The sequence below is a fragment of the Mustelus asterias genome, chromosome 25, assembly GCF_964213995.1.
Source record: "Mustelus asterias chromosome 25, sMusAst1.hap1.1, whole genome shotgun sequence".
Classification (NCBI taxonomy): Eukaryota; Metazoa; Chordata; class Chondrichthyes; order Carcharhiniformes; family Triakidae; genus Mustelus; species Mustelus asterias.
This window is the reverse complement of record NC_135825.1, coordinates 36040977-36148457: the sequence shown is the minus strand read 5'-3', so window position 1 is coordinate 36148457 and position 107481 is coordinate 36040977. Positions and strand designations below refer to the sequence as shown.

At 43.8% G+C, this 107481-nt stretch overlaps 1 protein-coding gene across 1 annotated transcript; it reads right to left on the bottom strand.

Moving 5' to 3' along the window:
- Window positions 1-43200: 43200 nt before the first annotated feature.
- On the bottom strand, window positions 43201-101922 carry pkp1a (plakophilin 1a). Its single transcript, XM_078242327.1, has 14 exons — window positions 101633-101922; window positions 100354-100457; window positions 80590-81032; window positions 74333-74462; window positions 72257-72464; window positions 71184-71349; window positions 65513-65630; window positions 61396-61566; window positions 57879-58055; window positions 56976-57129; window positions 56037-56223; window positions 53297-53381; window positions 49617-49741; window positions 43201-46535 (listed from the first exon to the last, which is right to left on the bottom strand). The coding sequence occupies exons 1-13, from the start codon at window positions 101814-101816 to the stop codon at window positions 49640-49642; spliced, it is 2229 nt and encodes a 742-aa protein (XP_078098453.1). The 5' UTR covers window positions 101817-101922; the 3' UTR covers window positions 43201-46535; window positions 49617-49639.
- Window positions 101923-107481: the final 5559 nt, after the last annotated feature.

Sequence of the window (107481 nt, the reverse complement as noted above, 5' to 3'; positions counted from 1 at the left end):
GGAATTTCCTCCCTAACAGCATTGTGGGTGAGGATGTAGCTACATGACAGGGACTGCAGCAGTTCAAGAAGGCAGCTCACCACCACTTTCTTAAGGGCAATTAGGATTGGGCAATAAACGCTGGCCCAGTAGCAATGCCCACATTCTTTAAATGAATTTTAAAAAACCTCCAATTATTATCATAGAATCATAGAAACCCTACAGTGCAGAAAGAGGCCATTCGGCACAACGAGTCTGCACCAACCACAATCCCACCCAGGCCCTATCCCCATATCCCCACATATTTACCCGCTAATCCCTCAAACCTACGCATCCCAGGACACGAAGGGGCAATTTAGCATGGCCAATTAAGCTAACCCGCACATCTTTGGACTGTGGAAGTGACGCGCATCAATTTGACACGAGGCACAAAGCTTTGGTAAAAGAAGGCTTTTATTAACTAACAATGGAACTATCAGAACTTTAACACACTATCCCAGACTGAAGAGGTCCCGCCCGAGCAGGGGGTCTTATACCTCTCCCAGGAGGCGGAGCCCGACTGGGATGTGCCACAACAGTTACAACCACAGGTGTATCAATCCCACCCTAGCCCAACAACAACATTAGAACAACCCAACAACAACATTAGAACAATCCCACAGTGGGAACCAACGATGGTTCACCACAGGAAGGAAACCGGAGCACCCGGAGGAAACCCACGCAGACACAGGAAGAATGTGCAAACTCCACACAGACAGTGACCCAAGCCAGGAATTATTAGGGGCGGCACAGTGGTTAGCTCTACTGCTTCACAGCTCTAGGGACCCGGGTTCAATTCCAGCCTTGGGTGACTGTGTGGAGTCTGCACATTCTCCCTGTGCCTGCCTCGGTTTCCTCTGGGTGCACCGACTTCCTCCCACAGTCCAGAGATGTGCAAATTAGGTGGATTGGCCATGCTAAACTTCCCCTTAGTGTTTCAGGATGTACAGGTTAGGGGGATTAGCAGGGTAAATGTGTGGGGTTAAGGGAATGGGGCAGGGGGAGGGGGGGGATGCTTTGTCAGAGAGTGGGTGCAGATTCAATAGGCTGAATGGTCTCCTTCTGCACTGTAGGGATTTTATGTCCCAACAACATTTTTTTAACAGCCTCTTTGCTTACATCATGTCGCTGTGTAGCACAGTCACTTGGAACTGAAAAGAAATGACACTGAGTCCACCAACGGCAATGGTGGCTGTTCCCATCGTATAGTGTGACACTTAGTGACAATATTTTCATCCATTGGTTCCATGCCATCCCACTGGCAGGGCAGCCTGTGATTCACCCACCCTGCCATCACCTCAGCACTGCCATCCTCGCAACGCCACTTTTAAAGGCAGCACCAGCACACACCAGCCACATTTCACAGGTCTCTGGGAAGTGATGGCTGCCAAGAAATCCACTCCAAGTTTTCAGACGCCGCCCTAGATAGACTTCTGGATACAGTATAAACCCACCATGATGTGCCATACCTGGGCTCAGGAAGAAAACCACAGATTTTGAAGGCAGAGTCATCCAGCTAGCCGGGGAGGGCGGCGAGTGCTCTTGTGCTGGTGGAGAGGTCGGCAGAGATAAACCAAGTGAGGACTTTTTTTTTCATTCATTCGTGGGACATGGGCGTCGCTGGCTGGCCAGCATTTATTACCCATCCCTCGTTGCCCTTGTTCAGAGGGCTGTGACTCTGGCCAGACCAGGTAAGGGCGGCAAATTTCCTTCCCTAAAGGACATTAGTGAACCAGACAATCAACAATGGTTTCCTGGTCATCAATAGATTCTTAATTCCAGATTATTTTTATTGAATTCAAATTCCACCATCTGCTGTGGCAGGATACGAACCTGGGTCCCCAGAACATTAGTTGAGTTTCTGGATTAATAGTCTAGCAATAATACCACTAGGCCATTATCTCCCAATTCAGTGAGGAGAATGACAGCGAGTTCACCGGGCTCCATGTTCCGTTCATTCTCCTCACTGCAGTCTCAAAGGGAGAGAGACTTGATAGTTAGCATTTGTCTTCTAAGGACGACTCTTTGCCCATTTCATTATCTGAGGTTGTCTCTCAAAGCTCACTGACTCATATCCTGGCCACCACATTACTGTCCAGTCCTTCATTCGGATTCTGTTTGGCAAACCCCACACCACATGACCAAGTGGCCACAGCATTGGCCACTCTACTGCATCCAGATATCTCATCTCATGTGCAGGCATTGTTCCAAGCTTTACTCCAAGGCCTTGATCACAATTGGTCAATGGGAGGCAGTTGTCAATACGCACCTCAATACACAGTCAAGAGTTAGAAGTGTAGAGTTACAGCTGAACCGTCTCAGCTGCGGTATCACTGACATGTCTTTCCATTAGTCTTGCCCTTGTCAACATCCCGCCTCTAGAAGCTCCCCTTTCCCCCATATTTGAGTGGAACAGTCAGCCCATGATGACTGCCCACCCACCTATTGTACTGCCCCAGGCTTCCCTTCTTTAATGAGATCATTCCAAGAAGCCTGTGGCCCACAGGCAGAAGGCAACCTCAGGAACAGTACTTTCACACTTGACAGTCCTCCCATTCTCGGTCTCCCCCGAGTCAACCCCCCACCCCACACTGCCCCTTGAGTAATCCCCCACCCCATTCTCCCTGAACCAACTCCATTCCCTGCTTATGTCAACAGCTCACTCTCACCCAAGTCAACACCCCGTACCCCCAACAGTCTCCCCGAGTCAACCACCCCCTCCTCAGTCTCCCCCACTCTGCCCTGAGTCCCCAAGTCAACCCCTCGCAGTCTCCCCCAAGTCCACCTCCTGCATGCTCTTCCCAAAGTCTTTCCCCATTCTCCACTGAGTCCCCAAGTCAACTCCCTCCCACTCTCCCCAAGTCTTTCCCCACTCTCCCCCAAGTCCACCAAGTCAACACCCTTCCCATTCTCCCTAAGTCAACCCCATCCCACTCTCCCCAATGCAACGCCCTCCCCATCTCCCCCAAGCCTTTCCCCCATTCACCCCCAAGTCCCCGAGTCAATCCCTTCCCGCTCTCCCGAGTCAATTCCCCGAGACAACCGGCCCCAATCTCCCCCAAATTAGCCAGGGGCTCCCTCCCTCCCTCCCCACCCTCGAGTAAACTGCCCAGTCTCCCTGAGATAAACTGTTACCCTTCAAATTCTGATGTCCCTGCTGGGAGGTTGAGATCACTGTATTTATTCATTTTTATTTTGTTACTCCCTTTGGCTACTGTATCTCAGCAATGTTTCTTACACAAGGAATTGATTAAGTCATCATGACCTGAAGTGAAACAGCAATTATGGCTGAGACAAGTCTAATTTTCCCAAGAATCCTGTTTAGCATCTATTTCTTTTGCCGCAGGGATAAACAAATGTGAAGCTAAGGGTAACAAAGCTATAACTAGCACTGGCTCAGCTGAACTGTGAATGTTAGCACAAGTTCAAAATTGTGGTTTCCTTTATTCCAGTGAACTGTACATTAATAATCTGTTTCAGTTAAATAAGTGAAGGTTGTGTTTTTTTGGAAAGTTGTGATGGTTTGAAATAAGTGCTGTGGCTGTAGTTCTACTTACTGACCACCTGATGGAGCTCAAATAAGACCAGGGACAAACCTGCTTTTACATAAAATGAGAAAATGCTGGAAATATGCTGCAGACTAGGCAACACCCTGAAAAGAGTAACAGCCTATATACATTTAGATGCATCCTAATTAAAATTACACTACCATAAGACATAAATGGTGGTCTTTCTCACTTATTTTGTGGAAAACTGGTCACTTCAGCTCTCTTTTGTGAAACATTGATCTTGGAACAAGAAGAGGGCCACGCTCTTATGAGCTCGCCCTGCTCGGCTTTAGATGAGGAGAGGTGGTAAGATCAGGTGGGAGGTAAGAAATCAAGTTCGCGCCCCGTTTTTCAACTTCCCCGATTGTACCAGTTCTTTTGCCGGCGAAATCGGCTTTGCACCCAGAAAGAGCACAAAGCTGATTGAAATATTAATTACATTGTTTGACTGTGATTAATGAGTCCCAGATACTATCATCCAAGCTTACTTACCTGTACCACCTCACTGGCTGAACTTGTCCCTGACAACAATCACATTTGGTCCCCACCAACGGTTCCAGATGTGGTGGCCTCACCGGGGGGATCGGAGGCCATTAAATGCTCTGAATGGTTGAAGCAGTGCCCACGGGGCAGTGTCAGCCTGGCACTGCCCACCTGGCACCCTGGCACTGCTCACCTGGCACCCTGGCAGTGCCCACAGGCACCATAACTATGCCAGAGCTAGTTCAGAGCTAGTGGTGATGGAGCCAGAGTGGGACGGAGCCGTGACAGGTGGGAGACAAGCAGGGAGCTCCGCATGTGTGGGAGGGTGAGAAGGAATGCAGCCGGGGTGGGAGGAAAGAGGGGAACTCTGCCGCAGGTAGTTCAGCAATCGGGAGGGATGGAGGGAACTCTGCCAGGGGGTGTGAGGGGGGGAGGTGATCAGTGTTTGGGAAGGGAGGGAACTCTACGGGGAAGGGAGAAAGGTGGGGAGGCGACGTCCATGTGGGGTTCCCAATGTCTGCGGGGGCGGGTTGGGTTCCGATTTCCCTGGGAGTGCCTCGATGTCTGTGGAGGAGGTGGGGGGCAGCAGGAGATTTCCCAGGACTGGGAGATTGAGACACGTGCGCAATAGTATCCCTGGAACTCAGCAGCTGGCCTCCCCAGCAAGCTGAAGTTCCACTCCCCCCCCGCCCCCCCCCCCCCCCCACCACCACCACTGACAAGAATCACATCCTGGCACTATTTTTGCACTTAAGTGCCATAAGATTGCATTTTCAAACTCGCCCAAAAAACAAGTCTGAAACTCTCCCATTTTCTCGCTCATTTGGCACTTTGAATTTTCTTCGTAAAAGCCCACCCTGGAGGTCTATTGATTCTGTGTTTGGGGTAAACTTTGAACAATGGTCCTTGTCAATTTCACAAAGGGGTGCGGTTGAGGCATGTTCATTCTAGTGGCACTCCTCCGCCTAGGATCATTCAATTAGGAACTTTCCAGAAACTTGAGATATTGCATATTAAAATTGCAATCGTCAGCTGACTTTAGCCAACTTGTGAGTGTGCGTTTTAAAATATAAAGAACACAGTTCAACTTATGAATAAGACATGCATTCATTGGGTATAATGCCCTTCTCTTTTGTCATTAAACCTTCTTCTATTTCTCATTCTTATTTAATCTACCTTCCCAAATTCCTACGCTCACCCTCCAGATCCTTGACCTTCTCACTCTCTTCGGTGTCCCAGATTTAACTCTCTCTGAGATAAGCCTCCTTTTGTACCTCTCTCATCATTCTTTGAAGGACCAATTGAGGCACTTGTTACTGCCTTCTCACAAGCAGCAAGTCCAACTGCCCCATGCTAATCTCTCACCAATGATCCCACCCAGCACATCCGCTGAGGACTGAATTTGCCAATCTCCTCGCTGTCCAATTAAACCTTCCCAGTGCTATTCCTTTGGAACGAAAAGAGAAAATGCTGGAAAATCTCAGCAGGTCTGGCAGCATCTATAAGGAGAGAGAAGAGCTGACGTTTCGAGTCTAGATGACACTTTGTCAAAGCTAAAAGGCATAGAAAGTGGCAGATATTTAGACAGTAGGGTGAGGGAATGAAAGATGAGTCATAGCCACAAAAACAAGGCGAAGGGCTGCTAATGGCACTCCCATTTTCTATGCTTTTTAACTTTGTCAAAGGGCCATCGGGACTCAAAGCACCAGCTCTTTTCTCTCCTCACAGATGCTGCTAGACCTGCTGAGATTTTCTCTTTTGGTTTCAGATTCCAGCATCCGCAGTAATTTGCTTTTATCCACTGTTCCTTTGGATTCTGCCAGTGGTTCAGTTATCACTGCTCCTGTCTATATCCCTCCAGAATGTCCATTCACTTGTAAAAACATCCTTTGCAATCCATGAGCTAATTGCAGATGATTGAATCAATGGAAACCTGATTGAGGGGACCTCTCCCTTAATGAAGCTTTCCTCCTAGTCATGTCTTTAATCACTTGCCTCATCCAAACAGTTGTGATGGTTGTGTGGCTGCATACAGCAAACTTTATCTGCCTCTCTACTCTCTGACACATTCAACTCCTTTAAGCAACTCACCTTGTTCCATTCACTTTCCACTTAAAATCTTAATTCTCTACCACTCACCCAAATACCAAGACCATTTTCTCATCAAGATATCTTCACTGCTTTACTTCCTCAACCTCCTGAGCAATTTCATGTCCATGGAACCATAGAATCATAGAACCCCTACAGTGCAGAAAGAGGCCATTCGGCCCATCGAGTCTGCACCGACAACAATCCCACCCAGGCCCTATCCCCATATATTTACCTGCTCCTCCCTCTAACTCTCATATTTACCCGCTAATCCCTCTAATCTACGCATCCCGGGACACTAAGGGGCAATTTAGCTTGGCCAATCAATCTAACCCGCACATCTTTGGACTGTGGGAGGAAACCGGAGCACCTGAAGGAAACTCATGCAGACATGGGGAGAATGTGCAAACTCCGCACAGACAGTGACCCGCGCTGGGAATCGATTATTTCGGTCCTCGGTGATTTCGACATCATTTCAATTCACCATTCCGACTCTCCTCTCTGCTGTTTTATCCTCCCTTAATCTTTCCCTCCAAGTAAACTCCCTTGATCTTACCATTTCACATGGCCTCGCTACTCCTATAGTTTCAACCACAGATCAGGCCGTCTTTGATCAGTCCCTTGTGTAACTCTCCACTCACATCTCCTTCCCCCTTCAAACTCTACTTCCTTCTGGATCCACTCCTGGAATAATCTCTCCCAAATTGTCCTATAACTGTCCTCTAAATCTCAATTCTTTAGTCTTTGGCCCTCCATTTACCATGACATTTCTGCAGCTACTAATTTACTCACCCACATTATCAGCTCTGCCTTGGATACCTTAGTCCACATTCAAACCACTAATCTGTCTTATCCTGGCTATTCTCCTTATTGCAGCCATCATCTCCACTGTCTTAAATCAGAGGGAAACACATTTGAATGAATATGGTGGTTCCGTCACTCACTGCCAGATCTGGCAGAACTACATAACTACATACTTTCATGTCTTTTTCTCTGCTAAATTTGATCACTTTTCCAGAATTATCCTTCAATGCAAAGGTAAACTCCAACTTGCTTTCTCTACTACACGCTGTCATTTAAAATCTCTCTCCCTTGTCTCCTCCTCCCTCACCTCCAACAACAAGGGGGATGAGTTCATGGATTTCTTTCTCACCATGATTGAGAACATCCAATCAGCTACCTCCCTCACTTTCCTCCCTTCACCAGCTCAGCAGGCTGAACTTCCTCTATAGCTCCCTCTTGCCCTCGCTCTGAACTTGCACCTTTCTGTAGCTTCTCTCTGATTTCCTTTCACGTCCTCTCTGAGCTCATCTTGTCCATGAGATCCACCTCCTGCTCTTTTGACCCTTTGGGGTGCTGACCATCCAACTTCTCTTTCTGGTTAGTTGATATCATTAAGGGTTTTCTGACCTCAGATCCTGTCCCTTTGTTATTCAGATCTGCCGTCAACATCCCTCTCCTAAAAAAAGCCTTGACCCCTCTGTCTTTGCAAACCATTGCCCCATCTCCAACCTCCCTTCTTTTTCTAATCCTCAAATGTGTTGTAATCATCCAAATGCCAAGCTGCAGGGGCTATGAGCTGGGTGCAGGAAGGTGGGATAAGAAAGGGCACCTGGCATGGACAAGATGGTTCGAATGGCCTCCTTCTGTGCTGGAACTTTTCTATGATTCTAAATTAGTGCCCACCTTTCCTGAAATTCTGTAGCTGAATCCTTCTAATCAGGTTCCTGCCTTGGCCACATTATCAGAACAACTCTCATCAAATTCACAGATAACATCCCATATGAGAAAGACAGACTTTCCCTTTTCATCCTTCTTGATCTGCCTACAGCCTTCGGTGCAGTTGACCACATGATCCTCCTTCATGGCTCTTCACCATTGCCCAGCTGGCTGGGACACCAAGGCTGGAATTCTCCCCAAAAAAGTATTGAATTCACGCGAAAACTGGAGCAATTCATGCTGTTTTGTTTTCAATGGGAGTTCACACTAGAATCTCCCACACTCTGTGCAATGCAGAGACCACAAACGTGAATATCATTAGATTTCAGGGGGTGGGGCCTATTCCGACCTGGGAGGCTGAAACCAGCGGGCCTCTGCACATGCACAGTGACCCTGAACTGTCAGTCTCCCGATTGCTGGCCAGCTTGATCACTAGCCAGCCTGGGATGCCCATAGTGCTGCCCCCCCAACTCTCCAATGCCCGATGGTGGCCCCCCTGACCATTCCCGGGCCCAGCCCCGACCCACCACCATCCCAGATGGCCCCGATCTCAAGTCTCCCCCGTATAGTTCCCCCCACCAGCAGTCCCGACCCCACCACCACCACCCCCCCCCCCCCCCGACCGGCCAGCAGACCACCCAATGCTCGCCCTGATCTCCACCACCCTCCTCCAGTGACAATTCCCCTTCCCGCAGTGCATATCCTCTGGGAGGCAGACCCCCCCACCTCTGGCTGCCCCCTGGCAGAACCCCCTCCCTGGCTGACCTCCCTCCAACTCCCCCCTAGCAGAACCCCCAACAGCCTGCCCAGATTGCTGGCCTACTTCCTGCCCCGACTGATCCCTATGCAGAGTGATAGCGGGATCCCCCACCCCCAATTGATCGCCCCCTAGGCCCCAACCCCACAGGCCATGCCCCCTATAGGCCCACCCCTTGGCACTGCCCCATGCCTGGTGTGCAATGCTTAGGTGAACCCTGGGTGATGCGCGATAAATCACATGGGAGGCAGGATGTACCCGGGAAATAAAGGCTTTTATTGCCAACAATAACAGAGCTACTATATACAATCCCAGACTAAAGGGTCACCAGGCAGAGCAGTGACCTTTATACCTCTCCCAGGAGGCGGAGCCAACTGAGGTGTACCATAGGACTATATTAACAGGTAGAACAGCCCAACCCTAACCCCAACAGTAACATATCTACAGACTCTTAGTACTGGCCAGACCATGGCTCAGCACTCCTGGTGGTAATCAACAACGGTTCACCACATTCACCCCTCCTTTGAAAACAAAGGCCGGCGGGATACAAAACACAGAACAACTGTTCATCTATCTATAAGTTCAAACGGTTTGGGGGACCGCACCGTCGCTGTGACCTCCTCAACACCGGCGATGACGCCGGTTCAGGCAATCGCGGTGACCTTCTCTCCAAGGCGGTGTCCAGTGACTCCTCCAGTTCCTCACGGGCCGGTAGACCACGAGGTGGTGACAATCCGCTGGACTCGGGCACGCCTCGAAGTGGCGACAATCTCCTGGACTCAGGCAAGCTGTACACGGGAGTAAGAGGTTTAAGTGGTGGTCCCGATACTGCCCGCGCCGTGTCAGGAGGGGAGATAATGGTCGGGGGGTCCCTAACTGGGGGTGTGGGAGCGACAGGGGTTTCCAAGCCCCCTGCTGGCACCAGATCTCGAATCGAGACCGTGTCCTCTCGCCCGTCAGGATATGCCACATAGGCATACTGAGGGTTGGCGTGGAGGAGATGGACCTGTTCAACCAAAGGGTCGGACTTGCGGGTCCTAACATGCCGCCGCAGGAGGACAGGTCCTGAGTACGTCAACCAAGACGGTAATGAGGTCCCAGAGGAAGACTTCCTAGGGAATGAAAACATTCTCTCATGAGGAGTAGCGTTGGTTGCCGTACACAGGAGTGAGCGTATGGAGTGGAGCGCATCAGGGAGTACCTCTTGCCAACGGGAGACTGGAAGACCTTTAGACCTCAACGCCAGTAAGACAGCCTTCCAGACTGTAGCATTCTCTCGTTCAACCTGTCCGTTACCCCTTGGGTTGTAGCTCGTGGTTCTACGAGAGGCAATCCCATATGAGAGCAGGTATTGCCTCAAGTCGTCGCTCATGAACGACGAGCCCCTATCGCTGTGGATATAACAGGGGTAACCGAACAGGGTGAAAAGATCCCGTAATGCCTTGATAACCGTGGCAGCGGTCATATCAGAACAGGGAATGACAAAAGGGAATCGTGAGTACTCATCAATCACATTGAGGAAGTACACGTTCCGATCTGTCGAGGCAAGGGGGCCCTTGAAGTCCACACTCAGTCTTTCGAAAGGACAAGTGGCCTTAATGAGGTGTGCCCTGTCAGGTCGGAAGAAGTGCGGTTTGCATTCCGCGCATACCTGGCAGCTTCTGGTTATGGACCTGACATCCTCCACCGAGTAGGGTAGATTCCGGGCCTTTATGAAGTGGAAGAGCCGAGTGACCCCTGGATGGCAGAGGTCATTGTGAAGAGCCTGTAATCGATTCTCCTGCATACTAGCGCATGTTCCACGCGACAGGGCGTCCGAGGGCTCGTTGAGCTTCCCTGGACGGTACATGATATCATAATTGTAGGTGGAGAGTTCGATTCTCCACCTCAAGATTTTATCATTCTTGATCTTACCCCGTAACGTGTTGTTGAACATGAACGCCACGGACCGCTGGTCCGTGAGCAGAGTGAACCGTTTTCCCGCCAAGTAATGGCGCCAATGCCGAACGGCCTCCACAATGGCCTGGGCCTCCTTTTCCACCGCCGAATGCCGAATTTCAGGGCCTTGGAGGGTGTGAGAGAAAAAGGCGACGGGCCTGCCCGCCTGGTTAAGTGTGGCGGCCAGGGCGAAATCAGATGCATCACTCTCCACCTGGAAGGGGATGGACTCATCAATAGCGTGCATCGTGGCTTTCACGATGTCGGCTTTTATTCCTGCAAAGGCTAAGCGAGCCTCTGTTGTTAGGGGAAAGGAGTTAGACTTGATGAGCGGACGGGCTTTGTCCGCGTAATTGGGAACCCACTGTGCATAGTATGAGAAGAAGCCTAAACATCTTCTCAGTGCTTTGATGCTAGTGGGCAGGGGGAGTTCGAGGAGGGGACGCATACGGTCTGGATCAGGGCCAAGGACCCCGTTTTCCACCACGTATCCGAGGATAGCTAGGCGGCGCGTGTGAAATACACACTTCTCCCTGTTGTAGGTCAGATTCAGGCGAGATGCAGTGCGTAAGAATCTAAGAAGGTTGGCATCGTGGTCCTGCTGGTCATGGCCGCAGATGGTGACGTTATCCAGGTACGGGAAGGTAACCCGCAGCCCGTTCTGGTCCTAGGAGTATCGGCGCGCAAAGGTGCGGTAACACAAGGAGCCTGAAGTTCTCGTAAACTGTGCCCTCCACCGTCAGGTTGACCACGCAGCTCCCTAGCACGGTGACAGACCGGGACCTTGACGTCATCGAAACTGTCTGCTTGACAGTCCGAATCTGGAGACCACACCGCTTCACGGTGTCGGGGTGAATGAAGCTCTCCGTGCTCCCGCTGTCAAACAAACAATAAATCTGGCGTCCGTTTACCTGTATGTCCATCATGGACTGGTCGAGTCTGTGAGGCTTGGCCTGGTCCAGGATGATTGACGCCACCGTTGGTTCGTGGGTGCAACTGCAGGCAGCTGAGATGGTTGATGACTGCCCCTGCTGGTCATTCGCGGTCGGTGCCGACCAAAATGGCTGCCCCCATAGGTCGCACGTGGACGATGGTGCCAAAACCTGCGGCCCCTGCAGGTCGCACGTGTCTTGCGACTCTGTCGTTAGGAATGGCGACGTCCTGGAATCGCACGTGGTGGAAGACCTCGAAGACGCAGAAGACAAGGAGGCTGGCTCCGGGGAGTCACACGCCGCACTGCTGTGTTTGGAGAGAGGTTTGGTCTGGCATACTTTGGAATAATGTCCCTTCTTGCCACAGGTGGAGCACAATACCGCTTTAGCTGGACATCGCTGCCGAGGGTGTTTCACCCCCCCACAGAAGTAACACCGCGGGCCACCTGGAGCTACTGCCGTCATCAGGTCCGAGGCTGGAAACGCAATCGCGCAGTTTTTTGATCCCGCTGAATAAAGTGGAGTCTGCGGCTGCACCTGCCACAATGTCCCCACGCGGTCGCCGGGGTACATCTCCAGACTTTTGGAGGCCGTTTCTAGAGCGTCAGCTAACTCTATGGTTTTAGCGAGGTCAAGGTTACCTTGCTCCAGCAGCCGAAGGTGGATGTATGACGAGCCGATTCCCGCCACGAACGCATCTCGAACTAAGTCGCTCATGTACTGGGCTGCCGACACTGTCTTGCAGTTGCAGGCTCTGGCGAGCTGCTGAAGTTCACACACGTACTGTTCCATCGTTTCGCCGGGCTGCCGCCGTCGAGTGGCTAGAAGGTGTCGAGCATGGATCTCATTCGGCAGTTTGTTGTATCGCTTTTTGAGAAGCTCGAGGGCCCCTTTGTAGTCTGGGGCCTCACGGATCGCTAAGTATACAGTGTCGCTTACCCTCGCGTGGAGGACCCGGAGTCTGTCGGCGTTGTTGTTGACCGCTGTGGAGACGTCGAGGTAATCTTGGAAACACTTCAACCAGTGGTCGAAAGTGTTCGATGCTCCCGCCGCACATGGGTCCAACGTAAGCCGTTCGGGTTTCAGCATTTGCTCCATGGTTTTCTTTTGTTGTTTTTTTTTCAAAAAAAATTTTACTTGTTGGCAATAAAATTGATGCGCGATAAATCACACGGGAGGCAGGATGTACCCGGGAAATAAAGGCTTTTATTGCCAACAATAACGGAGCTACTATATACAATATACAATCCCAGACTAAAGGGTCACCAGGCAGAGCAGTGACCTTTATACCTCTCCCAGGAGGCGGAGCCAACTGGGGTGTACCATAGGACTATATTAACAGGTAGAACAGCCCAACCCTAACCCCAACAGTAACATATCTACAGACTCATAGTACTGGCCAAACCATGGCTCAGCACTCCCGGTGGTAACCAACAATGGTTCACCACACTGGGCATGGGCAATTTGCCCCCTGGACAATGCCAGGGCACAGGCTGGCACTGCCAAGTGCCCATACCCACTGTGCAATGCCTAGGTGTCCCCTGGGCATGGGCTCTTTGCCTCTTGGGCAATGCTGGGGAAGGATCGGGCAGAGGTGATCGTGGCACTGCCAGTTGCCCATGCCAAGGGGCACGACCACCTCCGCCCGATCCTCCGAGGGGGCCCCGATTGCCCCCCCTTCACTCGAGCAGAGTTGTCCCAATAGTTCCCCGAAAGTGGGGAGCTACTGTAGACCCTGCTGGAGTGAAACACTCTGGTGGAGTGGGAGAGGCCAGCGGGACACTAATTACATTTAAATTATATCAAAAACAGATTAGAATGACTTATCTGGTCTTCCTGCCGGTTTCCAGCGCAGATCTGACGGTGCCAGAAATCCGGCACTGGGAGATGCACACACAGCGGGAACGGATGCACAAATCCTGCGCATGCCCAACCGTGAGATTCTCCCACCATGCCGCCCCCCCCCCCCAACCCCCCAACCCCCCCCCCCCAACCCCCCCCCCCCCCCCCCCCCCCCCCCCCCGACCCCACACTTGTTTTGTTCTATTTTTATTAGAACATAGAACAGTATAGCACAGAACAGGCCTTTCGGCCCATGATTTTGTGCCGAGCTTTATCTGAAACCAAGTTCAAGCTATCCTACTCCCTATCATACTGGTGTGCTCCATGTGCCTATCCAATAACCGCTTAAATGTTCCTAAAGTGTCTGACTCCACTATCACTGCAGGCAGTCCATTCCACACCCCAAACACTCTCTGAGTAAAGAACCTACCTCTGATATCCGTCCTGTATCTCCCACCACGAACCCTATAGTTATGCCCCCTTGTAATAGCTCCATCCACCCGAGGAAATAGTCTTTGAACGTTCACTCTATCTATCCCCTTCATCATTTTATAAACCTCTATTAAGTCTCCCCTCAACCTCCTCCGCTCCAGAGAGAACAGCCCTAGCTCCGTCAACCTTTCCTCATAAGACCTACCTTCCAAACCAGGCAGCATCATGGTAAATCTCCTCTGCACTCTTTCCAGCGCTTCCACATCCTTCTTATAGTGAGGTGACCAGAACTGCACACAATATTCCAAATGTGGTCTCACCAAGGTCCTGTACAATTGCAGCATAACCCCACTGCTCTTAAACTCCAACCGCCTGTTAATAAAAGCTAACACACTATAGGCCCTCTTCACAGTTCTATCCACTTGAGTGGCAACCTTCAGAGATCTGTGGATATGGACCCCAAGATCTCTCTGTTCCTCCACAGTCTTCAGAACCCTACCTTTGACCCTGTAATCCACATTTAAATTTGTCCTACCAAAATGAATCACCTCACATTTATCAGGGTTAAACTCCATCTGCCATTTTCAGCCCAGCTTTGCATCCTATCTATATCTCTTTGCAGTCTACAACAACCTCATCCACTACTCCACCAATCTTGGTGTCATCAGCAAATTTACTGATCCACCCTTCAGCCCCCTCCTCTAAGTCATTAATAAAAATCACAAATAGCAGAGGACCAAGCACTGATCCCTGTGGCACTCCGCTAGCAACCTGCCTCCAGTCCGAAAATTTTCCATCCACCACCACCCTCTGTCTTCGATCAGATAGCCAGTTACCTATCCAATCGGCCAACTTTCCCTCTATCCCACACCTCCTTACTTTCATCATAAGCCGACCATGGGGGACCTTATCAAATGCCTTACTAAAATCCATGTATATGACATGAACTGCCCTACCTTCATCAACACACTTAGTTACCTCCTCAAAAAATTCTATCAAATTTGTGAGGCACAACTTGCCCTTCACAAATCCGTGCTGGCTATCCTGGATTAATCCGCATCTTTCTAAATGGTCGTAAATCCCATCCCTAAGGACCATTTCCATCAACTTACCAATGACTGAAGTAAGACTAACCGGCCTATAATTACCAGGGTTATTTCTATTCCCTTTCTTAAACAGAGGGACAACATTCGTCACTCTCCAGTCCTCTGGCACTATCCCCGTGGACAGTGAGGACCCAAAGATCAAAGCCAAAGGTTCTGCAATCTCATCTCTTGCCTCCCAAAGAATCCTTGGATATATTTCATCAGGCCCAGGGGACTTATCGACCTTCAGATTATTCAAAACTGCTGGTACATCCTCCCTCCGAACATCTACTTCCTCCACCCTATTAGCCTGTAACCCCTTCTCTTCCTCAAAAACATGGCCCTTCTCCTTGGTGAACACTGTATTCATTCATCACCTCTCCTATCTCTACTGACTCCATACACAAGTTCCCACTACTGTCCTTGACCGGCCCTAACTTCACCCTGGTCATTCTTTTATTCCTCACATAAGAAAAGCCTTGGGGTTTTCCTTGATCCGACCCGCCAAGGACTTCTCATACCTCCTCCTAGCTCTCCGAAGCCCCTTTTTCAGCTCATTCCTTGCTAACTTGTAACCCTCAATCGAGCCATCTGAACCTTGTTTCCTCATCCCTACATAAGCTTCCCTCTTCCTTTTTACATGACATTCCACCTCTTTTGTGAACCATGGTTCCCTCACTCGGCCATTTCCTCCCTGCCTGACAGGGACATACCTATCAAGAACACACAGTATTTGTTCCTTGAAAAAGTTCCACTTTTCATTAGTGCCTTTCCCTGACAGTTTCGTAATCCAATTCTGCTCAGGCTATCACCATTCTTGGCCCCTTCTATTTCTCATTGACATTCTCACCAATAAAATCCTCAGCAACATCACCCAAAAACACAACCCGAGTTTCTACATGTATATTGACAATGTCCATCTTCGCCTCACCACCAGTGATCCCAGCTCCTCCACTACTTGTCTGATATGCAGTCCTTAATGAGCCAAAAGTTTCTCCGATAAAATATCGAGAAGCCTGAAGCCATTGTTGTTGGTCCTCACCAATAAAATCCATTTCCTAGCCACTGATTTCATCATTATCCCTATCAACCCTCTGACTATTTATTTATTAGTGTCACAAGTGGAAATGGTTGGCAGAAATGAAATTGTTGAAGGCCCTCATTGTGGCTGTCTGCATCAAATTCCTTAAACATGAGCAATCAAAATAACACAGACCACTGCAATCATGAGAAGTTACCACCACTCCAGCTCGAGGAAATCCATGCAGGCACGGGCAGAATGTGCAAACTCCACACAGACAGTGACCCAAGTTGGAATTGAACTCGGGTCCCTGGTGCTGTGAGGCAGCAGTGCTAACCTTTGTGCCACCGTGTCACTCTCATCTGACATTATTAGCTTCTCACCAAAAAAAAAATAGAAAGTTTGTGCTTGGAGGCAGTAGAGGGATTCAGTTAAGAGAGAGTTCGGGAGCCTCTTCCAAACTTACGCCATCCTCTGTGCCTTATTCTTAAACTCTTTACTTTGTTGCTCCCTCGTGTACAAGCTCGCTGGCCATTGATGCAGTTTCAGAGAATTAGCAGCCTTTCAAAACTACACTAATGTGGATTCTGGACCCCATCACAGATTCTCGGAAACATCGGGTGCACTCCTTCAGAAGTTCATGCATTACTGAAATTGAAGAATAGCCATTTACCCAAAACATTTCAGGGAATTTTCCCAGAGACTTGGAATTGACTTTGGAGCCAGGTGTGGTGGTAACTTCTCACGACTCAGTGATCTGTGATTTTGATTACTCACATTTAAAGAATTTGATGCAGACAGCCACAATGAGGGCCTTCAATAAGCTCATTTCTGCCAACCATTCTGTTCTCACATGGCTCCCTGAATGGAAGGGAATGTTGAGCCGAATAGCCTTTGTTACTGTGTTTTTTAAAAAAGTTTTATATACTGGCAGTGTTACCTCTGAAGGTCTGCAGTGTTGGTAATATCATAGAATCATAGAATCCTACAGTACAGGAGGAAGCCATTTGGCCCATCGAGTCTGCAGCGAACACAATCCCACCCAGGTCCTATCCCCATAACCCCATGCATTTACCCTAGCTAGGCCCCCTGACACTAAGGGGCAATTTAACATGGCCAATCAACCTAACCCGCACATCTTTGGACTGTGGGTGGAAACTGGAGAACCCAAAGGAAACCCATGCATACACGGGGAGAACGTGCAAACTCCACAGAGACAATGACCCAAGCCGGGAATTGAACCTGGGTCCCGGGTGAGGCAGCAGTGCTAACCACTGTGCCACCATACCATATCTTTGAGAGGTACTGTATATAAAATGCCTTAAGAGCTCTTATGGGCCTATGGCAAACTACGCATAACTCGTATTTACACAGAGGTGAAGAAATCAGGTTTATGTGATAAAGTTTGATGATAATCTCCACTGAGTTCTACAGATATTCATGATTGGATTGTGGCACAGAAGGAGAGATGCAGTCTGGTACAACATCTTCATTTTTCCAAGCCAAGCCAATACATTCATATTGTTTCACTGAGCCTCCAAATGTGGTCAAAAAACTGTTGTTCGTTTGCAACCTTCAGCAAAAAAAAACTCGTGGATACAGGTGCCTCTGAAAGTCTGGTTTTCAGTTGACTTTGAATACAGAATGCATCATTAAGCCAAAATAGGAGAGTTAAAGAGAATTTATGGACCAAAGTGTTCTGTAGGATACCCGAATTCTTATGAATTCAACTTCGAATGTTAAGATTTCCAAACATCTGGTATTAGTTCAGGTAAGATTCACTTTGAAATGTGCAGATGTTTAGCTGATTGAGCAATGCATAAATGCTTTAGGCAAACATAATGTTCATGCTGGTTTTGGAATGCTGATGGGAGAATTGATGCGATTTGAGACAAGTTAATTAATTTGAAACTTGATTTAAATAATCTACTTGACTAAATTACAGTTGCAATCTATTTCTTTCCCTTTGGCAATTCCAAAATTTCAAATACCCATTTCCAGTGGAATTTAGTGACAATGAAGAATTGGAGACCAAGTGGAATTGATTCCTGGCCCATTTCCTGCTCCTCCATCTCAGATTGTGCTAGCACAAGACACTCTGGATCCCAGGAACTCCAGGATCCTTTTATCGATTTTATTTTATATTGGAATTCAACAGAGCAAATTCAACTGTTTATTTATTTTCCAACTTCAAAAAAGAGTTAGTTAAGTTTTCTGCTGAGCATCAATGGTGTATTACAGTTTCTGCTGAGCATCAATGGTGTATTACAGTTTCTGCTGAGCATCAATGGTGTATTACAGTTTCTGCTGACATATTAGGGGGGATTTTATGGCCTCGCTCATGCAAGGCTGGAAATTCCTGCCTCAAATCAACAGACATTTCCATTGTTCACCTTTCGCCCTCTCCGATTCTGTGGTGGGCAGGGCAGTAGAATTCTAATGATTATACACTGTTTAATGCATCTGTTTGACAGCTTAAAGCTAAGTCACAATTTAAAAGAGTATTTATTCTCTGAGGAAGAAAACATGAGGCTACTTGATATCTCCCTGTGTCTGCGTGGGTTTCCTCGAAGTGTTCCAGCTTCCTCCAACAGTCCGAAAGACTTGCTGATTAGGTGGATTGACCATGCTAAATTCTCCCTCAGTGTACCTGAACTGGCATCAGAGTGTGGCGATTAGGGGATTTTCACAGTAACTTCATTGCAGTGTTAATGTAAGCCTATTTGTGACACTAATAAGTAAACTTAAACTAAACTTATCTGGTAGCCCAAATTCAGTGTCCATGGCTTTCTGTTCAGTTCAGTAAGAAGTCTCACAACACCAGGTTAAAGTCCAACAGGTTTATTTGGTAGCAAATACCATAAGCTTTCGGAGCACAGCTCCTTCGTCAGATGGGGTGGATATCTGTTCTCCAACAGTGCACAGACACAGAAATCAAGTTACAGAATACTAATTAGAATGCAAATCTCTACAGCCAGCCAGGTCTTAAAGGTACAGATAATGTGGGTGGAGGGAACATTGAACACAGGTTAAAGAGATGTGTATTGTCTCCAGACAGAACAGCTAGTGAGATTCTACAAGCCCAGGAGGCAAGCTGTGGGGGTTACTGATAATGTGACATAAATCCAACATCCCGGTTTAGGCCGTCCTCATGTGTGCGGAACTTGGCTATCAGTTTCTGCTCAGCGACTCTGCGCTGTCGTGTGTCGTGAAGGCCGCCTTGGAGAACGCTTACCTGAAGATCCAAGGCTGAATGCCCGTGACTGCTGAAGTGCTCCCCCACAGGAAGAGAACAGTTTTGCCTGGTGATTGTCGAGCGGTGTTCATTCATCCGTTGTCGTAGCGTCTGCATGGTTTCACCAATGTACCATGCCTCAGGACATCCTTTCCTGCAGCGTATCAGGTAGACAACGTTGGCCGAGTTGCAAAAGTAGGTACCGTGTACCAGGTAGATGGTGTTCTCACGTGAGATGATGGCATCCGTGTCGATGATCCGGCACGTCTTGGAGAGGTTGCTGTGGCAGGGTTGTGTGGTGTCGTGGTCACTGTTCTCCTGAAGGCTGGGTAGTTTGCTGCGGACAATGGTCTGTTTGAGGTTGCGTGGTTGTTTGAAGGCAAGAAGTGGGGGTGTGGGGATGGCCTTGGCGAGATGTTCGTCTTCATCAATGACATGTTGAAGGCTCCGGAGGAGATGCCGTAGCTTCTCCGCTCCGGGGAAGTACTAGACGACGAAGGGTACTCTGTCCACCGTGTCCCGTGTTTGTCTTCTGAGGAGGTCGGTGCGGTTTTCCTGGGCTTGTAGAATCTGTTCTGTTTGGAGACAATACACATCTCTTTAACCTGTGTTGAATGCTCCCTCCTCCCACATTATCTGTACCTTTAAGACCTGGCTGGCTGTAGAGATTTGCATTCTAATTAGCATTCTGTCACTTGATTTCTGTGTCTGTGCACTGTTGGAGAACAGATATCCACCCCATCTGACGAAGGAGCTGTGCTCCGAAAGCTTATGCTATTTGCTACCAAATAAACCTGTTGGACTTTAACCTGGTGTTGTGAGACTTCTTACTGTGCTTACCCCAGTCCAACATCGGCATCTCCACATCATGACTACCATTTCTGTTCAGTTCTCAGGCAAGTTTAACTTTATCTATGGTGCAGATAGTCCAACTTTGGATGTGAGAGTGGTTGAAGACTTTGAACACGAGAAAACAATCTAATATAAAAACTATAAAATCTGACAGCATTAATCTAAGGAAAGGGTAGCTGATCTGTGGGAACACAATTCAGGCTATGTTATCAGATCTGAAATTATATCATTTTGTGCAGATGAAGACAGGATTTGACTTGTTCCAGACAGGAGCACAATGGCTCCAAATACCTTCTAACTTATGTCATGCAGTTACTCACTTAAAAATTAATAGGGTGCATTAAAAATAGTTAACATCACATTCAGAAAAGGTTAATGTAGTATTTAAAGATATGCGGTTTAAGTTGATTGGCCATGCTGAATTGACCCTAGTATCGGGGAATTAGCAGGGTAAATATGTGGGGGTAAGGGAATAGGGCCTGGCTCGGATTGTGGTCAGTGCAGACTCGATGGGCTAAATGGGCTGTACTGTAGGGATTCTATGATTCACATACTAAATGCTTAGAACACCCATGAGAGTCATGATGATTGGTGCAATGGTATCAGACCATGCCCAAAACTGCAATATTGCTCTAGGACAAGGACACAGCAACAGGGATTAAACACATACACACACAAACACGCACACACACCACCATGCACACGCGTGCGCGCGCACACGCACACTGGGTCAGACTTTTCCATAAGTTGATGCAATTGAGAATATCTAGGTCAGGTGGACTCATCATGGGCAGAAGGGCATCAATAGGTGAGCCCAGTTAATTGATAAAATTTGCTGGCAAGCTCCCCACCAAGCCATTTATTATTGTAACTTGAAAATATATCATTGTTCCTTTCTTGTCACTGGGTTCTAAATCCTGGACCTCCATACCTAACAGCACTGTGGGTGCACCTACACCACATGGACTGAAGCAATTCAAGAAAACAGCTCACCACCACTTTCTCAAGGGCAATTAGGGATGGGCAATAAATGCTGGCCGAGCCAGCGATGCCTATGTCCCTTGAAAGAATAAAAACAAGAATGAAGTCTCATGTCTAGAGTTCAAAACAGAAGGACCAATCTTCATACGTGGAGGCAGTGGCGCAAACATTGATGTAAACAACACATTAGTGTTACTGAAGGAACCACAGAATGAAGAAAGTTTTGAAAGCTGCAAGAGAAATCTTGGTGGAAGAAGGAGACATATTGGAGAGAGAAAACAATGAACGTACCTGGTGAGCAGTTCCTGCCCTAGCCCCATCTGTTTGACTGCCTTGTGAACAAACAAATAGGCCAGCAGCATTAGGCGTTCATGAAAAAGTGTCCAAGTTTTAAGTTAATTACTTTATTTATGCAGTAAGTGCAGTAGCAGACAATGTCCTCTTCAGACATGGTTTGGAGGAGTCCGTTGATGATTTTTACTCTGTAATAATGGCTCCACTTTGAAGCATTTTGAATCCACCACTTTGGTATTGAGCAGGCGGTTCAGTACAGGATTTGTCCACAACTCTGAGGGAAGCTGATGGGTTAGTGGTATTATTGCTAGACTATTAACACAGGAAACTCAGCTAATGTTCTGGGGACCCAGGTTTGAATCCCGCCACGGCCGATGGTGGAATTTGAATTCAATAAAAAATATCTCGAATTAAGAATCTACTGATGACCGTGAAACCATTGTTGATTGTCAGAAAAACACATCTAGGTCACTAATGCCTTTTCGGGAAGGAAATCTGCCATCCTTACCTGGTCTGGCCAACATGTGACTGCAGAGCTACAGCAATGTGGTCGATTCTCAGCTGCCCTCCTAGGGCAACTATGGATGGACAATGAATGCTGGCCAGCTAGCAACGCCAATGTTCCATGAATGAATAAAGAAAAGGATTGGGCTAAAGAGTGGGATTTTCTGGTCCTGCTGCTGGTGAAACTAGAAATTTCCGCTCTGTGTTAATGGACTTTTGGCAGTTCTCCAAACTTTCTTGCCCCACCCATGCCAATTCAATGTACTGGAAAATCCTGGTCATTGTTTGTGGTTACTCCGAGGGTTCACATGGCTCCACAGATTTGATGCACCCACGAGAAGCAGTCTCACCCACATTAAAGCCCCCCAAAACAAACAAAATGGTTGGAACCTCCTTGCTGGCAGCCAATTTGAGATGCTTGCTTTGTGGTGTTCTGTCATTTATCTCAAGAGGCTTGGAATACAAAAGCAGGGATGTACTTCTGAGGCTTTATAAAGCACTGGTTAGGCCCCATTTGGAGTACTGTGAGCAATTTTGGGCCCCACACCTCAGGAAGGACATACTGGCACTGGAGCGGGTCCAGCGGAGATTCACACGGATGATCCCAGGAATGGTAGGCCTGACATACGATGAACGTCTGAGGATCGTGGGATTATATTCATTGGAGTTTAGGAGGTTGAGGGGAGATCTGATAGAAACTTACAAGATAATGAACGGCTTAGATAGGATGGACGTAGGGAAGTTGTTTCCATTAACAGGGGAGACTAGGACGCGGGGGCACAGCCTTAGAATAAAAGGGAGTCACTTTAGAACAGAGATGAGGAGAAATTTCTTCAGCCAGAGAGTGGTGGGTCTGTGGAATTCATTGCCACAGAGGGCTGTGGAGGCCGAGACGTTGAGCGTCTTCAAGACAGAAATTGATAAATTCTTGATTTCTCGAGGAATTAAGGGCTATGGGGAGAGAGCGGGTAAATGGAGTTGAAATCAACCATGATTGAATGGTGGAGTGGACTCGATGGGCCGAATGGCCTTACTTCCGCTCCTATGTCTTATGGTCTTATGGTCTTATGGTGTGAAAACTCAGCATTGACGCCAAGACTACACAGCAATGGCTGCAAGATGGTTCCAGTGTGGCAAAAGTGCTTCTGCAAATCCAGCAGTTTTAATCAAAATTACAGACTAGAGAGAATAAATAAAACACTTCCCTTCCAAGAAATGGAAAGTGCAGAGGAAGGCAAAACTACAGAGTTCCTAGGAGAAGTACATAGTTTTAATCCAGCCTACTAGCAGTTACAGTCCAAGTTCACTCATCTGATTAAAGAGCAGCGCTCTGAAAGCTCGTGATTCAAATAAACCTGTTGGACTTTAACCTGGTGTTGTGAGACTTCTTACTATATTAGCAAATGATCTCGACTATCTTCAGCCAATGACCCTTCATTCATCAAACATCAAGTTAGAAGACAACATAGATCTTCCAATGAATGGCAGATTTATTGCTCCTCTGATTCTTTCAATGTTCTTCACAATCAATGTACTTCCAGGAATTCTAGAAAAACAGCTAGAGCTCAACAATTGAATAACTCACTATTTTCCATACAACAATCTTCAACCCTTTTTGTTTAGAAACAGTGGAAATTCAACTTTCAGAAGCTGAGGGAATTCATACACTCAGCAGTAAGTTTCTTTCTTTCACATCAGCTAGATCCTGGATAGACAAGGAAGTTATGAATCTCTCAGTTCTTTTTTTTCATGAAGTGAGGCTAGAGGTGGTGGATTCAGAGGCATTGCATCAAATGGTGACCATCCCTATGGAGATCTGAATTGGTTCTTCCTGGAGTGTTACAAGGAAGAATCCCTTGCGTGATCTCTTGGAGATTGAGGTCCTAGAGAATGAGTTGTCCCTTCCATTGTTGGGTGCACCTTATTATGTTTTTGTCATCTTTTTAGGAGAATCAGTTTTGCTTTTAGTGGCTGAACAGTAATCAGATCTTCGTTTCATTGAAACTATCAATTTATTGCCTACCTTATTTGCTGTTGGCCATGGAGAGTTGGAATCCAGGTTTAGCCCAAAACCACACTGCTAAAGAGTTGGCACATTCTCAGGATGAAAATATTTCGGTGCCAGGTGAAAGCCTTCTCTTCAGAGCTGGAGGTCAGCACAGAAGCTGTGGCAGAACATGTAGCACTTCTGAAGCTGCAGAACCTTGTATAGCAATGTGGTCCCTGAGTCCATTTTCTACAGGAAAGTTTCCTCATAATGGAAAATTTGACTGGCTTCTTTTCATATTCTCAGAATTATTTCCCATTGTGCATAATGGAGCAACCTCGCCCGGAGAGAAGTGTGTCTCTCTTAGCACTGCCAAAGAAAGAAGATAGTCCTCCTGAAAAATAATTGGAAATCTTCTCTTTTTCTTTTCCTAACAGTCTTACAGGAAGCTGGTCATTTTTTTCATTGAAATCGCAGATCTTCATTGCCTTTTCAGTCTTCGATACAGCACTTTATTTATGCAGTTGTGAAGTTTTCCGAAGAATTAGAAATCATTCCTCTTCTGAAATTTCTTCCAAGAGTTATTCAAGGAAGCAACAAGATCCTCAGAGTCCTGAGTTCTTCCCTTCTAGATCCAGGATGTCCAAAGGTTCAATCTTCTCTTTTGGATCAGTTTGTCAGTTAAATATCTTTGTTGTCCTTTCAGTTCAGTCATCCAGCAACCTCTCCCAGATATGCTGACAGTAATGTTGATAAATGTTGTCCAATTTTGCAGATGATGTCCTACCACATGCAGAAGAAAGCTCTCATGTCTCCAACTTCTTTCCTAAGGGCCAAGAATTGTCATTGAAAAGGGAGTTGTAGAAATGTGATGTAGTTAAAGACAACTTTTTTTGTATTGTTGCTCAAAAGTAGGATCAAACACTTGGCGGGAGCAGTGAGGAGGGGGGGGGGGTAGATTAAGTTAAAGGGTTAACAGGTGGGATATGCTAATATGTGACATAGATGATGATGCACCCGTAACATTGGTCAGTCATGTGTTAAACTCTTTAGAACATAGAACATAGAAAGCCACAGCACAAACAGGCCCTTCGGCCCACAAGTTGCGCCGATCACATCCCCACCTCTAGGCCTATCTATAGCCCTCAATCCCATTAAATCCCATGTACTCATCCAGAAGTCTCTTAAAAGACCCCAACGAGTTTGCCTCCACCACCACCGACGTCAGCCGATTCCACTCACCCACCACCCTCTGAGTGAAAAACTTACCCCTGACATCTCCTCTGTACCTACCCCCCAGCACCTTAAACCTGTGTCCTCTCGTAGCAACCATTTCAGCCCTTGGAAATAGCCTCTGAGAGTCTACCCTATCCAGACCTCTCAACATCTTGTAAACCTCTATCAGGTCACCTCTCATCCTTCGTCTCTCCAGGGAGAAGAGACCAAGCTCCCTCAACCTATCCTCATAAGGCATGCCCCCCAATCCAGGCAACATCCTTGTAAATCTCCTCTGCACCCTTTCAATGGCTTCAACATCTTTCCTGTAATGAGGTGACCAGAACTGCGCGCAGTACTCCAAGTGGGGTCTAACCAGGGTCCTATAAAGCTGCAGCATTATCTCCCGACTCCTAAACTCAATCCCTCGATTAATGAAGGCCAGTACGCCGTACGCCTTCTTGACCGCATCCTCCACCTGCGAGGCCGATTTAAGAGTCCTATGGACCCGGACCCCAAGGTCCTTCTGATCCTCTACACTGCTAAGAATGGTACCCTTCATATTATACTGCTGCTTCATCCCATTGGATCTGCCAAAATGGATCACCACACACTTATCCGGGTTGAAGTCCATCTGCCACTTCTCCGCCCAGTCTTGCATTCTATCTATGTCTCGCTGCAACTTCTGACATCCCTCCAAACTATCCACAACACCACCTACCTTGGTGTCGTCAGCAAACTTACCAACCCATCCCTCCACTTCCTCATCCAGGTCATTTATGAAAATGACAAACAGCAAGGGTCCCAGAACAGATCCCTGGGGCACTCCACTGGTCACTGACCTCCATGCAGAGAAAGACCCCTCCACAGCCACTCTCTGCCTTCTGCAGGCAAGCCAGTTCTGGATCCACAAGGCAACAGCCCCTTGGATCCCATGCCCTCTCACTTTCTCAAGAAGTCTTGCATGGGGGACCTTATCGAACGCCTTGCTGAAGTCCATATAGACCACATCCACCGCTCTTCCTTCGTCAATGTGTTTGGTCACATTTTCAAAGAACTCAACCAGGCTCGTAAGGCACGACCTGCCCTTGACAAAGCCGTGCTGACTACTTTTGATCATACTAAACTTCTCTAGATGATCATAAATCCTGTCTCTCAGGATCCTCTCCATCAACTTACCAACCACTGAGGTTAGACTCACCGGTCGGTAATTTCCCGGGCTGTCCCTGTTCCCTTTCTTGAATATAGGGACCACATCTGCAATCCTCCAATCCTCCGGAACCTCTCCCGTCTCCATCGACGATGCAAAGATCATCGCCAAAGGCTCCGCAATCTCCTCCCTCGCCTCCCACAGTAACCTGGGGTACATCCCATCCGGTCCCGGCGACTTACCAACCTTGATGCCATTCAATAGTTCCAACACATCCTCTTTCTTTATGTCCACATGCTCGATCCTTTCTGTCCACCGCAAACCAGCAGTACAACCACCCAGATCCCTTTCCACCGTGAATACCGAGGTAAAGTATTCATTAAGCAGCTCCGCCATTTCTAACGGTTCCGCACAAACTTTTCTCCCTTCACCTTTTAAGGGTCCTATGCCTTCACATCTCATCCTTTTACTCTTGACATATTTGTAGAAAGCCTTGGGATTCTCCTTAATCTTACCCGCCAAGGCCTTCTCATGACCCCTTCTCGCTCTCCTAATTTCCTTCTTAAGCTCCTTCCTACATCCCGTATACTCCTCTAAATCCTTAACACCTCCTAGCTCTCTGAACCTTCTGTACGCCTCTCTTTTCTTATTCACCAGGTTCATCACAACCTTCGTGCACCACGGTTCCCGTACCCTACCAACACCCCCCTGTCTCATCGGAACGTTGTCATGCAGAGCTCCAGACAAACATTCCTTGAAAATCCTCCACTTTCCTTCGGTACTTTTCCCCAAGAATGCCTCCTTCCAATTTACCCGTCTAATTTCCTCCCTGATGACACTGTATTTCCCTTTACTCCAGAGAAACACTTTCCTAGCCTGCCTGATCCTATCTCTTTCCAATGCTATCGTGAAGGAGATAGAATTATGATCGCTATCCCCAAGATGCTCACCCACCGAGAGATCCTCCACCTGTCCAGGTTCATTAGCCAGCACCAGATCAAGTACAGCCTCTCCTCTAGTAGGCTTATCCACATACTGTGTCTCCTCTAGTAGGCTTATCCACATACTTTCTCTCTCTCTTGAGAGAGAGAGGTTATAATCTTGCTCAGAGCAATGTGTTTACTCTGTAACCCATTTAAGAATAGTAAATAGTATTCATAAAAAAGTCTTCCTAAGATGCCAGAGTATGTCTACAGTCTGTCTAAGAACCAAGTTGTGGAGATGCCGGCATTGGGCTGGGGTAAGCACAGTAAGAAGTCTCACAACACCAAGTTAAAGTCCAACAGGTTTATTTGGCAGCACTAGCTTTCGGAGTCTCAGGCTCCTTCAATCAGGTGAATGAGGACTTATGTTCTCAGACAGGTCATATACAGACACAAACTCAATTTACAAGATAATGGTTGGAATGCGAGTCTTTACAGGTAATCATGCGGCACATGAGGACGGTCTCAACCGGGATCTTGGGTTCATGTCACACTATCTGTAACCCCCACAACTTGCCTGGGCTTGCAAAATCTCACTAACTGTCCGGGCTGGAGACAATACACATCTCTTTAACCTGTGCTTAACCTTCTCTCCACTCACATTGTCTGTACCTTTAAGACTTGATTACCTATAAAGACGTGCGTTCCAACCATTATCTTGTAAATCGAGTTTGCGTTTGTATATGGCCTGTTTGAGAACACAACTCCTCACTCACCTGATGAGGGAGCCGGAGACTCCGAAAGCTAGTGCTGCGAAATAAACCTGTTGGACTTTAACCTGGTGTTGTGAGACTTCTTATTATAAGAATCAAGTCCCATGTTTAGAGTCCAAGACAGAAGAACCCATCTCAGAACATACAATAAAACTGCTATCCTTGCATCTCATTTGTCTTCAAATCAAAAGAGAATAAAAAAATACTTGCTTTTATCTGGCATCTTCACAAACTCTAGACATCTCAAGACACTTTACAGCCAATGAAGCACTTTTATTTGAAGTGGAATCACTGTTGTAGGAAACACAGCAGCTAATTTATGCTCAGCAGATTCTCACAGTGATGCAATAATGACCAGGTTATGCTTTTTGGAACATCGATTGAGAGATTAGCATTGATCAAAGGATAATTCCCCAGTTCTTCTCCAAAATAATGTCCTGGCATCTTTTACAACCACCTGAACAAGCAAGTAGGTTTAACAGGTTCGGTTTAACACCTCAAAAGAAAGACAGCAGCACCTCTGACAGTGCAACATTCCCTCAATACTACACTGGAATGTCAGCCTTGATTTTTGCCCATCCCTAGTCACCCTTGAACTGAGTGGCTTGCTCGGCTATTTCAGAGGGCAGTTGAGAGTCGGCCACATTGCTGTGGCTCTGGAGTCACATATAGGCCAGACCAAGTAAGGAAGCAGATTTCCTACCCTAAAGGGCATTAGTGAACCAGATGGGACCTGCCTCACCTCTCCCTGAGAGTGGAACGCAATCACTGACAAAAACTACCAGGAGAAAACAGCTCAGGATGAAGCATCAGTTGACAATAAGTCAAGGACCTGCCTTTTGGCAGAGCTCACATACTATACTTACAGTCAGAAACCATTATATAACCCATATGTGGACCAATTAAAGGGGAATGCTTAAAAGGCAGCACACAATAATGAGGCAAGAAAACTAATTTTAAACAAAATGGGGTGAGGAAACTCCTGGACTAATATAATTCACAAAACTTTTCATTATGAATGGCTCATTTGTAAATGATCAAAGCATTTAAACATATAAAACACAGCTTGTTTATCAGACAATCATTTTTCTGGGAGGAATGCTAGCTAGCTAGTGACCCAATGACACAATGCACACTGTAAACTGTCGGTAACGCTGTTAAAACAGATCATGCATGATTTGTTTTTGACTTTTTGTGTGCTGAAAATGAATCACACAGTCACACCTATAGCTTCTGTAATTTTGTTTGAAAAAAATGCCATGTTCCACATGAAAACTGATGACAATCAGCTCTGTCTTTCTTGACCTCTCTACTGTCTCTGAATCATCACACTTTTTTCTGACTTCAAGTATTGGATGTACAGAAGTGTCCATCGACTAAATATAGGGAAGACAGAAGCCATTGTCTTCAGCTCACAACACAACCTTCAGTCTTCACCCACCGACTCCAACCACAACTTTGAGGTTGAACCAGATGGCTTGCACCTTTGAAGTTTTATTTAACATGTGGAGAGATGAGTTTCTGACCACATCACAAAGACTGCCTCCTTCTCCCTTTGCCCAACCTTCTCAGCTCATCTGCTATAAGCCCCCACCTACATCTCCATTATCACTAGACTTGACTATTCCCATAAATAAAAGCAAATTACTGCGGATGCTGGAATCTGAAACCAAAAGAGAAAATGCTGGAAAATCTCAGCAGGTCTGGCAGCATCTGTAAGGAGAGAAAAGAGCTGACGTTTCAAGTCCAGGTGACACCTTGTCAAAGCTTTGACAAAAGGTCATCTTGTCTATTCCCATGCTGATCCAGCTTCCCATCTTTCACCCTACACAAACCAAGCTTATTCAAAATTCTGTGGTGCCACTCTCCTCAATTGTTAAAAGAATAATTTTCCTGTCACTCCTGTGCTTGCTGACAATACTGGCACATAGATTGGCAATTCCTCCCTATAACCTCACCTTTCCCTGCCCCTGTAACCTCGTTGACCCTGAGGCAACTCCAAGAACAGAATGAGAAGCTCTTGGGGTTGTGCTCAGTTCTCACACAGGAAATGACTACAGGAGCTCATTGCCAGTGTAGGGGAAGGATATGACACCCAGTCTTTCAGATGGGTGTCCATCCTTCAGTGGTGAACTGGGAGGTCAGGCACACCTCACAATGGTAGGCAAGCTGCCTGTCATCATTGTGGCCTCCTCTTATGGTGTTCCGGAAGATGGCCGCAGCTCCTCTGCTTCAGAGTCTGTGGTGACTGAGAAGTACATAGTCGTGTTACTGAGCACACTGTCTCAGGTGAGCCTGTTGAGGCCCCAAGGCAGGTCTTGGCAGCCTAGTGAAAGAATATTGAATCAAAGCCTCTTTGGTGTCTTTACCTCTGTGAAGATTCTGCATTTCATTGGTCACCCCTAGAGAGAGCAAAATTGTGAAGAGCACAGCAGACAACGATGGTGAGCAACATGCACTCTGGCAGATATTGAAGGGCACCCCTGGAGCGGGCCAGGCATCAGAACCACATTTTCAGCAGGCCAATTGTCCGCTCCACTCCCCTCTTTTGAATATGTGACAGCAATTGTATCTCTCCTCTGCCTCTGTCCTTGGGTGCCTGAGAGGCAACATCAGCCACCCTTTCAAGAGATGCCCTTTGTCACCAAGCAATCACCCGTCAAGGGAAGCTGGAGCCCAGAATAGCCTTGGCACTTTAGGGTGGTGCACCATGGAGGCATTGTGGGAGCTGCCAGGTTACCTTGCACAGATCTGTAGAATCTGGGTCTTGTTGTCACAAACTATCTGAATATTCATGGAGTGAAACCCTTTCCTCTTGACAAAGACGCTCGGCTGGCTGGTGCTTTAGTGGCCACATGGGTGTAATCAATGGCATCCTGGATGTGGGAAAATCCTGCTATTGCTGCAAAGCCTCTGGCCTGCTCAGCCTGGCTAACTTCATCTGTCCTGAATGGATGAATGTTCTCACCTCCCTGAGCATAGTGTTAGTCACCAGCTTGACCCAGCTATTTGCAGCTGACTGTGAGACTCCACAAAGATCACCCACTGAGCACTGCAAAGATCTGGAGGTATAAAATGTTAAATGCAACAGTGACCTTGAGAGCTACAGGTATTGGGTGTCCTCTCACACAATTGGAGGTTAGCTCCGGGCCAGTCATCTGGCGAATGGTGTCACTGCTTCCCTTGAAAGCTGGAGCCACCTGCATCTCCCACATGATTTCTTGTGCTTCCAAATCAGGTGCACGCCCACCTGAGCAGCATAATTTTCTGCTCTATGATTGTAAATCCTGGCAGAATTAGCGATTTAAATCATTTTATCAGATGGTTCCCAGTTCAGCGCAATTGACCAGGGGAAGTTAGCCCTTATTGACAACTGCCGGGTTAACCCTTACCTGAGAACTTCCGAGAGGGAAAACCCAGCACATCTTTGGTGCACCTCCCAAATCCGAAATGGGGGAGCCAGGAAGTTAACACCTCAAAAGAAAGACAGCAGCACCTCCGTATTGTATAATTGTCGACCAGCACCTTTACAAGTTTTGACCGACTTGATTTCCTTGTCATGCATAAGTGAACCTCAGCTTCAATCGTGATTCATATTAGGGTGTGGTGATGATGATTCATACATGGCTATCATCTGTTACCATCTCTTTCATACAAACCCTGTGGCTTTATTTGATTCCTGAACAATATTCTGTTCTGTCTTCGTCATTTTACCAGCATTTATCTTGGGAATAGTGAAATTGTCATAGCAGACCAGGACTAACTGTGTCAACTGTCCCCATATCGGCACATGGTGCCTTGGGAAATGACTTTTGAGTTTCTCACGGCTCCATTAAGACATTGCTAAGCATAATTGCATACACTAATTAACCTTAAAACATCAAGGGCTCTGAGTCCCGTCTCAATAAATCATTCCATTGTTTAAAACACAACTGAGTCAGCAGTACTTTCTGACTCATGCTGGAAACACAGAGTGTGAAATTAGCTGGTCGTGTGAAACAGGCTAATAACGAATCAGTAACGTGCTTTACACCACATCCAACTGAAAGTTTAAAAGTTTATTTATTAGTCACAAGTAGGTTTAAATTAGCACCGCAATGAAGTTACTGTGAAAATCCCCTACTCACCACACTCCGACGCCTGTTCGGGTACACCGAGGGAGCATTTAGCACGTGCATCTAACCAGCACGTCTTTCGGACTGTGGGAGGAAACCAGAGCACCCGGAGGAAAGCCACGCAGGCATGGGGAGAATGTGCAAACTCCACACAGACAGTGACCCAAGCCGGGAATTGAACCCGGGTCACTGGACTTGTGAAGCATCAGTGCTAACCACTGTCCCACTGTGCTGGTCAATGGGAAAGAACATCAGAAATAATATAAAGTAGGCTACCAATTCAGTATTAGCCCATTTTGTTTTCCTGATGTGAATCCATTTCTCTCCCATTGTCAGAAAACTGAACATGTCCCGCCTACATCCACTGATCCAGAAATTTTCATTTTTATCCCTAGCTTTCTTATTATAGTATCATTAATCTTAAACAACACTGACATTTTTCATTTTATCACCTTGTTTTGTCAATTTGAGAAAATGAAAATTACTAAAGTAACATTTCAAAGAACAAACAAACGTGTGAGTTAAAAGCAGGAGTAGGTCACTCAGTCCTTCGAGTCTGTTGCACCATTCAATAAAATCATGGCTGATCTGTTTGTAACCTCCTACCTGTTATGTATGTTGGGACATGCCCCTTTAAGAGAATGGGTCAGGTGACCTGAGACCTAGGCTCCACCCAGAGTGGAGCTTGATCGTCAGTCTTGTGCTGACTGTGCTTGAGGATAGACTGTGCTGGAGGATAGACGTGTTAATAAAGAATTCCAGTAGTTTATTCCACTGACTTCGTCTTTATATCAGACCTCAAACATAATACCACCTACCCCCAATAACTTTTTACCTCTTTGCTTATCAAAAATCTATCTACCTCTGCATTGAAAACGTTCAAAGACTGTGCTTCAACTGCTTTTTGAGGAAGGGGGTTCCAAAGACTGACTAAAATTTCATCTCTGTCTTAAGATATTTATTTTTAAGCAGTGATCCCTAGTTCTGGATTATTCTCTTTGCATTCACCCTGTCAAGACCCCTCAGGATTTTATGTCACAATTAAGTCACCTCTTATTCTTTAAACTCCAGTGGATACATTAAACTTCCCAAGACTGGCCTGTCCAACCTTTCCTCATAAGATGATCTGCCCTTCCTGGTATTGGTCTAGTAAACCTTCTATGGAATGTTTCTAATGCATTTTCAACTTTCCTAAGTAAGGAGGCAAATACTGGACACAATACTCCAGTTGTGGTCTCACCAGTGTCCTGTACAACTGAAGCATATCCTCCCTATTTTTATATTTAATTCCTCTCGCAATAAACAATAACATTCTATTAGCTTTGTTAGTTACTTGCTGCATCTGCATACAAGCCTTTTGTGGTTCAGACACAAGAACACCCAGATCCGTCTAAATCTCAGAGCTTTGCAATCTCTCAGATAAAATGCTTTGTTAAATTCTTCCTACCAAAATGGACAGTTTCACATTTGCCCACATTGTATTCCATTTACCAGATCTTTGCCCATTTGTTTAACCTATCCATATCCATTTGTAGCCTCCTTATGTCCTTTTTACAATTTACTTTCCTACTTTGTGTCATCTGCAAGCTTACCTTCAGTTCCTTCATCCAAGTCATTTGTATAAATGGTAAAAAGTTGAGGGCCCGGTACTGACCCCTGTGGCATACCACATGTTACACCCTATCACCCAAAATAAACATCTATAGCTGCCCTCTGTTCATCAGCCAATCCTCCATCCACGCAAATGTGTTACCACCTTCACCGTGAACTTTTATTTTCTACAAGAACCTTTGACACCTTATCAAATACATTCTGGAAATCTAATACAGTACATTAATTAGTTCTCCTTTATCTACAACACATGTGATCCCTTCAAAGAACAAAAACATTATTTAAATGTGATTTCGCTTTTATAAAAGCATGTTGACTCTGCCTGATTGCCTTAAATTTTTTCAAGTGCCCTGCCATAACACCTTTAATAATAGCTTCTGACCTTTTCTCTATGTCAGATATTAAGCCATTTGACTTTTAGTTTCAGACTCCCTGTCTCCCTTTTTGAATAAATGAGAAACATTCCCTATTTTCCAATCTAATGGCACTCTCCCCGAATCCAGGGAATTTTGGAAAATGGAACCAATGTCTCAACTATCTCACTAGCCAATTCTGTTGAGACCATAAGATGCAGTCACAATCAGAGAGTCATAAAGACATGCAGCACAGAAACAGGCCCTTTGGTGCAATTCGTCCATGCTGTCCAGGTTTCCTACTGAAATAGTCCTATTTGCCTGCGTTTGACCCATGTCCCTCTAAACTTTTCCCATGTGGCTGTCCAAATATATTTTAAATATTGTAATTGTACCCACTCCTACCACTTCCTCTGGCAGCTCATTCTATATACGCCCCACCCTCTGTGCGAAAATGTTGTCCCTCAGGTCCCTTTTAAATCTTTCCCCTCTCACCTTAAACCTATACCCCTCATGATTTTATAATTTTGAATTTCCCTACCCTGGGGAAAAGACCTTGTGGCTATTCATCTTATCTATGCCTCTCATGATTTTATAAACCTCTATAAAGTCTATATCCTCCTACGCTCCAGGGAAAAAAAGTCCCAGCCTATCCAGCCTCTCCTTCTAAGTCCATCAGGGCCCGGGGATTTTTCAGCCCAGAGCTCCAACATATCTCTAATGAAAATGTATAACTTTACATCTGTGATGTGTGATAGTCTGCGGTAAGAGAGGAAATATCGGTTATAGATGATTAATGAGGTATTGGACAAAGATAGGGTGATCGCAGTGGCCCACAAGAACTCTGCGGAGTAGTCCAGTTTTTGGAGCTCAATGTCAAATTACGCTTTACCTTGTTTGTTGGTGGGTGATGCTAAGGCTACAACAAAACCCCTGAAAACTTGGTTGATTGTGTTCTGCTGCCTGTGAGTGCTAATTTCCCCAAGGGAGTTCATTAAACAGATGATTAGCCACTCAAACATCTAATGAGATGAGCTGTGACCTCCTAGTTCATATGTTCATGTGTTCATATGTAAATGAACATACAAATAGGGAGGAGGCCTTCTTCCTTCTAAATTTATCATTGTCACACTCCTATACTTCCCATATTTTAAAAAAGTTATGGGCATCGCTGGCTAGAGCAGCATTTATTGCCCATCCCTAGTTGCCCTTGAGAAGTTAGCCATGAGCTGCCTTCTTGAACCACTGCAGTCCGTGAGGTGCAGGTACACCAACCGTGCCTGTAGGGAAGGAGTTCCAGGATTTTGGCCCTGCGACTGTGAAGGAATTGTCCAGTGAAGAAACAATGAAGAAAATGGGTGCATTGATATTGAAATTCCCCCACCTTAACTCTGTTTCTCACTGCTTGCACCATGCGAGGAAGGTGTGTTCAAGGTCCAATTTTCATTGAACTCCATCTGACCCTCAATTAAAGACCATCAAGATTAAATAACAGGATATGGATTACTTAATTTGCAAACCTAGTGATGTGACATATCTTGATGCGTCTTACCGCTGTTGTATATGATACATGTAAATAAACATTGAAATTAGATTTACACACTTCACAATTGGTCTGTCATTGTGGTTTCTATTGAATTTCAAGGAAAGCAAGTGTGGTAAGCAGCGGAAGAGACAACAGACTGAAACCTGGTGCATACTCCTTGTACGTTGGGCCAAGGCGGCCATATGAGGCTTTGAAAAATAGACAACCAGCACAAAGAAGACTAAGAGCAAGTGAACAAGGCTGTCGGCAAGACTCATCAGATACTCAAACATGCCCTCCCTCATAGACAACATTATTAGAATGGAACTTGAACTTTTAATCAAATTACTCATCATTTTTGATAACGCTTAAGCTTCAGCACAAAACCTCTTGCAACAGTAGGAGAATCAGGCCATAAATATCTCCATATACAAGCTGTGTCCTTGTAAAGTTGGCAAGAGGTACAGTTCAAGTTGAATAAAGTGGATCATTGTTTAAGAAGCTAAAAGTGCAACACCTTAACCGTGCATGAAAAAACAGGTTCTAATATTATTGTAGAGCAGTAAATTAGGTGTGTAATGACTGCATAAATTGCACTGAAAATTGTGTGAATGTTTTAATAGATCAGGAACACCAAGACAGAAATCCTTTATAGGAACACTGAGCAATTTCAGTAAGTCAAACACTTAAATACTTTTCACATTTTTCTGACTATTTTACTGTGCTTTCAACAATCAATTTAACCCGAGTAGGAAATCATTTTTTAACAATGGGGTCGATTCTCTGACCTCGCCATGCTGTTAGTAGATCGTGCCAATCCCGGAGTGTGGCGTGCAGGCTGAGAAATGCATTTCGCACCAGGCACCAAACAGTTTGCGATTCTCTTTACCTCTTTCTAATAGCATGAACCGGTTCATGCCCAGAAAGAGCGTGAGGCTGATTTGCATGAGATTGACTACATTTCAATCTCATTAGCAAATTCAGTACCCTCCCCCCTCCCGGAATACGCCCATCCCTCTGACGGGATGTCACACAAGCGCAAATTACTACTGGTCCCTGCAGGTGCAGTTCAGGCGCAAGAGATGCAAGGGTGGGCGAGAAGATAAGTACCGCTGAACATCAACCTCCAGGGCGTAAAACAGTGGCTGGTCAGCCGCTACCATGGTACGGGGTGGGATGGGGGGGCTCCAATGGGCGCAGGGTTTGGGTGAGGTCAGGCTGGGCCGGGGCTAGGGTCATTGCTGGTTTGGGGCTTGTGTGGCCAGCATTCTCCCTATCCACTGACAGACCTCCGAGGGGGTTCCAGAGGTCAAGTTTAAATCCCACTAATGTTGCCCCCTCCACCCTGCCATCTGTTCCATCTGTTGGAAGGTCTCCATGATTTACCATGGACATCCCTCTCGCCAGGCAGGAGTTGTGTCTGGGGGTGTCAGAGGGATTTGAGGATGATGCTGGGGGGGGATTGGGTAGTGACTCAAGGTGGACATCGAGGTGTGATGGATAGGATTGATGCCAGGATGAGACGGGTGGACATTCGCCCTTGCAGCTCGAATGAGGTCATTCATTTTCTTCCGGCATTGCGCAGGGGGAGCATATAAATGCAGCTATCCCTGGTTAAAGGCACACAGCTCCAGCCACTTTGGGCGAGTCACACGCCTGGGGACTCCATAATGGCGTGTTTCACGGGGAGGCTTGTTCAGTGCATTGAGTGTCGGAAGATTATGGTGTGGTGCATGCCAAAATGACCAGAGTTGTTCACTCCCGTTTGCTCATCGTTGTGACACTTAGAAATTTTGTGGCAGAATCCCACCCATTGTTCTCAGAATGTGGGTGGCAGTACCAAGATTGCACTAATTGCCCCTCCCTACTTCTGACAATCTGAATTTCACATAGATTAAAGATACTGGAAGTTGGAAAACACTAAGATAAATAGCTTGTTACAGAAAGGCCATAAGGCAAATTACCTTTTGGCTTCGAAAATGCTTTGTTTCTTTGACATTTGAATAACACACGTCAGAATGCAATGCATTCACTTCCTCATCTCTTACCAATTAAACACAGAAAATATAATTCCAGGAAAAATGCAAGTGAATCATCATATTAAGATCTTTTGTATTCAAAGTAAAACTCCCTGTAAAAAAGGAACAGTCACCAGCAATCAGAGTAAAGACAGAGAAAGAGGGAGATTAACTCGAACAATTAAAAAGAAAAATAAGATTGATCACATGCATAATTTTAAAAAAATCTTTCATGGGATATGGACATTGTTGACTGGGCCAGCATTAATGGCCCATATCCAATTGCCCTTGAGAGAACGTTTGAGAGTCAACCATGTTGCTCTGGATCTGGAATCCCATGTAAGCCAGACCAGGTAAGGATGGCAGATTTCTTTCCCTAAAGGGCATTAGTGAATCCGATGGGTTTGTGCAACAATCAGCATTGGTCATCATTAAAGTTGTAGTTACAGATTTTTATTCAATTCAAATTTCACCATCTGCCATGAGTCCCTAGAGAATTGCCCTGGGTCTCTGGACTACTAGTCCAGTGAAAATACCACTGTGCCACTGCCTCCTCAAATTTCTGCCTAACTTGATTCAGTGTCAAAGCAAAGCAATGAAATATTATATAGATGAGGACATAGACAGAAGAAACAGACTTTAAAGTGTACAAATTACACCAAGTAAAAACCTGTACCTCGGGGACAGGTACAGTACAATGGTTGAGTTTTACTGTTCTTTTATTGACTTCAAAACCAACATGAATGAATCCCCTCACCTATCATTTTAAGACAGGTTTCAACAATCAGAATTCTGTAATAAGCAGCAAGGGAGTTAGTTCTAAAGGAGTGAATGGAACATCGAGAGCAAAAAACATAATTCCATTTTAATTGCAACCAATGATCCTCCAAATCGAGAATAATTAAAATTTCTGCACATACCGATACAATTATATTTAAGACATGTCAGACAGAAATAAATCTCTGCACACCCTGATACCTTTTATAAGTTATGCGATGTGGCAAGATGAGGTGGGGTGGAATAGTGTGGACCAGAATAGGGAAACACTGATATGAGTCAGCCTGCAGAGCAACAAGTCCTGATGATTCTTCAAATTCTTGCTCTCCTCAATGTTGTTAGTCCTGCTCTCCCAGTCTTTCTAATGTTGTCAAGATGCAAAGGAAGGTTAGAGATTTCTTTGGCCTGATCTCTAGCTTCAGTCATACTTTTGTTTTTGCCTTGCTGCTAAATGGTTTCTACTTGGTGTAGTTTGTATACTTTAAAGCATGTTTCTTCTGTCTATGTCCTCGTTTGTGTAATGTTTCATCACATTGCTTTGACATTGAATCAAATTAGGCAGAAATTTGAGGAGACAGTGGCACAGTGGTATTTTCACTGGACTAGTAATCCAGAGACCCAGGGAAATGCTTTAGGAACGAGGTTCAAATCCCACTACAGCAGATGGTGAAATTTGAATTGAATAAAAATCAGACACTGACAGTGTGTGGCAATAACTCTACAGGACGCCACTTTGGTTTGATGATGTATGCAGCATATTGTGTATGAAACTAATTAAATGAATCTCTCAAAGGGTACAGTGGTTACCAAAATATTTTGTGGGTTTTTGCTCCTGTCTCTGCTCTTAAATGTTGGCTACCTAAAAGCTGTTTCTTGCTCTCACGTACCAAGGACTGGAATCTAACTCTAGGAAGGATTGGTGCACTGGGGAGGCCAGGTGAGTGATAAGTTTGGTGAAAGCCAAAGAGAATTTAGCTCCCTGGCACATGCAAGATCATGATATCCAACCCAGCTAGGTCTGTCTGGTCTACAGGGTGACAAATTCAAGTGGCAGTGAGCCTCCACATGTGATAATGGAGCATGAAGGAAGTGATATTCAGCAGGGGCTGTGGGAGTGAACCAAGGGCAGGGTGTGCCAAGGTTTCTCTTTGTGGGCCAGAAGGAGTATGAAAGGTCATTTTGGCTGCAGAGAAAATAAAAATATTTTAAAACTTTCTCTTGCTGGACCTGTCTGACCTTGTTGCTGTTCTGGTAGGTTTGCTATTCCTTTGAAAGAACAGCTGGTACTTCTTTATCTGAACTTCCTTCATTCACCAGTGGCTCTGTCTTCAAAATCTGCTCGTGTTGGGTGTGTTTGGCAGCAAGAGCAGAAAATATCAGTAGAAGGCCTCAGTCGTGTTTCATTGGCAGCACGGTGACACAGTGGTTAGCACTGCTGCCTCACAGCTCCAGGGACCTGGGTTCAATTCCCGGCTTGGGTCACTGTCTGTGTGGAGTTGGCATGTTCTCCCTGTGTCTGCGTGGGTTTCCTCCCATAGCCCAAAGATGTGCAGGTTAGGTTGATTGGCTATGCTAAAATGTTCCTTGGTGTCCTAGGATGTGTATGTTAGAGGGATCAGCAGAGTAAATGTATGGGGTTTCGGGGATAGGGCCTGGGGTGGGATTGTTGTTGGTACAGGCTCGATGGGCCGAATGGCCTCTTTCTGCATTGTAGGGTTTCTATGCTCTTCTATGATGTCAATGTCAATGCAGTTTGCGATCATCCCCACCTCCCATCAGTGGTGGGCTGTGTTTCCTGCTGTTCAATGTCAGGAAATCATTGTAATATATTACCATCATTCTCGGGTTCTTACACCGGGAATATAACCCCCACATCAAATAATGCCACCAGCAGGTTCAATGCCACTTTTCCCATCCATTGCCAATATCGGAGATGATTCTGCCCACTGACTGAAGGCCTGGAAAGTAGTCCCGCTCAGAGACTAATGTCATTTTGCACCCAAACTACTCTTCCAATAGCAGCAATGCTACGGAAACCAGAAGTAGTAACAGATGCAGCATAAAAATTGTTGTTCTGTACCAACAACAATCCCACCCCAGAAAAAAGAGAGTACGGCATGGTAGCACAGTGGTTAGCACTGCTGCTTCACAGCTCCAGGGTCCCGGGTTCGATTCCCGGCTCGGGTCACTGTCTGTGTGGAGTTTGCACATTCTCCTCGTGTCTGCGTGGGTTTCCTCCGGGTGCTCCGGTTTCCTCCCACAGTCCAAAGATGTGCGGGTTAGGTTGATTGGCCAGGTTAAAAAAATTGCCCCTTAGAGTCCTGGGATGTGTAGGTTAGTGGGATTAGCGGGTAAAATATGTGGGGGTAGGGCCTGGGTGGGATTGTGGTCGGTGCAGACTCGATGGGCTGAATGGCCTCCTTCTGCACTGTAGGGTTTCTATGATTCTTTTCTATGTCCGGGTTGGGTAGGGTCCTGGATTATGCTGGCTCCTTTTTCCGAGGCAGCGGGAAGTGTAATGGAGTCAATAGATGGGACGTTGTTCTGCGTAATGGACTGGGCTACGTTCACAACTCTTTGTAGTTTCTTGTGGTCTTGGTCAGAGCAGGAGCCACACCAAGCTGTCTTACATCTGGAAAGGATGCTTTCTATGGTACATCTGTAAAAATTGGTGAGAGTGGTAGTGGAGATGCCGAATTTCCTTAGCCTCCCGAGAATAAACCCATGACCTCTACCAATGGGAAGGACAAGGGCAGCAGGTGTATAGGAATGTGACCATCTGCAAATTCCCCTCTACATCAAGCTGTCTCGGAACTATATCACCATTCCTTCACTGTCACTGGGTTAAAATCCTGGAACTCACCACCGAACAGCATTGGTGAGCACCTTCACCACACTGCCGTGCTCAAAAAGAGGTTTTCTACCACTTTCTCAAGGGCGATTAGAAATGTTGGCCAGGACAACAATGCCCACATTCCATGAATGATTTTTAAAAGCTTTTAATACTTTGGTTTGTGTTACATTGATCGTATAACGAGAGAGCAGTTGGCCCTCTCATATGTTGTTATCAGTGCAAAAGTGAGATATGTTCCTGTAATCAAAACAATTAACAACAAAGATTGACTGATTAGTCAAATATCTGCTGAATGCACACATTTCTATTGTGCAATTTTACTAAGTTATGCCATTGAATGTTTCTTCACTGTTGCCAAATTTTGAAGTCAATATTAGTTGATTGATAGGTCACTTGTTTAGTTTTTGAAAAATAGGGAACACATTTATGAACAGCGATAGTGCGATTTAGCCAGGTATGTCGGAATGAATTGCCTTTGCTTTGAGAAATTGGGTGGCACAATGGTTAGCATTGCTGCCTCACAGCGCAAGGGACCTGGATTCAATTCCAGCCTTGGGCGAGTGTCTATGCAGAGTTTGCACGTTAGAAATCATAGAAACCCTACAGTGCAGAAGGAGGCCATTCGGCCCATCGAGTCTGCACCGACCACAATCCCACCCAGGCCCTACCCCCACATATTTACCCGCTAATCCCTCTAACCTACACATCCCAGGACTCTAAGGGGCAATTTTTAACCTGGCCAATCAACCTAACCCGCACATCTTTGGACATTCTCCCGGTGTCTGCTTGTTTTTCCTCTGGAAGCTCCGGTTTCCTCCCACAGTCCAATGATGTGCAGGGTAGATGAATTGGGCATGCTAAATTGCCCTTTAGTGTCCCAAGGTGTATAGATTACATAGCTTAACCATGGCAAAATGTTTGGGTTACATGGATAGGACAGGGGAGAGGGACTGGGTAAGATACTCAGAGTTGGTGTAGACTCATTGGGCCGAATGGTCTTTTCTGCACCGGAGGGATTCTATGATTTGTGTCTCCAAGGGAAACAAAAAGGCCTCAACTGGAATGTTGCACCTAGGTCTGCAGACCACATTTTAGGAAGAATGTAAAAGCATTAGCAAAGGTGAAGATTCATGAGAATGGTTCCAGGGATGAGCAACGGTTGGTGAAGTTAGGACTGTTTTCCTTGGCGAAGATTGAGAGGAGACCTGATAAGAGGTCTGAAGGATAACAAGGAGTCTGGATCGGGAGACTGTATTCCCATTGATAGAAGGATAGTGAACCAGAGAGGGAAAAGAAAACTGAGAATGCTGGAAATCTAAAATAAAAACAAAGTGTGGGAGATACCCAACAGATCTGGCAACATCTATGGAAAGAGAATGGGAGGCCAGAATTTTATCTTCCTCCATTGGCAGATTTTCATGTGGGGGGGGGGATGGGTCAGTGAGCACGAAATTGAAGGGATGGGATTCTCACCCATTGTTATCACACAGCGATTTTACATTGCACCGGGCAAGGCCTTAGACGGGAAGCCCATCCTTGCTGCAACTGAGGCGTTTATGTGGCCACATATTGGCTATATAAGATTTTCTGTCCCTCCCGTGACGATTCTCACGGGTGGGTGGGGTGGAAAAATCTATCCCTTGGACTTTTACTTCATACTATCTAGAACCAAAAATGAATTATGAGGTGGTCTAATGCAGATGGATCTGCACCAAACCAGTTTGTTCAGATCCAGTAATATGACTTCACTGGACGTTCCGGTCATACATCTTGTGCTATGTACCATGTACACAAAAATTGGGCACCAAATTCAACTGGACAAGTTAGTTAGCCTGAAACAATTCTTTCATTTATATATTTTTTATTCAGGAGTTTGAGATATTTTACTGTATCAGAAATAAGAGATCTAACTGTACAAGATTTCTAAAGTTTTGTGGTTATACAATTTCAGATAAAACAAAGACTTTCCACAATCACATTTTTGTCATATTAGCAGACAGATTGCTTTGTGGTAGGTGTACAGAAGGCGTGACTTTTAGCCACTGCGCACCAGCTTTTGATGTTTCTCCCTAAACATTCTTCACCTTCCTTACTCCTTTTAAAAGACTCCTCAAAACCCACCTCTTTCACCTTTACTATGTCCTTCTTTGGCTTGGCATTCATTTTAAAAAAAAAATATTGATTATACCTTTATTAAACATCTTGGATTTTTTCTGTATTAAAGATGCTATACAAGTGAAAGATCTTGCTGTAGTACTCAGTAATATCGTAGGCATAATGAACTACACTCTCTGGTTTCTCTGTACGCTCTCTGCTTCTATTTTATTCATTATTCAGTCTCTCTTACTTTCAATTATCTGTTACATTGTTTTTTTTCCATACTCTTTATACTTATTTTTCTACATTTCCCCAACTCTCTGTATAAACATAGACTGATTTTATTTTTGTGCTCCTCTAAGGTCGGGAGCCAACAGGCCCAAACATTATGAGGCGGGTAAGTGTTCCAACTTCCTGGCTCCATTTTCAACGATGTGGAGATGCCGGCGTTGGACTGGGGTAAACACAGTAAGAAGTTTAACAACACCAGGTTAAAGTCCAACAGGTTTATTTGGTAGCAAAAGCCACACAAGCTTTCGGAGCTCCAAGCCCATTCTTCAGGTGAGGGAGAAGGGGCTTGGGGCTCCGAAAGCACAAGAACGTCACAGACTCCGAATCAGTTCGGGGACAAATATTTTAAAATGAACATAGGTGCAAATGAGTGGGATGCCTCCACTGAGCTTAAATCGATAGAAAAACTGAAGTGTCAGGGATACAATTACGGGTCTGATACAAATTGATGTCAATGGGAATAACACTCAAAAGCCTTAATTCTGATGTATAGATATTCTGCATGCTGGAACATTTTAAACTAAATGCTGAACAATTACCCCAAAGTCTGAATTTACAGATTGTCATTTAAAAAGAAAATCTGACATTCAACAAATCCAGAAACATAAAAGAGTAAAGTGAAAATTCCCAGGCCCCTCTCCTTTATAAAATCAAGCAAAAGCAACCTTAAAAACAGCATTTTGAACCTTCTCTTTCCTCAACTCCATAACCATAAAAACTAACAATTCAACACAATTAAATGACAGAAGAGCATATTGCACTTATTTTGAAGTACAGCATTAAAAAAGAAATGTATAATACAAGGTGCATTGCAAAGCTATGCAACATTCAAGATTATAGTTTATCATTAATTATTCCAGATTAAACATAACCAAATTTTACTGGCAGTAAAGCTTCCCATTGAAGCTAAATATTACATATACTGCAGAACAGGTCAAATATCTGTCACAGACGACTATGTTGAATGTTTTTGTCTGATTCATAAGTACCTTGTTTAAAATCTGCCCTTGGGCATACCCTTCAGATAAGCCACATTTCAACTGCATTTCCGTGAAAGGTGGTGGCACATTTGGAATGACACACCTATTTGTCTTAAAGAACAGGTGAAGGAGTAACAATCCCAAAGATTTGTTTGGGGCATAGCATATTTAAGCACGTGAGACCAACCAAATACATTAATTGTACTGAGAGAGAGATTTAATCAGGATGAGAGTCAGGCTTTCTTTATTCATGCTGAAGAAAATCAGAATATATAATTTTAAAAAGATAATGGACAATGCTTACTGTCACTGATTATAATTTTGTGAACCAGAATGCTAAACTATCGGAATGGTGCCCAATATTTATGATTGCCTCAGGGACCAACTCACAAGTTAATGGCACAGTGCCTCACAACGCCAGCACCCGGGTTCAGTTCTGGCCCTGAGTGATTGTCTGTGTGGAGTCTGCACGTTCTTCCTGTGTCTGCACGGGTTTCTTCCAGGTGCTCTGGTTTCCTCCCACAGTCCAAAGATGTGCAAGTTAGCAGGATTAGTGGGGTAAATACGTGTCATTGCGGGGATAGGATCTGGGTAAGGTGCTCTATCAGAAGGTTGGTGCACTCAATGAGCCGAATGGTCTCCTTCTGCACTTGTAGGGATTCTATAATAGCAACTCACCCAATGACTGGATGGCCACTTGTGTTTGGTCCTGTTTAAACTCATATAGTACCAGTTATTGTGAAGTTGTTTTTAATATTTTCTTTACGATTCGTCTATTATTGAACTATTTTTGTGAGAAATGTGCTTACACAGGAATTCCACTGAACCAAAATGTTGTGGACATTAGAGGCAGGGATGCAGATTCAACTGTTGCAAATTCCCAAAATCTTTAACAGTAGCAGCTTAAGCATCAACAATTTCAGGAAAAGGAATAAGGAGAGCATTATAAAGTTCATTTGTATACAGTGAAGGCGTACAAGCACCAGGACACACAGGGTATACTATAGAGTGCACACAAATCAAATAGAAGCTCAAATAAACAGTGAACATTTTTGTTTTATCGTTTGTTATCTTTGCGTTATGATTAGATCTGCTCCTGATAAGTCACAGCAATTGGGCTGCAATATTTGTCTTCTGTTAATGCATGTTCATTATGTCAACATGCTTAAGGAACGTTTGCAGAGGCAAGTATGAGAATATTGAGGAATTGATGACTTTAGATTAATTTAAAAATGACAGGTTTACTTATTTACTTTAAAAGGATTCGAGAACTGAAGTTCTATCTGTCCCGCATCAAAATGTATGAGTTGTTCTAAAAGTTTTTCTACTGAAATGATGTGCCAAAATTATCTGGTTCTCTTTTACATACATCTCTTCAACAAGCATGTACATACCCTATAGAATACTGTACCATGATTATTAGCCACCTTGCTGATGGTTTCAACTAGACAAGGGAGCTACTACAATAGACATATTTGCTGGAATTTTATGTGGAGATTGTTGCCCTGCTCCCAGCTTAGAAATCACAACTTAATTTACCATTTAAAACTGCACACGTGGTCCACTGCTGTGACTACATGCAGTCCCACAGACTCAGTGAGGAGGATGGAGGGGGTGTGGGGGCATTATTTGTTGGAGGAGGAGGGGACTGGCTTAGAGGGCCTCTGCTGGGCAAAACCCAACATGTAATCTGCTACTTAGGGCTTCAAATGGTCCCTGGACAATTGAGTCACCCGAAGCCTTCGCCATACAAGAGGTTAAAAAAAAAAGCAGCAGGTAACCAGCTGGCATGGTGCCACCTACGTGGTACCCAAATTTATACTTCCCTCACCTGCCAGCCTAGCTTTGGTGAGGGGGGGAGGGGGGCATTGAAATTTCAGGGTGGGACATGCTTCCTGAAGCAAGTTTTGCCGCACTGATTTATAAATGTACATTGTGAACTGTAAGCTTGCAACACTTAAATTTTACAAAATCTGATAACATTTTTAAAAATATAAAATTGCTACAATTTTAGCTTCACCGCTCCCCACTCCCGACCCACAAGATTCATTTGTGGATTAACATACAAATCTTCTGCGCAAATTCAGTGTAGTCAGGGTTCCATTGAAGTGATCTTTGGTCAGCCAAAGAGAATCCACTGCAAAATAAAGTGGATTTGTTTAAGGTGATCAGATTTGATTTAACACCATATAAATTAGAAATACCTGCACAATACTTCACATCAAAATAAATGAAAATTTATATGCTCAACAGAACTAGGTGTATAGATTATAACCGCTTTATTGTCACTCCAATCTTAAACGTTAAATTAAGTTGTGAAAAAATAAATAGATTTCAAGATCAAATAAATCAAATTGAGGGGAAACACCTTCCACAAATCAAATCGAGGGGAAACACGTTCCACAATACAATAATTATATTGCCCCAAGGAATATTAAAAAAGGGAATTGATCTAAGGGCTATAGGCAAAACAAGATTGCAGGCTTCCACTTCATAATAAAACTTCCATTTTATAAAAAGTTTTTATCTATAAGCTTTGCGGTTTAATGGCCTTTTGGTTAAGATCAAGCACAAGATCAGGTTATTATCAGCTTGGATCCAGTGTGTCCCTTTTGTGGGGGCCATGAATTGGATTCAATTTGAATTTGAATTGGTTTATGGAGCAAGCAAGGAGTTGGATTAGAGGTTGATTGAACTGTTCTGCTTTTTGGCTTCTGAATTCTGAGAAAGAAATAACATTTAAAAAAGATATAAAATATTGCAGTTTAATTAGATTGCTAAAAATTGCGATCTTATCAAATCAAGTATAATGCATGGAGCAATCCAAGTAAAAAGGAGGATTTTTTGTTATCTTGTGTTTTATGGGATTGATTTCGAGAGGATTGGAAGAATAGGTATGGTATGTGTTTTCTCAGATGAATAAACAAAGCAGATGGCCGGCAAGAGACAAAAGAACATTATTGACAGGAAACCTTCAAGGATGTATTTTAGTGTATACGAACCTGGACTTTGATTACAAATTTTATAATAATCTTGGTGAGGATAATCAATTCGAAACGGTGTGGTGCATGTCAGGGGTGAAAACAAATGCTCATTCACTGTTTAACTGCTTGTCAAATAGAGTCTTTGTACTTTAACTTCTAACTTCTTGTATTCTAGCTTTTTGTATAACTATAGTCATGATAGTCTCTTGGAGTTTCTGTTCCTCAACTCATAAATGTCTCGGATAAATCATAAACAAGTTTTTAGAACAAGATGCTCCAATGTAATTAATAGCAAAAGTGCTGTTGAGCTACCTTAGATGCTGTTTCGCCACAGACCATTAATAAGTAATTCATTCGTCTGCTCAAACGTCAGAAAACATGCACTCGCTTTCTCGCTTTGAGCAAGGGGTAAAGAGACTGGAATATAGAGCCGGATTTTACGACCCTTCCCACCAGCAGGGTCTTCTGGTCCTGCCCAATATGGACCCCCTGTGGTGAGCCAGGCAAACCACACAAAACACTGCAGACATTAGCACAACCAGAAGATCCCACTGGTGAGTCACCTCCACTGTTGGAAAGCAGACCGTGGTCCGGGGTGGGAGGGGTGGAATCCCACTCATTGACATTGACAGTCAGATTCAGCAACAGTTGAGAAAGAACTTAGCAATGCCCCTAGTTTAAAAGGATAAAATAAAGATTTGCATTTATATAACATTTTTGTTTAGTATCTGAAAGTGTTTTACAGCCCATTAAGTATTTTGAACTGTAGACACTGTTATAATGTAGGAAATGATTTGAATGATACTGATAGATCATTTAAAAAAATTGAATTATTAGCTAGTCACAACTCTTAGTTGGAGAAACAGTTATCCATCCGCAAAACATGTAATAGCTTTGAGGCTGGAATGTGAAATATTGACATACAAAGATGATCTTTGCTCAACTGCCCAGAAATCTGCCACTGATGTAGACGGGTTGACCCATCACCTCCATTGGTTTATATATTGAATGAAATATGTGCAAGAAGTAGGCATGACACTGGGCTGTTTCACAATAGTCTGGTGAATGCCCTGGTGAAAGACTACACTACAGACAAGGTAAACCTGCATTACAATTAGGTAATATGAATGGCCACAGAACCCATGGTGGCTGGAATAGATTGTTTCTGCAGTTGCCACAGAAGTGTGTTTCTATTCGTGCCTACTGTTTGATGTTTCAATAGGGATGGATGCCAAGGGGATTAAAGGTAAAACAGCTCAAAGAATGTGGTCAATAGTGTCCGATTATTTGAGTGCAGGCAGCCGGCTGCTCAGCTCCCACCATTGTAGCAGGTGTACGTGTGGTGGCAGGCAGGACACCACAAGGTTCAAGGGTTATACAGGCCACGATATTAGAAACCAAGTGAGATGAGAAGTAATTAACTCGCCAACCATGCTCAAAAGCTTGGAAAGATTTTTTGACAGACTCTCCTGAGGAACCAGGTCTCAGGATAAAAGGTGTTCTGTCACATCGGGAACAGAGTATCTGGAAAGCAAACTTGTAACGTTCCTTAAGCAGGTGGGCTCTTTAAATACGTATACAGGTCAGGTTATAGCACTGAACCTTGACTGCTATTTTAACTCTGCTCTGATGCGGGAAGCCACTTTCCTGCCAGACGGAGAGGGGGGGGGGGGGGGGGTGGGGGGGGGGGGGAATAAAAGCTTGGCTCAAAATCGGTGACAACCTGAAGTCACTGGGTGGGATTTTCTGGCCATTTGCTGGTGGCGGAGGGTGCGGACAACAAGAAACTCCGTTGGCAACAGCAGGATTGGAATATCCCACCACTGGTCAATGGTGGGCAGCCTCCCAAAACACACTGAGGGGTGACACGGAAAATTCTGCCCAATTTGGGATTGAGATTTCACCCTAATTGTAACAATGAAAATCACGGGTTTACCTTAACTCAGGTCAAGCTATTCAGGCTTTGACAAAGAACAAGACCCTAATAAAATATAAAAGCAAAATACTGCTGATGCTGGAATCTGAAACAAAAACAGAAAATGTTGGAAAATCTCAGCAGGTTTGACAGCGTCTGTGGAGAGAGAATGGGGCCAATGTTTCAAGTCTGGATGACCCTTCGTCAAATAAAATATACTTCATCAAAATAAAACATATTCAATTTGCATCTGTACCAAATCACATTCTGAAATCCAATTAAAGATCAGTGACATTCAAGGATTTATTTTTCCAGTTACCTTAGGAGCACTGAACATTTCCATTAAAATAATTTTTTGCTTAGGAACCTTCCAGAATGCTGTTGAGTTAATTTGACAGCAGCCGTGGTCAAATCATTTACAAAGTCCTTCTTGCCAAATCCTTCCTGTTAAAACACAAAAATATATTGTCACATTATTGTCTTGATTAGAAATCTTGATTTTTCACAACTGTCAATCAAAATTCAAAAGCTTTTCGCTGCCTCAGAAAACAAAACCGAATTTTTAATTCTTTATCATTTAAAAAAAAATCAATCATTAACTTTGCACAGAGATCTCCACCTGCAACCTCCTCTGTGGCTGGGATTCTTCGTGCCGCTGCAGTGAATGGCATTTTGGCTGAGCGCCAAATTCTCCATTGTCGCTTGCAGTAGGGTGGCCATGGAGGAGATCAAAGAATCCGACCCCATGTCTGACTCTGTGCATTCACAATAAAGATGCACAGTACTGTAAATCTATGATTTTTAAGCTGTGTGTGTGTAGAAATCAAATTCTTATTTCCTTTACTCAAAAATGCAGACTCATGCTGTATGTCAGAACACAGTAAAACTTGTGTCATTAATTGTTATAGTTTATAAACATCCTTCATCATGGTGGCACAGTGGTTAGCACTGTTGCCCCACAGCGCTGGGGACCGGGGTTCAATTCCGGCCTTGGGTGACTGCCTGTGAGGAGTTTGCACGTTCTCCCTTCTGCGTGGGTTTCCTCCAGGTGACCATAACTCATAGCAGCAGAATTAGGCCACTCGGCCCATTGGGTTTGCTCTGCATTCAATCATGGCTGATATTTTTCTCATCCCCATTCTCCTGCCTTTTCCCCATAATCCCTGATCCACTTATAAATCAAAACCTATCTATCTCTGTCTTAACAACACTCAATGACTTGGCCTCCACAGCATTCTGCGGCAGAGTTCCACAGATTCACCACTCTCTGGCTGAAGAAATTCCTCCTCGTCTCTGTTTAAATGATACATCCCCTTAGCCTGAGGTTGTGCTTCTTGGTTCTAGTTTTTCCTACTAGTGGAAACATCTTCTCCACGTCCACTCTCTCCAGGTCTCACAGTATCCTGCAAGTTTCAATAAGATCCCCCCTCATTCTTCTAAACTCCAACGAGTACAGACCCAGAGTCCTCAACCGTTCCTCATACGACAAGCTCTTCATTCCAGGGATCATTCTTGTGAACCTCCTCTGGACCCTTTCTAAGGCCAGCACATTCTTCCTTAGAGATGGGGCCCAAAACTGCTCACAATGCTCCAAATGGGGTCTGACCAGAGCCTTATACAGCTCAGAGGTACATCCTGCTCTTGTATTCTAGCCCTCTTGACATGAATGCTAACATTGCATTTACCTTCCCAACTGCTGACTGAACCTGCACGTTAACTTTGAGAGTCTTGAACAATGACTCCCAAGTCCCTTGGTGTTTCTGATTTCCTCAGCATTTTCCCATTTAGAAAATAATCTATGCCTCCATTCCTCCTTCCAAAGTGTATAACCTCACACTTTTCCACATTGTATTCCATCTGCCACTTCTTTGTCTACTCTCCTAACCTGCCCAAGTCCTTCTGCAGCCTCCCGGCTTCCTCAACACTACGTGTCCTTCTACATATCTTTGTATCATCTGCAAACTTAGCAACAGTGCCATCAGTTCCTTCTTCCAAATCGTTAATGCATATTGTGAAAAGTTGTGGTCCCAGCACCGACCCCTGAGGTACACCACGCGTCACCAGCTGCCATCCTGAAAAAGATCCCTTTATCCCCACTTTCTGTCTTCTGCCAGTCAGCCAATCCTCTATCCATGCCAGGATCTTACCCTTAACACCATGGGCACTAATTTAACAGTCTCCGATGCGGCACCTTGTCAAAGGCCTTCTGGAAATCTAAATAAATCACGTCCACTGGTTCTCCTTTATCTAACTTCCTTGTTACCTCCTCAAAGAACTCTAACAGATTTGTCAGACATGACCTCTCCTTGACGAAGCCATGCTGACTCAGTCCTATTTTATCATGCACTTCCAAGTATTCTGCGATCTCATCTTCAATAATGGACTCTAAAATCTTGGCAATGACCGAAGTCAGGCTAACCGGCCTATAATTTCCCGTCTGCTGCCTCCCTCCCTTCTTAAACAGCGGTGTTACATTAGCTACTTTCCAGTCCTCTGGGACCCTCCCTACCTCCAGTGATCCCTGAAAGACCACCACCAATGCCTCCACAATTTCCTCAACTATCTCTTTTAGAAACCTGGGGTGTCGTCCATCTGGTCCAGGTGATTTATCCACCTTCAGACCTTTCAATTTCCCCAGAACCTTCTCCTTAATGATGGCCACTGCACTCACCTGTGCCTTTGATTCTCCTGGAGCTCTGGCATCCCACTGGTGTCTTCCACCGTGAAGACTGATGCAAATTAACTATTCAGTTCCTCTGCCATTTCTTTGTTTCCTATTATTACTTCTCTAGCCTCATTTTCCAGTGGTCCAATGTCTATTTTTGCCTCTGTCTTACACTTTATATGTTGAAAAAAACTCTTCCTATCTTCTTTTATATTACTAGGTAGCTTACACTCATATTTCATCTTCTCCCCCCGCTTATTGCTCCGGTTTCTTCCCACACTCCAAAGATGTGCACGTTAGGTGGATTGGCCATGCTGAGTTGTCCCTTAGTGTCCAAAGATGAGAAGGTTAGGGGGATTAGCAGGGCAAATATTTGGGGTTATGGGGATAGGGCCTGGGTGGGAATATTGTCAGTGCAGGATCAATAGGCCGAATGTTAGGACTCTTATGATTCTAATTGCGTCTTCACATTAGACCCCAACTTCCAAGTGGCTAACTTCTGATTCCCAAAATGTCTGCAGCACCCACAAGACACGATTCAGGAGTGTAATAGTCTCCACTTGCACGTGTGTATTAGTAACAGTACTTAAAAAGCTAGGCAACATCCAGGTCAAACAATCCTCTTAATAAGCTCATTATCTACCACCTTACACAGCCTGCATCACTGGCACACTATGGCCGCAACATGTGCTACTTACAGAATATTCTGCAGCAATTTGGCCAGACTTTGAAAGTGTAGAAAACGGAGGGGAAAAAAAAGCAGCAATTCAGTGCCTTGTGGCTATTCCACTATTCAATTAAATCATGACTGACTCATAGCTGATCAAAGCTCAACTCTATTTACCGACCTTTGTTCTGTTTCTCTTGATCCAGAGTATTATCTTGACACACCTTCCAAACTCTCAACACTCACCAATTGGAAGGACAAGGGTAGCAAAAGAAACGGTCACTTCCAAGCTGCCCTCCAAGTCACAAATCACCTGGATTTGGATGTATTATGGTGGAATCAAGGTCCTGGACTTCTCTACCAACTAGCACTGAAGGAGCCCCTTCACAAGGGCTGAAGTAATAATAAGAAGCCAGGCCATATGTGACCAGGAATGTATAATAAATACTGGCCTTGATAACTAAAACTCACGTCCACTGAGAATGCACATAAAATGAAAATGCACCACAGACCTTTTTAGACTTTGGTAGGGTTTCCAGTCTCAGAAGTAGCCAAATGCACCATACATGTGTGATGCCAGCTGATATTTAAATCACATTTTCACACACTAACCGCTAATGGATAAAACAGAAATAAATCAGGCCATGTCTAAGAACCTGTTACATACCTTTTTAAAGAAGCTCTGCAAGTCTCTCTGTGCCCACAGTTCATACAGGAAAAGACAAGCAGCTTTGCCAGCAGAGGGATGAGCACTATAAAAATAAATAGATAATATTTACATACTTACACAATGCAATTTACATGCACATAATTTTGATCAAATATATCATACTAATATATAGGTATGGAACTTCTCGTAGTTTTTGAACAGGTATCAGTTTATTTGGGACAGAATAAGTTAGCGCAAAAGCTCAGAATTTTAAATACAAGAGAATTGTATACATCACCACCTTTACACTGGATGCTCCACAATCTTTTACACTACACAAATAGACTTCTGAAACAAAGCACTGCCTGCCCACTAAACTAGCAATTCCACCAATTTTCATACAATGTCTACAGTGCAATCCGGCCATCGAGTCTGCACCGACTCTCTGACAGAATATGTTACCCTAGCCCTCTCCACTGCCACCCCACACATTTACCATGGCTAATCGACACATCTTGGGACACTAAAGGGGAAATTTGGCATGGCCAAAAGCTGCATAGAAACAGGGTCACTTCCAAACTGTCCTCCAAGTCACAAATCTTAGAATCTTAGAAAGAATCTTAGAAACCCTACAGTACAGAAAGAGGCCATTCGGCCCATCGAGTCTGCACCGACCGCAATCCCACCCAGGCCCTACCCCCATATCCCTACATATTCACCCACTAATCCCTCTAACCTACGCATCCCAGAACACTAACGGCAATTTTTAGCATGGCCAATCAACCTAACCTGCACATCTTTGGACTGTGAGAGGAAACCGGAGCACCCAGAGGAAACCCACGCAGACACGAGGAGAATGTGCAAACTCCACACAGACAGTGACCCAAGCCGGGAATCGAACCCAGATCCCTGGAGCTGTGAAACAGCAGTGCTAACCACTGTGCTACCGTGCCGCCCTATCACCTAGATTTGGATGTATTATGGCGGAGTCAAGATCTTGGACATCTTTGGACTGTCAGAGGAAACCCACGCAGACAGGGAGAGAATGGGTAAACTCCATACAAACAGTCACCCGAAGCTAGAATTGAACCCGGATCCCTGGAGCTGAGGCAGCAACACTAACCCTGTGGCACCCTGTACACTTCAGTACCAAAAGCAGGTGAAAACAACCAAGTGAAGACCAACAGCATTAAATCTGTCAGTTGAATAATACTTTCCTGGCGATCCCACACTGCTGTGATGCTGGAAAATGAATGCCCTGTTCAGTTCACAAATCAATGACACTAACAATCTGGGATTATGTTCAGTGTATTTCCTAGCGGAAATGCCAGACTGAAAAAAAGAGTGCAAATTTACTTTGGAAAGAGGTCTGCTTACTTGGCTAACATAACCCAAGAAGTAGTTCTACATCCTCGAGGAACAGAGACAAACTGTTCACATTGTTTCTTTCCACCCATGATTTTTACAGCATTTGTGCCAAAGAAATTCTGGCAGGAAAATGTTTGACAAACGTGATACTCCGATTAAAAGTTCTAAAGGCTTCTCAGTTTTGTTTTGGAATTAACTGAGAAATACTGTTTCAAAGCAGGAAAAATATTTCTGCATAAATTTAGCACATTGGGGTCAGGACCCTGAGGTTGGGTGAATTTTCAGCTACCAACCACATGGTGTCAGATGCCCAATTGTTGACTAGCTGGTCAAACTAGTGGCCAATGAGTGCACTCAGGATCCAATTAAGAATGGTGGAAAACCAATAGGAATCCCTCCAACAACAGCACATTGGGAGCTCCCCATTTCAGTTAGAAACTGATGTAGATTTTTAAAATCTGTTCATGGCTGTGGTCATCACTGGCAGGGCCAGCATTTATTGTCCATTCCTAATTGCTCTTGAAGCGATTGGCTTGCTATGCCCCTGCGGAGGGACTGTCACCAATTTTTACAGATGCAATATAGAAAGCTTCCTTTTTGGATGTATCACAGTTCTGACCAAGACTGCAGGAAACGACAAAGTGTTGTGAATATGGCCCAGTCCATCATGCAAACCAGCCTCTCATCCATTCACTCCGTCTACACTTCCCGCTGTCTTGGACAAGCAGCCAGCATAATCAAGGACCCCACGCACCCGGGCATACTCTCTTCCCCCTTCTTCCGTTGGGAAAAAGATTTAAAAGTCTGATCACGTACCAACTGACTCAAGAACAGCTTCTTCCCTGCTGCCATCAGACTTTTGAATGGACCTACCTTATATTAAGCTGATCTTTTGCCACACCCTACCTCTGACTGTAACACTATATTCTGTACCCTCTCCTTTCCGTCTCCCCTATGTACTCTATGAACAGATGTTTTGTCTGTATATCGTGCAAGAAACAATACTTTTCACTGTATCCCAACACATGTAACAATAATAAATCAAATTAAAAGGAAGTTAAGAATCATCCACATTGGTGTCTAAATATCTATTACTGCATAGCAATATTTATTATTCAAAACAAATTTAAAACCAATCAACTGTATTTATCAAAATAAAGTCAAGTTAATTTCAGTTACCTCAAAACTATATTGTGAATAACAATGTATGAGTACATAACTGTACTCTAAGTATAGCTCTGTAACTCTAACATAACTGTAAGCTTCCTTACCTATTTTAATAGAGGCATTAACCCATTTATTGGTCCACACATGTTCGAATCGTAATGGGATGAAAATAAGTTAAAACAGTTTGTTTGCTAAATTAGCAAAAGTTTTTCTGATGAAATACCTGGATTTACTGAGGCTGATCAGATTTCTTAACATGGAGCCCTGTAGTATTGTTTTTGCCATGCTGGTATTACTTGGCATCAGATTTCGCATAATACTACAGGCCGAAGCGATGGTATCATCTGAAGTCATGGAGCTACTGCTTTCTCCAGGGAGAAGCCGTGCTAAATCTGGCAAGGTCTGAGATGCTGACAGAGGATTTAAGAATTGGTTAATTACTCAAACTTTACAGATACTACCAAAATCACAACTTTGGTTCTATCAACACTTGAATGGTGTCATACTCCCAATTAGGCTTGCCTGCTTGGAATCCACCACAGTCCTGACCTCCTCCTGCTGGCTTCAAAACTGCAGAGAGCGGCCATTAAGTGACCAATAATTGACTACTTGGGGGCCCACCCTCTGCAACATTTCTGACAGTTTGGGGATGGGAGATGCTAAGAAAGCCACCATTTAAAGGATTCTAAAAGACCCCACCCTGGCTGCAAAGCCACCATAAAATTCTGCGCCATGTTATTTTGTCAACATTTCAATTTTATTTTTTAATCAGCTATTATGTTCTCTTGATCACATTTTACATTGACATTTTCTCTTAGTGCCTCTTTTGCTTATTTTTAGGTGACTTATTTAGTACACAGGACAAATAATGCCAAGACTAAAGACAAATATGAGCGACAAGTCATAAACCTTTGATTAGGCAGCATAAAGACTTCTTGATTATTTATCATTGGACAGGAACAACACAGCTGAAATGATTAAAAACATCCTGGAGAACATTGATCTCATGCAAAATGGAAAATATTTCATAAAAATCACAATTTTCCCATCCATGGTAATAGGCAAGGCGGTTAGGAATTGTTCAGCCATCCAATATCAGGTTTGGTAGGCATATTCAACTGTATAACCGTTTGCGAAGGAGTGTCAAGAGAAAATGTCTCACCCAATTGTGGTTGGAGACTACTATGCCTCGACATGTTGTTCAGCAACGAAACTGCAGTTTTCTGTATCTCCAAGTTGCTTGAACTGAGAAGCTTTGTGACTTGAGGAAGCGCCCTTTCTTTATCTACTATTTTTGAACTCATCAGATATGACGACTTGTGAGAAAAAAGTCAAAGAAATTAAATGTTTCTGAAAACGAATAGGGTGCATATACCCTGTTAATCATAAGCCCATTTCCCACACTGATTAAAGTGGGTGAACTTTAACTCCAAGTTTAAAAGCTGATACGGAAATAGGAAATGTGCTTCATATTTCATTGCAAAGAAATAGAATAAAGTTCATCATTTTTGCATTCAATGGTTTGGCCGATTCTACTGAGTTGCATTTTGCACAGGATTGTTTTTCTTTATTCAATCATGGGACATGGGCATTGCTGGCTGGCCAGCATTTATTGCCCATCCCCAGTTGCCCGAGAGCAGTTGAGAGTCAACCACATTTCTTTGGCTCTGGAGTCATATGTAGGCCAGACCAGGCAAGGATGGCAGATTTCCTTCCCTAACGGATATTAGTGAACCAGATGGGTTTTTTCCATCACTCAACATGGTTTTCTGGTCATCAGTACATTCTTAATTACAGATATTTTTTATTTAATTCAAATTCCACCATCTGGTTGTGATAGGATTTGAACCCAGATCCCCAGAACATTAGTTAAGTTTCTGGGTTAATAGTCGCAATAATGCCACTAGGCCATCATTTTCTCTAGTAACAGTTGACAGAGAAAACACCCAGATTAGATGTGACTCCAAAAAATGAGCATTAGAGACACAATCCCTTTCATATGTTAAATAACAATGTTTTGCTACACCATATTAAAAAAAAAACCCTCTATTCAAAGTTTTTGTACCATTTTGTTGCTGGCCGTAAGGTTCTGCAGTGCTCCAGCACAAGCTTCCAGTGTAGCATCGGACTTGGATTTACCAAGAAGAGCGGTATACATTTTGATTGCATTTGAATGTGAAAGGTTGTTAACACCTTTGGGATTGTCATCCTCTGGAGGCAGGGGCATATTACATGAATCAGACTGCGGAAGGAAAAGGAAACACAAGTTACAGAAAGGCCAATATAAACATTTCAAAGGAACCCTTTCCAGTTTTGGCAGGAGCGGCATGCCAATGGTTATGAATGGCTGGCTGATTTTCAGTTCCATTGGAAGAAAAATCAGATGCACAACAGGAAGCAAATCCAAATTGCAAGTTAACCACCAACTCCAAAAGTGAAAATTGCCCATCTCCTTTCTGTTTGAGATAGCAGTAATCAATATTTCTACTAAAATATAGTTCGCGTTGGAATTGGATTCAAGCCTACCAATAACAAAAATGCTGCATGAAACTAAATTTTAATTAATCTTGAAGCATTGGTTTTGAGTGAAAGATGTCAACAAAAAGTAAACTCCATAAATTGTATTATACCATATAACAGTGGTTCCCAACTGTGTGCCCACACGAAGAAGCCCCCCACACTGCCAAAGTGTTCCATGAAAAAAAGTATTCAAAATGATTCAGAATTCATGTAATTAAACTAAAACTAACTTTCATCTACAGCTCTGTGGTTGGCATTGCTGAGACCCAATGAATCTCAGGCCTCCTGCGCATACACCAGCTGGATAAGAGCCACCATGCACAGTTTAGATTTCTTATGTTGGTCAAGCCCATACGCATGACCAACAGGCCTTGGAGCTAAAGACAAAGGCCCCTGTGCCTGCACAAAAAGCAAAGACTCAAAACCCTGGGAGAAGCCAGAGAGATAGGAAGAGGTTTAAAAAGGCGAGGGGACAGGGTGAAGTGAAAAAAAATTCCAATAAGGGGAGAAGGCAGATAATTTTTTTTAGATAATAGGTGCACCATGACATATAAAAAGGTTGGGAACCATTGCCATACAGTACTGGCAGGCACTAACCTGAATGTCTTATAGTAAAATTCTTACATAGCACTACATTACTGTCAACATTTCCCATTGTGACTTGTATCCACATTAGTAATAGAAACTTTGAAGACATACTATTCTGTAGTTAAAGATGCCTGACGGAGAAGGTGTTGCAGCTTCACCACTGGCAGGAGGGTGCAATTACAACGTGACCGTTTAAATAGGTAGCTTCTCTTATAGGTAATTTATAATGGGATTACAGTACAGAAAGAGGTCATTTGGCCCATCGAGTCTGCACCGACCACAATCCCACCCAGGCCCTACCCCCATATCCCTACATATTTACCCACTAATCCCTCCAACCTACGCATCTCAGGACACTAAGGGCAATTTTTTAGCATGGCCAATCAACCTAACCCACACATTTTTGGACTGTGGGAGGAAACCGGAGCACCCGGAGGAAACCCACGCGGACACAAGGAGAATGTGCAAACTCCACACAGACAGTGTGGATCTACCTGCCCCTCTAACCAAGATCAACCGAATAACACCACTTGGTGTAATACTAAGGGGTGGCACGGTAGCACAGTGGTTAGCACTGCTGCTTCACAGTGCCCGGGACCCGGGTTCGATTCCTGGCTTGGGTCACTGTCTGTGTGGAGTTTGCGTGTTCTCCCCGTGTCTGCGTGGTTTTCCTCCGGGTGCTCCAGTTTCCTCCCACATTCTGAAAGATGAGCTGGTACCAATGCACCTAGCATTGACCTGAACGGGCGCCGGACCGTGGTGACTCAGGGAATTTCACAGAACTTCATTGCAGTGTTAATGTAAGCCTTGTGATTAATAAATAAACTTTACTTTAATACCATGGCAAATCAACAAGTTTTGTCTCAAGTTTTCACTTTCCATATTTCCATGCTAAAACAAATTTTGCTGCAATATCAAGAGCACAAAAGGTTAGGAATTTCTTTCAAAAATGTCAAATTAATTCATTAAAGCTTCGGCCGGTTGAGTGACAGCAGTATAAAGTGTGAACATAGATTATTTAAGGCATTTTGAAATTTCAATTAGGTTCTGTTCCTTACTTCAATTATGAAGACAGCAATTGTTGGTTTCCAATGGGATAGTTCACTCAAAAATCAACATGCAATCTGAAAAAAGGGACTGAACTCCCCTGCATACGCTGAATTGAACTCAAATAAAAACTGGAAATGCTGGAAAAACTCAGCAGGTCAGGCAGAATCTGAGAGAGAGAAAACAGAGCTACACTTTGACTCCAATACGACTCTTCTTCAGAAGAAACCTGCCAGGCTGCTGCTTGGCTATGGCCTCTCGTGCCACTGTTTCAATGCTGCTGCCAGTGGGATGAGCCCTTTCCTCAATTGGCCCACTGGCTTCCGGGCTTTCAAATGCCAACCCACCCACTAACATAACTGTGATGGCTCTGGGGTGGGCAAATAGTGGCAGGCAGGCCACTCACTCGATTTAAGATGCTTTCCTGCCTTCAAGCCCATCATCCAGCCCTATGGCTCCAGATTCAATTTTCTGTGGTACATATCTGACGTACTTAACTTTTGTGCTGCATATTGCCAGTGAGAGTGACATGACCCGCAGTGCGAGAAAAATTTGAACAGCTTATTTCACTGCTCTGTGCTATGAACTTTCTAGCAAATAAATGGAAGTGCACTTCATAGTGCTTCTATATACTATGTAGTCACAGTCATTTCTTCCTGTCAGCAATGAAAAGAGGGCAGTTAAAAATAAAACCTCACCTTAACAGCAGGTACTTTTGTCAGGAACTCACCTTTTAATGAGATACTCTAAATCCAAGCAACTCCTGTTTTGATGGAGCTACATGTGGGTTATTCTTCCAAACTGTAGAAGTGCCACTGGGACAATACCCATTTGTTATTGAATAATGCATACCAGCTTCCCTTCACATTTTAACAATGGCATGGACAATATTTTAATGTTTGCTGTTGCGCAAGTTAGACATGTATCTTCTTGAGCATAGAGGATTCGGGATGATCTAACTGCAGTGTTTAAAACAATTGAAGAATTTGATAGTTAATTATTTCCTCTTGTGGAGGAGTCCAGATAAATTTAAAAATTAGTGAGTTATACTATCTGATGTTGATGTTATGAAATTTTTTCTTACACAAAGAATAGTGGAGATCTCGAGCTTTCCTCCTCAAAAATGTTGAGGGTAGGTCAATTAAAATTTTCAAAAATTGGATAGAGTATTTGAGTCATAGAACTAAGGGGCCAGCCAACTCCTGGTCTTGTCTGCCTAGTATTCAGAGGAAACTTGTTTTAAAAAAAACTCACTCATTCAGTGCATTAATTTTGCTAAGTTTTTCTTAGCAAAACCTTAGTGATATTAAAAAAAAAATGGAAAACCAGACTTACAGCTTAAAGGCCTGAAAACAGATCAGAATTTGTTGAAATATTGTAAAAATAACACTAACAGCATCTTCAAGAATAGATATATGTATGTTTACCTCATCAAACTGGTCAGTTCCAGGGCTGAAACAGCCTACCGAGGACTTCTTTGTTGCTCTATTTCGGTTCTGCACATTTCCATTCTCAGTTATGTGGCTGAATGCAGTTGGCACTTCGGAATCCAAGTGATACGAGAGGTTGTGTAGGATACAGACACAGTTTTCAACAGACTGGCAGGAAAAAAAGATGGTGTCACAAGAGTTAAACAGCAGAAAACACTAATTTAATGTTTATGCTGGCAAAGTTATTAATATAAGCTTTTATTACAAAATTAACTAATTTGATTTATTATTGTCATATGTATTGGTATATGGTGAAAAGTATTGTTTCTTGCGTGCTATACAGACAAAGCATACCATTCATACAGTACATAGGGGAGAAGGAAAGGAGGTCCAGAATGTAGTGTTACAGTCATTGCTAGGGTGTAGAAAAAGATCTACTTAATATATGGTAGGGCCTTTCAAAAGTCTGATGACAGCAGGGAAGAAGCTGTTTTTGAGTCGGTTAGTACGTGATCTCAGATTTTTGTATCTTTTTCCTGACGGAAGAAGCTGGAAGGGTGTATGTCCAAAGTGCATGGGGTCCTTGATAATGCTGACTGCTTTTCAAAGGCAGCGGGAAGTGCAGATAGAGTCAATAGATGGGAGGCTGGTTTACATGATGGACTGGGCTGCATTCACAACCCTTTGTTTTTTTTGTGGTCTTGGTCTGAGCAGGAGCCATACCAAGCTGTGATACATCATAAACTACCACAAAAGGTAGCTAAAATTATCAATTTGTATCTGAATATAAAGTATATTGTTGAAGTCCTCAAATTGTAGGGCACCTGGGATTATTAATTTTACTAATTGGAAGATAAAGTATTTGAAAATCAGCTCAAGGACCAAACCCTTATTTTAATCGTAAAGTGAGGTATATTCATTGCATTGACAAAGAAAATCTGCTCTACATAAAAGCAAATTACTGCGGTTGCTGGCACCTGAAACCAAAAAAGAGAAAATGCTGGAAAATCTCAGCAGCCCTGGCAGCATCTGTAAGGAGAGAAAAGAGCTGATGTTTCGAGTCCAGATGACCCTTTGTCAAAGCTAAAATGCATAGAAAGTGGGAGATATTTATACTGTAGGGTGAAGGAATGAAAGATGAGTCATAGCCACAAAAACAAGGGGAAAGGCTAAGAGGTGCTCATGGCAGTCCATAGAGAGAATTGAGGGTGTGAATGGCCAAACGGCAGAGAAGCTAAAATCAGAGTAAATCTGCTCTACAAGTTTTGAAGCTTGAAGGATAATATTGAGATTTTCAAAATTACAAAAGTGCTCAATGAAGTAAACACAAAGAAGCTACTTCCTTTGGTATGCAAGTGGTAAAATCATAGCTAGGCCATTCAGTAATGAAATCAGAAAGAACTTTTTCCCCTCTGGAAATGTGGAATTCTCTCCCCCAGTCAGCTGTGGATGCCAGATCCACAGAACTTCTCAGGACTTGAGAGTGACAATTTTTTATTTATTAAGGATTACCAAGGGATATAGATCAAAGATGTGTAGATGGATTTGAGGCACAGGTCTACTAGGATCTTACTGAATTAAGGAATAGATCACAATTTCTATGCAGGCTCAAGTAATGTGGAAACAGTACATTGGTTATTACTGTGTGTACTATATTATGGGAATAATCTGATTGAGCACAGAATCATTATTGCACAGGGGAAGGCTATTTGGCCCATTGCATCTGCACCGGTTCTCCAAACAAGCATCATGACTCAATGCCATTCCCCTGCCTTTTCCCCATACCCCTGCACATAATTACTTGAATAGGAGCAATCTAGGAATTCTTCAATTCAACCTGCCTCCATCACACTTCTAGGCGGTGCATTCCAGACCCAAACCCTTTGTGAGAAAAAAAATTTTTTCACACCATGTCACATTTGCTTCTTTTGCAAATCACCTCAAGTCTGTGTGCTCTCATTGTTGATTCTTTTATGAATAGGAACAGTTTCCCCTATGTACTCTGTCCAGCCTCATGATTTTGAGCATCTCTATCAAATCTCCTCTTAGCCTTCTTCTCCCCAAGGAGAACAGTCCCAACCTCTCCAAGCTATCCTCATAACCGAAGGTTCTTGTAAACCGCTTCTGCACACTCTCCAATGCATTGGTATATAGTATTACCGGAAGAAACGTTATCCCATTTTGTGTTCAATGATATTGGCCTATATTTACTGTGAGAAAAGAAAGATGAGCGAGGAGCATTGTGCTATTTGGCTCACTGATAAATGGAAAATAACTCTATACTGTGGATGGCAAAGAATTTGGGGCAAACATAAGCAAAATATTGCTTTTTCAAATATTCTGTTAATCCAGATGAATGTCATTAATGCCAAAGATGTGCAGTTTAGGTGGATTGGCCATGCTAAATTGTCCCTTAGCGTCAGGGGATTAGAAGGGTAAATATGTGGGGGTTACAGAGATAGAGCCTGGAGGTGTAGAGACCAATTTAACAGTCTGGAGGTGGCTGAATTGTGGTCAGTGCAGACTCAATGGGCTGAATGCCCTCCTCCTGCACGATAGGAATTCTATGATTCTATGCCAGGAATAGGGTACTTTACATTTGAGACACACAACGCAGATGTTCCCAGTAGGTTTTTGAACCCCATCATCAGATTTGAAATCTGAACGGTGGGGGAACAGTCACTCTGTGTGATTTACCAAGCATGGCGAATTAATGATAGAGGACAGGTTTGCTGTCCATTTAAGGCAAGCTCTTAAAGGTGGAGGGTCAGGGGCCTTCCATGGAAAGCATGGCAGGTAAGTGAGAGATAGGGAGGCACCTGCTTTCCAACTACTTCAAAATTTTAATAAAAATGACAAAAAAGGCCACTGTTGGAGAAAGCCAAGACTTCTGAACCTGCCTGGAACATTGCCCTCCCCGCTCTATCCCACTGCCACTTCCGGTTTGCCTTTGAGCGGCCACCTCCAGACTGTTAAATTGGTCTCTACACCTCCAGCAATTTGGAGGCTGATGGAAAATTCCAGGTTGCCTTCATTAACAGGCTTTAATAGGCCTTCAACTGCATCAGTGAGCTGCCCACTGCTTGCACTCCTGTCCTCCCCGACCCAATCCTGACTCTGGAAAAATGCCCCAGGAATGAGATGGAGCTAAGGAACCAGCACTCGGACGAGTGAACAAAATTCTGCACCTGCCTGCCACTGTTCCTACCCCTTATAAGGGCTAAAGATCCACACAGTGTCAGAATCAACCATTTTCAATTCATGTACAGCACAGATTGGTGCTTTGTAGAGATTTGAATGCTTTGGGCTCAACCTCAGGATTGTGTACCTCAATATTTACCTCTTAAAAACTGTTAAGTTTCAAGTTTCAGTTAGTTTAGACAGTGTATTAATCCACAAAAACACAAACCATTGAGTATTTAGCAATGTACTATAAAAAGAAAGGTTTATGGGTAGGATTCATCGGCCGTTCAGGCCAGTTGGATTCTCCCATCCCGCTTCAGTGAATAGTAATTTGGCCTGGCGCCAGATTTTCCATCCTCTCAAAGCGGTGAAGGGGCGTGAACAGCTTGAGAATTCCAGCCTCTGTTTTTATGTTGTCAAGTTCCCTTTAAACATTCTCTCTCTCTTACAATAGATAGGCCAGTGGCTGAGCATTACTGAAGAAAACAATGGGCTTTTTGTCAGCATAAGTCTCATTGAAAGGGCTGGCAGTTACACTGCAAAGTTAATGATCGATTTCACACTATCACAGATAGTGTAACAATAGACATCACTTTTCTTTCTTCTGGTTTCAAATGTTTGGACTGCTTTATACATGAATTATGTAAAGAGTTGGCAAACATGCACGTTCTTCAGGTAAGACCACCACACCCCCCCCCCCCCCCCCCCCCCCCAACTTTGTTTCCTGTAAATCGGATGACTAATCGTGGAAACCCAAATAATATAATTTGAATATCTCAGCCAGGCATGCAAAGCTTTAGGGATGAGAGCTATACAAGTTACAGTTGAAAGCTCTGATCAGGTTCTCCTCCATTTTCATAAATTTTTAATAAAATATACACGTGCCTCTCTAACAATATCATGAACCAATTAGATTAATTATGTTACTTACTTTTTCATCAGCTTGGTTTCTTTCAATGCATGCTTGAATATGAGACATGAGCGAATCAATTAGTCCAGGGGAGTTGCGCATTAATTGACGGCCTGTTTGACCAGCAGAGCTCAGGTTCCTGCACAGAGCAAGATTTACAAGAAGTTATACATTATAGAATCATGGAATCCTACAGTGCAGAAGGAGGCCATTCAATCCATCGAGTCTGCACTTACCACAATCCCACCCAGGTCCTATCCCCCTAACCCCATGCATTTACCCAAGTTAGTCCCCCTGACACCAAGGGGCAATTTAACATGGCCAATCCATCCAACCTGCACATCTTTGGACTGTGGGAGGAAACCACACAGACACAAGGAGGATGTGCAAACTTCACACAGACAGTGAGCCAAGGCATATCGAAACTGGGGTAGGCCTCTGGGCTTGTATCTCTGTCATTCAGTTAGATCCTGGCTGATTGTCTACCTTAATGTCACTTTCGACACTGTCTAAATATCCCTTAATATCATTCTTATCCAGAAACCTATGGATTTCTCTCTTGAACATGCTTGATAGTGGTGGTAGAGAATTCCAAAGATTCCCCACCCTCTGAGTGAAGAAATTCCTCATCATCTCAAGTCTTAAATAGCCCAAGACAGTATCCCCTTGTTCTGGACTTACCAGGCAGGGGAAACATCTTATCAACATCTATCCTGTCATGTGATAGTAAGCTCAGAATTTAAAAGAGTTCAAGATTGGAGAAGAAAGAAGCATGGATCAGCTATTTTCTTTAAGCTAGATCAGTACAACCTGAAATGCTGGAATCAGATTTAACTATACCATTCAAAAGGGAACTGGATAAAAACTTGAAACGGAATCATTGACCAAACCACGAGAAAAGAGCTTGGAGTGTCACTAATTAGGTGGGTATTTCAAAGAACTGACATAGTGGGACAAATGGCCTTCTTCAATATCATATGATTTTCCAAACCTATGATTCATATGAACATATGGTGGCACAGTGGTTAGCACTGCTGCCTCACAGCTCCAGGGCCTGGGTTCGATTCCCACCTTGGGTCACAGTCTGTGTGGAGTTTGCACATTCTCCCCGTGTCTGCTTGGGTTTCCTTTGGATGCTCCAGTTTCCTACCATGCTAAATTGCTCCTTAGTGTCCAGGGATGTGTAGGTTAGCAGGATTAGTGGGGTAAAAGTGTGGGGTTGTGGGGATAGGGCCTGGGGTGGGATTGTCGTCGGTGCAGACTTGATGGGCACTGTAGGGATTCTATGGTTGTATAACGATGGCAGCAATAATTCTGATCCGTTTCCATTTCATAATTGGATCCAGTTGGTCTTTGAATTTATAATACAATTGGTCCTGTAACTGCATCAAGTCAAAACGTCATTAGCTGAGACCAGTTTTCCCACTGGAACAATGTTATAAATGGGGGACTGGTTCCTGAACCAAGGCGTAATACCGTATTTTCACTAAATTGTGAAAAGCTTTTCAGATCTTGCTTCAGCATAATTGCATTTACAGTAGTGCGTTTCCCGTGATACAATAGTGCCTACACTTTCAAAGATGCTTCTATATTGTATCTGAGAAGTAAATTGCCCTTCCTGCGGTTGTGAGAGCTGAGCCTGGCACAGCCAGGGCCGAACCCAGCAGTCAATTTCTAAATGTTGCTGGTCGTTATAATTTGAATGTTGTAAAGTCAAGGTCTGCCTGTAATCTGGAAAGTCTGCACAGTGGAGCAAGATTCTATGAAATAATGACAGCAATGCAAGAAAACCTGCTCAGTACAAATTCTGCTATTCTGTTTAATCGTGATGTGGAGTTGCCAGAGATGGACTGGGGTAGGCACAGTAAGTAGTCACAACACCAGGTTAAAGTCCAACAGGTTTATTTGGTAGCACGAGCTTTCGGAGCGCTGCCCCTTCATGAAGGGTGTTGTGAGACTACTTACTGCTTCATTGTGTTTCAGTAAAATAAAACCCAGTGGATGTTTTATATCCAACAGTATGTTTGCACCACCAAATGATACACTCATCCATAAAGGAGTAATAGTTGCTCAACAAGATAAGGTCTTATCTATAGTTTGCATTACGAATGTTAATATCCTTGCCAGATGTTAATGCAATACTCATTCCTAACCAAGATTTTCCTTCACACAAAAATACCCCGCACACAACAGTAGCTTTGTCTTTGAAGAAACATGTGCTTGCCAAGTAGGACAAAGTCTCCAGTACACACCCTGCTCAAATGTGAAACCTGGTTTTTTTGGAACCAAAACATTTTTCAGAGTAGTGTGAACTAAGTTGCTTAATTAAAAACATTTCCAAAGATTACTCTTGGCATCTTGCGTTGATATTCATACATTCATGTTTCTACCAAGGGTTGCTAATAGCGGACAGGGGTGGAAATGCTAGGTAATTTCTACCTTCCGAACACCAGGAACATTAAATATCATTGTAGACACCAATCTGGCAAATGTCAGTGTTTCTAATGTAAGCAAAGAGAACTACAATGTCCTCAAATGCGGTTATTTTCATTGTTTATCAACGCAAAGGGGCATTTTCATCTTTACTTCTCTCAATGCAGAACATCACAACGAGGATTGCTTGAAAGGACAATTTACCTTATTAAGTCAAATGGAATATTCAAAAGTGTCCATTTGTTGGTATTTAATTTAGGCTGTATGAATCCCAAAAAGTGAGAAATAGTAATTTTATTCACAGCTCAAAATCACTGCACTAAAAAAGTTTTATTTAATAAGAAGAAAATAATTTTATATTAAGTTTCAGAATAAACTTCACACAGGAAGAATTGCTCTGGTTACTGTTTCTACCTTTCACTACAAATGTGAATATGTCGATGATTTCAGTTTGATGTTTGTAGTGAAATAATTCACAATTAATCTACTTACAATTTTGCTGGAAATATATAGTAAAAGGAAATATTCCCACATTTAAGACATTATCGATGTAGTGATCACAGCAAATCTTCCTCTATGGTATTTTGAGGAAAAAAAGAGTTAATTATTATTCCCTCTCTTCTACCTTTAAGTTTAACAGTGTAGCTTATGACTACTGTATCTACAAATTCAAAGTTTTCCAAAGGTTTTCTTGGATCGTGAGAACTTTTTAAAAGCTAATCCATAATTAGCAAGTTACTCATCAATTCACAACATGGCAGATGTTGGCTCCAGATCCTCTGCAGCCATTTACAGAAATTGACTTTGATGTACTTCAAACACAATGCTTGTATGTTTAAGAAAATCTATTTAAAGCGATCTGCCAAATTATCAGCTTGACAACTGTAAGGCATACTTACAAAAATAATATGCACCTAAAACAGTCAGGCCTAATAATTACTTTTGTCTAACTCACCCAGATTTTATTTTTAATAGTCGTTCATGGAATGTGGACATAGTTGTCTAGGTCAGCATTTTTGTTGCACTTCTTTAACTGGTCTTAAGCAGATTGGTGGTGACTGCATTCATGAACTGCATATGGGGTAAGTAACCCTCAGTGCTGTTAGGGAAGGGATTTTTGGATTTTAACCCAGTGACAGTGAAGGAACAGCAAAATTGACTCAGATCAGGGTGGTGCGTGGCTTTGAACTTGCAGGTGGCAATGTGCCCAGATATCGGTTGTCCTCGTTATCCAGGGTGTAGAGATAGGAGGTTTGGGCTCAAAGGAGCCTTGGTGAGTTTCTGCAGTGCATCTTACAGATATTACACAATGCTGCTCTGTACATCAATGGTGGAGATGGTTGACAATCAATCAGTCCTGGATGGTGACGAGTTTCTTGAATGTTGTTGAAGCTGCACTCACCCAGGGAAGTTGAGAGTATTCCATCAGACTCCTAACTCCACTACTTAAAGTTAGAGGAGAAGGAATAATAATTAACCCCTATTTTTTCCCTCAAAGTACCATAGTGAAAGGTTTGCTGTGATCACTACATTAATAATGTCTTAAATGTATTTGAAAGTTCTTTACTGGCTGTAAAACACTTTGGAATATTTTTGTGAAAGGCACAATGCAAAAGCAAGTTTTTCATTTTTCTTGAAAGCATTCATCACTATTCACTATCTACTCCATACTGTAACTTATAAATTGTTTCCAGCAACTTGCAACATAATCCATCTGCTTTTCCCATATGACCTAATTTTCCATTACATACAGATTTTCAAAAAGTCACCCAAAATTCTAATTTAATAAATGCTGAAAATATACAATAGACCACAATCTGCCATCCAGTATTGGGAAGAGAAAAGGCAGATAGTGTCTTGGTGTGGAGGAATCTGACACCATTTGAATATTTCCCTCATTTTCTGTTTTTATTTCACGAGTATAAAAATAGACAGCATCTCCTAACCTTCCATAACTGATACTGATGAAATAATCACTTTTTAAAAGATAACTTTGTTCTTCCATTGTGTCACCATTTGAATTAATACTAAATTGAGCTGACCAATGCCTTCGTTAAAAAAAAATCTGACAAACAGTCCCGTTTACGTGGATATGTATTTAATGTTAAACCATGTCCCCCTAGTTCCAGAGTCCCCAACAGGAAAAACTCTCTCAGCGTCTACCCAACAGAATGTTATACATTTCAGTTAAGATCACCTCTCATTCTTCTAAACTTAAATGAGCGCAGGTCCAACCAGTTCAGTATTTCCTCATAAGACAACCCCTTCAGACCAGGAATCCTTCTGAACTGCCTTCAATTCAACTACCAAAACTGTACATGGTACACGAAGTGTGGTCTCAGGAATTACCTTCTAGTGAGACTTTTTTTTAATGCTTTTATACTCTTATCATTTTTGCCTAGTTGCTTACTGTACCAGCATGCTGATTGTGTTTCATGTACAAAGACACCCAGATCCCCCAGTGATGGGAACTTCTATAGTCTCTCTCCATTTAAACAATGCTTTGCTTTTCTATTCTTCACTAAAGTGCATCAGACGCCATCTGTCTAATTTATGCCCACTTGATTAAACTATCCAGTTGCTAAATCTGGTCCGAACCTTTCCCTTTGCATCAGGAAATGCCAGTTGGGCCATTTCCTGACTTTGCGATCCCGAACCTGCGTCACCTTCTCCCACTCCAACAGTATTTTTGTCTCTGCGACATGGGGAGTTAAAGTCCGCTGCTCTCTGAAGAAGAGTCATATTCAACTCGAAACGTGAACTCCATTTCTATCTTTGCATATGCTATGAGTTTTTCCAACATGTTGGTTGTACTTCAGATTGCCAGCATCCACAATATTTTGCTTTAATTATGTGAGTGCAATCTACATTTTTTTTAAAAAAGCTTTCGATCTAAAATTCAATTAGCAACATTTGGATTCCCAATTTGTCTGGGGTGGGGCGGCAGGCAGGAAGTGAGCAGGTACTCGCATGAATTTTAAAGCTTTGAATTGCAGGAAGCACAGCAACCCGACAACATGAAGACTGGAATATGGGTCAGTGGACTCAGATACAGGATGATTGGCCACCATAGTTAGGGTGGACTCTTAACCCCCCTACTCTTAACTGGCTATGGTACTGGCATACTACCCTGTGGAAAAGGGACTGTTTAAAAAAAAAAGTGGTGGTAGTTGCTATCAAATTATGCATTTTACATGACTAGTTACACAACAAGTGCCCGAGTCTTACTCCCCCACCAATGGATCAGTGACCATGATACCTTAGACATCCCGTGGCATTGTAGAAAACATCTGAATCATTAGTTTTGATGTCGCCATGCTCCTGAGAAGCATATGGAATGATCACAGATTCAGTCAGGACTGGCAAGGCATCATTTATCAGGTCCTCCTTGAGGCTGTCACATGATGAAAGGTTCCATAAAAGTCCTAATAACATGAAAAAGAATTGGCAAACTTAACGTGCCATGCGCAAACCGAAGCAATCACTGGTTTTAAAAGTAGCATTTTTTGCATATCCTTATCTTTTCCCTCTCACGTGTCTCATTTTTAAAAATAGCTTCCTTAAGACTACTTTTATGAAACAGAGATCTTGACAAATGAGCAATTGCAGGCAATACAACTTTGGATGTCAATCTTATGATGCAAATCAATTAACAGCAACCTGCAATTGATTAACAATGATAAACTGTGAAACGCAACATTTAACAGCCTACATCATGAACAAACAATTTAAGTGAATTGGACTGCATTTACTGCCAGGCTACTTGTCGACAAGAATTTGGCAGGTACACAGTGTCTAGAGTGTAACCCGTTGCCAGAATGCTAATGGTATTAATTTAGTGAATAGGTAGAACAGGCTTTGTTTTTATTACTTCTGCATGAATTTATAGTGTGTCTTTGGCAGCAGACCACAAGACCCACAGCAGCAGGTAATAACTGATTGTGCTGCAGGAACTAGTCTTTTACCATCATCAGGCAGGGGATGAGGCTAGCCCATTGCATTTGGGGTGTGCTGATGCCTGCGATCGTGGCTTGTCCAAACTAGGGTAAAGGATCAGGGTAACCAATGAAGTAAAACCGAGGCTTTACCTGACGCAAGTTTTCATATCGGCCTTTTGGCTAAGATGAAGCGTTACATCAAGCCTGGGAGGCCTCATCCTGTCAGCTTGGATCTTGTTTGATCGAGCCCAGGATGGGATGCCTTGTCTTGTCAACTTGGATCTTGTTTGTCCCTCATCTGGGGACCATGATTGGACTTAATTTGAATTGGCTTTTTTTGATTAAAAAGGTACCAAATAAACAAGAGGTCCCCCAATTAAACAGAAGGTTGTACCTGTTATTTGCTTCCGTGTTTCTGGATCATTTGTTTCTCTGAGGAGCTGAAGTATTGGTTTGATCCCACCATGTTTCTTTACTTCAAGCTTATTGGTGGTGTTCTTGTAGACTGCATTTCGAAGGGCTCCACCGACAGATTGCTGAACATTGACATTTTTGATTCCCAAGAGGTTGATTAGCTGAGGAATTGCACCCATTCTGTAAATCTGGAAAATCAGATCAGTTATTCATTCTCGTTGGATAAGTAATACTACACAATAAATTACTTAATGACTATCCAACAATCACACACTCAGTAGCAGACAGTAAACATCAGTCAGTCTTAAATATTTAAAATATGGCATTTGCATATAGCCTCTCAAAATGAACATCCACAAGACCTTTCTTTAAAAGGGGGTGACATGACGTGGACATGAAGCAAGAATGAAAGAACTTGGAAGTTCTTTGTGAGTCCTGATTAAATGGACCAGGGAAAATGATGCCCCAGATCATTGACCCAAAACATTCACACAGTTTTTTTTCTTAGCACAGATGCTTCTGAATTTGTTGGCTATTCCGCGTTTTTTCTGTTTTTATTTCAAGGTTTAATGAAGCCTTTATGTTAAGAACCAAGGCAGCAAGACAGGTTGTTTTAGAAAGGGATTGTAAAAGAGAGGGCCATGCATAATGGATGAAAGATTGATTTCTAATAATACATCAAAAATGTTGAAGGAGAAAGTACTATTCTGGAGTCAAAAGGTCGAGGCAATGGGGCTGGAATGAATGGCTGAAGATTTCCCAAGTAAGGGAGAGATCTACAAAAAGAGTCACTCAGTGTAGCAACTCAAAAAGGAGATCTCAGTGTGGAGCTGGAAAACTGATACCAAAAAGGGGTCAGCCTTCACTCAGCCAGTGGTACCCACTCTCACCTCTGAGCCAGAAGGTTGTGGATTCAAAACTCTACACCAGATGTCTCCTCGGCCTTTTGGCCAAGGTGAAGCATCATTTCAAGCTCAAGATGGAGTGCAATGTCTCATCTTGTCAGCTTTGGATCTTGTTTGTCTGTCTTGTGGGGAGACAAATTAGAATTAGAATTTGGTTTTTGGAGCAAGCAAGGAATGGATTTTGATTTGTCCGGTCCACTCTGAGCGTTGGCTTTGTAACTTTAGGAGTGGAGTAAAGAAATGTTTTAAGAAACTATGAACGCAATCTAGGCTGACACTTCAGTGCAGTAATGAGAGAGTGCTGCATTGTCAGAGGTACATGCCCTTCCCCTTTGGATGAGACCTTAAACAAAAGTCCTGTCAGTCCTCTCAGGTGGATATGCGAGGGTTCTGTGGTGACAACTAAAAGTAAAGTAGGGGAGTGCTTCAGATCACCTGCCGATATTGATCCCTTACTCAACATCCATAGAAAAGATTTACCTGGTCATATATCTCACTGCTGTTCATGGGGCTTTCCTGTACACCATTTGACTGCCTTTTTTCTCGCAATACAAAATTATAGGCTAGAATTTTACAGCCATTTACATCCCACCACCACTGCAAGTGAGGATCGAGAATATGGCGCTCTGCCAAATCTCTATTCACTGCAGCAGGACTAGGAAATCCTGCTGATGTGAACAGCCAGAACATTCCTGCCATACACTTCAATAGTAATTCATTCGTAGGTGTTAGATGAAGAGGGGTAGGAGGAAGTCTGTGTGGAACGTAATGAGCATGGGCCTGCTTCTCTGCTTTAAGTTTGCTATAAAGTACATAGGGACATCTTGGGATCAAAAACAAGGTTACAGAATTCCAAATTTGTCCCAAGTCTGGCAGGATAGTTCTGTAGTGAGAAAAATTCAGTAAACTGCAATGAACCAGGGAAAATTATGTCCCAAATCATGAAATCATATCGTGGAACACAATTACAGGACATCACACTCTCTACCCCTGACACTGTCCCATAAATCCCACTGAAAAGATCAACGTGAATTACTTCAGTTTTCATGCAAATGCAACACTTAGAATTTTGGGGGGGAAATTCCGGCCTAGATATTGTAGTTTGTTCAAAAGTTCCTATTCCAGAGTATAATTGCAATGTTTTACTTTACCACTGTTTTAGCACTGTCCTCCTTAAAGCACTCATGCTGGATGTAGGAAGAAGCATAGGCCAGAACTTTAGGATCCTTGGAAGATAAGAGCATCACTGCTTTCTGTAGGTTCATCTCAAAGTCAAATTCTCTGGAATAGATCAGAAAGATTAGTGTGACAACACTGAGATTTGCAGCTGTACATCCTCTGTGGATGAACAATGCATGCTTTTAATTACTATTGAATAATGCATCAAGATAATATCAACATAAATCCCCACCATATGGTATTTATGAAATGCAAAACATGAATAAGTGTGGGCAAAAAGGCAATTGTTCTAGCTGTAGCTAATTATTTGATAGTTAGAATCACAGGGGGGTGAACTTATCACAATTTGGCAGAGTGTTGAATCGAGTGAGAAAACAAGCTGGTTTCTCTCCAGATCTGACCACACACTGCCAAAAAATGAAACAGCTGGGCCCGTTTCATGCCATCACATAAGGGCAAGGGGAGGAAGAGCAGGAGGAGGAAGCCCCCGCCCCCCGATCAGAGTCAGAGCTGGCATTTCTCCACCAGCCCCAATAATCAGTGCCCCGGCAACCTTCCCCTTCCTCCCAAACATCAAACACCTACCCTCGACCCCCACACCCATCGCCGGCATCCCCAGCCCCCACTCCCATTCCCGGCCATCATCACATATAAATGAATTCACCCTCTCTCCCATGATGCTCCCACTGGGGTCTCCCTCGGCACTGCCCTAGCACAGGCAACCTGGCAGTGCCAACATGTGCCAATGGGCAGTGCCAGGGGTCACAGCCAGGATAATGCCTGGCCATGTCCCTCCTCCCCCAGGGGCTATACTCACACCTTTATGTCCCCGGAGGTATCCCCTCGACAGGTTCATGTCTAGGTGAGCCTGTTGTAAACCGTGCTGTTGTTTGAATTACAAGGGAGGAAGTGTTAGTTTTTTCTAGGTAACATTAAAACTGACAAATCCCCAGGTCCTGATGGCATCTATCCTAGACTGCTCAGGGAGACAAGAGATGTAATTGCTGGGCCTCTGATGGAAATCTTTGTCTCTTCATTGGACACAGGTGAGGTCCCTGAGGATTGGAGGATAGCGAATGTGGTACCGTTACTTAAGATGGGTAGCAGGGATAACCCGGGTAATTATAGGCCAGTGAGCTTGACATCCATGGTGGGGAAGTTGTTGGAGAGGATTCTTAGAGACAGGCTGTGTGCGCATTTAGAACGGAACAATCTCATTAGTGACAGACAGCATGGTTTTGTAAGAGGGAGGTCGTGCCTTACAAATTTGGTGAAGTGTTCCCCAACAGGAAGAGAACACTCTTGCCTGGTGATTGTCGAGCTATGTTCATTCATCCGTTGTCGTAGCATCTGCATGGTCTCCCCAATGTACCATGCCTCGGGACATCCTTTCCTGCAGCATATCAGGCAGACCAGGTATCAGATACCTTCTAAACGGATGAATGAACATCGCTCGACAATCTCCAGGCAAGAGTGTTCTCTTCCTGTTGGGGAACACTTCAGCGGTCACGGGCATTCGGCCTCTGATCTTTGGGTAAGTGTTCTCCAAGGCGGCCTTCACGACAATGCAGAATCGCTAAGCAGAGACTGATAGCCAAGTTCCGCACACACAAGGCCGGCCTCAACCGGGATCTTGGGTTCATGTCACACTATCTGTAATCCCCACAACTTGCCTGGGCTTGCAAAATCTCACTAACTGTCCTGGCTGGAGACAATACACATCTCTTTAACCTGTGCTTAACCCTCTCTCCACTCACATTGTCTGTACCTTTAAGACTTGATTACCTGTAAAGACTTGCATTCCAACCATTATTTTGTAAATTGAGTGTGTGTCTTTATATGCCCTGTTTGTGAACAGAACTCCCACTTACCTGATGAAGGAGCAGCGCTCCGAAAGCTAGTGGCTTGTGCTACCAAATAAGTTTGTTGGACTTTAACCTGGTGTTGTGAGACTTCTTACTCGGTGCATTGGCCATGCTAAATTCTCTGTGTGTACCCGAACAGGCGCTGGAGTGTGGCAACTAGAGGATTTTCACAGTAATTTCATTGCAGTGCTAATGTAAGCCTATTTGTGACACTAATAAATAGACTTTAATGTTCTAGTTTATCATAAAGGTGGTTAGTGTATTTTGACTAGATTAAACAATAGCCCGATTTAACAATAGGCTGCTTTACCAGTGGGGGCAGTGCCAGGAATATAGAAAGATCAATGTTCTCATATGTATCATAATTTGTAAAGATTGATTAAAGATTGAATCATAACATTGGCTGCAATGATCATTCTTTAACTTAGGGTTTCTGGAATTAATTTTGTAGTAAGATTTTCTGAGCAGAATTCATTAATAATTAAAAAGATTGAAAAGTGATGTGATCCAGACAAAAGTACTAATCTGGAAGAATTTATAAGTGGAATTTACTAAACCACAATCTATTCTCAGATGTCTAGTGTTCCAGGAAGGCAAACAGAGAACAAATGTAGGCTGTAAAGTTTGTCTGTATTTGTGCAGATAAAGAGAATGTTAGTAACAGTAGATCCAAATGAACCCTCATCAAAACATCAAACATGACAGCATTTTGAATTGGAAACCAGTCTTCAAAAATAGTTCACATTATACTGTCCAATGTAAATCTGCCCAACTCTCACCTACCCTGACTAAGGCCCATAATTCTGGTTTTTTTGCTCTGGCGCAAAAAGGGGCCTTATTAAAAAGCAAGGCAGGATTTAATGCCGCACGTCAGATACAGCAGTTATGGCCCTTCTAAAACAAAGTCTGCAAACTACTGAATTCCAACATGCAGAAGAGGCTCCCCCATCACCCTGCAGAAACATTAAAAGCCAAGCATGAATGCATGTAAACGACAGGACACCAAGGGCCAAAATCAGTCTCAAAGAAATGTTGGAACTTAACCCAAAATTGCAGAAGATTTATGTTAAGCTTGTAGAAGAATAATAAGTTACCCTCCTGACTCTAAATCAGTAAGTGTCTAAGCTCAAGTGGCAAATGTCAACAAACCTTGACTGGGATGTCAGCTTTGATAGAAGCAATTAGGAAGGTCAACTGTGCAACCAAAAGTTACTGTCTTTCAACAGTGCCTGGTGCAAAATCTTTTCTTTCTACTATTCCGCCATGAACCTTTACCTTAGGGCTCACCGTGGGTATTTGTATGTTGTCTTTATGATGGAAAGGGCAGAGGAAATGAATAACGCGTTCAGGCTAAGGTTACACCCAAACAAATACAACTAGGAACACCCTTCACTAAGTCTATACATCACATTACTGGATCACTCAGATGAGGCCTGCTTAAGGAGGAAAAGGTTCAATAAGGAATTGTCTTTATTGCAAGCCAACTTTCACAAATACACTCAAACAAACATTATCTTAAGAAAACTTCAAATCAGGTGATTTGTAGTGCATATAAATCTGACATTTGTTTACCCTCACCCACATCAGGTAATGTGGCGTTATGTCACATTCTTTCCCTGCATTGATATTTAGATGCCACACCAGCTTCTGTTTCAGATTCTCCAAGATGGTCCTCAGGCATTATACACCCAAAAATAAAAGAGAAAGCCAATGGAGATCTGAGCCTATAGACTCTGGAGTCAGGGACTGACTGCTGCAGTGTCTCTGCTCCCCACTGATCACACTTTCACTCTTGACACATCTGGCATTGAGGTAATATGTACAAGAATGCCACACATATAAAGACACTGCAAAGGAGGATGAAGGGAACAAGTAGATTATTTTGACTGCTTTGCTGAGGCTGTTAAATTGCCACCGCTATAGAATCCCAAGGTTCAAAGTAGTGACACTCACTGCCACATCCCTCTACAAAGTGTGTACCACATTCTTCACAGGATTCCAGCATCTGACCCCAAAAAACCTGTCCCACCTGTCCAATATATACATTGGGATTCTTTGGTCTCCTAGAGGTGTTTTGCTCCGCAGTGGGAGGTGGTGTACCTCCGGCAGCAGAACCTTCTGGTCCACCGCTATCAGAGATTTCCCATTGATGCCACCCACGGCGCTGGGAAACACGCAGTCGGGGTGCACCATTGGCAGAACTGGAAGATCATGCCCATAGAATATGGAACATACAAATTTGGCTCTCAAAGGTTTTGCTGATTTCTCCAAACTGGTTGTTTATTGTCCGAGTTTTATATTCTACAGTTTCACCAATGCTCTGCATCTCTGTTCCAGGTATTCTCCAGCTGCACCTCCTTATGCTCCCCAAACATCTTTTGCTACCCTTATCAACCATAACCGACCCCTCCACCCCACCTCTCATTTCCAGTCACCCATTCCACCCACCTCCAAACCTCCATCCCACTTTCCTCAGATCTCCTCCTCAAATTTCTTGACCTTACTCTCTACACTGGCCATTTGAAGACTTCCTCTCAACTGTGTTACTCCCACCTCTAGGTACATTGGACACAGTTGAGGCAATATTTAGACAGTGATTTACTGAGTTACAATGGGTCAGCGCTGCCAAGTCAGGAGGAGGAGGTTCTGCTCCACCTCAGTTCTAACTGTGAAGCTTCACAAAATATATTTAATACCAAGCCCCTAATGTTTATGTTCTTCAAGTAGACAATAGGGGGCGGGGGAAGAGAAATCGAGTCCTCTGTGTGCGGGAATGTTGCGGGAGCTCAATGTCTGGCAAAACCGGGAAATCGCGAATCGCGGTGGCAATATTGCAATTTCCGATTTTCACCACCTCTCACCGGCAATGTAATAATGGCCATGAATCTGATTTTAATACATCTAAATACATTTCCATGCAATTAAAGACCTCCATATTCCCCTCGCCGACCCAGTCGTGAACCGGTCATGGGAAACCCCCAGGGACACAAAAGTGAGTATAATCCCCGGGAGAGAGGGATATGACCATGCAGCAGCCTGGCTACTGCACGGGGGTGCCAGGGGGTAGATAATAGTGTAGCCTCATGGGAGGGGGACTCATGTAGTTGTGGAAGTGGGGCAAGCAGATATGGGAGCTGGGGACACTGGCGATAATTGTTTGGGATGGGGAGAGAGAGGGGGTCTGATGCCAGCCATGTTTCGGGGGGAGGGGGGGGGGGCGGGGAGGGGGTGACATTGATTGTTTAGGGGGAGGGGGTGAAGTGTCCAATGCCAGTAATGTTCAGGAGGCAAGTTTAGGCCTGGCCTCTCAACATGAAGGCGTGTAACACACCACCTGTTTTTTTGGACAAAGTATCATAAGATCTAGAGAAAAATTGGCCCGTTTCTCTGGAGAGTAACATGCCGTTTTTCAGTCAGATCATGATACTTTGCCAAGTTCTGGTAAGATCATCCCCAGACTTTGTAGGGTGTTCACTAAAATATAAAAACAGTCGATGCACATATGCCCCACACAGTACACCACATGCATTTTGTATAACTTAATGAGTAATTTGCTTTTTGACTTGTGCGGGACTTTGTCCACTGTTAAGTAGCTTTTTTGTTACATGAAGTGTCACATCTCATCAAGAGGGTTTCTATTTAACTCTGATGGTGGGATAGGGACAAGTAAAATAATCTAGATTTCTCATTCGGAGATAGCTCTCGGGTATTTTCTTCCATCTTTATTGCTTTCTCTGGGTGTCACAGGGACTAATGGAAATTTTTAAACACCCAACACCATGAGCAGGAATATCTTCTCAATTGTATGATTGAAAGAAATACTCAATTTTAAAAAAGGTTAAAATTTAAAGTCCCCCATTGTTCTGCCCCCGGTCTTAATGACAAGACACGTGTGGATTTTCTAAGATTTAATCTAAAGTCGTGCTGCATGGAAAGTGGAGTAGTAGCATCCAGCTTGCTAAGACTGATGATGGAATGGGTATTAAATTTTAACCCCCATCCTCAAATGCTCTTACCACAACAGTCGATCGGAAGACAATTGATGCCCTTAAATGCTGGGGAAATTTGACTGTTCAAGGAACTATTAGCTGTTATAAAAGGAGGCATTCAGACCTTTTTAGTTGTCTGTGATGGTTGTAACAAAAATAAATCCACACCTCAACATAGCTTGTTCCCATGTGCAGGCAAAACCACCACTGGATACCAACCAAAAATGTTCGAATTAAGCTGACCATGGCACATGAGCTGGGCCAGCTTCAAGTTTGTGGGTTGAAATCTCGGCCCATCACACACACTTAGCAGCAACCATTACCAAAGAGGAACACGATAACCTCAATATTTAATTCAATCAAAATTAGGCTTACCGCGTTCCATTTGTTGTTTTCTGAATAGTGCTTCCTCTTTGGAAGATGTGACACCTTGAGGCCAATGACCCTAACCTTCCGTTTTCCTGACTTTTAGTATCTGGAAGCATCTTGCTTCTCCTGATATAGAGACTTCTCCTTTGGTCTACAGATCGGTTCCCGTTTCTCAGTTTCATGAAAAGCGGAGTCTTTTGCATATTTAGGAGATCTGGTTCACTTCGACTGCTTGACATGCCTTGGGGGAAGACTTCATTGTCACCCTGTGGACTTTGTGGACCAGAATGCTTTCGATAATGCGATGGCACGCTGATGGAGCGGTTTCCCTTCACGCTATAAGAGCTGAGCGTGCCCCTTTGCTGATATTCTTTCATGATTCCTGTTCCATAAGCCAAGCTGTTTTCTTTCCTAGAATATCCATTCATGGTGCCATAATATTGCGAACCCTTAACAAAAAGAGAATGTTTAAGTAAAAGTTAAACATCTTCAGTTCTTAAATAAAGAGTTTAAAAAGGTTACATGCAAATGTATTTGAGATGAATCTAAAGCCTAGAACTGCAAGGTAAAAATAAACATTGTCAGTATCAAATGTAGTTGAAATCCTACAAACCCCTAAATTTAATCTTATTGCACCCTTTTCTCGGCCTAAAATGGGGGTAACGATGCAGAAAACCACGTTTGAAATCTGAGAGTTCAGTAAATTGATTGGGTCCTTTGTTTTAGAATTCCACAAATTAGCAAAGCTGTCATTTCATTCTTACAATGAAGACCTCAGCTTATTTATCAGTGTCACAAGTAGACTTACATTAACACTGCAATGAAGTTACTGTGAAAACCCAGAGTCGTAATACTCCGGCACCTGTTTGGGTACACTGAGGGAGAATTTAGCATGGCCAAAGCACCTAACCAGCAGGTCTTTCGGACTGTGGGAGGAAACCAGAGCACCCGGAGGAAACCCATGCAGACATGGGGTGAACTCGCAGACTCAGCACAGTGAGCCAAGCCAGGAATCGAACCTGGGTCCCCGGTGTTGTGAGGCAGCCGTGCTAACCACTGTGCCACCATGCCATTCTTTCAGACTCTCATTTTGCTTATCTTGGAATTACAGGCCAGAAGTTCCCCCTGCCCCCTGCGGCAGGTTTTCCATCAGGAAGTGGATCTCTATTGGCCACGAGCAAGGTCTTCTGGTCCTGCCGAAGCCAATGGCCATTTGCATTGCTCACTGGCTGTGCTGTCAGGGAGGGCGTCACGGTGTGGGAGGGGGGCCTTCTCCTTCACTGGGACCGGAAGAATGCTTCATTAGTGGAAGAGACCGGGATCCAAGGGCATAGACTCAGAATAAAGGGACGACCATTTAGAATCGAGACAAGGAGGAATTTCTTCAGCCAGAGGGTGGTGAATCTATGGAATTCGTTACCACAGAAGGCGGTGAGGTCAGGTCATTGAGTGTATTTAAGACAGACAGATAGGTTGTTGATGGTAAGGGGACCAAAGGTTATGAGGAAAAGGCAGGAGAATGGGGTTGAGAAACTTATCAGCCATGATTGAATGGAGCAGACTCTATGGGCCGAATGGCTTAACTCTGCTCCTATATCCTATAGGCGGCACGGTAGCACAGTGGTTAGCACTGCTGCTTCACAGCTCCAGGGTCCCGGGTTCGATTCCCGGTTCGGGTCACTGTCTGTGTGGAGTTTGCACTTTCTCCTCGTGTCTGCGTGGGTTTCCTCCGGGTGCTCCGGTTTCCTCCCACAGTCCAAAGATGTGCGGGTTAGGTTGATTGGCCAGGTTAAAAAATTGCCTCTTAGAGTCCTGGGATGTGTAGGTTAGAGGGATTAGCGGATAAAATATGTGAGGGTAGGGCCTGGGTGGGATTGTGGTCGGTGCAGACTCGATGGGCCGAATGGCCTCCCTCTGCACTGTAGGGTTTCTATGATTCTATTTCTATGATCTTATGGTTTAAGTTCCCACTGATGGGAAGGGCTGGAAAATCCTGTCCATTGAATCTTACAACACTGAAAAAGCCCATCATAGTTATCCCATTTCTATGAAAGAGCTAATTTTGAATAAAAACCAACATGGATTTGTTAATGGTAAATTGTCTGATGGATTGCTTTCATTAACGAAGTGATGGAAAGGGTTGATGGGGGGGGTGGGGGGAGGGGGAGGTTGTAGTGCAGTAATATGCATATGGATTTTAAATAAAGGTGTTTGATGACATACCACCGAATAGAATTGTTAGCAAAATTGAAGCCCATGGGATTAAAGGGACAATGTTATATGAATCGGAAATTGGCCAAGGGAGAGAAAGGATAGAGCAATGATGAACAGTTGCTTTTCACAACAGGATAGAAGTGTGCAATGTTGATCCCAGCGGTCAGTGTTAGTTCTTTTGGTATATTTAGACATATGTAATGGCTCTGATATAGGGACATAATTTAAAAGTTTGAAGACAACAAAACTATTTAGTTAGCTCCACTTGTCACATCCCCCTATGCCACCCCTACCATCATAACCACTCCAGCAATTTTTATTAAATTCCTCTCATTCGCTCTTAGCTCATGTTTCATAGAATCGCTAGAGTGCAGAAGGAGACCATTCGGCCCATTGAGTCTGCACTGGTTCTTACCCAGGCTAACCCTGTAACCCCACCAATCCCCCTAACCAAATACCTTGGGACACTAAGGGGAAATTTAGCATGGCCAATCAACCTAACCTGCATATCTTTGGACTGTGGGAGGAAACTAGAGCACCTGGAGGAAACTCACGCAGACACGGAGAACGTGCAAACTCCACACAGACAGTCACCCAAGGCTGGAATTGAACACAGGTCCACGGCGCTGTGAGGCAGCAGTGCTAACTACTGTTGCCCAAGGTACCCTGTACCTCCTGTATTCAGCTTGGCTCTCTACTGAGTCAGAAACCTGCCATCATGTGCTTTCTTTTTCTGTTTCAGGTATGTCAAAGCAATACTTGTGCTTACATGCTCCATTAACAGTGCATAAAAAGTTAATTCAAGCACACAGGGAGAGAAGTTCAATGTTATTTTAAAAATAGCTATTTGCTAAAAAGCTCCTTCAATAATGGCTTTTGAAATTCGATAAAAATAACACATCAATGGAATGCGGCTCTAATTTCAACTGGAAAAATGTATATGTGTCTACGTTTCTCAATTTTCCAACTGAAAATTAAATCAGAAATAGGAAACTTGAAAAATTTGTGAAAATATCAAGAGTGGTTTTCCTTTTACCACACTTGTGGTGAAGAGATCACCTAATGACGAATTGATGAGCACACACCCATAGCAGAGACTGCCAGATATTAATTGTTAAATTAATGGGTGAAAGATTGGGCTGATTCCATTTTGGGTGTGGGACTGTTTCTGCCTGTGTTTTTTTGAAAAATGTGCTTTGTTCAGGTGATTCCTTAAGTTCAGGCATTAAAAAGGAAGATCTTCCCTATTTAGTTCCACTGCTTATCCATTGGGCATAACACTGAAATGTTAACACATCTAATTACAGTAGCAACGAGAATAAGTACAGCCAATATACAGAATTTTGAATCAAAAGGAGTTAAAACGGATGCTCTGGACCCAAACCATCATTTCCATTTATCTATTTTTTTTCCTCATTTCTTTTAAAGAAAACAGTCCTTTTCTTTTTACACATTCTCTCCCACATCCTTTCATCTTTCATTGTTCTTTGCCTTTCCAAATCCCAATCACATCCTTTCAGTATTCCTCAATCTTCCTCCTCACCTGAACTGCTCAAGGCTCGACGAGAAGAGCTTACAGTTCACCTCTTTGCCTCTCGCAACATCCTCCAAAGGGCTCTTTGAGGTATTTGATGCTGCTACAAACTCATTGCCCCATCCTACTAACTTGAAAACCAATTGGAATGTTCAATGGGGGTTAATTATTCCAATATTTTTCTCCATCTAACCCCTCCCAGTTCTGACCTTGTGGACTAGAGAAACAATAATCACCACCCCTCGCTACACCTTGCTATGGAATGTCCGTTCACATGTGCCCAGTGTCCTGGCATCCAAAGCTTATTATGGATAACTGCAATGATCTCAAGGTCAACAGAAACCTCTGAGGGGTGGTTTTATCTTGCCCCTTAATGAAGGCCCCCCACCCAACATCTGCCTATACCTTCCACCATTTGCCCTATCAAGACCACTTTCCTGAATCAAACCTACTTGTTTCTGATATCCATGCCTAGAAAAAAAAGCTCTCAACTCATTCACAACTGAACTTTCAATCTCCCAATCACCTAGTCTTTAGCGTAGCTATTCAGATGGCAATTTTGCAGACAATCTTCTCAATCACGTCCTCAGCCCATCTTTGGCCCACTATGAGCCATGACTCTCATACACCTTGACCATTCTTCTGGTACAACTTCCATTTCTGTTCTCTAAACCTCAAGGAGCACAAACTTGAATCGATATGATGGATAACTGGTTTAGTCACTCACGTCAAATCACAAAGCACAATCAGGTCTTGCTCCCCTCTGTCAAAACGGTTCACTGTTCTGATAAGTTTAAGAACTTCCTTGTCTCTAAGTTTCAGACCTTCTGATCAACTGCCTCTGCAACTTCTCTCCTTTCCCAAGCCTACCAGATCAAACAACCCCCTCCCAAGTTCCATCCCCACACTGTTACGGAGCTCTTCATTCATTAGTTTCTCCCCAATCACCCTCATGCCCTCTTGCCCATGAGAACCTACTTCTTTGACCTTATTCCCACTAAACTGCTGGCCCCTCACCTTCCTGGTTCCCATGTTAGTCAATACTGTTAACTATTCTCTCTTCAGGTATTATTCCTTTATCTTTCAATTCCACCATCACCACCACACTTCTGAAAACAAAACCTCCAATTCTACCATCATTGGAAACTGTCAACCCATCTTCAAACTCCCTTTCTCTCCAAAGTCCTTGAGCATATGGTTGTCGCCCAAATCCCTGCGATTCCATGTTTGAATGTCTCTATTCACTTTTCTCTCCTTGTCTCAGTACTGAAGCAGCTCTTATCAAAGTCACAAATGAGCAGAAACTTTCTCCATGTCTGTAACTTTGCTCTGTGCCAACACTGCCTCAGCTCATCTGTTGCTGAAACCTGGTGTTACCTCCAGACTTGGCTATTCTGATATACTCCAGACTGGCCTGCCACATTCTCCCCTCCATAAACATGAGGGCATCCAAAATTCTGCGGCCCATGTCTTAACTCACATTAAGTCCCATTCACTCATTTCCCCCTCTCTACCATATAATCATTCTCAGCCAGGCCATGCCTTGACTTTAAAATTCTCATTGAACATCAAATGACATCTGTCCATCTCGCTAGAATTTCCCATGCCCTAAAAGCTGTCCAAAATAAATTCACTCTTCCAATCCTGCCTTCTTGAGCATTCACAATTTTAACTGCCCCCCCACTACACAGGTGGATAAAGGTGGTCAAGAAGGCATACAGCATGTTTGCCTTCATCGGCGGGGCATCAAGTAGAAAGGTCGGCAAGTTATGTTACAGCTGTACAAAACATTAGCTAGGCCGCATTTGGAATATCACATGCAGTTTTGGTTGCCACACGACCAGAAGGACGTGGATGTTTTGGAGAGGGTGCAAAGAAAGTTCACCAGGATGTTGCTTTGTCTCATTGGCTATGAGGAGAGGTTGGATAACCTCAGATAGTTTTCACTGGAAAAACGAAGGCCAAGGGGCCAGCTGATAGAGGCCTACAAAATTGAGAGGAATAGACAGAAGCTCTTTCCCAGGGTGGAAGGGTCAACTACAGGATGGCACATGTTTAAGGTGAGAGGTAAGTTTAGGGGAGACATGCAGGGAAAGTTTTTCACACAGTGGGTGGTGGGTGCCTGGAACCCACTGCCATGAAGGTGGTGGAAGCAGGCATGAGTCATGTTCAAAGTGTATCTTGATAGACACATGCATGGGAGACAATCAGGAGGATTGTAACAGCATATCGACGCAGGTTTGGTGTGCCAAAGGGCCTGCTCCTGTGCTGTATTTTTTTTTGTTCTACACCATTGGTGGCTGTGCGTGTGGCTGCTAAGGCCCTAAATCCTGGAATGCTCTCCTTCAATTTCTCCACTTTTATCCCTTCCTTCCCACTTTTAAAATTAACCATCAAATTTCCCTCTCTGACTATGCTTTTGGCTATCTGCTCCAATATTTCATGTAACTCAGTATCAGGTTTTGCTCCTTTGAGCGTCTTACAATGTTCTAAATGCAATAAATGCATTTGTTGTGTTTACAATGTAATACCTTTTTTAAAAAAATGAAATATGCATTCCATCAGTTGATTCAATTGAAAATGTTAAACTTATCCAAAGTTGGCTAGCCCTAAAACGCAAACTCATGAATGCCTAGTTAATAGTCCAGCCCGGATTCCAGACAGTCTTATGTTGGCAATTTTATCTTTATAAAATTATGTGCATGCCATGCAGTAATAGCAAGGGTTCATACTTAATCACCTTAATATGGCTATTCTGGCAATTGGCCTGAAGTCTGATCAAGAGATACAGAACTTCAAAACAGGGTGTGGCACCGCATAGCCTTTGGCAAAACAGAGTAATGAAAGGAGTATTTGTCACCCGCTATCAACTGCGCACTTGGTAAAAAATTAATAGCAGTGGCAATCATTATTTATTATTTGCCCCCTTTGTTTTATTTCTGAGAACGCTGATTGCTTAGTTCAGAAATAAAGGAGTGTGCTGTTGTACTATTTAACAGCGGCTGATAGCCCCATCCATGCTCCTTCTCAAAGGATCAGTTTAGAGGTCAAAGAATTACAATTCTGGTTGATTCTTTCCTTCCCTGGCCCCTTTGCCCCCACACTACTACCCTGCCTGGATGCCTTATTCCAACAGCCTGCTGAGGGAGTGAGCAAGTTGTTTTGTTAAGAAAATGGCCCATGAAACAAAATTTTGAACAGATCATTAACTTGACTCGGGGCATCCCAAAACACAGTACAGCCAATGAAGCGTAGCCACTGTTGTCATGTCGGAAGAACTTTGCACATCTTCCTTAAATGGTGCCGTTGGATCTTTTGCATCCATTGGAGAGCCAAATGAGAGATCAGTTCATATCTCATGAAAAAACATGTAGCACACCCTTAGAACTGTATGGAAGCGCTAGACTAACTTATGCACTCAGGTGTCAAAGCCACAACCTTCTGACTCGGACACAAAAATGCTACCACAGAGCTACAGCTGATGTACAATTATACTCATTTTTTCATCACCAGAATTTTGATTGGCTCTGTAGCTCAGTGATTAAGAACATTAGTCTTGTAAATCAGGAGTTGCAATTTCAATTCTTGCCCGAGTTGGTGGCTAACATTTTAGGGCAGCATAGTGGCACAGTGGTTAGCACTGCTGCCTTACAGTGCTAGGGTCCTGGGTTTGATTCCAGCCTAGGGTGACTGTCCGTGTGGAGTTTGCACATTCTTTCTGTGTCTGTGTGGGTTTCCTCCGGGTTCTCCGGTTTCCTCCCACAGTCCAAAGATATGCAGGTTAGGTGGATTGGTTGCGCTAAATTGCCCCTTAGTTTCCCCAAGGTGTAGATTAGGAGGATTTGTGGGATAAATGTGTGGGGGTTACGGGAACAGGGCGGGGGTGGGCCTGGGTGTTAACTCTATGAGCTGAATGGCTTCCTTCTGCACTGTAGGAATTCTATGATCACTAAACTGCGATCCTTCCAGAAAGTGCATGGATGGGATTGTGACCTGCAGTCAAATAGTGAAACAAAACACTCCTCCACTGCTGGTGAAATGGACTGTATTTTCTGTTGTGACTTTGATCAAGTTGATTTGGAACAACTTCCTTGGGCATCACCACCAGGAATTCCTCCTCTAGAACTTTGTAGAAATTGGGTGGAAAATTCTTCACGGAAAATTGCCAACAATCATTCAAATTTTTGGTGGCCAATTGAAGGACCTGCAAATAAATTCTCGAAGTTTCCTTCAGCTAAGGTACTAGGATAAACATTTGGAGAAAAAGGTGCAGAAACATGGGGAAAATGGGACAAACTGGAATGTTCTTTGAAAGAATCGATGCAGACTTGATGGGTCAAGTGGCCTGGCTCCTTGCTGATTACCACATATTTGCCGATTCCACGGAAGAATATTCTGGCAGGCTTCAAACTCCCTTTTTCCTTCATAGAGTCAGAGGATTACAGCATGGAAACAGGCCCTTCAACCCAACTTGTCCATGCCGCCCTTATTTTCTTTTAAACCCCTAAGCTAATCCCAATTGCCCGCATTTGGCCCATATCCCTCTATACCCATCGTACTCATGTAACTATCTAAAGGCTTTTTAAAAGATAAAATTGTACCCGCCTCTACTACTACCTCTGGCAGCTAGTTCCAGACACTCCCCACCGTGTGTGAAAAAATTGCCCCTCTGGCCACTTTTGTATCTCTCCCCTCTCACCTTCAAGTGAGGGTAGAAGTTTACAATTTGAAGCTACAACCGAGCAGCAATTGTATTCAGACGTCTTGTTGCAAAACGGGTTTCTTAAGAATGTGATCAGGCTTCCACTGTTAAGAAAACGTTACACCCAAAAACTGGGTGGAGAATAGGTGTGGGATAGTTGAAAAGAAACACTTTTTTTAAAAAATCCTGTTGGTGTGCGAATGTGCCAAAGCTCTAAAGACAAACATGAGTAGCAAAACTGCTTTCATTATATTTTCAATCAGCTCAAAAGTGTAAGTGGCAGACGAAAAGTTCAAAGCCTGTCAGTATATAATCAAAAGCAAGCAAGCCTGTTCATGTTTCTTCTGCTCTCATTCCTTCATGTGATTTTTATTAAGGGAAATGAAATATTAATTCAATAATATGAAGTCAATTATTTATATATGCTCTTGCAAATGTTTCTCTGAATGCAAGATTACATTAAAAGGATATATTTAAGGTCATGTGAGTCAGGAGTAGCTATTGTCTGGAAAGTGTTGGCCGAGTTGATATTTCTGGTTGGACAGTACTTAGCTGTCAACAACAACTGCTCTACCATCTATAATACCCCAAGCCACTCAGACAGGCAGGTGTCGAAAAGCATGGTCAGAGAGCTGTATTCTTAAATGAGGAGAGAGAGGTAGAAAAGGAGAGAAAAGGGCAATTCCAGAGTTTAGGGCATTGGCAGCTAAAGGCATGGCTGCCAATCGTGCAGAGAGCAATACTCAAAAAGTCAGACTTGTCGTCATTGAATATTGTCAGATTCCATTAAGCTCAAAGTCTTGAAAGCTGATCTTAGCAAAAAGCTGCAATTAATAAGTATAGTATGGCAGAGAGTCACAATGCACTCAAGGGGAGTTTTACTTCTCTAACCAGGAAACTTACGGTGTCAGTGCTTTTTCCATTGACAGAAACCCAGAATATCTCCTTTCAGACAGAGAAATTGATCCACCTTGAATTAGCTCATCACTGGTGGGGTATCACTGGATACTTCAATTTTCTCTCTCTGTTAAAGAGACCAGAGATATAGGCCGGAATTCCCCCATCCTGCCCGCCACTGGAATACTAGCGTGCGGGGGCGGACCATGTAAAGGTCCATTGAAGTCGGGCGGGAATCTCCGGTTTTCAGGTGAGCGCGGCCGGAGAATCCCACATATATCTCGTTTATATTCAGCAACTCCTGCTGAAGGGACATGCACGTCAGTAACTCCTACTGGAGGTGTATGTACATGGATGTGAAAAGGATCAGACATAGTTGTGATCATTCACAGTCAAAGAGCCCACGATACACACTGCCAAGACACTAATCAAAGAATTGTGCTATCCCAGCCAATCTTCCAATCAACTAGCCATGCATTTTGTTGCTATTTGTGAACTTGCACGGTGACAAATGACTGTCATGGTGCAATAGTTAACTACACCATGTAATGTGGCATACTTTGTGTCAGTCAGAAACATGAAAATCAATGTATGCTTCATGTGTGAAAATATCACAATTAATGATATTGTACAGTAGACAAATAATCAAAACATAGTTTTTCAATTTCACTGTGGCAGATTTGATTACAAATTATGTACTAGATGCTCACATTTTTAAAAATCACCACACTGTAGGATACAAACCTTTTCATACTTCTATTTATTTTATACTTCATGAGTAATAAATATTTTGCATCAGTTCCTAGTAAATGAAGGGTTAATTCTAGATGCATGGTTCGAGTTAATTTGAACTATATAGAACATAGAACATAGAACAGTACAGCACAGAACAGGCCCTTCGGCCCACGATGTTGTGCTGAGCTTTATCTGAAACCAAGATCAAGCTATCCCACTCCCTATCATGCCACCAGCATCGGCAGGTAGCCAATGGCAAGTCGCCTCCACGGGGGGGAAGCAGAAAATCCCACCCTAAGTTTGGAACTCAGTTCACTTTAAGACATTTTGCAATTCAAGTTTTAAACACGTATCTTGTCTCTTTTTGAAAACAAAATAAGCAAAGAAATGTGAAGTAGGAACAAATGCACTCAATTCTACTATTTGACAAATCTTGGAAGCTTTCTGTGGCTTTCATTGTGTGGGTTTTTCCAGGTCCATGAGGTCGACAGAGTCTGTGTAGACTCCTCTCAAATGGTATGAGAAAAAGTATGTTCAGATTTTTGCATGAGTAACCTGTATTTAAGTCATCACTTACAAAACTTTACTGAACATAGTCATTTCCTGTTTGTATCTCTTCCCGCATCTAATGGTGCACAAGACAGATTTTCATCTGGTTCCATAGCTAGTTAGATTTTTCCCCCGGAAAAAAATCACTAGGCTGTTGCCAGAGACTTATTGAGGGGCGCCACTCCACATCAAGCATGGCTGACCAGGAGTCTCTACTATTTTTGTCATAATTGAATTTTAAAACTGGGATCTGACCAGCTATATGAAACAGAATAGATAAAGTAAACACCTCCCTTAGTGTCTAGCAATTGGATATTACCAAACTACAATTTTCAATGTATAAAGCTCATGCCAGAAATAAAACCCACATGGCAAACTAGGCTAAAGCTACTTAAGATTAGAATCATAGAATCCTACAGTGCAGAAAGAGGCCATTCGGCCTATCGAGTGTGCACCGACCACAATCCCACCCAGGCCCTATCCACATATCCCTGCATATTTTACCCACTAACCCCTCTAACTTATGCATCCCAGGACACTAAGGGGCAATTTAGAATGGCCAATCAACCTAGCCCGCACATCTTTGGACTGAGAGAGGAAACCTGAGCACCCGGAGGAAACCCACGCAGACACAGGGAGATTGTGCAAACTCCACACAGACAGCGACCCGAGCCAGGATTCGAACCCAGATCCCTGGAGCTGTGAAGCAGCAGTGCTAACCACTGTGCTACCGTGCCGCCCAACCCTCTATTGCTACTAAAATTATTTTATATTCTCATATTTTAAAAGGTGTTTTCAACAGTGGTAAAACTGTAAGAACATAATCCAGGAAAAGTACGGAAGACAGAAGGAATATGGATAGTTACAGAGGACTAATCTAGCTATTTTCTTCGAACAAGAAATGACTAGTTTGGTCAATGGCATCAGTGTAATCAAAGACAGAATTTTCTAATGGTGCTGATTAAATAATTTCTACTCAATGCTGGATTAAGTTGAAGTTTATTTATTAGTGTCACAAGTAGGCTTACATTAACACTGCAATGAAGTTGTGAAAATCCCCTAGTTACCACACTGGTGTCACTGTGGCACAGTGGTTAGCACTGCTGCCTCACAGGGCCAGGGACCCGGGTTCAAGTCCTGGCTTGGGTCACTGTCTATGTGGAGTTTGCACATTCTCTCCGTGTCTGCATAGGTTTCCTCCCACAGTCCAAAGATGTGTGGGTTAGGTTGATTGGCCATGCTAAATTGCCCCTTAGTGTCAGGCAGACTAGCTAGGGTAAATGTATGGGGATATGGGTGGGATTATGGTTGGTGCAGACTTGATGGGCTGAATGGCCATCTTCTGTACTGTAGGATTCTATGATTCTATTCCAGCATCTGTTCGGGTACACGGGGGGAGAATTTAGCGTGGCCAATGCACCTAAACTGCATAACTTTCAGATGTGGGAGAAAGCCCACGCAAACACGGGGAGAATGTCCAGACTCCGCACAGACTGTGACCCAAGCCGGGAATTGAACTCAGGTGTTAACCACTGTGTTAAAAAATAATAAAGCTTTTCCTTGACCTTGGAGGTATTTTTCAAATTTTGAGGTAAAATAACGTTTCAAATATTGGATCCTGTGATTATGAAATAGAAATTTATGCAACGTGTCCAGGTCATATTTCAGACGGGAGATCCATGCAGAACTTTTTATTCGAATAGCTTTAAATTTTGTGAATGACACAAAAATCAGAATAAATTGTACACTTAACTAAGTCAATGTTGTTGCATGGTTTCAGCATTTTAATCCGTTTTAAGCAATCTTAACCATGTTCAGAGCTAACTCTCCCCAATTCATTCCAACAACATGTTATAGGGTGTTTATAGATTTTAAGATCTATAAATATCCAGTAACTGTTACCTCACATGGCATTTATGTTTCTTGGGTTTGTTTATAAGGTACACCAGCAGTTTGCTTTCAAATCAGGCTTCCTTCTCTCTCGTATTGCTTGCTGGGAGGTAAACAGCTATTCCTGCTGTTGGTTGAGATCATAAAAAAACAACTCTCTGCACAGGTTTCGGTTCAGTAAAGATCTTAAATATAAGTTACAGTAACTAAAACACCATTTCTAAACATGGAAAATAATTTGTTAGTTGTTGAACACTTAAAGCTGCTACCCTTTTGCTGCAGGTACCCATCTTAAACTTATAATGACCAAGTTTAATTTACTATGCCTGAATCAGTGATTCTGGATAATTTACTATCAAAAACTAAAATTAATTGACAACAATGAATAGCTATCTTGTCCTCCTGTCCTTTAGACAGAAGACTACCACCCTTCATTTACTTTTCACCCAAGACCATGGTATGAATTTTTAATTATAGTTTTAACTTTATTCATTGGTGTCACAGTAGGCTTACATTAAGACTGCAATGAAGTTACTGTGAAAATTCCCGAATCGCCACACTCTGGCACCTGTTTGGGTATATTGAGGGAGAATTTAGCATGGCCAATGCACCTAATCAACGCATCTTTCGGACTGTGGGAGGATACCCACACAGATACAGGTAGAATGTGCAGACCCCGCACAGCCAGTGACCTAGGCTAGGAATCAAACCTGGGTCCCTGGCGCTGAGAGGCAGCAGTGCTAACCACTGTGCCACCCTAAAATCCTTTAATATGCTTTCTCCTTCAGTCATAAAATCATAGCAGCCAAAATTTGGCAAATAAAATATATACATTGCAGCACTGATATTCGATTTCCAAATACAAGAATGTAGCACGTGTTTGTCAGGGTATTATTATTGAAATGATCAATCCAAGTCATAGTTTATTAAAGATGGCAAATCAGAAATGTTTACACATGTTGTGTAATGGTTATTAATTTGTGATAACTATGGATTACGAAACGTGTAGTGTAGTTTTCAGTGCAAGATGTGAATTTATTAATAGAAATCTTTGGACTGTGGGAGGAAACTGGAACACCAGGAGGAAACCAGTGCAGACATGGGGAGAATGTGCACACTCCACACAGACAATCATCCAAGGGCAGAATTGAACCCAGGTCCCTGGCACTGTGCACCTGAAGAAGGGGCTCAGAGCCTCGAAAGCTTGTGTGGCTTTTGCTACCAAATAAACCTGTTGGACTTTAACCTGGTGTTGTTAAACTTCTTACTGTGCGGCAGCAGTGCTAACCACTGTGTCACCGTGGAAATGGCACACAGCTCAGGTTAAGGTGACACTGAACTAAGTATCATAGTATCCATACAGTGCAGGAGGCCGCCATTTGGCCCATCAAGTCTGCACTGACTACAATCCTACCCAGTCCCTATCCCCAGAACCCTACAGATTTACCCTACTAATCCCCCTGACACTAAGGGACAATTCAGCATGGCCAATCCACCTAACCTGCACATTTTTGGACTGTGGGAGGAAACCGGAGTACAAAGAACAAAGAACAGTACAGCACAGGAAACAGGCCCTTCGGCCCTCCAAGCCTGTGCCGCTCCTTGGTCCAACTAGACCAATCGTTTGTATCCCTCCATTCCCAGGCTGCTCATGTGACTATCCAGGTAAGTCTTAAACGATGTCAGCGTGCCTGCCTCCACCACCCTACTTGGCAGCGCATTCCAGGCCCCCACCACCCTCTGTGTAAAAAACGTCCCTCTGATGTCTGAGTTATACTTCGCCCCTCTCAGCTTGAGCCCGTGACCCCTCGTGATCGTCACCTCCGACCTGGGAAAAAGCTTCCCACTGTTCACCCTATCTATACCCTTCATAATCTTGTATACCTCTATTAGATCGCCCCTCATTCTCCGTCTTTCCAAGGAGAAAAACCCCAGTCTACCCAATCTCTCCTCATAGCTAAGACCCTCCATACCAGGCAACATCCTGGTAAACCTTCTCTGCACTCTCTCCAATGCCTCCACGTCCTTCTGGTAGTGCGGTGACCAGAACTGGACGCAGTACTCCAAATGTGGCCTAACCAGCGTTCTATACAGCTGCATCATCAGACTCCAGCTTTTATACTCTATACCCCGTCCTATAAAGGCAAGCATACCATATGCCTTCTTCACCACCTTCTCCACCTGTGTTGCCACCTTCAAGGATTTGTGGACTTGCACACCTAGGTCCCTCTGTGTTTCTATACTCCTGATGACTCTGCCATTTATTGTATAACTCCTCCCTACATTATTTCTTCCAAAATGCATCACTTCGCATTTATCCGGATTAAACTCCATCTGCCACCTCTCCGCCCAATTTTCCAGCCTATCTATATCCTGCTGTATTGCCCGACAATGCTCTTCGCTATCCGCAATTCCAGCCATCTTCGTGTCATCCGCAAACTTGCTGATTACACCAGTTACACCTTCTTCCAAATCATTTATATATATCACAAATAGCAGAGGTCCCAGTACAGAGCCCTGCGGAACACCACTGGTCACAGACCTCCAGCCGGAAAAAGACCCTTCGACCACTACCCTCTGTCTCCTATGGCCAAGCCAGTTCTCCACCCATCTAGCCACTTCTCCTTGTATCCCATGAGCCTTAACCTTCTTAACCAACCTGCCATGTGGGACTTTGTCAAATGCCTTACTGAAATCCATATAGACGACATCCACGGCCCTTCCTTCATCAACCGTTTTTGTCACTTCCTCAAAAAACTCCACCAAATTTGTAAGGCACGACCTCCCTCTTACAAAACCATGCTGTCTGTCACTAATGAGATTGTTTCGTTCTAAATGCACATACATCCTGTCTCTAAGAATCCTCTCCAACAACTTCCCTACCACGGACGTCAAGCTCACCGGCCTATAATTTCCTGGGTTATCCCTGCTACCCTTCTTAAACAACGGGACCACATTCGCTATCCTCCAATCCTCAGGGACCTCACCCGTGTCCAAAGAAGCGACAAAGATTTCCGTCAGAGGCCCAGCAATTTCATCTCTCGTCTCCCTGAGCAGTCGAGGATAGATGCCATCAGGCCCTGGGGCTTTGTCAGTTTTAATGTTCCCTAAAAAACCTAACACTTCCTCTCTTGTAATGGAGATTTTCTCTAACGGGTCAACACCTCCCTCCGAGACACTCCCGGTTAACACGCCCCTCTCCTTCGTGAATACCGATGCAAAGTATTCATTTAGGGTCTCCCCTATTCCCTTGGGTTCTAAGCATAATTCCCCACCTTTGTCCCTGAGAGGTCCGATTTTCTCCCTGACAACTCTTTTGTTCCTAACGTATGAATAGAATGCCTTAGGATTCTCCTTAATCCTGCCTGCCAAGAACATCTCGTGACCTCTTTTTGCCCTTCTAACTCCCTGTTTGAGTTCTTTCCTACTCTCTCTGTATTCTTCCAGAGCTCCATCTGTTTTCTGTTGCCTGGACTTAACGTACGCCTCCCTTTTCATTTTAATCAGATCCTCAATTTCCCTGGTTATCCACGGCTCTCGAATCCTACCTTTCCTTTTTACAGGCACATGCCTATCCTGCAGCCTTATCAATAGTTCCTTAAAAGACTCCCACATGCCAGACGCAGACTTACCCTCGAACATCCTCTCCCAATCAACATCCACCAATTCCTGCCTAATCCGGCTATAGTCAGCCTTCCCCCAATTTAGCACCCTGCCCGTAGGACAGCACTCATCCTTGTCCATTACTATCCTAAAGTTAACAGAGTTGTGGTCACTATTTGCCACATGTTCCCCTACCGAAACTTTGACGACCTGACCGGGCTCATTTCCCAGAACTAGGTCCAGTATAGCCCCCTCTCTAGTCGGGCTATCTACATACTGTTCCAAAGAACCTTCCAGTACGCATTTTACAAATTCCTCCCCGTCCGGACCCCCAGCTCTAAGCACTTTCCAGTCTGTGCCAGGGAAATTAAAGTCCCCCACTACAACAACCCTATGTTTTCTGCACCTATCCAGAATCTCCTGACATATCCTTTCCTCCACTTCCCGTGGGCTGTTGGGTGGTCTGTAGTACACCCCCAGCATAGTGACTGCACCCTTCCTGTTTCTGAGTTCCACCCACAGCGACTCAGTACATGACCCCTCTAAGTTATCTACCCTCTGCACCGCGGTAATATGCTCCTTAACTAATATCGCTACTCCCCCACCTTTTTTAGCCCCTCCTCTGTCTCGCCTAAAACACTTATACCCCGGAATATTCAGCTGCCAGTCCTGTCCTTCTTTTAACCAAGTTTCCGTCACCGCAACCACATCCAAATTCCGCATAAGCATTAAGGCCCTAAGTTCGTCTGTTTTACCCGTTACACTCCTCGCATTGAAGCAGATGCACTCCAGACCCAGTCAGGTCCTCCTCCTCCAGAGTGCTCCTCTTCTTAGCTAGCCTTGCCCTGGCCCCCAGCTCAACCCCAGCCTCAGTATTTACTGACCTCCTGTTTTGTTCCCCAGCCCCCTGCCACACTAGTTTAAATCCTTCCGAAACACTCTAGCAAAACTCCCAGCCAGGATATTTGCTCCCTTCCAGTTAAGGTGTAACCCATCCTTTCTGTATAGTTGCCATCCTGACTTGAAGATTTCCCAATACACAGAGGAAACCCACACAGACATGGGGAGAATGTACAAACTCCACACAGACAATGACCCAAGCCGGGAATTGAACCTAGGTCCATGGCGCTGTGAGGCAGCAGCGCTAACTACTGTGCCACCGTGCCACCCAAAGGTAATCAGCTTCATATGGTGGAAAAAGAAATGTGGAGATGCCGGCGTTGGACTGGGGTAAACACAGTAAGAAGTTTAACAACACCAGGTTTAAGTCCAACAGGTTTATTTGGTAGCAAAAGCCACACAAGCTTTCGGAGCTCTTAGCCCCTTCTTCAGGTGAGTGGGAATTCTGTTCACAAACAGAGCTTATAAAGACACAGACTCAAATTACATGAATAATGGTTGGAATGCGAATACTTACAACTAATCAAGACTTGATTAGTTGTAAGTATTCGCATTCCAACCATTATTCATGTAATTTGAGTCTGTGTTTTTATAAGCTCTGTTTGTGAACAGAATTCCCACTCACCTGAAGAAGGGGCTAAGAGCTCCGAAAGCTTGTGTGGCTTTTGCTACCAAATAAACCTGTTGGACTTTAACCTGGTGTTGTTAAACTTCTTACTGGGAAAAAGAAATGCCAGCAAATCAGAGCCATAGATTATTATAAATTTGCAAGCAGAGCTATCAAGTATTTGTAAAAAGAATTAAATATTCTTTTACATTTACACGTTGGTGGTCTATTTAATTGCAAATTATAATTATTTGTTTCACAGCATGACTAATTGAAGTGAACAGTGATAATACTCATACCACCACTGATCACCAACTTCAAACAGGATAGTTTAAAAAGAAAGAGTTATTCAAGACTGAAGAAAGGATAGTTTTTATTCAAGGGATACTGTTCCATTTTTTTGATTTGCATCGTGAAAGCATTGTACTTGAATACAATAATTGCAATTTTGATACAGTGTCATGAAACTATCAAGCCGGAAATTGAATATATTCTGAACTGTGGGAATATGCGAGTAAAATAATTAAGGCCGATTGTGTGAATGGAACTAGCACGTTTGATATGTTAATGAGTTTAGCAACACCGCAAATAGACGCTTACCTAAGGCAATATTAGGAAGAATGGGTGCAGAAAGTGAGTGGATTTGAATAGGTTGTTAAGACTTCAAAAGGAAGAGATGGAAACTGTGGAGGAAATGTGTCATAGGGGAGATGTATAGCTAAAACACAGAAATGGAGATAATTAAGTCTGGGAGAGAACAATTCAAAAGAAATTAGGTCAGATAAGGGAGAAATTTAAATTAATGGTTTTTTTAAAAGGAGACACCGAAACCTGTGCAGAGAGTTGTTTTTTTATGATCTCAACCAACAGCAGGAATAGCTGTTTACCTCCTAGCAAGCAATACGAGAGAGAAGGAAGCCTGATTTGAAAGCAAACTGCTGGTGTACCTTATAAACAAACCCAAGAAACATAAATGCCATGTGAGGTAACAGTTACTGGATATTTATAGATCTTAAAATCTATAAACACCCTATAACATGTTGTTGGAATGAATTGGGGAGAGTTAGCTCTGAACATGGTTAAGATTGCTTAAAACGGATTAAAATGCTGAAACCATGCAACAACATTGACTTAGTTAAGTGTACAATACTTCTATTTTATCTTGTATTTTTCTTCTATTTCTCAATTGACAGTTACTTTATTAAGATCATTACAAAGAGTCAGGGACTTTTGCAACTAGATTTCACATCTCTCCTCATACTATTCAAATTGCAAGTGCAACTGAGGGTAGTTGTTTCAAGTTTCCCTTCTGGGATTTGAACAATGTGGCATTTACCATCAATTGTGTTCTTAGCAGTTGGCACATCAGTTCAACTCTGGAAGACTGCTGCAGCACTGTCAACATTTTCACCTTTGTTAAAAAATAAATAAACCAATCTTCCAACTGTTTGTTCCCTGGTGAATGCTGGAATCAGTGCTAGGTATCTCCATACTGGCCAATATTCCTCCCACAATCAGCAAAAGCAACATCACAGTTTGGCTTTCATTCATCTCAAGTTTGTTTGAAGAGTTGAAACTTTGTACAAACTGGCTGCTGTCTTCGCCTAACAGCAACAGTAATTAAAATTGTTCCCAACAGTGTTGCATTGTTCCCAACAGTGTTGCATAAACCAAAATTTAGAATTGGTTACATCATAACTATTATTTCAGCTTAAGTAGCAACTTGAATTAAATCATTTCAATTAACACTTGCATAATTTGTATTGTTAAAGGGAAATTCACCTGAACATCAGAACTAAATTATGTAAATTGTGTCAAATTGTGTAAAATGGTACAGAATTTTGCTCCACAGTGCAAATGAAAATATAAATATATTTCCAAGAATAACTGTTTTACTGCCATTCTTTCAAAATTAATGAATCAGTAAGATCTTTGCAACATTGCTGGAAATTAGATAGCCTTTATATTATGGAATCTACTTATCTGAAAACAGACATGGGCAGCAATCTGACAGACACTTTTATAATCTGTTAAATGGATTGTAACACAATATTAATCTGATTTTATAAGACCTTTTTGCAGATTACGAAAGCAAATATGCTGCCAGTTGTAGATCGAAGAAAAGTCTTTTTAAATTACCTTGCGTCTCTGGGTTCCTTGATTCTTCATGGATATGTTTCGAAATGAATTTCCAACATCAAGAATGTCTCTTTGGTTCATGTTCCACTGTCCGTTTGATACTTCTAATCAGACAGAAGCAGAGAGAGAAAAAAAATTATAAAGCAATAACAAAATATTCAAACTGGCATTTTGCATCTTGCCCAAAATAAATTACAACAATCACAACAGTCAGTTCTAGCAGTATGTCCCATGGGACCAAAAGATATAGGACAGAATTAGACCATTTGGCCCAAATGCTGCGCCATTCAACCATGGCTGATAAGTTTCTCAACCCCATTTCTTTTGCTTTTCCCCGTAACCTTTGATCCTCTTACAAATCATGAACCTGTCTCTGTCTTAAATACCTTTGATGCCTCCATATGCTTCTGTGGTAATTAATTCCATAGATTCACCACCCACTGGCTGAAGAAATTCCTTATAATCTCAGTTCTAAAGGGTCATCCCTGGACTCTGAGGCTGTGCCCTCAGATCCTAGTTTTCACCTACTAATTGAAACATCTCCCCATGTGTACTCGATCCAGGTCTTTCAGTATTCTATGTTACATCAGAACTGTAGAATAAAGTATTAGATGTGATCCCGGGTGGTATAATAATTGCACTGGGCAGTTTTGGCAAAATTGAGGTAATTGTGCAAAAAGGGACATAACAAATCCATCCTGTCCTATAAATTATATGCATCACCAGCAATATTACATTATATTTACATAAGCAAGATTTTGTAAAAAAATTAAAATTACAAGTGCCTGTCATTGTAACTTAAGAGTTCAACTGAAATAAATCATGCCTCATGAGACAGCTCAAGAAACCTCCCACCAACAGTACAATTCTCAATATGCCAACGTTTGATCGAGACAAAATGCAAACATGAAATATATATCAGTAGTAAACTGTAATGATCATTCAAAACATGCCTTTGTAAAATCCAAAACAAAGCACATCTACTCCAAACCAGCAGAGGAAAATACCATTTCAAGACAAAGCGAAATCCCAATGTTGTTAAACACATTATGTATCCTATTAAAATAGTAATTCGTTCAGATTAATTTAAATTAACGCAGCATCAATAAAGTTTTGTAGCGGTGCTCAAATCTCTACAGCATAATAATTGCAAACGTAAGATTGGGGAAAAAGGCAATAATTTTGACTTGTTCCTTAATGATATTTCTGCAGAAAGTAAAACTTGTACTTGTATCGGAGTGGGGGGGGGGGGGGGGGGAGAGAGAGAGTGGGTCCCTACCTTTTTTAATCAAACTCTGCTGATTTCTCTTATTCTGCATCATTAACCGCACTTGGCTGCTCACTCTCTTCTCACTGTCCACTCGAGCCAAGGTGCTCAGCCTCTCGGGTGGCGGTAGAGCCAGAGTGGAATTATCCTGATAATCAAAGATTTCACCGGCTGTAACTGTCTTCACATAAGCCATTTTCACACTTTTTTTTTCACCCCTCTGGTCTCGACAACCACTCTTACACTCTCTTTGATTCCTCCCGTCCGTCTGCCTGCCTCAGACTTGTTTGATCCTCTTCCCTAACCTCGCCTGAACTCCGTACCTGAACACCAATGAGCCTGGGTGGTGTCGGTGCTTGTTTGGTTAGTTCCTCTGTCAATCAAGCCAGAGCATTTAAATGAGTCATTTGCATAAAGCGACTTTTTAAAATGGGAGAGAGAAAATGCTGTAATTCTGTGTAGTAATGAATCAAACAAAAAAGGTTAAAACTTCCTTCCCCAGTGTTATTCCTCCTTGTCTTATGTTGCCTTTATGGTCTATGGTTCCACATTAATCTGCCACTCCCTGAACTGCCCATTACCCACAGTATTTCTAGTCTTTGAGTAAACGCAGATCCATGAACTAAAAAGGTTAAAGGGGAGGGGGGTGGTGACAGCCCCTGGTGCTGTAACTAAAACAAAATGTCAATTGGAAGTTTTACTGACTAAACCAAAATATCATTCCCAAGGGGTAATGGTGCACCCCCGAGCCCCCATGGCACCGACTGGTTGCGGCAGGCTCACTCCTTCCCTAAGGCACCCAGCTGTGAATGGAGCCGTGGCAGAGGGGCAGACAGTCAGGTTGTGGATGACACCATTGTCCACCCACTTCTTGGACTTGTTAATGGCCCCCTTAGCCAGGCTTAGGGGCAGGCTGATGAGGGGGCGCCCTCATCACATCCCGATTCCCTGTCCCCACTCCCACACCAGGTAACCAAAGATTAGAAACTTGGAGCTGAAGCGCGACCAAAGATTGAGGAGCAGCCCCTTCAAATAACTAAAAAGGGAGCTGCAAACCTGGACAATTTATATAAACATGGAACAGGGACTCCCCTTGGCAGCAGGAAAGATATTCAGTCAGGGGGTTCGTGAATCTCCTTCATGCACTAAAGCGGCTTCTGGTCATCTGGGACAATGGCGACTTTATCTTTTGTCTTTACATCTGCATCGGGCAATTGACATGCGGATCAGTGTTCGAATCCTGTCCCCAATCAAAAACTAAAAATGACTGTTGTGTAAATGTATGCATGTTCAAAGCACTTGTATGAAATCCACCGCACAATTATTGTAAAGGTTCATTTTATGCAGATGAAACCATCAAAACAGATGAAAATCATCTGAGTGTTTTTGCACTCAAGTATGATAAATAATCATTTATGTAAGTTTATTTATAAGTGTCATAAGTATGCTTACATTAACACTGCAATGAAATTATTGTGAAAATCCCCTCGTTGCCACACTCCGGCACCACTCCGGGTACACTGAGGGAGAATTTAGCATGGCAATCCACCGAACCAACACATCTTACGGACTGTGGGGGAAAACCAGGGCATCCGGAGGAAACCCACGCAGACACAGGAAGAATGTGCAAACTCCACACAGTCATCAAAGCTGGGAATCGAACCCGAGTTTCCCGACACTATGAGGCATCAGTGCCCCCATTTATTTCTAAGCTATACATGTTTAATTAGCACCATCAGTAATTAATAGCTGGAGTCATTATTTTATCAAGACGAAGGGAGGAAAAGAAGATAGAATTCTTATCTGGTCATTTAACCACAGGTGGTGAGCAAATAAAGTCCAGACATGACTTCTTTACTCGTACTGTTTCTATACCTTCAGCTTATACCACGTTTTTGATATATTAACAGCTTTCATTTGATATTTGTTGTAAGGTGTAAGTGTGGACCCAGATGAAAGTATTCACTTGCTGCGCCTTTGAACTAATGGCCATCAGTTAACCAGTTGCAGTTTATAAAGTATAATGCTGAGTACGCAGAATAAATACATTCTCAAAACCACCGAGATAAGATTAAACAAAACTTGACCTGAAATGGATGAGCACACAAGTTGGAAGAGTAAAATGGTCTATACAAATGCTGCAGGAAGAAAAGAGAGGGGTCGAAAGAATGTAAAACTTGTTAGACAAAGAGGGTTATATCTTTGTGCGATAGTTTGAAGCAGACAATCAGCACACCCTTTTTATATCTTTCATAATTATAAAAGAAGCTGCTAACTCACTCTCACATGTCTAATGCTACCACCCAAAGCCAGGAACCAAGCCAGAGATCTGGGAAAAAAACTGAGGCCAAGCACAAAATCTTTTAAAATGAGAACACTACTACAGGCAATTAAAAGGGAATGAAAATCATGAATGTCACAAATGTGCTCAGCTTAAGAGGAACAATTCTGAATGACTTCTTCCTCCACAGAATCATAAAACAATACTGATGTTACACTGATGTGCTTAGTTTTTAAAGACAGGGGCCAGAATTGTACCGCCCTGCCCGCCATGGGAATCGGAGCGGCCGAGGGGTGGAACATGGAAAGTCCATTGACCTCAGGCAGATTTAACGGTTTTGGAACGAGCGAAGCCATAAACTCCCACATACGGTTTCTAATTTTTCTTTTTCTGTCTGGCTGGATCTTTATAAATATATTGAAATCCTCTTAAAACAATGGAGGACTACGAGATGACTACGATATGTAAGCTGGCATCCCACCAAGTGGGATGAAAAACAGACACTTAATCCTCTGGAGAGTGCAAAAAACTTGGGGGCAATTTGAGTCCACACTCTCTGTCTGGGGGAATGGGGGCACATACTCAAAATCCGGAAAGTTCGATTCGCACCAGTGAGTTTCCAGATCTTACCGGCCCCTAGCCGATGGAATGGTGTGAAACACATAGCGGGAGCACAGAAAGTTCATTTTAATCTATTAGCATGTCATTAGCGAGCACTCTCACCAGGAATTCCCCCTTCACCAGATATTCAGCGGCCTCCGCCTTGATGTCACACCAGCGCCACTTACAACAGGTCTACATGAGTATGAACCTGGTGCTTCAGAATGCTCAGGCAGTCAACACCCTCCATAGCGTGCCCTGCTCAGGGGGAACTGGAGAGGACTTGGGGGAAACAGATAAATTCAACTCAGGGTTGGGCGTGGGGTCCCAGAACTGCCATTTTGGTAAGTGGGGTCAGGAGGGGTCACTTGCAGGCCTTACTTTCCCTTCATGTCGGAGTACCCCTTGCTTTAAAGCGGTTGTGAAGGCTGACATGCATTTCCCATATCCTCCATCCTGGGTTCCTGTCCATATCGCAGCTAAGGGAGTGCCCTTCCTTAGTAAGGGCTGACAAGAGGGTGGGAGGGACATAACACCGCCATTCTCACACTCTAAGAAGTTTAACAGCACCAGGTTAAAGTCCAACAGGTTCGACATTCTCACACTCCACAGGGATGAGACTTTGTGAGTGAATTAAGAAAAATTTATTGCCAAACATTCAACACAAAATGGTGACCTATCTACACTAGTGCCTATATTCACCAGTGCCCACTAAGTGCCTATGATTTCTTAATCTTCCTGACCCTCCTGCTACACCTAGATGTATCCCCAGCATCCACAGCTGAGGGTGAGGCGGCCTGCTGACTTCCATGTCCTTTTATCTGAGATGACCTTGGCGGGCATGTCCCAGGGGTCCAGGACTTTGAGGGTCCAGGCCTGCTTTCGGGCAGCACAGATTTTTGACTCCTTTCCTCCTCAGTGTCAGGGGCTGGAGATGCGTTGCTCACAAGGAGGGAGGTATCAGATGGGCTGGAGATGCTTAGGGTCCCGTGGCTGGAGTGCCCCAGGCTCTATTCCTGCCGATCCTTTTCTCTTCAGGTTCCCAGGGGACCCTGTGTTCATTCATGGGATGGAGGTGCAACTAGAGTGAGATCCAGAAGCCCTGCCATCCTCTGGCACTGACACTCATGGATTCCCACCAGTGTTTGCACCTTACAGTTGAAGCCCTGCACCATGGTATGGACATCTCCTGCCATGGAGTGCTTGTTCTGCACCAATGTATTCACTGTGGTCACAAGCCGCACAGAGTTGGCCTTGATGCATGTGGTGGACTACAGTTGCGCCTTTGTCCTGTCTGGACCACCGTTGTTGTGTTTGTCATGCCTGGACACATCCCCTGCCAGCTCCTCCCCTTGTCACCTAGTATAAAGGTAGCTGTTTCCTCCCCCTTGTTCAGTTCGGGTCGGTTATCCATTGGGATATGCTCCTAGTTCTGTAATGAATAAAAGCCTACAGTTGTATTGGCACACAAGTAGTCTTTTGCCTAATTGAGAGCGCTTCAATTTTATTCATTACCTTTGACCGATATGGAGCAGCTTTTGAAGCCTGACAGATTAACTCTCGACCCTCAAGAGGTTGGCGCTTCTGATAGTTTTGACCATTGGCTGGACTGTTTTGAAGCTTTCATCAGCGCCTCTGCGGTCGTTGACTCCGACGGCGATAAGCTCCGCGTGCTCTGCGCCCGGGTAAGCGATGCAGTCTACCGTATATTCCGGGATGCTACTACATACGTGGACGCTATAGAACTCTTAAAAGGGCAGTTTCGAAAGAGCCCTAACGTGGTCTACGCCAGACATCTCTTGGCTACTTGCAGGCAGCAGCCAGGAGAATCGTGCGCCCAATTTCTGCGCGCCCTGCGGGTTCTAGCTCGAGCTTGTGACTGTAAGGCTGTTTCAGCCGCTCAGAACACGGAGGACCTGATCCGGGACGCCTACGTCGCGGGTATTGAGTCTATTTACATTCGGCAGCGCCTGCTTGAACAGGGTGGCCTGGATCTCCAGAAAACGGCCACGATGGCTGAATCCCTAGAAGCGGCCTCCCGCAATCTCGGGGCCTACAATGCACCCCGTTCCATCGACAGTTCCGCCGTGGCGGCTGTTCCAGCGGGGCCCAAATGCTACTTCTGCGGCCTAGCCAAGCACCCTCGGCGTCGCTGCCCAGCGAAGGACGCGATCTGCTCCGGATGCGGTAAGCAAGGCTCTTCCGTCAAAGTCTGCCGGGCGAAGTCGATCGCAAAGTCTCGTGGCGCCGCGTGTGTTCTGCGGGCGCCGCCATCTTTGATGCAGTCAGTGGCTGCACAGGGATCGCCATCTTTGATGCAGTCAGTGGCTGCGCGGAAATCGCCATCTTGGGTGCCGTCATCAAGGCGCGCCGAGCGGGAAACTTCATCTGCAACGTCATCAAACGTGGACGAATATGAATACTCACCGGGTTCAACGGTTGCATCGATTCGTCTGGACCAATCTCAGTCTCACCAACTCTCCAAATCAACGATGGAGATGAAGGTAAACGACCATGTACAAAACTGTTTGTTCGACTGCGGGAGCACAGAGAGTTTTATAAACCCTCGCACAGTGCGTCGATATGCCCTTCCCGTGCGGCCCTGGAAACGGACAATCTCCATGGCTTCGGATTCTCACTCAGTGGAGGTCCTCGGGTGCTGCTTGGTGACTCTGACGGTACAGGGCACAGTCTTCGAGTGTTTTCGGCTCCTCGTGCTGCCGCAACTCTGCGCAGCTGTACTGCTGGGATTAGATTTCCTCACCCATCATAGGAGCGTCACTTTGCAGTATGATGGCCCTTATCCCCCGCTCTCTGTCTGCAATGCGCCGTTACTTAAGTGCCCCCCGCACACCACCTGCAGTCTCTCGACCCTCAAGATTGTGCCCCCCCCTTTATTCGATAATCTCACCCTGGATTGCAGGCCTATAGCCACCAAAAGTAGGCGCTATAGTGCGGAAGACCGGGCCTTCATTCAGTC

Coding starts and splice junctions, on each gene's coding strand:
- pkp1a (XM_078242327.1), bottom strand. CDS start 101,816: ATGGCTTATGTGAAGACAGTTACAGCCGGTGAAATCTTTGATTATCAG. Junction 71,350..72,256: donor AACACGGAAGCAAATAACAG/GTACAACCTTCT, acceptor TCATGTTATTAG/GACTTTTATGGAACCTTTCA. Junction 58,056..61,395: donor GAACTGACCAGTTTGATGAG/GTAAACATACAT, acceptor TTCCTTCCGCAG/TCTGATTCATGTAATATGCC.